Below are 144179 nucleotides of genomic sequence, written 5' to 3'. Positions count from 1 at the left end.
TTGTTGTGTTTGCCCTTGATCTAATAACCAGTTGTCGTCTTGAAGTAACTTTCTCCACGACGTGTTAGCAAGCAGGCGCCTTTTCAATGACAAACAGTCAAGGAGCTGATAAAATACTCCCTCCCACACTTGGTTCTTGCAGTGTATTTGACACAACTAAATTGGTTCAGTGCACTTGCTGGCACCCCACCCCCATCTTTTAATGTCAACCCATTAACAGCTCGAATGAATGGTCCTTGAGGGCCATCCATCAGCTGTCACAGCAGAAGTGAGGCACTGCCAAGACACCCACAGAGTCACCTCCGGAGTATGCCTTTCCAGCTGAATTCGGTCAACTGGAAATGCACCAGATTGTAGGACTTTTCCTGACTGGAGCAGAGTCCTGAGTAGGGAAAGGGGGTACTTTGGAGCTGCAAACTGCCTTATCTCCCACCTCCCACCCCCACCAGTGGGCTTGCTGCCTTTATCTTTCTGCAGCTGTCATTCTTTCCCCAGTTCTTAAAACCGGAAGATCCAGTGACCAGTATCCATGAAAGGTGAGGTCCTAGGGTCTACCTGGAATGTGGATCAGCGTTTCTCAAGCTGACCAGTAAGTTTGTAGATCATGGGGAAATGACCAACCCTGAGCAGCTGAAGTTTCCTTTGGCTGACTCTGACAGCTGCTAAGAAAATTTACCTACATTTTCCTTGGTCACTTGCTTCAGTGTCAGGAAAAAAGAGTAATGGCTTTGATCCTTCTGAAAGAAAGGGTTGAGCTTTTTGAGGTAAGTGGCTACCCACTAGACCAGCAGCTCCCCCATGGCACTCCCCACACCCTTTGGGTTTTAGGAATTTGGATGAGGAAAATCTGCCCCTTTGTTTTCACCAACTTCTGAAGTTTAGCGTTCTTTCCATTATGAGTGAGGTGACACTTCAAAACATAACCAGCAGTACCTGTGACTTTGTCACCACTAATAATCAGACATTTTCAAATCACATTATAGTTGCTGAATTTTAAAAATAGCATGTATATTCTTCAATACTTCAAAAGTACAGTCAATGAGTCAGCTGCCAGACCTTGTATTTAATGTGTGCATTCTTAATGAAGCACTCACACTTGTTATTAAAATATTTTTATAATTGCATCTCAGTGTAATAGATTTCCTGGATAATCCTATTTGCATTGTTTTGTGTATTGAAATGGATGATGCTGAGGAATTGTGTCACAGAAGAGATTCCAAGACTGCACTGGATCAATTTTTTTCAAGTTGCAGGCATGACCCAAGCAGCCATGGATCACAAAATCAACTTAGTGGGTTGTGACTACCATTTTTCTTTCAGCAAAAACAAATCAAGTGCATCTTATGTACTAAAGACACATTAGGCCTGGATTCTTGGGAGACATGTGCGTACTGGTTCACAAAACAAGATCTATTTCCCAGCGTGCTTTGGTCGAAATGTGTGAAAGTCACAGGAAGGCCCGTCAGGACAGGAACCGTGTCTATACTTTGATCACCACTGCTGATCTCCCTAGTACTTAGGATAATGCTTAAACTTAATAGGTGGCCATCAATTATGTGTAAAATGGAGAAATGAGAAACCAAAGATCAGAATCACGTGATACATATCACCATTAAAAATGATCACAAAGCCATGCAAGAAATACTTGTTAGCCAGATGACAGTGGCTCATGCCTATAATTCTAGCTACTCAGGAGGCTGAAATCATGAGATCTGAGGCTCCAGGCCAGCCCAGGCAGGAGTTCAAGAGATCCCCTCCCCCATCTCAACCAATAGCTGGGCACAGTGGGGCACACCTGTCATCCCAAGATCCAGAGGATCACAGGTCCAGGCTAGCTGGGGATGGGGTGGGGGGACACAGGAGTTTGCAAGACCCCCATCTCAATGGGAAAAAGCTGGGGTGTGTGGTGGTGTGTGCTTGTCATCCCAAGTACAGCAGAAAGCTTAAAACAGAGGATTGCGATGAGGCCAACCTGGGCAAAAAGTGAGACTCTGTCTCTTAAAGAACAGCAGAAAAGGCTGGAGGCATGGCTCAAGCAGTAGAGCACCTGCATAGCAAGTGTAAAGTCCTGAGTTCAAACTCTGGTACACAGTATTTGCACTGTGTTTACTCTCCTACACCCCTTCCCCACATCTCCTTCTCCCATTGGTACCAACCCCCAGGCAGGACCTGTTCTCTGTTTGCATTTAAAAAAAATGACATTTTTGTTGTTTAAGATAGCTACACAGGGAGTTTCCTTGTTATATTTCCATGTGTATATATATTAAAACCTGAATTGTTGCATCCCCTCTATTTTTTCCTTTCTACATTAGTCCCCTTCTTTGATGATTTCAACAAGTTTAAAAATTCTATATTCATTCCTTTATGGGAAGTACATCAACCATCATTTCTTTTTATACTTCATATCTTTCATATAGGTTTCTTTTGTTTCTTCTTGCAATATATCCATTGAAATTTCCCCAGTGAGAATGTTTTAGAGGAAATAGATCTGGGATAGAGTGAGACATGTAGGGGGTAAAACATAAGGAAATTTCCTAGCCCTAACTCTCAGGTGCTAACCCCAAACTTCAGGTCCTGGAGCCCGCGTGCTTTCTGAAATTCCATGTTCCAGCTCCACCCGTGTCTCACCCTAGATCCAGCCCTGGATGGTAATCTTGCTTTTTTATTTATCTGAAATTATTTGTTTCATTCTTCCTCTTGAAAGTTAGTTTCACTCTCCATATGAGGTGAAGTTATTTTCTTTTATTTATCTAGAGATATTACCTAGCTCCTCTTTGGGTTCCATTGTTGCTACTGAGAAGTCTGCTGTCAGCATCATACTGTCATCTTTTCTAGGTAATTTGTCTCTTCTTTCAGCTGCATACGGTTACTCTGTCTAGAGATGGACTCTTTTTAGAGAACCAGCTTAGTTTTAAAGACTTACAGAATCTGAAGACTTTTTTCCTCCACCATTTGTGGAAAATGCTCAGTACTTATGTCACTGAATTGCGTCTTGGCCCAGTCCCTCCATTGTCTCTTCTGCAGTTTGGAGACACATGTTCACTTTAACCTCTGCACCTTGTCATTTCTCCTTCATATCATTCATCTTTTTGTCTCTGTGATGGTTTCCAGGTATACCTTAGATCTCTTACCCAGTTCACAATGACCTCTTCTGCTATTGCCATTCCTGTTCTTAAATCCCTCCATTATGGTCTTCATTTCTATTAATGTATTTTCAGTTTCCAAAACTTATACTTGTGTTTGGTCATGGTGGTTGTGGGGGAGAAACAGGGTCTCACCATATAGTTCAGGCTGACCTTGAATTACTTTGTTATCCAGGATGGCCTCAAACTCTTGATCTTCCTGATTTGGCCTTCCAAGTGCTGGAATTACAGGCAGGTGCCACCATGTCTAACTCACATTTGGTCATTTTTGATACTGTCTTGCACCTTGCTCATGTCTACAGTTTCCTTTTAAACACTCACCATATATTGTGCAGTTGGAAATTTTGTTATTTTTGTTATTCAAAGTCATTATAGGTTTTTGTTTAATTTGTTGTTGGCTTGACTCTGGCTCAGACAGCTTGTTATCTTGCAAATTTTATAATTTTTTAAACTCTCTTTCTGGGAGTTCTGAGCAGTTTGTCAAGAGTGTGTTCCTCTGAAGAGGATTCACCTTTGTTCTGGCCAGCCTCCTTGAATGAAAATATTCTCCAGCCTCCTTGGAACAGGAAGGACCTGGGTCCACTTTAATGAAATATTCTCCTTAAGGCTCCTGAATAACACCAATGTCATTTTCATAGTTTCAGGGGTCAGCTTATGGTAATAATATTTTGAGGGAGACTTTAAAAACTATTCCTTCTTGGAGCCAAGTATGAAGTAGACAGATTCCCTTGGTGTTCAGTACCGTTGGGCAGGTTTTCACTTGAGGTCAGGTTTGCACTTGACCTCAGCTGTACTTCCTGATGGTCTTCCTGCAAGCATCTTATGGGAGAAGGGGGCCTCCACAATAGCAGATGAGCCTGGTGCATGGGGTGACAACACTGAGTTTTGCCATCTCCTGGTCTCCTGTCATCACTGGCCTCAGAAGCTCCCTTTCCTTTTCTTATAAAGGATTTTCTGCTGGTAGCACACTTATCTGTGCTGAAGCTGGAGGACCTCAGGCCCAGCACATTGATAGAACCAGCATTTCAATGCATCTTCAAAGTTTAAAAGATCACAGCCAAGTGAGGGAACCCACTCCTCACAAGCACCCACTCTGTCCAACATTGCCTGCCACAAAATTTCCTAGAGCTTTGCCATTGGATTGGGGACATAAAGGAGAATTAGCTCATCAACTGTGCCTGCCTCTTAGGGCACAATTCCTGTCGTCCATAAAAGTGTTGCAAATCCCTGTGATATATGCACAGGTTCTAGACATGAATGTATCTTCCAGAGAGCGAGACTCACCCAGACTCCTCTTCTAGGAGCCTGCTTCCTAGAAAGAGGGGAAAGACAAAATAAGTAGGGAAATTGCACAGGAGACTGTAAGGTGAGGGATACTTCAGATAAAACTAAAGGAGGCACAGATGTGAGACTGCAGAGGGGAACACGTCTCTTTTCTTACTTTATCTAATGTTTTTTATTAGGATGTATTCATTGTACATGGGGAGATTCATATGACAGTTCCGATTAGTCTTATATTGTACATTATTTACATGGCCCCATCGTCTCTCCCTCTCAGCACCCCCTACCCCACTTAAAGCAATTGCACTCTTGCAATTTTTTCGTTCTATTTCATATAGGTATATGAAGTCCATCAACCATATACTGTCACCTTAATCTCCTTCTTTCACCCTTTCCCTTCCCATTAGTACCCACCCACCCACACACACTGCCCATTTAACAGTCCTGGTTTTCATTATTAGTATTTGAGTTGATGTTTAAAGGGGTGTCTCAGTGTATGCCCTCTGTGGGTGAACTTTACTTTGGTCTTTTCAATCCCTTCAAATACTCTCTCTTACCCCTCTACTTCCCACCCCCTGTTTTTCAACAGCTTTCAGTACACATCCTTATGTCCTCTACCTTCACATCGTATGGTATGCGGTATTACTGATGCTCTATCATTCTCTCTTCCTTTCCCTCTTTCCCTGAGTTCCACAGAGTAGTTCCACTGTTACAAACATGTTCTACATCTGAGTTTGTATGTGATCATGCTTGTTTTTGTGTATATGTTTGTCTTTGGATCTACCTTCCATGTATGAGAGAAAACATGAGGCTTTTGTGCTTCTGATCCTGGGTAACTTCACTTAACATGATGTCCTCCAATTGCATGCATTTACCTTAAAACCACATGTCATTATTCCTTGTGGCTAATACTCCATTGTGTATCTATACCACAATTTCATGATCCATCTGTCAATTGTAGGGCATCTGGGTTGTTTCCAGAACTTGGCTGGAGAACATGTTTCAATGGGTATTTAGGGAAGACCTCACAGGAAATATGTCATTTCAGCAAAACCTTAGTGAGGCAATGCTGGTATCTGAGGAAAGAGAACAGAAAGTGAAAAGACCCTGAGGTGGGAGTGGGATTGGAATCCTTGATGCTGGAGCAGGGCAGTGAGAGAGAGAGTGGTAAGAGGGCAGGAAGATGGCAGATGAGAGAAGACCAGATAATGAAATGTCTGGAAGCCACAGGAGAGCTTTTGACCTTTGCATAAGACAGGAGCTGCTGGCGGATTTGGGCAGAAGAATGGCATGGTGTCACTTAGCTATAACAGGATTTCTCTGGCTATTCTGATGGGAATGGACTAAAGTAGGCTGGGGGTAAGGAGAGAGTTTGGGGGTAGTCACAATCCTGACTATTGAGGATGAAGCTCAAAGTGCAGTGGTGTTTATTGGTCTGGCTGTGGACATATTTGGGAAGTAGCATCACTGGTGGGGAGCTGAGAAGGGGGGAGTTGGGTGTAACTGCTCCAGGCTTTAGCCAGTGCAGCCCAGAAACCAGAATGGTATGGGATTCCCACCCACACAAATGAGAAGGCTGTAAGAGGAGCAGAATGGAGGAGGAGCTGAGCTATTGAATTCAAGATGCCTGAAGGATGTAGAAACGGCCCTGCCAATTAGCCAAATGAACAGATATGTCTGAGGTCCAGAGAGCAGTCAGGCATACGTATGAATTTTGAAGTCAGGAGTCATTCGTGTAGTGAGATGGAGTGTAATGAGGAGAACGGGCTAAGATCTCCCAACCATTTGCAGCCATACAAGAATGGAGGGTCTGGGGCCATAATAGGGCCTGGACATTGGTTTCTTTAAAATGATCCAAAGATGGTTCACACTTACTCTCCTGGTAGACAGCGGATGAATGCTATTTGTGGGGCTGATTATGAAAATTCCCACAGTCCACTTCTACCCTTCTGGGGCTACCCTAGCCAAGGCCACTTTGGGCCAGCTCTGCTGCTGCCCTCCTCTGTACCTCCCCTTCCTTTGGGAACTCCCCCTTTCACCACTGGGAAGTGTCCCCTCATTTAGGAACCAGGTCACAGGTCATCTCCTGGATTAGTTGAATTATGGTAGATTCAAGTATCAGGAAAGAAACTCAACCTAGCCTGGAGCAAGGTAAGCAATTGATCATGTGGGTGTTGTGTGGTGATTCCTGCGGTTAGAAGCTGGCATTGGCACAGGGAGCTAAGTGGGTCTCCCCAGAATGTATGAGACTTTCTTGAGACCCAGGGCATCATGGTAGCTCTATCACCCTCTGGGTCCTACGGCACTCTCTGCCATGTGCTGCAGTTCCTGGTCTACTTGTCCACCTCCCCATGTGGACTGCAAGCTTCTCACAACAAAGAAGTGCACCTGACACAAAAGCACATGTGCAACAGGGCCATGGGAACTAGGCGCTAAGGAGAGTTCTGCAGTGAAGCGATAGACTCCAGTCTCAGGAAGAGTCAGGAAAAGGCCAAACACAGATCCTCCCTGGTTTTCACCTCCTCTCCCAAGCCACAGGTGAGAGAAATTCCAACACCAAGAGAAATGACTTTCCACTCATGACAGCAATAAACACCCAGGTTCCTGGAGGAGGTCACAGAACCAACCTTTGCCTCAACAGAAGACCAGGTTCTTGTACTGGAGCCATTCACAGTCAGATAACTGTCACTACAATGCTGCCTGGCCTCTGAGCTTTCAGGTTAAGATGTGCCAGCCACCAAGTGACCCAGCCAGCCTTCATTGTGAGGCCCTGTTCATGGAAGGATTTGTGGCTGACAGTCTTGTGGAGCCCAGGCCATCCTGGAGATTTCTCCTACTCGATCCCCTATACATGTGGGGGCCTTTCTTTGTGGTGTCCAGGGGCACATTGTTTCTTATTAGAGAGGACCAGCTATCCCGCTGGGTGCATGTGTACGTATATATAAGGTCAAGTCTCTATCACACACACCTATGCATGTGCGCACACACACACAGCATACTACCCCACCTATCTCTGATCTTACGGAGGAGCCCTTCATTGTCCCCTGACTGCAAAAGAAAGGTGCTGGGGCTTTGGAAGCTGCATCTGACTTCATCCTGGTCTCCATGGAAACCTTGAAACCAGACAGGATGAGGCCAGGTTGAGTTATTTGTCTCCTAAATAAGGAGTCACAACAGAGCCAAGCCCCTGGAGCTAGAAGTTAATAACACAACCACTTTCCAAACAGACATGCACAACACTCTCTGCCTTTAACTACTGGGTCAGGTGGCCTAGGGGAAGCCCCTTTACTCGAGCCAGATGTGGTGATATGCAAAGATAGACTGCTGGGAGTAAACACGGACTGATGTCTGCAGAGGCAAGAAGACCTACTCGTGGCTTTTGCCACTCTTTAGGAATAATAATAAAAAAAATGGTGGCTGCCATTAATTGAGGTCTTACTGTATACCAGGCATTGGTTGAAGGCTGTCCCTAAAATTACCCCCTATGACCTGTACTACCTGTTAGTATTAATCGTCATCGCATAACATCCTCGGGGCCTGAATCCACTCATTTCTTCCCTCTGCCAGAGTCCTCTGTGGCCGATTGTCCTGGGGTGGTGGCTTTGATCCTCTGGACTCTATACCTATTTGTCCTTCCTCTGGAAACTGCAGCAGTTTCTTCTTCCCCACTCACTGTCTGGGTGGCACCGTTTTAGACCCAACTCCATCCCTGCCCCAGGTGCTGACCAGTGCCTCCTTAGCCATGGTCATACTAGTTCACAGACAGACACTTGGTATAAATCAGTCTTGGAAAAACAGCCCCAGGATATCTTCAGGAAACACCCATGCTATAGGTCTTGTTTTTTAGCAGCCCCATCAAGCTGGCAGGATGCAGGTTTCTTTGGGATTTCTTTTGTTTATGTTTTTTGAGACAGGGTCTTGATATGTTCCCCAGGCTAGTCTTGAACTTCTAGGTTCAAAAGAGCCTCCTGCCTCAAGCTCCCAAGTAGCTGAGACTATAAGCATGTACCACAATGCCTGGCTTAGGATGTAGGTTTCAAACTACGAGGGACTGATGTGGATTAGCCATTGCTCTATGAAAGCAATAGTTAGTGTTTGCAAATAAGAAAAGCATCATTCTTTCTCAGAATTTGTGTAGTTTGACTGAGATTGACTGGGATGGGTGGCCACCTGCTGCAGGTGATGATGGTTGGGCTGTGATTCTGGGGAAGGGGAGCTGGCAGTTGATCCTGGCTGCTACTAGGAGCTCAGGTGAAGCTGCTGATCAGAAAGTCTCTATTTTTCTCTGTGGCCTCTGCACATGGCCATTGCGCTCCCAGAGCAAGTGTTCCAAAAGAGCAAGCTCCTGTGTGCAAGCACCTCTCAAGCCTCTGCTTGCCCTTCAGGAGGGCATTTAAGCAGACCCATACGCAGCATGGCTTTCTGAGCTTGGTTATTTTCACTCACATCGTGACTCTGATGTCCACTGGGTTGTTATGTGAATTGGTAATGCTTTCCTTCTTATTAATATGTAGTGTTAGATGGTATGGGTGCACCATAGCTTGTTAAATTGCATTTATTTTTAACTAAATGTGTAAAACTGTACACATTAATGGGTACCATGTCTGTACCACAGTTTTGTCAATACATCTTTGTTGATGGACATTTGGTTCTTTCCAGTAGGAGCAGTTACAAATGAAACTTCTATGAACATTCATTTATGGCTAAGTCTTTGTATGAATGCATGCTTTTGTTTCTCTTGGGTAAATACCCATGCGTGGAATTCCTGGATTATTTAGTGGGTCTATGTTTAACTATTTCAGAAATACCAAACTGTTTCCCAAAGTCATTGCTCCTTTTTACAACCTCACTAACTGTATGTGAGAATTCTAGTTCCTCCACATCGTCACCAACACTTGATATTACTATTACATTGTTTTAAGTTTTGGTCAGTCCCACAGATGTGTGGTGGCATCTCACTGTGGCTTCATTTCTCTAGTGACTAATCACGTTGATTATATTTTCATGTGTTGATTTGCATTCCATGTATTTCCTTTGGCAAAGCTTACTGAAATTTTTTGGTCATTCTTTAGATGGAGCACTTATTTTCGTATTATTGATTTTTAAGAGTTCTTTATGCACTCTGAATACAAATCCCTTATCAGTATATGGAGTCTCTTAATGATGAAGTGGTTTGCCTGAGCCATTCCAAATTGCACACCCATAAACAGTTATACTCTAGTATTTCCTGAATGATCTGAGGACTCAATTTTCCCACTAGAAAATAGGAACAGTCTTTTAACATGGAGAGGGACAAACACTCTAAAATATTTCCACCCTCCCAAAACAAAAGAGGAAATACATGAGGGTGAGGAGAATACACACACATACACATACAACCTAATACTAACAAAAACTCCAGCAATCTACTCAAAACTCTGCCATCAGAAGTCTATGAAGTGACATCCCTTTTCCCCTCTGCTGTGGGAAGTTGTGGGGTCTATTTGGAGAAACATTTCCAGCCAAGCCCTCCAAAGGACCACTTCCCTCCCTGTCACCCAGGCCCCACAGTGTCTGATGGAGGGAAGCTCCAGCCTGGCCCAGGAACATCTGTCAGGGGGATTTGGCTGAATGAAGTTCACCAATGCCCTGCTGCCCAGCAGCAAGGTCACCTGATGGAGGTGACTTCTTTCTTGCTTCACCTTTTCCACGTCACCTCTAATTCCTCACAACAGAGCTGGGTCTCGTGGTGCCTGCAAAGGCCACACTGTCAGTCTGTTGGTGGGCCTGTTGGGAGGCAGAGCAGGATGGAGCAACAAATCTGGGCATGCTCCCCCAGGCCTTTTCCACACAACTCCCACAAAGTAATAATAATAATGATGATAATAAGAACACAAGGTGCAAATAAACACTAAGGTGATTATGAAAGGGAAAAGGGCACCGATGAGGAGCTCAGGGGAGAAGCTGGCAGAAGAGAAAGAAAACGCAAACCATTCCCTTAGTCAGGAAACCTCAAGAGAGTTCCAAGGCTAAACACAAATGCACTGGGGCATGAAGTGTGTGAGGTAGGCATTACTTACAAACGTCCCTGCCTTTATGGTCACAGACCAAAAATCACCATTGTACCAGTACCGATGAACTTCCTGTAGATGTGTTTCTCCCAAAAAATAATTCTCAGTGGTTAGTAAGTGTCTTCTATGTCAAGTACTTTGTAAACATCGTCATATTTCCATGTCAATAGCCCTAAAATGTTAGTACTATCACCCTGGGAAAAGCTGAAAGCAGAGATTGGGATTTCAGATTTAGTAAGGGGTGAATCCAGATTCAAATTCCACTATATGGATGCATTCCACTGTACCTCATGAGATTTGTGTGACAAAGAGGGGTAGAAGCGTAGAGAATGTGGTCTCTGGGGTCCTGCACATGCACTGGATGTTGGGAGGCCATAGTACATAGGGGGAGAAGGTGGGGTACAAGTGACTGGGAGCTGGTGGAGGGGCTTACACCGAGAAAGGAAAGCAGGAATTTAGGGATACATCAAAGGGGGCTTAGATCTCGGTCCTGCTGTATGCACCTGCTGTGACGGGTGGCGATAATGGAGGCTTGCTGTGGCCAATTCACCCCGCAGGCCAACCTAAAGCATGGGGTGAGCTTGGTCTATGTACATCTGGCCAGTCTGGCCAGTGTGCTGCCACCATGGATTATTCTCTCCCCACACCCATAGGCGTCGGCTCTTTGCTGCAAACAAACACAGTACTCAGACTGTCGCCAAAACGGCCTGGGCCCCCGATCTCCTGGGATCAGCCATTTCCAAAGCAGAAGGAACAAGTCTCCCTGCCATGAAATATCTGCTCAAGGCTCTGAATGTTTCCATGGGTATGGTTAGGAGCGTGTCACTCATACCTAAACTTGAGGTTTAGGGTTCAGATTCAGCTGAGAGGCAGGAGAAACAACAGGTGGCCAGCTCACATGCCTTGCCATTGTGACTGTGCCATCCATCCTCTTTCACTAGATCCTCAAGTATAGTCCTTGCTCCCAGCCCAGAGCCAGAGTCATCTTGACATTGCAAAGTACAGTTTTACACAGAGATGCTTAATTTAAAAAGAAAATCCACTGCGTGCATTCTGATGACAGGATCACTGTTACATGTTCAAGGGTTTCTTCTCACCCTTTCATTTTCCCAATGCAGACTCCGGAGGGTCAGTCAGCCAACAACACAAAAGCTCACAAGTGGACGAACAGGATTTTGAAAACAGAAGCAAAGTAGATGCACCTGTGGGCTTAAGTAATCAGAGTGACCCAAAGCACGGAAAAGTCCTCTGAGCTTCCTCCCCTCACATCCAGCAGGTTCTGAGCCCCGCTACACCCTTCCTCCAACATAACACTTCCTTTAGGACCATTAATGTCAAAGGGGTCACCAGGGGTCAGCAGAGATGAGCAGGAGGCTGTCTTCCCCCAGGGACTGTTTCTGTAGAGCCACTGCTGGGGGCTGTCTATTCCAAAGAGAGTGGCTAACGCGGAAGTTCCATACGGATAACCCCACACATGGGTGCACCTATTAGAAAGAGAGGTTTATCTTCCCATGGGGCTCACAGAGTCTTCTTAATGAGATTCAAAGACTCTGTGCTTCAAGGGAGCACAGTGGCCCCTAGTGTACCAGGCTTTTTATCAAGTTCATTTACAAGAGCTCCGTGCACTAGTGACCAGGTCACTGTGTTCCTGCTCCCAGTCAAGTGCACACTCACTCTAGAATCTGTCTTTACAGAGCTCAATGCTGCTTTGCAGTCCGGCATTCATCTTTTCCTGGAAACACCCCCATTTCCCTTGTAGCATATTATTAGAATGGGCATTGCCTCCTTCTCCAGCTCTGGAAATGGACTTGTTACCTAGGCCTGGTTACCTGGAGGACTATAATCCCTGTGCCAAAGGAATTTGGTCAGAGACGAGCATATAACCTGAGTATGGAGAATCCAGACCAACCAGAAAGCTTGAGTGGAATTACTGCAAGAGGTGTCTCCTCCCCTAGGGTTAAGATGGTGGCGTGAAGGTCTGGCATTGCCAGGACTCACATCTAACATATGTTTTAAAAACATTCCCACTATAAAGCAATTTCCAAGGAAACCAGAGTCAAGGTATGAAGAGAGCTTCCTGATGACATCATCTACTCCCAGATCCAGTTGTGCCTGATAGCCACACACTCCTTGAATTCTCAGTCACATTTTCCAATGAATTCCCTTGTATCCAATGTTCATTTCAGTTGCCTTTCTACCACTTGCAGTTGGAAGAGCCCTCCCCTGTATAATGAGGGAGGCCTGTGCATCTTTTTCAAATGGAACTTCCCTCAACAAGCAAAGTCAAGGACCAAGTCAAATCCCTTCCACCCATGGCACCCCTGTTCTCCAAACCCATCTGTGAGTGCCTCTTCTCTCCCCCTATAATCAACACCACCATTCTCTCACTGGCACCTCATTTCTACCCATCAATGAATTTCCACACAATGGGTAGCCACCTCTCACCCCTGTTCCTTTTCTTTAGATTTTTAAAAATATTACGACTTGGGAAAGCCTTTCTCTTACTTCTTTCCTTGGGCCAGGGGACCCCATTCCCACCCAGCCTTCCTTCTGGGAGAAGAGAATCAGCTACAAGCAACCTGTAGCCTCTTACTGAGATTTTGTTACTGTTTTGGAGGCTGGCACTCTTACAGAGTTTTCTAGGAGAGAAAGAGAAAAAAATATCAGAATACAGCTTCTCCTATCCATAAACATTGAGAGTTACAATTAAGACTAAATACTTTATTTGAATTTCTTTGTGACTTATTTCTCCAAAGTTTAATCTTAAAAAAATCATTGTAAGAGTGGGTCTGATAATCTAATCCCTTAGAGCTCTTGTTTCTTACTGACATTTTGGGGGTGGCTTAAGATGTAACTGAGTTACAATGTTTTAAAAAGATTATAGCAGACCCTGGAATTTCAAATAAAGATGTCCCTTGCTCGCCAGTGCTACTGATGCAATTTTAGATGCCTAGGTCACATGCATCATGCATATTCTTCTGAGCGTAGGAAGGGAAAATCAAAACAAAGGAAAAACGACCAGAGTTATTTGTAGTCAGATGTCACAGACCCATGTTCACAAAATGAACCCCACTACAGACATTGTCTATACTGTATTTGAAATAGTGACCAGCATATAAATCCCATAAAAATCCTGATTTCTGGCTTTTCTGGAGCAGTCAGCAGAACTGGTACCCTGGCTGTACTTGGGTGTGGTGCTCAGTATTCTTGGCAATTTGGTGACTTCCTCCTGCTCTGGCCAGGCACACCTGTTTGCCACCTCTCCTGAATCTCAGTTGAATGAAAGTAGTTGGCATCTCCTCTCACAAAGCCACTGAGTGACCTAAGAAGGCAGTGATCTCAGCCTGGATGATGGCAAGAGAAGACAACAGGGTGGAAAGGTAGCTACCCCAGCCAGGCCCTGGCTTTTCTTCCCTCTCAAGGGTTTCCCCAGCCTCCCCAGCATGGGCAGCCCAGTCAGAGTCAGCCTTGGGATGCTGGGCCCACTACCCCCTCCATCTCCTCCCCTCCCTGCAGGGGCTGGTGGTCTCATCCAGGCTTGGCAAGATGTACCTGGACAGGCTGTCCCCAGCTGGCTCAAATACTGCTTTTCCTAAGGAAGGATTTCTATTGGAATGTCAGGATTGGGAAGTCCCAGTTCAAATCATTCCTTAAAATCTTAAGGGAAAGAAACTGTATGAACTCATGAAACAACCCACAAATCAAAGTTCAAACAACTGCGTTTCTGCAGTTGCTAAGCTGTTCACCCCTTGCCTGGCACACTTGTTGGCTGCCTTTATCCTTAGTCTTAGCTTGAAGAAAAGCAAGATGGCAACTCCCCTCACACAGCACTGCCTGGCCTGGGAAACCAGTAGGGCACACAAGTTGCTGCACAGGGAAGTGTAGACACCACACTGAACTGGCCTCCACTAATGTCCACTCTTCCGGGACTTCAGGCTTCAATGAGGACAACTTCTCCTCAGTGTGGGGGCTGGGAATTGGCAAGTGACGCCCCAGAAAGAACCTCTCATTTCTCTTGCCTACCACTATAAGTTTCTATCACCTAATAAATGTTAAATAGAGAACTCACATCAGGAACAAGAATATATATCAGCTTCTGGCATTTATGTGGAGTGGGATGATTGATAGTCACTTAAATATGGAATCTGATCCTGTTAATTTTTTAGTAGGTTGACACACCTCCACATAAGAGCATAAAATTTCTTTACAGGACACAGCTATCAAAACTATTTTCTTTCTCGAAGAAGGTAACTTTCTGCTCCAGAAAGATCCTAGTTCTTTTGTGTAGGAAACATTACACCATGCATAGGACTGAACAGGCAAGGACTATAAGCGTTAACTAATTATGTCCTCTGCTTGGTTATACCACACACGACAAGCCCACTATACTTCTGGTGCTAAGAAGAAGCATTTGGAAAAATTGGCACACCTTTGAATCCATTACCAATGTATAGAAAAATACCACGCTCACTGCAAGAAGTCTGACCAATTAATAAAATGGAAGCATATGTTTCTCTTCTGAGCTAATGAGGATGACTTCTGTTCTCTTCTCATCAGTCCAAGGAGGAGGGAGAGTCATTCTGTGCCGAAGATTAAGAGTGGAGGAGATTCTTGCTTAAGGACAAGCTTCTGGAATATAACAACAGCACCCTGGTTTGTTTGACTAAAGTCAAAGGATTTTGTCAGCTCAGCAAAGAAATACAGGGTGAAATGGATGGGGAAAACTAGTGGCAGTTAGCCTGCTGATGCCAAGGTCTTTAAGTGTCATGGCCTTGGCCTGAGTCCTATCAAATGACAGGGAAAGGACCAGCTTGGAAGTACCAGAGGCCAAATCTAGGTTCAACACTATGTAAGTATTAGCCAGGTGACTTAGACATGTTGGACTGAGATTCAGCATCTCCACAGGAAGCTATAGCACTAAGTCCCTGTGAGCACATCCTAGAAGGTAAACAACATGGTGTCCCATTGGCTCCTCGGTTGATGCCCTGTCCAATGGCTCCTCCTCTCCCCAGTTTTCCCCCACCAACTCCATCCTTCCTGCTGTGGCAAAGCCTCCTTCCTAAAGAGTGGAACAAACAAGGTGGAGGAAGACCACGCATCCTTGACCCAGTAACATCCTAGCTGCTCAGTCACACATGTGCGTTGGTAGATGTGAATTTGGCCGAGTAGTGTGTGTGAATGGGTAAACCAGTAGTGAATCCCACCAACCTAGCCAGATGTCACAGTGATAGGGTATATTTTCTTTCCTTCAGTGAGAAGACCCCCATCTCCCAATCCCACCATCCCTCAGCCCATTGCAAAGACTTGAGGTTCACCCCCGCCTCCTATCTCCCTCCCTTCAGAAAGCCACGTTTTTGGATGAAGATGTTTTCTCCTCTAGATACTCCTCCATATACCCTCCCAAATGACTTTCACCTGCACAGTAGCTGAGCACAAGCCACATTTGACAAGGGATTGCCTCACCTGCTTCCCTTCACCTGTGAGCCCATAGTTCCTTATTTAACACATTCCCAGCTAGCCCACTGGGGCTGCAACATCAGAGAAATGGAATAATGCCATGTTCAGGGGGACAGAGACATCTGTTCCCTTCTCAGCTGCGTCCCCTGATCCCAGCACAGCCCCTGGGAAACAGCAGATGTTCAAGAAATACTTGTTAAACGAAGGAGTCAATGAAGTGAAGTGTTGAGTACAATCTCCAATTTCACTTCCTGCCCTCCAGTCATGGAGATTTAGTGAAGATTTTTTAGAACTAAGTGCATCAGGGAGATGAGGAGAGAGACTTTAGTGGGTCTTCCCTGTCCAGGTTTGAAATGGTGAATACAGAACTTCTACTTAGGCACTGTTTCCCCCGGTCTGCCTCTCAAAGATGCCTTCTGGGTGCTGCAGATGATTATGGGGAATGGTACCTATGTCCCTTGCTCCACCTCTGATCCAGCTTTGCACCCACTTTCTGCTGGCAACATTTGCCTCTCCCCAAATACTGTGCATTCCTCACTTTCTATACCAGGTCCTTCTCAGGCACCCAGGAGGCTACTGGGCTTCCTACGAGTGCAGCCTGTGCATGCAAGGCTGTTAAACAGCCAGGTTCAACCCTTGCCCAATAGGAAAGGAGACCAAAGCTCCCACACCTTCATGAACAGTAACAGGGCAGCTGTTTTCTTCTCAAATATCTCAGCTTCTCCTCCCCCATGTCACTGTCCCTGCTCCCTCACTCCTGCTTCCTGGGACCACCCCCAAGAAAATTCCCCCATATCCAAGCCCTTGTCTGAGACTTGACTTTCAGGGATCTTCAAGGCATACAGTTAAACAAACTCTCCCAGTGTGGACATTGTTCTGCCCCAATCCCCTCTTGCAAACTTCTTAATCATCAGTCACTGCACTAAGTGCCAGTTTCTCAGCATTTCTAATTCTTGATAAAGGAAAAGGGTGTAGGCGAGTTCCTAGCCAGCCACAGTCCTGATTTCTCTATCCAGAACAGAAAGAACAACCTCTTCTCAGTCTCAATGCTGTCACAAGAGACAGCACTGGGCAAGCTAACGTCTGAGATGTGATTAAAAAGGTACCAGCTATGCCAAATTTTGGTTTGCAATTAAATCCTAAAGCCCATCCTGCAGTTGCTGGATTTTTTTTTAAAAGACAAATTATCCTCCTTTCCTAAGAACCAAGCAATTTTTCTACTCCATTTATTCAGAGGAAGCTGTTTATGTGCATATTTTTAGATGGCAGTAGCCACTCTGAAAAGGTCTCATTACTTCTCAGCAAGAAGTCGTGCTCCCTGTTCCCTTTGCATTGCTTGGAATTGTGGATGTGGTCTCTCTTGAGTGCTCCGTGGACCTGTGGCTCCCACAGTGTGATGCCCAAAGCTCATCCAGCACTGGAGCCTGCACGATCTTCCTCCTGCTCTTCTCTTTGGCATCACCTGTCTTTCCCTCCCTGATTTGTTTCCTTCTCTAATAGAGGGTCCTCTTATCCTCCTCAAATATGATACATCTGTGTTCCTCTCTGCACTTCATGGGTTGTCCCCTCTTATCGGAAAGGCCGGCCAGCTTTTAACCTCCACTTCTGCCCAGTGCCCTCTGGTCCTCTTCCACATTCAAGTGAGTCACCTTTCTTGCCTGACTACCAGCCCTAGACCTCGGGGAGAAATGTCCAGTCTCTGAAATGGACTACCTTGTGCACTTGCAGGCTTCTTTTCTCACTTGTCTTTCCACCATGAGGCTGGGGGCTTTTCCATGTTAGAGTCTAATGCCATCAGTGTGGGACCATAGCAGAGATTCAACCAGGTTTTTATCCACCAAAACTCATTTTATGAGAAGCATGCATTTTAAGGATTAGGCAACATTGCTTACTATACCTTCCCGGAAGAAGGTACGAGAATCTCACTTGGTGTTGAACATTTAACGTCTGTTTCTCTGCAGGATGTCTTCATCTCTCATCTTTAAAGAATTCTGCACATGAAGAAGGTACTTCAGCCTGTTCAGGATCAAGGCTGCCCTGACTTCCTGTTCCCTACCTCAACTGCCACTCCTGAGAGCTGAGCAGTTCCTGAAGAGTCAGAACCCTTGACAATCATAGGCCCATGTTTTCCTGCTAGGCAGGATTAGTGCACCTGAAGGACAGGGACCACTGCTCTTCCTTACTCTTGGGTCCCTTACTTAGGCCTTAGCAAGGCTCCCAATTGGAATCTCTCCTCCTGGCACAAGATGGTGAGCACTTCTGAAATTTCTGTCCTCTGGAGTGGGGAAAAGGTTTAGCTGCGACCACAGAGGCTTTCACTAGCTCAGTGTTTTCTAAAGTTTACTTGACCCCTCTTCCATGACATTCACACTTGATTCAGCTTCTAAGGAAAGGGGTAGCAATGGCCAGTGGTGAAGGATGTGGGCATTTCCACATCTCTGGCTTGGCCACCACGAAGAGCAGCAGTGTCCTGTGTGGCTTCTGCAGAATCCCTGCTGCACAGACAGCTGTGATGCTCTTACCAGACCCAGCCTGACCCTGGCAGAGTCTGAACTGATGCTCATGCTGCAGATGAAGGAAGAGTGGGAGTCGGAAGCACCTGCAGAGAAGCCACTCTGCATGGACAGCTGCATATGCCATTATCCAGAGCCTGGGATCCTAAACAAACATTCCAGGGAGCCAGGCAAACATGGCTTGCCTCCTCCATTCTAAAATGGGTCAGGATAAGTTAAGACCTTGCACGCTTGCGCAGGTGAAGCCTATACTAGTGGAGCAAGGAGTCAGCCATCACTAGCTCCAACCTCACCTCCTCATTTGCATAATGCAACTCAAGAGGACTTCCTGCCTCCCTGGGATTGCTGAAAGGAACAAATATAATAAATCCTGTGTAAACTGCAAAGTGCTATGTCAATGAAAAACATATTCACCCAGTAGTCCTAAGAAAAGAAAAAAATGAAGGGCATAGGCACTGATTTCCAAAAGGCAAGTTTAATAAAACAAGAGTCCCTCCTGGCCATATGCTTGTTCCCTCCCACGGCTGTGCAGAATATTAGTTCTAGCATCTCCTCTGGGGTCACCAAAGGGTCCCTGAGTGGTGATTGCTGCTGTTCCATTTTGTAGACGAGAACCCCGAGTGTAGCAAAATCAAGTGATTTGTTTGGTCAAGTGAATGGCAAGTCAAGTGCTAGTCAATGAGTAACAAGACTCAAATCCACTCCTATTTTTTGCGGAAAGAAACAGAGACCAGCCAAGTGAGAACAAGCTATTTACCCAGAGCTGTTTTAGCAAAGGGGCCAACGATCCTCAGTCTCAGTCTGGTAGAGTGTCAAAGGCAGGCAGAGAAGGGACAAGCTGGAATGTGGATCACAGGGAAGGCTCCAGGTGCCCGGCATGAGAAGGTGTGGACAGGCTATGCAGAAGCAGAGCATCCTCTGTCATTGGCTAGGGCAGAACGTTTGACTGTCTCTGATTGGTCCTAAGTTGGAAACAGGACAAAAGCTATTCACACTCTCAGTTATCATTCAAGTCCTGTTGTGTTGGATGGACTGTTGTGTTGGATGGACTGTTGCAGAGGCTGTTACTTGATGTCTGGGTTTGCAGTAGACAGACTAGTTTCCTGCAAGTCCCATGTGCAGTAGCAGCTGACTTTCTGGACTGGTTCTTATGGATACCGGGCTGGCTTCCGGGCTGGCTGTGGCACATTGCAGAAGAGAGTTACATTTGAATCGATGCTCTGGCCATCGCCTGCATATTTGTGTCTGTCCCTCACCTGACTCAAAGCCTACCCTTTCACAATCAAGATGTGTTTCTGTATTAGTGCTGTAGGAGAACACAGGCCATTTGCCCTTAGTGAAATAACAGAGCAAGCAAACAAGCACCCATGGAAGCTCCTTACCAGGTGTATCTTCTGACGCCCTTTGTTTATTGTTTATGTGCAATGTTTGCACACATCACATCTCTCTGCGATGCCAGTGGTGTGGACTCAGTGGGCTTAACGTTCCCATTCACCCAAATGTGTGACCGCAGGGGCATTCAGAGCTCCCTAGAGGGCAGCTTGCCAAAACACTGCCTTCCTCTAGGAGGTGATGGCCGGGGGTCAGCCTGAGAAATGCTGGAGATCTTAGGAATTGCATGAGGCTGTTTGCGGAGGGCCTCGGAAAAACGGAGTTGCAAATACCTCAACAAACTCTTCTTTTCAGTCAGAGCTCTGAGGAGGACTAAATTAGAATCAGATGCAAACCTGTGCCTGAGTTCTGTGCTTCATACAGGTTACACAGGTTGGTTTTGGGGTCAGAGACATGAACTCGAGCTGGTTCACTTAGTAAAAAGTTCTGATGCATAAGACGTAAAATTCTCAGTAATTGAAGCTGAAATGGGGTAGAGTGGAAGTGTCCAGAGGAAGGCAGCTGGGAACTGAGGTGGCACTCTGGTATCCTCAGGCTCTGCCATCCTCAGTGCTTGGTTCCTATCTTTGAAGTCATCATCAAAGATGACTGCTGGAGCACCAGCCCTCATGTCTCTCTTCCAGAAGAAGAAAGAACAAAAAAAGACACCTTTGGAGTGGGGAGTGACCTCCAGAATTCTCACTTACAAGTTGCTGTCCAGAACTTAGAAATATGGCACCACCCCTCCCCATAAGGAAACTTAAGACGTGTATAGCCTCTTCCTTGTCCAGATTTGTCCATAGGGAACTGTTGTTTGTTTGTTTTCAACTTTTTCCTACCAGTCTTTCAATGCTCAATACAGAGCATTTCTGCCATCAGATGTGTAAGTTGTTTTTTCCCCTTCATAGCAAGTAATTCAGTGACACCAGCTGTGCCTCCAACAACTTAATTCTCCACCTGAAGATACCATCTAAGGGCTCAGCCCGCAACCCTGCCCTCAACTCAGACTCCAATCCCAATTACAGCAAGTCCACCTTATTCGTGGATCTATTACACATGGTTTTGACCAAGTGCGGTCAAAATCAATCAATCAAAAGACATTTTAATAAATTAACATCTGGGTGCACATTTTACAGCTTAGTTGATAGAGAAAAGCTCTCAGTCATTCCCAAATTACCCTCAGTTGTATTTAAATCTTGTGAGCTGCTGTTTCTCTTTCATTTTCTGAAAATACAGTATTTCCCCTGAGAGCAAATGTCCCAAAAGCAAGATAAAAGTGGATGTGCTTAATTGAAATGACTAGGTGAAAATCTGAGATTTGTTGAAAAGCAGCACGTCTTTTGTGGAAGTTGGGCAGCGTTGGGGAAAAATGCATCATGGATCTATAGTACAGCACTGAACTCCATAAGCATGAGTGGCTTTTCCTCAACAGCGGTCCCCATGGAGCCATGCACCCATGGACACCAAGGGTCTAACTGTCATAGATCACCCATAATTTCTGTTCAGGTCGACTACAAATAGGAGATTCCCATGACTGCCTTTTTGGTTTCAATTAATTTGTTAAAGTGGTTCACAGAACTCAGGAAACACTTCCAAATACTGGCTTCTCATATTAATAAAGAAAGTAATAAAGAATCCAGATGAACAGTGAGATGAAGAGCTACGTAGGATGAGGTCTGGAAATAACCTGAGTACAGAGGCTCTGTCCTCAGAGTCTGTCTTCTAGGGATTTTTATGGAGGCTTCATGACAAAGGCCTGATCAACTACAGGAGTCATCCCTTACCTGTAATTTCACTTTCCATGATCTCAGGCACCCATGGTTAACTACAGTCAAAAAGTACTAAGTGGAAAATTCTGGAAATTCACAATTAGTAAGTTTTAAGTATTTTATTACAGTATAGTTTTATAATTGTTCTATGTTTATTATTGGTTACTGTTAATATGTTTGTCCCTAATTTATAAATTAAATTTTATCATAAATATATATATAGAGAGAGAGAGGAAAAACAAATATATATCTTGTAGTGTTATCTATCTCCAAAGACAAGGGGGACAAGTGTATTAACTCAACCTCCAGCTCCTTTGCCTTTCCCAGAAGATGGGCTGTGTTTAAAGTCCTAAACTCTGATTATGGCTTGATCTTTTTGGTAACCAACCCCATTTAGGAGTCACCAAGAGTCATCTCATTAGAACAGAAGACCCAGGAAGTTCCAAGGAATTCGGAGCTCTGTGCCAGGTCCTGAGGACAGAGACCAAGTACACACTTCTTACTACATATCATAGTACCATGCCCCTGAGTGGACCCAGGTCATGGCACTAAATATGAGGGAGCATGAGGTAGAACCTTAGTGAGGGTCCCCAGAAGCTGCCCCTGGGAGAAGGATTCGTGTGAAAGAGATTCACTGGAAAGCAACTTCAAGAAAATCTGGTAAGGGAGTGGAGACCTTGGACCAGGAAGGATGGGATGCTAAGCAAAGTCCGCCAAGGGTGACCTTGGGTCAGTGTCCCTGGTGTTCTGGGGACAGTTTAGGGTAGAAATCCTAGTCAGGAGCAAAGGAAGTGGAATATTCACCACTCACCGGTGCCAGATGCTCCAGGGACCAGCACTCTGCAAGCATGCAGGCCCAGTCAGCCCCAAAGCCCTGGGCACCCTGGAAGTGGAGGGGTCAGGGCGGCTGCTGACAGTAAGAGCTCACCTCTGCACAGTCTTCTGTTTGTCCACTTGCCAATTTTGACCAAATCCATGAAGAATTTTGTGCCTGCTAGGGAGAACAACAGCTCTTTGATATTTCGACCTGTGTGTTTTTGTAAGTTGCAACTAAATGGTAGAATTGAAGCTATAACCTATTTTTCTTCCAATGAACTCTATTTAGGTTAAAACTATAACAAAGTTCATCCTAAAACATTTTGCAACGCAAAATTATTTCTCTCAAGGAGTGCTTAATAATGTGAATGCTAGAAATTACAAGCAATTTTCAAAAGCAGACTCACATTCGTAAAACTTTGTACACCATTTGAACTAACAGCTATGTAAACTACTTCAAGCTCTAAGCTATTTTCTGGCATATGTGTTAAAGTTGAAGCTGTAAGTATCTACATCTATGTCTGTGATCCAGGAAGACTTTATCTTTCATTGTATATTTATTTATTTTTTAGTCCTGAGGCGTATACCCAGGGCTGGGCATGCTAGGCAAGAACTTTACCCCTGAGAATGTCCCAGAGTCCTTTCATGGTGTATTTAATGTCTTCCTCTACCTGGAAGTTAGTAATAATTTAAATTAAAGGTCCTTTTAAATTAAAGAAGGTGAATTTATTGACGTATAGAGATATATGCTTATAGAAATTAAATTTTCCTAAATTATTGGAAAACAAGAATATTAACCTTCAAGTACTTCAAATGCATCAGCAAAGCTAACTTACAAGTGTTCTAGGAATTCATATAATTAAAGTCCACCGTTGGCAAATGAAACTGGTTTAAAAACTTGTATTTAAAAAAAACACCTGTCTTTTCTAGTTAATGCCATCAGTAATCTGAGCTACATTTTATTCTACTAGGTATGCTGTTCCCTAATCTTATTCAGGCTTACTGATCAAATAAACTAACGTTACTTGAGTTAATGTTGAGAGTTACAAAAATGTAAACTGTGTTCAACTAAACCAAATCGCTATTCCGAGAAGCTATATTTCAGTTGTAATTATGTTCTATAGTGGGTTGGCTTGAAGATAGTTTCTGAGATCTTTAAGTAACTTAAACCTTTGGACTGATATTAGATTGCATGTATTAGGGGGTGATCATGGGATATCTAGATTGTTCTTTACAAAATGAATATGGAAGCACTCATTATTAAGCATAGTCTTGAATTTATAGGCATTTACTTTTTATTTTATAGGCTTTGGGCAACATTAACGAACATGTATATTTTGTAGCGGTTCTGTAGGGGAGGTAGGAATACGGCTTTAGCAAGCTGGTAAGTGAATTTTCGAGCACTTTTAATTTGCTAAAATGCTGGTGTGGATAGCCATTCCTCTGCAGTCTGCTGTAGGAAAGAGAAGTTGTTTACTTTGATTAAAATATAACTGAAGCTGTGCCTGGTGGCGCAAGCCTGCAATCCCAGCTACTCAGGAGGCTGAGACAGGAGGATCAAGACTTCACAACCAACTTGGACAACTTATCAAGAGTCTGTCTCCAAATAAAATAAGAAGGGGCTGGGGATATAGCTCCATGGTAGGGTACTTGCCTAGCATGCATGGGACCCTAGGTTCAATCCCTAGAACTCAAAATATTTATATAATTATACATATGAAATATAGAATTGATACTATTTAGAAATACAAGTGTATGTACTTCTGTTTTTTAAGGAAAGCATTAGTTTTGCCTAAAGTGACATTTCTGTTTTTAAAAATATTTGAGATTGATTTACAATCAATTTATGGAGGATTACAAAGACCTTTTGGATTTTTAAATTATAATTATTAATGTTTTCTCCATTGGACACTGAAACTGAGGATTTCATTTCTTTAATGCTTATTAAACATTTGAAGAGAGTGCCAGTGAACACTCTGTGTATTAAAAATGTCTTAGTATTATTGACTCACCCTGGCCGTGCAGACCCCCGAGACCTACCTCAAGCAGCATCAGCTTATTCCAGAACAGGACGGCACTAGTGAAGGACCAGCTGGGACAGTGGCTTTCAATTTCTGAATTCAGGACCTCTTTTGACTTGCCCTACTTGGCTCTGTGTGGTTATTTGCATAGACTCAGTAGGAATCTGGTCTCCTCTTTACTAGGATATAATCAGGAAAAAATGGCTACACAACCAAGGTCTTGCTTGGAATGTCAAATGTGGTAATGATACATACTTGAAAACGATGATCAGATATGGCCATGTTTTTTTGTTTAAGACTTTATTGAGATATAATCTCTATAATTCCCTATTTAAAGTATAAACACAATGTTTTTTCTGAGTCATGCAGCCATTTCCACAATTGATCTGGGAATATGTGCCCCCCAATATTTACCCTATTTAGCCTGCATCTACCCAACCTCCCTATTCCCGCAGCTCCAAACAGCCACTCACCTACTTTGTCTCTGTGGATCTGCCTATCCTGAACATTTCATAGAAATGGTCTTCTGGGTTGACTTCTTTCACTTAGCATGTTTTCAAGGCTAATTCATGTCACAAAAGGTGTCAGCACTTCATTCCTTTTTCGTTGATAAATAATATTCTGCATTTTGTTTATCCATTCACTGTTATGGACATTTGGGCTGTTTCCATGTTTGCTGTCATGGGTAATGCTGTAGACACCAGCGTGCAGCACCAGTGTGCAGGTTTCCCTGATGTTTTCAGGTCCCTTGGGTACATACCTAGGGGTGGATTTACTGGGTTCTATGATTCACCTGTGAAGAAACTGCTTGTCTGTTTTTCAAAGTGGCTGCACTCTTCTCTAAGAAGCCCAATTCTGTTCCTAGATCATTTTGATGCTGAAGGTTCCAAGCTCACAAGAACATGTCAGCATGGTGCTGACCTCATGACCCTTGGGAAGCTGACAGAGCTGTGAAGGATGCAGAAGTGAGTCCTTCAATGAGAGTCACTAACAGAAAACCAACATGCGCCAGATAGGCAGGACATCACCAGCTGTTAACAGGGAGTTGTGATGTACAAGAGCCTGGACTGGTGAGCTTCCTCAAGGCTTTGCGGCATGATTCATCCATTCCCTGCTCAGCTTCCCAGACCAGCTCGTCATTTCAGGGCTCCATCCATCCTCCTTCCATTTCTGAAATGTGCCCATGGCTCCCAGTGCTTCTCACTGCATGGAGGGTCCATGAACTGCTCCTGAGAAAGTCGGCCTTGCAGGTTGAGGCCTGGGTCCCAGCGCCACTCAGGACCTAGTTCCTGCCTTCCAGGTAGGCAGTGGAAAGAACACTGCTGAGAGGCCTGCTCCTGCCATGCACTGAAACACGACTTTGGACCTACAGCTGTGGCTGTTGGGCCCTGGTGGATTGGACTAGGGACTGAGGATGGAAACCCTAGGCATTCCTGCCACCACACCTTCCCATACCCAAATGCAGATAGAGCTAATCAGTTACCGTGTTCTTTCCCACTGAGCCAGGCTTGTGCCTCAGAATCCTTCTTAACACCAAGCTCCATGCAACTACTCCTGATACGTCAGTAGGTCTGCAAGAGGAGCTCTGGCCACCATTTTTGCAGTCATTGGTTTCAGGGGTGACCCTCAGCTCCAAAGGCCCTTTGTTCTCTGCACAGACCAGAAGATACTGAAAGATTCTTTGACCTGTATGTTCCAGTTCTGTGATTTTGTTTCCTGAATTTCCCTAGACTTCCTACACCTTAGTGCAGAACTTGAGGCTGTGTTTACATGGTGGAAGATACACAGGCAGGAGGAAAATCCCTATAGTCTTTGGAGAGGTTGTCTTGGTATCCAGACCTCAGCTGCAGGAACCAGTCTCTATTGCTTCCTGGTCAGTCCTATTGATCTGTGCTGTATGAGTGGCAGCCACCCTCACCACTGGAACTGTGCCCTGGGTATGGGGATGACAACACAAAGTGGTACAGAAACTCAAGCTTCTCCAGGCAGGGTGGTGGCCACTCAGAGTCAATTTTGAACCTGCAAAATTGGGACACTTTTCTAGACCTGCCACTCAAAACACCACTTGAATCCAGTGCTGTTCATACTCCATCAAGGTTACACAATTAACAATGTGATATAGTTTTAAAGTTGTTTGTAATGCCCTTGTGGCACAGGGGCTCTCTGTGAAAGACTGGGCCCCACAACTCATGGGAAATGAGCTGACCACTGACCAATTCTGGTTTCAGCTTCTGCACTGCATAGCTCCTTCAATGACCTTCAGTATTAAACAGAGGCAGTGTCGCTATGGCTGACCTGGGACCTGCCTGGGGAGTAAAGGTGGCAAGTTAATGGCAGATTCTTGGCCAGAAGGAGAAGTGTTTGTTGTCCTTATCTTACAGAAAACATCTGAATCAAAACAGACTATCAATCTTTTAGATGTATTTCTACTCAGTCAAATACAAGACTAGTTATAAAAGGGAGGATTCTTGGAAAGGTAAAAAGGCATTAAATAAATTCAAAGAACAGGTTTTCGATTTCTGAAGTCACATTTATTTAACTTCTAAGGGAATTTCAAAAATAAGGCACCAGATGCCATGAGGATAGTTTGATTCCACAGACGTTCACTGAGCACCTTCTGGAAGCAGGGAGCGGTGGCCCGTGGGAGTGAGTGTTCCCACACTTGGAAGCCCAGATCTCCAAGGTCAAAGCTCCCAAACACTTTGGTTTATTGACACTATTCTGAAGACCTGGGAGGCAAGTGAGGCAGATGGATTGCTGACTCCCAGGGATGGAGCAACATCTCAGCAGGTCTTACCTGCTCAGCCTTCTTTCCAGAGCAATAACACAGAGGTCTGAAGCAAGACAGATCCTTTGAGAGGCTCTGAGGGCAGATGTGTTCAAAGGCATGAGAAGGAATGATTCCTGGAGGAGGCAGCATTTGAGACAGGCCTGGAGAGAGATCAAGAAGGTTTTCAGTTGTGGGGAGACCACAGTGACCCCCTAGGCAGCGTCCAGGAGGGTGATTCTGAATGAAAAGCAGGAAAGGAGGCAAGTAGGAGCAAGGTTCCAGGAGTTAAGTCAAGAGAGGAGGTCTGGGCTGGAGGGCCTGGTAAGGGGCCTCTGTATGTGGAGGGGCAGAAGAGAGAGGCCTCCCCGAGAACAGAGCTGGAGGAATGCAGGAAGTCAGCTCTCTACCAGAAACCACCAAACACCACAACCACTTGACCCTAGTGTTCATCATTCCTAAAAGCCTAGTGTGTAGGAGTGATTGAGAGGCTAGGGAGGCTGCCTGACTGGAGACCACACACCCAAGGCCAGTGCCAGCCATGGGCCCCAAAGCTCCCGCCTACAAACCATGGCACCTGTTAGGAGGCTCAACCCAAGGGCAGGAGAAGGCTGAGGGGTGCATGAACACAGGAGCCTGTGGGTCTCAGAACATTGTGCCTCCAAGTGCCAGGGTCAGGCACAGCAGAGACATGACAAATCCAGTCTCCTGAGGAAACTTCTAAACTACAGGAGTAGCTTATAATTTTAAATGCTTTAGAGCATCACCTATCATATCAAGGTAATATGCCTGTAAGAGGCTTAGTTGAGTTGACCACTGCATAGTCCAGCCATAAATGGCTATTGAAATTGAAATTCACTAAAATAATGCTAGAAATCCTGTTCACAGTGGCACCAGGCACACGGAGGTTAGTAGCTACTGCATTAGCTGGCACAGAATAGAACATTTCCATCACCTCAGAAAGTTCCACTGGACAACTTGGGTTTATAGCAAGAGTTAACTATATCCCAACCCATGGGCCATATCTAGCCACACCAGGTTTTGGTAAATAACTTTCTCTGAACTACAGCCACACCCAGACACTCCTGTAAGTGTGAGTCTCCTTTTGTGCCCTAGTAGTAAAGATGAGCCATTTACACCAGCCACTGGACTGTGACCCTGGTGCAGACTGCCAGCAAGTTGCAGGAGGGTCATTTCAGTAAAGATACTAACTGGCATCCCCAGGAGCCTTAAGTGGGTTTTAAGCACATATCTCCTGGGAGAAGGCAGGGAAGGTACAGCTGTTGCAATCAGAGAACACAGAATGCCTCAAGCAGGCACATCCTCTAGGGTGACCAACCTCAGAGAGAAGTAATGGGGGTAGTGTTGAGTGGCTGCAAGTCTACCCAGGAAAACCACACCGGAGGGTCTTACCATTTGCTTTATTGTTTTTTTTTTTTCAGTCTTTCCAGTCAATGAGGGAGCAACACGAATAAAAAGTGAGACACAACTGTATCCTTGCAATATTAATCCAATATCCCCTCCGAAACCAATGCTCTACAAATAATCCTAAGGTTTTTTTCATCAAATGTAGCAGCCTAATTTGGAAGATCTGGCTTTCCACACATCAAAAATGACTCCCATCCTGGTAGCAACCAGCTGGAAAGTGCACATGTCCACCACAAAGGGGTCCTACCTTGAGCAGGTTGGCCTCCTGCTGGCTCTTTTCAAGTCCTATCTGGCCACAAAGGAGACCCAGGCTAACTTGTCTGGTCCTTAGGAAGGCTGGTACCTCTGACTCTCCCCACTCCCAGATTTCCCAGGGCTACTGGACCAGCAGGAAGTTTGAGGGGTTCTCAGTTTGCAAGAGGCCAATAAACACTCTGAATTATCTTTGTTTCTCTCCCCTTTTATGAAGGCAACCTTTGTTGAAAAAGAAAACTAAGCTGACTCACGGGCCCCACTGATGCTCACTTAGTAATACTTCTTTTGTCAACACAATGCAGAATTTATTTGTAGCAGCTTGGAATGTCCCAGGGCCAGAAAAAAGAGATTCTCTTAGGATGCCCGAGAGCCCCAGAAGTGCTGCAATGTCAGCTGTGCCACTTGCAAATGCATAGGAAATGCTTGATGTCACTCGAATAGGGAGAGACCCGATTTCCCTTCCTGGGTAGCCTGGAGGCCCTGACTGGGTGAGTTTGCCTCTCTCAGACTCCCAGGTTGACTTGCTCAATGATCATACTACCACCAGCCTTTCTTTGCTGCTCTGCCCAAGGAATTTGGATGAATGGGAACAAAGAAAAAGACCCTAAGCCTCCAGCTCTCCTCTTTGGGACCAGCCTAGCAATGCACACACGCTCCCGAGCGTTTCTTGAATTACAGACAAAACAGTGAGCAAGTCCACTACAGAGCTACTACTGGGGTGGGTTTCGCTTCGTCTCAAGTGTCCGGGAGAGTCACGCACGCTGTCGTCTCTTCCGTCCCCGCAGCTTCAGCCGCCTGGCGGGCAGACTGACAGGCTGCTTCCCAAACTTCGCCATGATCTCTCTGATCCTTGCCAGGTTGGTCTTGCTGAGAATGAAGTCACATCGTGTGGCCCCCATGTCATAGCCGACCATGCAGTTCTTGGTAGAGACAGTATAGCCTTCCGCCTTGGCCGTGACCACATATTCTCCAGGGTTCAGTAGGCGCCAGTAATCCCCATCGCTGGCTGTGAAAAGAAACCAGGGGACCTCAAAACAGTTCCTTCTAACACAAATACCACCAGTCCCATTCCAAGACTAACCCAGGCAGAAAGAGCTCTGAGCAGGCGCCGGGAAACCTGAGCTCCTGCAGAGGCACTTGGGAGCTCATGATGGAAGCTGCCTTAATGGTTTTAACGGGAAGGGGTTTGGAGCATAGGCTCCACTCAGTGTTCACACACATGAGCAGAGATGAAGAAGTGATCACACTCTTTCCCTTGTGACAATACAAGCCATTCACTATGAACTTGCAAACAGTATGCCCTCACTACAAAATGCCATCTTAAAAAGCCATCAGTGCACAGTTTCCTGGCTTACCTTGGCATGGCTACAAATACAGAAAATAATTTCTAACAGGGTGGGGTTCTCCACTTCTGAAAAGGGCAAGGCAGGACTACCTGGAAGGAGGCCCTGATGCCAGCACACCACTCCACAGCCTCCACCCTGAGGTCGGGGCCCAGAGAGATTAGGAGCTACAGGAGTGGTCACTCTTGGATGCAGGAAGGCAGAGAGGTCTTGAGACCCATAAGCTGAAGCCACATCTGAGGAAGGGTCCCTGCCTCCTCAGTTATCCACTGGTCACTCACCCACCAGGTAAGTGGGATACATTAGGGTCCGTTCTTAGCTTCTAGTGGATCAGCACAGCATTTAGTGGGCAGTGGATTCTTGGCCTTAACAATCCCCTCTGAGCACCTCTGTGGTTGAGACACCGTATCCACTCTTTTCACGCTGGTGTAACCTCTGGTTTCCTATCCGCACATTTCTCTTCATCCCATTCAACTGAACCAGCAGCATTCCATGCAATGAGCACTACTCGGTAGTCAGTTGAGTATGGATTACACAAAGCACACTGTGTAATCCATGTATGTAATACGCACAGCCTCTGAGGACTCCATAGCTTAATGCAGGGGATAAGACAGGACAGGGGCCATTCACACTCTCGAAGACATGAAGATGCCATCTGGCAGGAAGAAGGAAAGGTGAAGGGAGTAGGACCTGTGAAGGAGGTGACCAGCTCAGGTTAGCCCATGGGGCAATGGGAGCTAGAGATGCCCTGAAAGGGATGCATACGAGGCTCGAGCTGCCTGTCTTCATGTCCAGGACCCACACAATGCACCTCTCACCTGCTGAAAAGCCATGGAGGGCATTTGATTTTGTAGAAAACCTCACATTTTCACTAAAGGAAGATAAAAGGCAAGTGCTGAGGATCACGAGGGTGCCACCTGTGTGTGTGTGAATGTGTGTGAGTGTGCATTTGTACCCAGGCTTCTCATGTGCAGTGATCATTTAGCAGACTACAGCACACTACTGTCTCCACATTTCACTTTTTATAATGTGCTCCCAAGAGCTTACTGCATTGCATGGGTTGTCTCTGATGAAAGACTGTAACATGAACTCACACTTGATGCTTCACAGTGCTATATGTGGGAGACATATTTAAACACACACACACACACATACAGAGTTTTCTTCCATCCCTTAGAAGATTCTAGGACTTGTGTAGAAAGCAAACCTTGCCCAGGGTCTACTTAGTATTTGATGGAATCTAGTTTTTTCTCTTAAAGCTTTAGACTGGGTGGGACATTTGGACTATCCCAAGAGAGAGCCCAGTTAGTTAGTTGCAGAGTGACCTTGTGCAGGATGACACACATCTGTGGGCTTCAAAGACCTTATACAGAAAAGGAAACCACCAACCACAGCTTACATCATGAGTTGCTTGGAGGGTTCCATGACTTATAAGCCCTATCGTTCCATGTGCTATGTTCTTATGAGGGTCTCTGGTGTCTCCTGTCTCCTGGCCTCTAAAATGCTATGGGTTTATGTGTTCTTACTGGGATGGAGGCTCCCTGGGAGGAGTGACCTTGGCCTAGATCTTACCTTTATACAACGGGGAGAAACAGACAAACAGATGGAGAATGGGAGTAGGTGTTCTCTGAATGAGGATTCCTCCATTCAGGTAAGGGCTAAGTTCTCAGAGCAAAACCCCAACTCAGGCCCCGCTGGCCCCTCCCACAGCCTCTGCCCACAGCCCACCACCTCCAGCCACACACAGCTTCTCAGCTTCTTCTTGTTCCTTGATTGTTTGGGGGGGAGGGGAGGACACTGGGGCTTAAACTCAAGGCCTCATGCTTGCTAGGCAAGCACTCTACCACTTGAGCAATGCCCCCAGCCCTTTTGTTTTTTACTTTGTATTTATTTATGTTTGAGATAAAGTCTTATTACTTTCCCTGGATGGTCTTGAACTTTGGATCCTCCTGTTTTCTGCCTACTTAATAGCTGGGATTACAGCCACAAACCACCACATCTGGCTTTCTTGACTCTTGACTGAATCTTTGCAATTACTGTTCCCTGCACTGGAATGCTAAACCCCGCTCTTCTAAGAGCCAGCTTTCCCTCATCCTCTTAGCAAGGGACCTTTCCTTGGCTTTCCCGCCATTTCCGTATTTCTTTCTTTCCTGACACTGACTGTAGTCTTCAATGAACTTTTTATCTTCCCTTGCAATTACTGATAGGTCTCCTCCATGAGAATCTATACTCAGTGGATAGGGGCCAGCCTTGCTTTCTTGGCTGCAGTATTTTTCATCTGGCACATAGTATGTGCCCGATAAGAAAAGTTAAATGGATGCTTGAAATGATCGCAAATGCGTTTAGGGTCACAGGGTCAGAACTAGGTCTGTTACCTCTATAATCTGAAAGCTTCAACTTCTGAAACATGGTTCTGTCTGGATCTCTCCTCTGCCTGGCCAAGCATGCTCTCCCCAGAAGTCCTCTGCTGAGGTTTCCGTGTTATCCCTGATGACTGTTAAGCCTAGATTCAAGCACTTGACATGCAGGTGGACCATGTTGGGTTCTGTCCCACTGAGCACTCAGGTTGGTGGTGGGGGGGTGCATTCTATGGTGCCACTGTGGAAGGTCAACACCATGGGTACTGCTTGGCATCTATGGACAGAGGGGTGACCGAGGCCCAATGAATGTCCATTCGTTAGCAGGTCAGCTTAGTATACACCAGACAGAGGACGGCTGTGTGGAAATCTAAGCCACATGTTTGGCCAATGGTTATGTGCATCTTAGAAGCATCTTATAGCATCCCCTCTGCCCCCATGGGATTCCATTTAACATTTCTGTTTATTCTATGCAAAATCCCTCCTGAAATGGCACTTGTCAGATCCTGTAAGCCTCAGACAGAAATCAAGGCAAATTCAGCACTTTTGTCGAGCATGGAAAGACATTGAAACCAATAAAACAAATAAAATAAAGAGCCATGTGTAAAGTAAGGGATGCATTTGCCAGGAGAGCACACTGGGACATTATTTATGGGGAGGGGAGTGTAAAGGGAGAGATGCATTTCCCATGAGCTCATCCAAGCTGTCACTTTGATTACAGGGGCTTGAAATTCAGAGTCCATCAGGCAAGGCATTCTCATCTGGGTTTATGGGGCCCCAGGGCCTTTTTACCTCCCACTCAGGTTTTTAGAACCCTCATGTTTTCTCACACTGCCTACCAGGCACTAAATAGTCCAAGAAACAGTGCAGGCTCTTTTATAAATTACTCTTTTAGAGGAGTTCCTAAGCAGTATTTAAAATACAAATCCTGTGTAAAAGCAGTCTAACAGCCTTTCTTTCTCTTACAATGATTGCTAGCATCCTGCGTGACCTCTGGCACACCATGGTACTCAGTGTACGTTTGTTGAGTTATTGAATTAGTAAATTAATGAATAAATGGATGGCTATGGAGGATACTGTGTACAAAACTACACCCTATATAGAGTAAAACTTCACAGTCAATGACTGTAAGATCCAGGACAAATGGTAGGGAAGTGAAGAAAGTACTGAGTGAAGAAGTCAGTAAGTAAACAGAAAGAATGTGACATGGCATTGTCCAATAGTCTACTGTTTGTAGCACGTCAGATCCACTCATCCATTTAGATATGTTAGGCAGCATGGCACTGAACACCTGGGCCAGGTTGAATCCCAGTCTCACCTCCTCTGGTGTCCCAGAGTCTTCGTTTCCTGACAGGTCAAGTGAGATAATTTGTTGGGAGACAGGATCTGTTAATACATGTGAACAGTTTATAGAGAAGGGGCCCCTTGTCCCCCATAAGAAGAACCAGCATGGGGACAAAGGAAGAAGCTCTGGATTTGGAGCCTCAGACCCTTGCCTCCACTCACAGCTCTGCCATTCTCCACAACGCTGGAAATATCATGCAATGTCCATTCATTCATTCATTCATTCATTCAACAAATGTTCACTGAGTACCCAACTCATAAGCGTAGTGAATATGCTTGTGATACATCAAAGAACAAAGGTACACTGTATGCTTGAATGGTGTTATCAGAATGGAAATCCCTCATCACTAGTGTATGATAATTCAAAAGTAAAACTAAAAGATGAAAAAAAAATAACAGTGGAGGATTCCTGCCCTTGTAGTGGCAGGTAGTGGGGACAGAAACAACTAAGAAGTACAATAAATATTAGCCTGTTTGGTGACATGTTAGAAGGGAGAAGGGCTACAGACAACGTTGGGGGTAGGTAAGAGACCAAGAGGATGGTTGGGCAGGCAGGCAGTATTAAACAGGGATGGCTGCTTTGAGACAGTGACATCTGAAAAAAGGCCAGAAGGGGACAAGAAAGGAGCCAAGGGACACCCACCACCCAGGGGCAGAATGTCCAGGAAGAAGGAGCTGCCGTGACAACCCCAATGTGTCGCTGTCAGTCCACAAAGAAGAGCAGGGAGCTTGAGGAAGGGAACAACCACTGCTATTGTTCTGGAACTAGGGGACACAGGATTTTTAGGTTTAAACTGAGGTATGCCAGGTGATAACAGTCCTGGGGCACAAAAGGAAACCCTGGACTTGCTGGAGCACCTTCATTTCCCTATGAGCAAGGCAGCTCTTTGTGGGAAAGGACACTGCAGATCACTTTGGGGTGATTTCCCAGCCCAAGTGAGAGCTGGAGGTCTGAACACAAACCCTACCACCTCCTGAACCTTCCAGAGATCAATTAGTCTCCCCAAGCTTCTGCTTTTCCTTAGACAAGGGGAAAGAATGACTAGTCTCCCTCAAAGAGCCAATGTGAAAAAGATCTGAGTGAGAATGTATATGGAAGCACCGAGCTTCTGCTATGGGTGAGTCACCCAAGGGGCTACAGGACAGACCTTTGCTGTCCTGAGGTTGTGTGGCCATTCAACAAATGCACTTAAAAATATGGTACTTTAGGAACTGGAAGACGAGTTGCCTCATGTGACTCTGGATCTTACAATTTCTTTTCTTCCTTAGTAAAGAGAGTTGGAATAAGATTTCAGCACTGCCTTTTAGAGGTCATCTTCTGACCCTCATGTTATCTATGATTCTAGAATTTCCTACCTTCCACTCAAATGGAAATCGTGTGTCAAGTCAAGATTTAGCATCCAAGCCACTTGTCCCTTACGTAGGTGGGAACCAGGTCTCCCTGATACATCTCTTCATGTTCCTCACTTCCTCATTTAGTGACAATGTAGAGAAAATGGGGTTGTTATGATGAATAACTGAGTCAATATGTGTTTAGCCATTAAAAGAGTGTCTGGCACATAGGAGATGCCAAAAACCATGTTGGCTATTGTCACCATCACTATTGTCCTCTTCTTTACATTGCAGACACTTAAGCTTTCCTAAAAACATATTTTAGGAAGTGACTGCCTGTGGCTTAACAGAAAAATTGCAAACTCTCTGGACTAGCACTCAAAACGCAGCCCCACCCCCAACTCCAGCCTCCCCCAGCTGCTGCCTCCTTCGGACTCTGCACTCCAACCCTGCCTCTGAGCTCCTCCGTGAGGTGGAACAGCTTCTCCTGCAGGGATGGCCTGCCTGACTCCCTCTCAGGCCCCCATCATGCCTGGTGTGGAGCTAAGCTGCATGCATAGGTAACAACACTGCAGAGCTGTATCCTCAATTTCTCAGAAACCCCCACTGCAGCTGTCTGCTTCAAGCCACCCCAGGGAAGGGACAGAGAGGAGACAAGATAGGTTAAAAACCTCACTGTCAGGGGTCTCTCGGAAAGTTGGAGGAAGGAGACATGAATTCAGCTCTGAGTAAGATGTTTTTGGCCTCTGACTTGTGATTGTAGCCCAAGTAAACACACTTCAAGAAACTGGCTATTTCTTACCAAGAGACAGTTTCTACACATTCAGTTACCTGTTCGAATGTCATGGTTAACACCTTCCACGGAGATAATAACATTCGGAATTCCTTTTCCATGTAAATCTGTCACCACACCTTTGATTCCTCGGTGGACCTGCTCAGCATACATGAGACACAGCGAGTCACTGACAAGCTCTGGATTCCACCAGCACAAGGAAGTGGCTATTGACAGCCCAGTCCCCACCAGGAGTGCTCACAGCCCCACAGCCCACTCAGAAGGTTTCCTGGCTCTGCATGGATTTGGTGTGTAATAGTCTCCATTCCTTTTAGGACCCATGCACCAGAAAGTTTTCCAATGGAATTAAAATATTCAGGAGTTTAAAAATATTAGGATCTGAGGTTTTCATTAAAAGCACAGCCACTGAAAACTAGAATTTAATTTTTATTAGACACATTTATTTGGGTTCTTATGTATTTAGTGTCTTAAGAGTCAGAGGAAAGAAAAGAATCAGAGGCCTTCCTACAAATGACAACTCCAGGTAGGATCCTTCCCTTGACACGTGACACACGCCAACCTTGAACCTCATGCCTCAGTCTCCCCACCTGCAGAATTCTGTGACAATCCAAGGTGACATACTGTCATTTCCAATGGCACTCCTCATACAGTGGCACTACTGCAGAATGAGCAGGTGGCTACCATCAAGGCCTTCTCTCTTCTTACTTAGGCAAAGGAAAAGGAGCCTTCCCTCATGAGACCCCAGGGTGGGGTCAGGATGTATTTTCGCAGCTTCCCAAAAGGGAAGAACCAGCTCACATCCTTCTGTGCCACAGAAGACCCCTGGGGCTGCACTGCAGCTCCTGGGACCCTCATGGGGCAGGCTCAGACACTGAATCAGGTGCCACCCCTTGCCACCTGTGCAGAGATGCAGCCATAGAACCAGGAAGCTGACAACTAAGCCTGCATGCAACTTCTGATTCACCCACAACTACCCAAGAAAGCAAAGCAACCTCCACATATCCTTGGGAGCATCCTTCCTTGGGGTGGGGGATGGTGGAGGTGAGACTCGGGGGGCCTAGAGTTGTATAACTATACAAATGGCTGGTGCTGAGACCCAGCATTGGGGTTTGCTCACTCCTGATCTGATCCTCTGACTTTCAGTTAGTCTCTGTTCCTTAGTGGGGTCTGGATATTGCTCAGTTAGTTTTAACGTGAACTAGAACTGGTTAATTCATTAATGCTACAAGATGGCATGCCCTTGAGAACACAGGCAGGGAAGGTGTCTGAGGTTCCCAGTGAGGACTCGGGCTATGAGGGCTGTATTGAGTCCCCCAAATTCATGTCTTGAAGTCTTAACACCAGTACCTCAGAACATGACTGTATTTGGAGACAGAGCCTTAAAAGGGGTGACTAAGTGAAATTAGGGTGGGTCCTAATCCGCTATTACCCATGTGCCTGTAAGAAGAATGGGGACACACACAGGAACACATGCCCAGGGGGATGACCATGTTAAGAGGCAGCAAGAGGATGGCCAGCTATAATTGACAGAGAAAGTCCCCAGAGCAAATCAGTCCCTTGACCTTAGGTTTCCAATCTCCAGAAGTGTGAGAGAATAAGGGTGTCCTGTTCAAGTGTCCATTCTGTAGCGTTCTCCTACGGTAAATGCAGACTAAGACAAGGGCCTGCACATGTTGGCTCCGATATCACCAGTCACCACAGAGCAGCCCTTGAAAGCCCCCCGCTCTGCCGCACTTGCCCTAAGCCAGTGGGAGCCATTGGTCAGAGTTCCCACCTGTGGGTCTGACTGAGTATAAACAGACAGCAGTTCCCTGCAGCAAGGGGGTGGCCCAGGACGATGGCTAAAGCCTAAAGCACTGGCTGGTTCCCGTGATTTTGGCAACATCCAAGGCAGGGTCCTTAGCTAGTCCCTCTGGCCACAGCCACCCACCACCATACCTGTTCCATGAACACAATCAAAGATTCCCGGTTATTCTCCCATTCCTCAGGCAGCTCGCTCTCATGTGGGTATTTATCACAGCCCACATAGATGGACAGCTCGAAGCAGTTTGTGTGGAGGTAGCTGAAATCATTTAGACCTGCAAAGTCAACAGGACATTTTTATGTATGTACATATGTATTTATTTTTGGTAGGACTGAGGTTTGGATTCAGGGCTCTGTGCTTGCAAACCAGGTGCTCTACCAGCTTACCGCGCAACTCCAGTCCATTTTGTTCTGGTTATTTTAGAGATGGGGTCTTGGGAACTATTTGCCCAGGTTGGCCATGATCCTCCTGATCTCAGCCTCCCAAGTAGCTAGGATTACAGGCATGAGCCACCAGTGCCCAGCTCCAAAAGGACATTTTGAATGGCATAGGGAAGGCAGCAAGAATGTTCAAGAATGCTCAGAAGATTTCAATTAAACAGGGAGGCATCAGGAATCTATGAGTCCTAGATAATACACTACCGATTTAATACTACTAATACGGGAATGTACTACCAGAGACAAACACTTGCAGGACAGAAAACGTGCTTGGGTTGGGGATCGGTGGGAGAGGATACAGCAGGAGTGGCTGAGGTGAGGACAAATCCTCACAGAGCATCTTTGACAAAAGACAGGCTTTTTAGATATTTGTTTTAGCAAATGTATTTAACACACCATGTTTGGAATGAAGCTAACATTAATCACAACCATGGACTTTTAAGTGTTTAAGTTGATCTCTAGAATTATGCTGATCTCAGCAACAGATCGATAGCAATTTCCTCTTCTAATTCATAAAAACAGCCAACCATGTCACCATTTCCTGAGTGTCTTCCATAAGCCAGGACCTGTCCAAAGCATTGTGCCTCCCACAGGTCACTGTGTCTTCCTGGCCAAGCCCTGCAGAGGTAGGCAACATAGCACAGGTTTACAAATAAGAAAATCGAGACTGTGAATGGTAAGAATCTCATCCAGGAGCATGTGTCTGGAAAGGACCAGGGTCAGGATTTGAGGCCTTGCTCTTATCTCCAAATAGAGCATTTCTGCGTAGGGGCTGTCAGGTAGTCACGCCTACCACATGCACCCTAAAGCAGACAGACCTTCTACACCCTGACATGACAGGGTGCAGAGCAGCCAGGCTAGGACAAGGTTGGTCCCTACATAGGTTTCCTGGAGCTGGTATTACAAATGACCACAATTTGACTTCAGTCATCCTTTCACCATACTTCTAGAGGTCAGAAGTCCATAATCAGGGGTTGTGCTTCCGTCAAAGCCTCGGGGAGCACCCTCCCTGCCCCTTCCACTCCCAGAATTCCTTGGCTTTTGGCAGCATCACCTAGAATCTGCCCCATCTTCACAGTCTTCTCCTCTGTCTGTACTCCTCCCTTCTGGCCTTTATAAGGACACTTCCACTGATCTCAGGGCCCATCGGTAATGTGGAATGACCCTATCTGGAGGCCCTTCTCAACACTTCTGTTTCTGAACAGGATGACTAGCAAGCTGTGCTCTGCCTGAGCATGGAAAGCACTCCCCAGGTCTTCTGCCAAGGACCTTCCGGGGGCCCCGAGGGTCAGTCACAGAAGGCAGAAGCTAGGTGCATGGGGCTCTGTATAGACAGAAGCAAAGCATGTTTTCTAAGGCTTTACCAGTAGAGTCTTCAGACATCCTTTCTCCCTTCCTATTGTCCAGCAAGGCTCAATTGAAATGTGTCTGCTTTAAAATCAGCCTCTGGGATGTCAAAAGCAACTCTGTATCAATCCACTGCCTAATCACTAAGGCCAGAGGCAAGTGGTACCAAACTCTCCACTGGATTCCAGACAACAGCAGCTCACATTTCACCAGTGACGGGCTTTTGACACCACTTGTGTTAAAGCAAGGAAGAGTAAGAGCAGTGGAATCACGGGGGTGGGATGGGCTCAAGTTCATGAAAAACTCTTCCTGTGTGCCTGGTCCAGCTGAAGAAGGCCAGTCCAATGCTGGGTTGATTTATCAGTTTATCACTGTATGGAACTGCAGAGGGCAGAATGGGCTGGCAACCAACAGGTCCACAGGCTAGCACTGGTCTTGGCCCCTGGGAAGGCCATGCTCCTCTTTGCACATGAAACCCTCTTAGGCTTTGTGGGTACTGAAATAAATGTTAGAAATATTCTGGAGCAGGTCTGCCTTTTTGCAAAAAATACATCTTTGAAGCACGGAAGCCCGGGAGGCACTGGAGAATGAGAACCCAGGATGCTAGGGCAGAGCGGGCCACTTGGCTGCTGAGGCCCTGCCCTTCCAGGGAGGAGTTGCTTAGCACACTGACCTGAGGAAGGCTTCAACAGCACAATGCTGCTTCCTGTCTGGGGCACATAGGACAAGGAACTGGGACATGGCCTGGCAGTTCTTAGAAGCTTTCAAATCTGCCTGGGACGTAAGACATCTTTGGTGTTCTGAAGGACTGGAATCCATTTCTTGTCTCCACCTTCAACAGGGAACACGGGGCTGTGTACACCTTATGGCTCTGCAGGCTGAGTGTCCCACCCTACCTACCTTCCTGTGGAGGACAGTGCAGGACTACTGCCGAGAACAGACCTGACATCACTTTGGCGATAAAAAGCTCATACTACCGACGCTGTGCATTTTGAAGTGCACTGAGCCTTGCTCTCAACTGCTTCCCTCCCTGTTCACTGCTGCCTGCAGCACACTGCTAATGAGAGAGAATGAGCAGGACAAAGAGACGGGGGGGAGGGAAGGAAATGGAAAATCACATTTCATCCATCTACAAAGAAATGATCTGCAGACTCCATCATACTGCCTAAACGAAGAATGACAAAAAGGCACAAGTCACCACATGGCTCTGCCACAGAGTCTTTGAAATAATGGAAAGCTTAATTGATAGAGAAAAGTATCAAATGCTGCCTATGAGATTATGCGGCAGCTGACTTTTCGTAATGTTACTATTGACTGGATCCTGGCAAACCCAGCTGTGTCTGCACCCTACCTAGTCACAGCAGCCATCAACAATAAACAGATTTTACTTAAAGACTTTTGTAGGTAGGTTTTTAGGGCTAAAAAACTGAAGGTTAAAAATACTTTTTTCCTGTAGGGCAAAGTCAAAGGGAGATGGACCACCTGGTCTGTCACCAAGAAAAAATGGCCAGCTTTCTATACATGTATTGTTTTACTTATTGTGTATCTACTTATTTGTTTAATTGTTTATTTATTTTTGAGAGTACTGGGAATTGAGCTCAGTACCTTACATTTGCTAGACAAGTGCTTTATCCCTTGAACTATGTCCCCAAGTCCTTTTGCTTTTTTAGTTTGCTTTTCAAATACGGTCTTACACTTTTGCCTGAGTCAGCTTCAGACCACGACCTTCCAATCTCTGCCTCCCAACTAGCTGAGACCACAGGTATGCACCACTACACTCAGCTTGTTTTTGAAATAGGGTCTTACTAACTTTTTGCTCTGACTGTCCTCAAACCAAGATCCTCCTATCTCTGCCTCCTGAGTAGCTGAGGTTATAGATGTGAGCCACGGTACCTGGCTCTCTACATGTTTTTAAATGACCATGGAATCACACATTTCCACTTTTTTTCTTCTTCTCCAAGGGTAGAAACACACTTGAAAAGTATGTTAAGACTGAGTTTCCAGAAAAGTAAAATAATATTAAAGTTAATTATATGATGAAACAGAGAATAAAGACATGCTTATCATAGAGATTTCATGGTGAGCAAGCCCTGAGAGAGGAGAGGAAGAGGGATAGAACTTATCTTGAGTGTTTGTTATAAGCCAGATACCGAGTACACCCACATCTGCCACCTTTGTAATTCTCACAACGTCCTAGAGAGAGACATCACCATAACCATCACCACCTTTATCATTGTCGTCATGGCCATTTTTAACAGCAAAGTATGAGGGTTCAGAGAAGTGAAGTAACTTGCCCAAGGTCACATGGCATTAAGTGACTGACCTGGATGTGAACTCAGGTCTATCTTGCATGGAATAGTTTTCAAATCCATTATTAAGCAGCCCTCACGAAGTCAAGAAAATAAGCAACGCACACTATGCTGGGGTCTGACAATTCACGCAGAGGGACCTTCGGAATTGACTCAGGAGCCCTAGGCTGGGAACAGCCCAAGACAGAAAACAAACTGCAAATCCTGACATGCACACTGTAGGGCCTCCTTCTGCCGTGAAGTGATTCCCAGGCTCTATGAAGCTTCTTCAAGCCTGTGTAGATCTCAGAAGTGACACTTTGAGACCCACATAGTCTGAGTGTGACTCTGGGTGGCTGGGCCTGCTGGCTTCCAGAGTCTTCATCACAGGGAAATCTCAGGACACACTGCAGCTCACTCACTCACATGTGAGCTTGGGGTCCATGGCCAGCACTTTTACAGGCTCACAACACGGGATGTCCTCAAACTCCAAACAGCTCTGGCTTCGATGTCAGTACCAGCACCCTCTGCCCTTTCAATGGGCTTTCTGTCGGGTGCAATACTACCTTCCACTTTCAACCTTCTCTGATCAGAACAGCTCAGTGGCTAAGAGCAAGGCCAGACAAGTCCCAGCTCTACCCCTGTCTCACTTGGACAGATCTCCAGCAATGTCCGCAGCACAGCCTTTTCATTTTGTGAAATGATGAGAAGACCACATCCATTTCCAAGACCTCAGACAGGGTGGAAGGGGAGTCTACAGAGTGCTCACACCTCCTAAGTGCAGACCATGGCGGCCATTGTTAGTGTCTATACTGAGTATAATGAATGGTAAGAGGAGGGTTTGGGAAGAGACAAGTATAGACTCCTCCTGGGCCAACAGGCCATGATCATATGGCCCCATGATGCCAGGCAAGGCAGATCCAAGACTTACTTCCAGCCACTGTATGCCAGGAAGCCCCGTTGACAGTGCCATCCTCCTTCTGGAAGTCTTCCGTGTGGCACACTCGCCTCCGGGCATCCGTCATGAGGCGGTGAGTGGAGGCATAGGAGTAAGCTAGCCAGCGGAACACGTGGTCATCGGGCGTGGGGGTGTGCTCCTGGGTCTTCCACAGGGACCGCACCATGTCATAGGGGTATGCCACTACTAACTCACCCCCCTGCAGGTTCCCGCCCAGCACAAACGGGATCTTTTCCATCCAGGCAATGACTGCTCTGGTCTCCATGGCCACCTGTGAATGTGCACAGAAGGAAATTGTTTCACCTCGCTAGCTTCCAATCAGGGACATATTCTAAGAAACAGAAACTTTATGGAATAATCTAAGCAATATTTAGCATGTCATACTCTGTCCAGGGAAAACTGGGCTATGTGAAAACAATGGATAGAAAAGGGGAAGGCTAGGGAAGTGTCAAGTTTCCATTACAGGAATATTCCATTGGATACCTGAGAGGGAATGTTAGAACGACATCATTCTGCAGAGCCAATGAATGCCTGGGGCAGGACTGTTCATCCAAAGCTCCAAACAGCAGAACAAAGACACAACCAAACACACAGCCTCCCTCTGGAAGGCTCACACTTAAAAAATACCTACCCGAAATCTGCTAAGCCTCTAGCCCAGGGGTCAGCAGACTTTATCTACAAAAAGCCAGTTGGTAAATATTTTGGGCTTTGTGGGCATTCAGTCTCCATCACACCTGTCCAGCTGTACCCCACAGCAAAGGAGCCCCATGGACAAAACAAAATGTGTACCACTAAGATACCACTTATGTCATTGAGGCGCCACCTACACCAGCGAGACACCACTTAGGACAACAAGCCTTGGAGGTTTTGGCCTCTGGGCTGTAGTCTGCTCCCCTGATCTATCTAGTCTAGTTCAGTCACTGCTAATTTCCAGAACACACAGAGGGATGTGTACAGGACATCACAGGCATGCAGGAATAGCACCCAGGTAGCATAACAGACTGCAGAGAACCAAGATGTCACAATGGACTCTTGCAAGATAAGACAAACAACAAAACTGCAGAGAAAAAGAGAAAGTGATAGAGGGGAAAATGAAATGAATGGGCTTTAGTTGAATCCTGATTTACACACTGAGGGGTAAGGTGGGATGAGAAAGAGGTGGAGAGAGGAAAAGGAGAGGAGAGGAGCAAGAGGAGGGATGGGAAGAGGGGGAGGATAAAGGAGGGGAGAGAGAATATTTACTGATCAGCATAAAAAGGGAAATGTGAACTCTAACCAGATATTTCAGAATATGAAGAGATAACTTATTTTGATATTATAATGGTAAGTTCTTATGGCTTTAAAAGAGAGTCCCTATTTTGTAGAGATGCTACTGAAATATACATGAAATGACATCATGCCTTGGACTTGCTTCAGTAAGAGGGAAAGAAGAAAATGTGGGTGGAAGTATATATGAAACATGAATTGTCAAGTGTCAAAGCTGACACAGGTGCAGGTGGGAACCTTACAGCTTTCTTTAATTTTGTATGTTTGACATTTCTCATGAAAAAAAAGTTACGAGAGAAAGAACACTGATGATGTTTAAAGGTTAAATTAAAAGTTTGATATAATCTAATACAAGTGAATCAAATATCAACAATAAGTTACTAAAGATAATTTCAGCAAGATTAAATTGATAATGACAGAGAAATAAACACTGGGAATCACTTAACTGTGCAGTGTGAGCTTCCTTAAGCTTTGTTTTTGTTTTAAACACAGTGGGGGCCCTGGATTGGGCTAACCAGGGAAGTTAATTCATCAGTGTCAGCACAGATGGTGTTGTGAATCCATCAGCATCTCAGCAATGGGTCCTGTGCACCTGTGTGGTTTGACCCCCACCCCCCCTTCCGCTCCCCACCCAGAAGAACCACACCACCCTAAAAGAGGCCACTCTCATCCTCTCTATTTTGTTTAAGCCATATATGAATGACTAAAGATACATTGTTTGGTTTTACTTCCTTTTAATCTAAAAACAAAAGAAGGGGGAGGGTGCACTCATACCAATTGTCCCCTACAATTTTTTCCACTCAATTTGTTTGTAAAATTCATCCCTGATTTTGATCGAAGCTGTTGTTGAGTCTTTTTCACTCTTAATCAATCTATCCTTATGCTAATGCATTAAGCAATTTTCAATCTTTTGCTACAATGAAAAGTATGCTTTGAACTTTCTTGTACTGAGTGAGTACCTCTCCCTCTCTCTCTCCCTCTCTCCCTCTCTCTCTCTCTCTCTCTCTCTCTCTCTCTCTCTCTCTCTCAAGCAATTAGTGAAAGCTGAGGGTAATTTTATAGAAGTAATAAATTCAGGAAAGGTTGTCCTGTTTTGAAACATGGTATTGTTGTAAAGAAATACAATTAAGTTACTATAAAGAATCCAGTATCAATTAAAAGGTAGTTATTATTCAGCTTTCCCCCCTACTTTTGGAGAAAACAAGAAAGAAAAAGCTGGCTTAAATGTCCTATCCTCTACAAATACCAGCAGGTATCCTTTGGCCTTCCACTGCTCTACAGATGAGAGGTGTTTTTACTCACAGTGGCATTTTCAGACAGAAACCACTCAGGGATGGCGATGTAGTGGTTGGGAACTTTCCTCGGGACATTCTGGCGATCCTCTGCTTCCCAGAGCAGCGTGTTTAGATCAGGAAAGTTGTTGTTGATGTCGATCCCGTCGTGGGTCCAACGTCCTAGGGACCAGCCTCCCAGCTCTGAGCCCTGGAGATGATTCAGAATGTGAAGAACCATACACGACAAGAACTGCCAGATTCCTGCTACACGAGATGCACCAATGTCCTTCTCTTCCAGGCACACCTCTATGTCTCTAGACATCCTTTGACCCAAAGATGGCATCCACAGGAGAATACTAAAAAATCTGCTACTGGGATTTGATGGGCCATGGATAATATAGTAAATTACTCCAACGTGGGCACCCAGAGAACCACTTCTGACACACGGCAGTGCTCAAAAGTATTAGATCCCTTCTCCCACCTTTCCCCTCCTCCCTCCTCCACTGCTCGGCTGAAGCTCGGAGGAGTGATGGGCCTATGACTCCATCACTGCAGTACACACACTGCTGATACAGTACTAATGCATTCTCCCACCCCACCCATGAGCCTGCTTACTCGCTAGCATTCCAAATCTCTAACCAATTATTTGTACCAGGAAACACAGACAAGACTCTGTATCATAAAGCTTGCGTTCCACAGGTATCATTGTCTTACAGTTGTCCACTTATTTCCAGATATTGTGATGTATCCTAATGGATTCACAACATGACATAATACTAACCAGACTCAAGGTGTAACTGTATACCCACGACCGATACTGTACTAATTCCCATGTGACTGACCTATGACCTATACTAGTTCCATGTCATAACTAGAACAGGAAATATAACCAATATCTCATAACAAAAGCACAGCTATCTTTAGGCGGCTGATGAGAGGATTAAAAGTGCTAATCAAAGCTGGCACATACCTAAGGCGCTCAGTCATGCAGGTGTTGCCATGCTCTGGCACTGCCATAGTGTGTGGAATAAATCACTTACTCATGTTGCCCTCTCCAGTTTTCGTCTCCCTCTCAGGGTCACTGTAAGTCCCGATTCCTGCTTTGCAACTCTCAGAAACCTTGGGGATCCCCAGTCTTAGCAGAGAGACACTCGGAAGGTTCAAAGGTGGGGTTCCTCTGAATTTGGCCAGCACACCCTCGGGTAGGGACCTTATGCTGGCACTGGTGGGGTTTGGAGCCCTTACCCCTTCGCAGGCCTTCTCATAACCGTCAGGGTTGAGGGAGGGGAGGATGTGGATCCGGGTCTCCTCCACCAGGTGCACGATGCGAGCGTTCCGTGCCAAGTACTCCTGGCACAGGAACTGCAGCAGCAGCAGCAGCAGCTCGCGGCCCAGCACCTCGTTGCCGTGGGCTCCAGCGATGTAGTGGAACTCTGGCTCACCTTGACAGAGACAGAGACACGGGCTCCTGAGGGCAGGTGCACAGACACGTGGATCCCGAATGATGTAAACTTGCCTGCTATCTGTTCTTTCAAATCAACCTCCAAAATTATTTCAGGACAAATGTTTTATTCCTAAGTAGTCAGGTATGTAATAAAAGGTACAGACAACCCTTGTACAAGAGCCCGGGGTAATCACACACATGCCTACTTGGCAAGGAAAGATAAACCACACAGCGCTTAGGCTGGAAGGCTACAAGTTACACACAAGGCCTAGCAATTATTTTTCTTAAAAGAACTTCCCATTAAGGACCCACAGATGAATCTGAGCAGAAAATAGTTCAGCAGAGACACTATGTAGTAAAAGGCTGTCTGAGAATTCTCTTTCAAAGCTCAGATCCTGAAATGAGAGGTGCCGTGGTGTAATACAGATGTCCTCTACAAATTCCTACATTGGAACTAAGACCCATGTGACAGAATCAAGGGATGGGGCTTTTAGGAAGTGATCAGGGATTAGTACCTTTACAAAAAGGCTTGAGGAAACTAGCTACCCCCTTTTGCCTTTCTGCTTTCTACCATGTGAGGACACAGCAAGAAGGAACCACAAGGAACCAAGCCCTCACCAGACACCAAATTAACTAATGCCTTGATATTGGACATCCCAGCCTAGGAGATGAGAACTATAAGAAATAAATTTCAGTCACCTATAAATGACCTGGTCTCACAGGTATTTTGTGATAGTAGCTAAGCAGACGCAGATACGGGAGGCTATCCATGAGCTGACCACACTTCCTTTCCTTGCTGTCCAAGCTGCTGTGGGAGGAGGGTGGTCACATCTGATTTTACCCACTGGTAAGGCTTTAACCTTGGGAAGAAATTCCTGAGACTCAAGGAAGGCTAAAGGTGAATGATTCAGACAAATTTTTGCACCTGACTTTCAGTGGATTTCTAATGAGCTCCCTTATTTACCAAAAAGAAAACCAGAGAAACCCACCTGGCCTACACTGGGCTCAGGGTGGGGAGTGATTGGAAAAGGCTGGAAACAGGCAAGGCTTAAAGACAGGTTTGTCATTTTTTAAAAAGAAGAGAACCCTATAATTTGAGCCTTCCATGACCAGGAAGTCCAGAATGTTCTCCTGGAAGAGGATTCTGTCTTGTCTCTAGCCATTTTCTCCTTTGGCTATTCTGACTGGCCTGATAGGTTGAGAGAACAGAATTAAATATGGTCCCTTTGGAGAAAGGAAAGGTATTTCTAGCATAAATAAACTTTACAAGCCCTTGTCATAGGTGAGAGGCTCACAGAACCAAAGCCTCATTTTCTATGCGAGGTTTGCTGCATGAGCAGCTTGTGGCCAGCTTTGTGAAGTTGGGGTGGGAGTGGGGGGTGGGGGGGTGGAGGGGGCGTTGCGCTCCTCACCGACTTCATGCTGCCCGGGATGGTCGGAGATCTCCACAGCATATAGCTTCAGGCCCTGATGGCTTTTGCCGATGTTGTAGATTCTGGTGATGTTGGGGCACATTTCATTCACAACCTTCATCAACTGAAAGACAAAGGAAACTGAAGGCACCTCCTCACACCCCGGCGGCGACCCCTCTGCCCAGAACGACTCCTTTCCCCAGGATAATGCCCAATTTTCCTGCAGACACCTGCCCTTTGCCCCACCCGACCCTGCAACCTGGCAGTCCTGCTGTGGTCTCCCAAATCCACACTGAAACAGAATCATCAATGCAACACTATAAAGAGGTGGAGCCTTGAGGCAGCGATGATGTCTCCAGGGTGGAGGCCTCACAACTAGGAGTAGTGCCTTTATAAGAGCCCCAAGGGAGCTTGATACCCCTCCGCCAGAAGACGTGGTGAGAAGGCTCCACCTGTGAACTAGAGAACGAGCCCTCGCCTTCACCAAACCTGCCAGCACCATGAGTTTGAACTTGCAGCCTCCAGAACTCAAGCAAGAAATGTCTGCTCTGTATAAACCTCTGAGTTTATGTTTATCTTTGTCACCACAGTCCCAATAACTTCCTCAGCTGTGGTTATCATATCCCTGACTGCAGCTATCACCTTCTTAATTGTGGTATTCATCTCCCTCAGCTCTGGTTATCACCCTACTGACTGGGGTTATCAACCACCTGGATGCTGTTATCGCTTCCATGGATTTTTTTTTTATAATTTCTCTGATGTTATAACTTCTGGCTACAGTTATCACCTCCCTGCTATCACCTTTCTAGGTGTGGTTTTACTGTCTAATTACTGTAATCACCGGCAGTGGGTGTGATTATCACTTCTGAGGTTAGTAATCACCTCCATAATTGTGGTCTCACTTTTATGGTTGTTTATCATCTCTCTTGTTAAGGTTATCACCTCCCTGGTGTGATCACCTCAGAGGATGTTTTCACCTCCCTGGGTGTTGTTATCATCTCCCCAGTCTTTGTCATCACCTCCCTGGGAGGGGTTAACTATCTGGGTGGGGTTATCACTGCTATGGGTGTGATTTTCATCTACCTCATTGGGGTTATCACCTCTCTGGGTGTTATTACCTCCAAGAATGTTGTTATCACCGTCCTTGGTGTGGTTATCACCTCCTATAGTATTCTAATCACCACTCTGGGGGCTGTAATCACCTCCCTGGGTGTTGTTTTTACCTCTGTGGGTGTGAATATCACCACTTGGGGTGTAATTATCACATCCCTGGGTGTTGCTGTCCTCCTCTGATTAGTGTTATCACTCCTGTAAGATTCTCACCTCCATGGTTACATGTATCACTTCCATCATCATGGTTAACACCTTTCTTGTTGATATTATCTCCTCCCTGGTGTGATTCTCATCTCCCTGGGTGTGATTTTCATTTCCCTGGTGTAGTTATCACCTCTCTGGGTGTGATTACTACCTATCTACTGTGGTTATCACCTCCTGGTGTAGTTATCAACTCTGTGTGTGTGGCTATCTCCTCCACACTCCTGTATTTATGGTTATCACCTCCCTGAGTGTGGTTACCTCCTCTTTGGTGTGATTACCACCTCTTTGGTGTGGTTACCACATCTCTGGTGTAGTTATCACCTCTGTGTGTGTGTGTGTGTGTGTGTGTGTGTGTGTGTGTGTGTGTGTATCACCTCTGTGTGTATGGTCTTCACCTCTGTATTTGTGGTTATTACCTCCCTGAGTGTAGTTATCACTTCTCTGGCTACAGTTTACTTCCTTGAATGTGATTATCTATTTCTCTGGTTACCTGTTATCACTTCTGTGGGTGTGGGTTGGTTATCACCTCTGTGGTTACAGTTATCACCTCCCTACTTGATTCTCACCTCCCTGATAGTGGCCATCATCACCTCCTGTCTCCTGTTTTAACAAATATTTTGGATACTAATTGCCCAAATAAATATTGAGAATCAGTAAACAATAAATATCAATATTTCCAGTTTACTGAATATCTGCACTGTTGGGCTGAGGAGGCAGACAATATTCTGCCCTCATGGAACTGGCAGTGCAGCAGACAGGAGCCATGGAACAACCCACTTCATGAGTGCTGAGTAAGGACAGCACATAGTGACCATGGTGAAGACATCATGGCACTGACCAGTGGTAGAGGTGACAGTCCCCCTTCTGAGAGACACTGAGTGATTTGCCCTGAGTCACCCAGCTGGTCCAGTGGAATCAGGTCTTTGGATTCTTGGAGCTCTTTCCATGCCCTATCTGTACAGGAAGATGCAGTGAAGCAATGAGAACCAGCATGTCTCTGCTGCCCATTTCACCTGCTGCACACTGTGACTGTCCTGAGAGAAAGCCACAGCACACCTGCCATGAGGCTCTGTGTACCAGTCCCTGCTGGTACAGTCATTCTCTGCCACCAGCATGGATCTCAGAAGATCATGATTGGCAGGGGTTCACTGTCTTGTGTTCAGACCAACGACTAGTTCTGTAGACACAAGAGCCAGGTGTTTTGGCAAACACCTGGCTGTTCTTTATGATCACCCTCCTCCCCCTTTCAATTAGCTGCAGGTGCAAGGAGTACCAGTACTAGAGAGCATGACCTTGACACTGGAAGAAGACGAGTAGCATCTTCCCTCAGGACACATACTTAGTCATGGATATGAGAAGTATCTTGGGCCATGAGCCATCCAAACCCCTTCTTCATACTCTATCCTCCATTGTAATATTTTGACTCCACCCCATTCTCTCTCCAATGGTGCAGTGCTGGTTGTTAAATAAAGTACATGCCGCTGTGCCATGTATCAGAAGCATCTTTCCCTTGTAAAAACATGGGCATTTGAAGAATCAGCTTTCAGAATGTCCTTTGCAATGCCAGGAATTATTTTCCAGTGGCCACGAGCACCAAGCACTGTGAAATATGGGTGGGTGATGAACCTCCCTGCTCTTCCCAGCAAAGCAATCATGAACAACCCAGAAATGAATTCCTCATTTGAATGCAGCTCCTTCATTTAAGAGAATGCAACTGCTTATTTCTCAAGAGTCCTGGGAAGTAGTGAAGAGGTCTAGTAGAGATGAACCGATTTGGGTAGTAATACACATGTGCATGGAAGCAATGCTAGAAATCTCTCTGTATAGCTATCCTTATCTCAAACTAGCAAAAACGCTATGTCTTTCTTATCATTGCTTATGTCTTCTCTTCAACAAAATTGGAGAAGAGGGCAGAACAGGTTTGGAAGAAATGGCCCAAACAACGTATGCACATATGAATAAATGAATAAAGAAAAAAATGGAAAAAAAAGAGTCAAGCGTTCTTTTTTGGAATTAAGTCTTTATGGTAATCATGTGGATCTTGTTAGTTAGAGAGAGTAAGGAGTACAGTGTCGTCATGGCCTGGGGCATGCATTCTCGGGAAGGGTAAATAAACTGGTTGCCCAGGTCTGAAACATCTTAGATATCACAATACTTTGTGCCCTCTAAATCCCATCCCTACTGAAAATAATCTTATTCCTAGAATCTGATATAATAGAGGGGAGAGAGATTAAGGAGAAAATGTTTGAAAAGTTGCCTTCAGGGGCACAATATGAAAAACAGGTTGAGATGTATGAGGGAGGGCTGGGGTTTACAAGACTTCTTCCTTCAACTCTGAGGTGGGAATACAGTTGGCCTTCCTAGTGTCTACTAAAGTCTAGGCTTCCCTGTTTCCCTTCTCTACTGAAGGAGATAGAATAAATAAACTCTTTTCTAATAATCCAATTTCTGGCAATATTTCAGAAGGAAATTATTCACAAAGAATGGCAAAATGATATGCATGGTGACACTTGATGTGGTATGTCCCCTACGTTGACATATTCATTAAAATTTGGGAGATATCCAAATGCTTCCAGGCAGGAAGAAAGCTGAGAAACTCTGACGCATCCACTCGTCAGATCTTGCTGCTACATAACGATTGTAATTATGAAGACAGCAGGGAAAATGCTAGTGATCCAGTGAAAACTGAGAGAGGCTGAGCAAAGATGTAACTATCTTCTGATCAAAATCATATGGAGTCTGCGAACACAGAAATGCAAACATTGGATAGAAATGTGTTGCTATAGTTTGAATGGATATATCCCTCAAAATTCCTATGTCAGAACCAAAGACCCAATTTGAGAGCAGTATATAGGGGTAAGGCCTTCAGGAAGTGATTAAGTCACAAAGACTCTCCCTTATGAATGGAATTAGTGTCCTTATAAAAGGGTTCAAGGGAATGAGCTAGGTCATTTTGCCCTTCCACCTTTTACCACAAGAGAACACAATAAGGCGCCATCTTGGAAGAAGAGAGCAGCCCTCACCAGACACTGAATCCACTGGCACCTTGACCTTGGTATGCAGACTCCAGAACTCTGAGAAAATAAAACTTTTTCTCTGAATAGTTTTTTAAAAACTATTGTTGTACTGGAGGTACACTGTGACATTTACCAAAGTTCTTAGAATATATCATAGTTGAATTCACCCCCTCCATCATTCTCCTTTACCTCCCCTGCCCCCCATTCCTGGGAACAGTTTCAACAGGTCTCATTTTTTTATTTTCATACCTGAGTACATAACATTTCCACCAAATTCACCCTTCTACACCCTTCCCTTACACCCTCCCTCTTTCTACTGGTGCCAATTCTTTTTGTTTATAAAATGCCTTTTTGATACCAAAAGTACAGAGTCTAAGACCTGAGGGAAAAAATGGAAACTGCTAATTCTTTAGTGCAGAAGATTCTTGGAGAATTTTTCTTCAGACTTTCAGTGCTGCATTTGATGTTGATACAACACTGTGTGTCCAGTGAATGAAAATGTTTTTTAAAAACAAAAGAAAAAAAAGGCAGCAGACAAAAAGTTCTTTTCCACCATCTTTCCTCATTTCCTTGGGAAACAGACACCAACCTTGATCCAATGGAAAAGGAATTTCAGAAGGAGGGAATCACAGTGAGAGGCATCCAGTGGATTAGGGCTTTGGTGTGTCCAGACTTACAGGTCTGCTCCCCTGCCCTGGCTTCCTGCCACCATCACCCATCCCTAGGGTCAGACTGAGCATACAGTAGGTGGGGAGCTCAGCTGCTGCGCCCACAGCCCAATGTCTATCCTCAGCTTCCCTGGAAATAAGTACCTTCCAACCAGCTGTCCCCCTACCCCAGTCTCACCCTTCACTTCTGTCTACCTGCATCACGTTCTCTATGTATCAGACAACCAACCAGAATTTGCTGAGCATCCAGACCAGCCACACCCTTACTGAGAAACCAGTCCTTCCTCACTGAGAAAGATACCCCATCTCTCCACAGGACCATGCCAAACCCCTCTTTCACTCCAACAGGTGACCTAGGACTAGCCAGCCACCTCAGAAATGCTTCTCCCCTCACCCTTCCCAGGCCCAGGAGGCCCCTCTCCTAGGAATTCCAGCAGCACCTGTCAACCTTCATTCTACACTAGAAGAACACAGCTCTGCTCACATACAGAACCCCATGGGTCCTCAGACTCAGCACCAGCCTCTTTTCCCAGAAGACTGTTAAGCGTTTCAGACACACACCCAGATGTGCCCACCTCCACCCCCTTGTTCTTGCTGTCCTCTCTGTGCACTCTTCCTTCCCTTTCTGCCTGCCAAAGCCTGGCCACACATCCTGCACTACAGACAGCTGGAGCCACAGACAACCTCACCAATTGATCCTTCCTCCCATCTGTCATAACTGTAATGACCTCAAACATAAGTATTCATCATTGCATATTATGAATGTATGATAAAATGACAGGGTGTCTGCCCTCATCATCACAAATGAAGGATACAGACAATGTATATGCAAACAAATAAGCAACTAAGCATTTATAAATTGTGATGCATGCTAGGAAGGCCTCCAGGGTTCTCTTGGCACCATTCTCACTCTGTGTTACAGTATCAGTGTCTGGATAACCTTCACCTTCCTCTTTCTCTACTCATTCTCACATCCTGCTCCTCCCCTCTGCCTGGAATGAAGCCTACAAGTCAGCACCACCGGGAGGATATTTACTGCATGGGAGTCAGACACACTCTCATAGCTGTCCCATTGCAAGGCAATAAGATTTTCCACTTTCTCTTCTCACTTCCTGCTGCTATTTTTCATTTTTTTGTTTTTTGCAAATGTCTCTTTCAATAGTGTGATCAATCAACCATTTTTTTTTCCTGAGGTAGAAAGATTTCTATAGTAACCTCCCAGACTCCACATGAGGAAATAGCTTAAAAGGCTGTCTTCACTCCCATCCCTGGATCCCTCACCAGAATCCAGGCATCCAAATGGCAAATCACTTCCATCCTGAACGATCATCAGCACTGAGATGCTGATTGGTGGGTCCTCCTCAGAGGGGTCATCTAGTGTCCCCTGGACTGGCTGCATTAGTGATCCCAAGTCCTCTTGGCTCTGACATCCCCCGAGTGACAGTGATCAGAGTCACCTCTTGTATGAGGCATGCTCTACCACCTTTCCATGTGGGACAACTGTTTAAAGGTCTCAGCACCCAGACCTCTTTGACAGCTCAATTTAAGTGCACTTAGACATATTACTCCTGACACTAATTATGTCAGTTGAGTTGATTATTTATCTCAGGACACACAGTGTCCTGAGACAGCTAGAGAGCAAGGCTGCATCAACCCATCAGCACTCCCTAAGATGGAATGGTGGGCAGAGCCATATAAATACCCCGAGAAAGCAGAGCAGCAGGCATGAGTCACCGCCCTCAAGTCCAAGCACACTATCTGTTTCTGAAGAGCAAGACAGCAAGAGGAGTTCTTTAGCACATCCCACCTCCACGTCTGTGCTGACAGGAAGCTGCATGTGAGTATCGCAAGTTAAATGACTTTGACACAGGCCAGGCATGCTCATTCTGTGTGACTGTGGCTCCTACTTCAGAAACTTCTCCTGGGTTTGTCCTGGACAGCTGGCTCCTTCTCTTAGCACTTATGGGGCCTCCCTTTGAGTCATATTAACTGGCCTTTGGTAAATCCTTGTTTTATAATGTGTTCATGATGACATTTCTGCTTGTGCCATCTCTTCAGAGTCTTGGATGTCTAAAGATTTTGCGTTGCCTGTACCTCCTCATGTTTTCTAGCACACACTGGGAGCAGACATGGAACAGGGTTTCGGAGGCAATGGGGCTGCCCTTTCAACTCATTCTAACAGGCAGTGGGCCCTTCTCCCTCTGTAGCTAGCATACCACCAGCTAACTCTCATAACTCTCTGGGGTTAAGTATGGAAAAAGATCATCTGTTGTCTTCGCCTTCTAGTGTACTCAGAACCACAAAGGCATCTACCTGAAGTGGTGAAGCCTGGCTACACGGAAGCACAAGAAGAGCATCTAGTCTAGCCCTTGTCTAAGAATTCTGCTTTGCTCGGTCTGAGATGGGCTTCAGAATAGATGTTTGTACAAATTTCCCCACGTGATTCTAACAGGAGACAAGATTGAGACTGAGGATCTGTAATACAAGGCAGTGCTATACAGTGTCTTGGTGACTCATTTTCCCCATCTACAAGAAAGGCTAAGTGCAGCCCCTACCCTCCTGGGCTCTTAGGAGGCCTGAGCACAGTGATGGCGGTTAATCACTGAGGACAGCATCCAGGCCTACAGGAAGGCTCTGTGCTACCGTCATTGGTGTTGTGTTGGATCCTTCCTCTCCTTTGACTCCACACAAGACTAATACTCTTCAGTCAGTGATCTCAATCAAACATATAAATGGCTTTAGAAACTAGAGTACTAGATGAGGAAAGTCTGGATTTGAATCCAGTTTTTGCAAGGGAGCCTTCCTCTGGGCACCTGAGTCCCAGTCTTGAACCATGAGCACGCACTGTATCTTCAGCCGGCCAAAATGACCGTCGGGCTTCTGTCTCTTCTATACCATCCTATGTATGCATACGAATATCAAGTATTTCTGGACATATCCCGTTCTGTTACTCATTGGCAAGCTCCTGTCCCAAGTCCCCCTGCTCTTGTCTTACCTGGCGCATTTCCTTATAGTTGTGGTGTTTAAAATCCAGGTCATCAGTGGTGGTCATCTCGTTTCGTCGGTGATAATAGTTATTAGGATCTGGGAACAGAAAAATAATTCGAATTCACTTATATCATTCTGTTACTTGCGGTATATGTAGAGACAGAAGGCATTCTCAACACACAGCCCAACACAGGTGAGAGAACCAAGCCACCGGCAACCACATGGGAGTCAGAAATGCCCGATGTTTAAGAGAACGGAGCCAGAGAGCCTGGTTCAAATCTCTGCTCTCCTACTTGTGCTGTGTGACTTTGGGCAAGTCACCTGAGCAGACTTTGCCTTCATTTTTCACCTGCAAACATGGGAGGAAATGGTACCTACTCCACTGGTTTATGGTGACCAAAAGAAGGGATAACCTGTGCACCTGGCAAACTGCCAGTGCTAAACAAGCAACTGTGAGAATATCAAAACTGCAAGCATATGGCTGGGACTTTAGGAAATTAGGACGCCAACCCAGGATGCAGTCCCTTTCATCCTTCCTAACAGAAGCCCTACAGTTGGGAAATCCCTCTTCCCGCCTCTAGGGAAGTCTCAGGTTCCCATCTGTAGGGCCATGTCTCTCCAACTTCCCTGGGATAAAAGGGAGCCCTCTGGAACAGAGGAGGAGACAGTGACAATCTACCCCCAGCATGAAGAATTCTTAAGCATCGCCCACTTGCTGCAGTGGCCATCTGTCCACAAGAGGAACTGTCCTCAGAATGATCTCAGTGACATGGGTGACCAGGATCAGGAGATAGAACCAATGATGTCAAGAGCTCCTGATCAATCAGCCCTGCAGCCAGCCTTCTTTGGAACTTCCTCAGACATGGGATAAAGAATCACCAAAGTGGTGACGCCAATGAGCTCCAGCCATGGGAACAGAAACACTTGTCATGGTTTGAGTATGAAATGTACCCCCAGGCTCATATGCTGAATGCTTGGTCACCAAGCATTCAGGTGGTGGAACTTTAGAAGATAGGGCCTGGCTGGAGCAAGGAGGCTGCTGGACTTTGATGGTTACACCTGGTCCTGGGCCCTTTCCTCTCCTTCTGCTTCCTTTCTGCCATGAGATAAGTAGCCTCTATATACTCCTGCCACCATGATGTTCTGCCTCTCAACCAGCCCAGAATCAAAATGGAGCTAAGGATTATGGACCAAAACCTCTAAACACATGAGCCAAAATAATTCTTCCCTTTAGGTTGTTTTGACATAGCAGTGAAATTCTGACTCATATAGCACCTTAACACGTATAATCAAAGTGTAGTAAACAGAGGTGACCCCTGAGGACTGGTCTGCACTCACTGGATTCCCTTCTACACAAATTAACATTTCCCCTTTAACTCTTATAAGCCTGTGCTGTTTGTATCATTTAAGAGCAAAGTACATACAAAAGAAGGGAGAGGATAAGGAGGAAGAACGAGAAGGAGACTGGCACGAAGGGACCCTCAGTCTGTGTTTAGATCCTTCACATCTGATGAGCAGAGACAAAGAGGCCACAGACCCCAGCCAGCCTGCTAATTGCTTCCAGTGTGGGATGCAGCCAGAAATCTGGCAAGCCCAGTGTCCACCCCCTCGCCCCACCAATGTGAAGAACACACAGTGCTTTAAGAGACTGACCTACCACCGAGGAACTGTGGGAGCAGTGTGAGAGCCACAGCAGCCTCTGCTTGATCCAAGTGCCCCACAAGCCTGTTCTGGAGGCAGAGGCAGTGGGTGGGCAACAGGAGGACCAGTACCCACTTCCTAGGGTGAGGGGACTACTGTGGCCCAATCTGTACCACCACTCACTGCTTGTCAGAACTACTCCACCCAACTGAATCGGAGCACACTTCTGACCAGAATCCCAGCTCAGTCCATGAGCTTGAAGTTGGAGACACTGTGTGAGAGCACTGTGCACACTCCCCAGCCTGGAAGAGGCAGGGTACCTGCTCTACCTGCCTGGCATCAGCAGAGCCTGCCAGGTGCCCCTGAGAACTGAGGCCGCTTGCAACAAGTGAGGAACCATGTGTGGAGCAAATGCTGAACATACTGTTTTTCATCTCACAGAAGGTCTTCCAGTAATACTATTAGAAACAAGTCACTATCATGGAGCACAGTAATTAGGAATGGGGACAAAATGGCATTCTGTCCAGGCAAGAAAGCAAAAGCCATCCAGGCTGAGCCAAACTTCCCAATTACTTCTCAGGAACCTTTCATTGGGAAGTGGGCTGACCAGGCCTCTGGCAAGCTGCCTTTCCTTTGATTTCCAAACAGCAGGTTTCAAAGCAAAGGTATAGTGAATTTTTCACATTCACTTACACTGAACTTACCCACTGTTTTCTGATAGCTATTCAATACCCATCCCCCAGCCTCAGGGGCAACTTCCAAGGGACTTGAAAGCCCCTTTTGTTTTCAAATATGAGTTATGACTTCAAGGTTGTGAAAAAGGATTGAATAAAACTCAGAACCTTAAATATAAAAAGAGCTCTGTATTAGGCACCATTCTTCTTCCTTGAGACAATCAGCTGGCTGAAGGGTTGAGATAACAAGTTCCAGAACTGTTTCAAAACCACCAGTATTTTTCACAACTGTCAGTCTCCCATATCTTGAACAAATACTTCTTCACTCGTCCATTTACTCTAGTTGGACTGGGTTTTATTGGGGATCTAGTTGGAGTTCATCTCTTAGGTAAAAAAGTGAAGTGAACCCACAGCATAGTCAATTAGCTATGGAAGCAGCTAATGAGGCTTAGATTCTTTTGTAAACAAATCCTTTTCTTCTATGGGGAGCCTATTCCAGGTAATTCAGATGGAACTGCCTTGCCAGAAACGCCCATGTATGAGCATGTAACTTAGGTCTGGTCAGTTGACACACCTGCTCTGGCCATAGTCACTGGCTCAGAGACCATCACAGGATCCACACCAGGCATCAGATGACTCCACTCCCACAGCTGAAGGACAATGTCCTTCTGCTGGGTCACTCAGATGGTAGGGTGAGTTTGGGTGCTAGTGACCAACCTGCCGGTCTGCAAGAGCATCAGAGGTGGAGCCCTGACCGCAACAAGGCAGCGCTGAGATGTTATCCCTACCCCTGCCTGAATCCAAAGCCAGACCCCCGCCTTGCGATTTTCATTTATGCCAGCCAAGCTTTTTAAAGCTAACTTGAGTAGGACTTCTGACATTTGAAGCATAAGTCCTTGACTGATTCAACCTTCATATCACAGATGGAGCTTTGACAAGTCAACCTCCTGCCTCCTCCTATGCAGTTAGTTTTAAACATCCCATACACCGAAAACCAGCTGATTCTTCAGGGACACCTTAGCTATGGGAAGAGATAAACTCCAGACATGGCACCTGAAATGGTTTTTCCAACCTACTCCCCTTATTAAACTATCCAAACATTCTGTTCTGTTCAAACTAGTGGGTCTGACATGGGCTCTGATATGTGATTTAAATAGATACCAACCAACCTGTGATGGTTTCCCTGGACTACCCTGGTTTTAAGCTGAAAACCTCCTCAGTTCTGGGTAGACTGGGATGGCTGGTCATCCTGTAGCATGGAGGAGGACCAGAAGAAAACAAACGAGGCCTGAGTTCTGATAAAGTAGCAGGGAGGTAGGGATGGTATTGCAGAGAGATAAAACCTGAGGAATCTGAATGTGGAGAGGGTCACATAGCACTGGGAGGGGGAGAGTCATGTAGCACTAGGGTAAAGTAGCCAATAAAATTGTATATAACCAGATATGGATCAGACCTTGCTTTCTGCTTCTGTAACCTGCTTGCAAAGGTATATAAGGTGAGACCCCTTTGTTCTCTGGGCTCAGCCTTTGGACACAAGTCCACTGAGTCTGTGCCAGCAGAATAAAATGTTGCTTTCTGCTAAACTGCCTCAGTGTCCTGTAACTCAGCTTGAGATTCCCACAACAATCCTATCAAACCAAGTGACTATAGGAAATAGACATCCTGGCATATGGTAATTCAATCATGCAGCTTACAGTCACCATCGCTTCTTATAGTACTCACAGCTTTGACTCAAAATGGATGCATGCATGCAGATGTTTTCTGGCTAAAAAATTAATTGTTCATTTGAATGATTAGCAATCGTTCATTGCCACCTTGATGACCACAGTAGATGAGAGAGAAAAAAACTTAGGGTCTCATCTTTGGCTAGACTGGACATATATTTGGCCATTATCTGGTGACTGAAGAGGTGGCTTTAATCTTGAAGTGCAAGGCCTTTGCTAGCTTCATTCCATCATCCATTGAACACATTGCTTCATGCCCAGAGCTGCACAAGATGCTGGTGATAGAAGGGTAAGAGATGCAAGCCCCAACTACAAGGACTCCCTCAAGACTCATGGAGCAAACACATCCACAGACATTCCTACTCAAGTGAAGAGAAGGAAGGCCGTGCTCATCCTTGTCTTCCAGTTCAGGAAGGATACATGAAAGAAAGAAAGAGATGAGAGACCTATGAGAAAGAGAGATGAGGGGCGGGGAAGATATGGATGAAGAGGACAGGGCGGGGACACACACACTGGGATTCAGACAACTTCCCTTGAAGTTAAGGCATCTGCTTTGTGCCTTCCAGTGGCTCAAGCAAGAATCCACCCAGACTTGATAGTAAACAATTCCAAGGTCCCATGACATAGCTGCTCAGGACTGGGAGAAAGTGACAAAAAGGGGACAGGCCAGAACAGATGTTGAAAAGCTCTGATAGAACTAGGACCTGCCACCTTCCTCCAGCCAGTGTCAGCTGGGCACTGCTGAGTCCTGAATCACGACCAGCCTTAAAAGAACAGCAACAGGGGTTGGGGATTTAGCTCAGTGGAAGAGCGCTTGCCTGGCAAGTGTAAGGCCCTGAGTTCGGTCCCCAGCACCAAAAAAAAAAAAAAAGGAAAAAATAGAAAAAAAAAAGCAAAACAAAAGAACAGCAACAGCCCCAGATCAAAGCAGGTCATTAAAAATTCAAGGGCAATGTCAAGATTCCTACACTGTTTTGCTTTGCCGTTTGCTGCCTTTTGGTGGTAACCTCAGTTGGAATGAGTATGTGCTCAGGTGAGAAGGAAACAGCTTTCTTCACTGCACAGGCTCTCACCTGCCATCCAGAACTGCTGGGCCCATGGTTCCTTTGATAAGCTGTATCCAGAAGGCAAATTCAGAGAGGCAGCAGGTGTGGTAGGAGAGCAGGGAGATGGAGGAGATGGGGAGTGATTACCAATGGGTTCAAGGTGTTTTTAGGGGTGGCAAGGAAGTTCTAAAACCAGGGAGAGCAGGTGTTTCAGAACACTGTGAGTCACTGAACTGTACCTTTCTTTTCTAAAGGTTGTTTTCCCTTTATTGTGTATTGTATATATTAATGAGTGTTCAGTGTATTTCCACTTTCTTTTAATTTTTTTGAGATGGGGGTCTCACTATGTTGGGAAAAGTAAAGTTGCCTGAGCATATACCCTGTGCTGGCCCTCTTATGAGTATGATCCAATCCAGTCTTCACAATGTGTATCAGGAATGTAAGAACTGCTGAAAATTAAGAATGAAGTGAGAGCATTCCAATGGAGCAACAGAGTCCTTCTGGAGGAACTCATGGCATTTCAAGACAAGGCACCACCTACCTGAGTTGTGAGAGAGAAGGGAGTTTGTGGTCTCTATAAAAAGGGGGGCTGGTAGAGTGACTCAAGTGGTAGAGGGCCTGTCTAGCAAGTGTGAGGCTCTGAATTCAAACCCCAATCCCACCAAAAAAAAAAAAAAAGCACCCCTCCCAACCTCCCACTCACCATCCCCAACCCAGAAGCCCAAGAGACAGGAAGTCAAAGACAAAGACAGGAAATGGAAACAGAAGAAAGGTCAATATGGGTGGGAAGACCACAGTCTTAGGAACATGGTATGGCCCAATTGGAGGAGGAATGTGAGAATAATGGAGCTCCTTTATAGGATGACAAGGAGCCTCAGGAAGACAAATGTTGATGGCTTGGTCTGTGGGGTTTCATGCTGTATGTGGATAAAGCCCCTCCATCATCCCCAGAGCTCTGTGGTAGTTGCTCTATGCCAACCAGCACCAGTGAGACCGCTGCTTAGAATCTAGAATAACTGGCAGGGATAGTCTAAGGTGACTGCTAGCAGAACTGAGAGATAGAATGAGATACTGGATATAGAAGGCAACAAGACAGTCCCCCAGGATGCCCTGGAAATTCTAGGGATTGGAGGGGTCTGGGGGTGGGTGTTGGTAGGGAGTATGACAAGGGTTTGAGTTGTTTTACCTGGTTGTTTTAAGAAAGAGTGACCCCCCTCCAGATGTGGAAGCCCTTAGTCATAATTCTATCAGGAAGTCCTGAACTCCATTGTACAGGGGAGGGAAACAGAGCAGAGGGTTGCTCGAGATCACAGTTGCCAAGGAGTAGAAGTACAATTTGAACCCAGATCTGATCTAAGCCAAAGCTTATGCCTTTTCTTTCCACCCAGCTTCCCCTGAATGGGACAGGAATCCATCTCTTCTTTAAGGCCTTGGCAACCAGTAGGAATGCAGGGAATGCAGCTGGACACACAAGTCCAGTGAGCTCTTCAGTGCTCATCCAAAAGAGGCCAGGAGCATCCCCTTAGCAAGAGGCCTGAAATGAGGGGAGATATTAGACACCTTTGGGCCATACTCTAATTGCTGACTTTTCAGAAGCCCAGGCCAGGGGTCCAAATTAATGATCAACTTCTTGGCACAAGAGGGCATTCAGACTTTGTAAAGAAAAGAGAAGGTAACAAATCAAACAGATTTATTTAAAAGTCTTTGCACCTATGATGCCTCAACAGAGCAACACCTCATCCTTTCCCCAATTTATACACATTGATAGAAGGGGTGTTGACTGAAACACTGTTATAGCTCAGCCAGACAGGGGTAGCTTTAACCATTAAAGCAAAATTTTAGTAACTCCTGAACTTATAAACATGGGCTAGGAGGGTGTCCATATTGGAAGGAAAGAGATGCAGAATTCCAACTAGTCCTGGTGGTCCAGAGGAATGACTCTTGGGCACTGCCTTTGGCAGCTCCTCTGTGCTTGAAGGACAAGACGGTCTTTCCACAAACCTCTGTATAACTCATTACTAGTTTCTCAGTGAGTCAAATCCATGAACCCTGGACACCTCAGTGATGCGTAGTGGAATAGGTGCTCAGAATTGCTGGCCAAGAAGATGAGGTGGGAGGAGTCAGAGTCAAAGTCACACATCTATAACAGAAGTTGCTGCATAGTAGCAGGGTCTCCAGCATCCATCCCCCAACACCAATTGTTTCCTAAGACTCGGGACACAACATCACTGTCCTGTAGGAAGTTGTGTACAAAGCTCACTGGCCTGTCTGAGATTCAGGCAGTATGCACTGCAGCCAACAAGGCTGTGACCTTGAAAAGTCAGCTGATGTCTCTCTTACCCTAAATTGTTTATCTTCAGAGACTTTCTCTAGATTCTGTTAAGTGTAGCTCTTTAGTTGAAAATGAACATATCCATTCAGCTTGGGAAAGAGGATTTTTTCTTGACTTTAAAAACTAATAATAATAAACTACACATACTGTTCACCATCTGAACAACCTTTTGTTTGTAGGCTTCAGTAGCATCAGCCACATTTACATGTGTTGCCACCACCACCATTCATATCTACAAAACTGAAACTCTACACCCATTAAACTAAAACTCCTCATTTTCTTTTACTTTTGAGGTTTTAAAAAACCTATTAAATAACCATAATATATGGCAATGCACTTTCCATCTCAAAGATTTCTGCAAACATTAACGATGTCTTAAAAAGCACCCACACCCTCCAAGTGGAGAGGCCATGGGAAGATGATGGAAGGGACAGAACAAAGAGATGCAGAAACAAGGTAAATAAATTTTTCATAAAGAAGAGTTCTGGGAAGAGCCAGCTCCACACGGCTGCATTTAGACCTAAGGACACCTTGGGTGTGGGGAGCTCAGTCAGTTGGGCCGCCTCTGCCTTTACACAAGGTTCATTTGGGGCTCAGTGCCACCTAGTCACTGGACCTGACCACCACCAGGCGGCATGTGTGAATGGCCAGCACATTCTGGACAGATCATTAAATAACTTCTAGAAGAAAAATGGCCCTAAATATTTGGGGAGAAGGAGATGGAAAACAAAGCTACAGTGAGTCCATACTTGAAAGCAGTCCAGATTTCACAATGCAACAGTTATTGTGAGTGTTTCAGTAGTGCCCAGGATCTATCTTAAAACACACACCAAGAATAACTTCACAGGGAAATATTTATTTCATGAGACTTGCACGGGCTGCCTCTGCCCTTCAACAACAACAGATGAATTCTTGACTGCAGAGAGAAACCATGACCCCACTCTTAAAAGCAAGCCGGCTGGCTGTGCTGAGCAAGACTCCAGTGTAAAGAGGGCCAAAGCCTGACTCCCTTCCTGAAGACACCCCTGAAATCTGTGGCTGCAGACACACTGGGCCTCCAGAGCCTGCAGGCCCAGAGTGGCAGTGGGCTGGATCTGGGACTGCAGCTCCAATTTGAACCTTGACAAAAGGAAACTCAAATCCCAGTCAACCAGGGTTTCCAGGCTCTCTGTATGAGCCTTAAAAACTGCCACAGCCTTTGTCCAGCATTCCCACTTCTCACCACCCAATTTCAGTTGTAGACATGCACATATTAAACATCCATAAGGCAGATGGTCTCCAGTAGTCTTAATGACATGAAAAAATTTTTGCAATCTAGTAAGTGCAAACAAATATCCAATAAAAAAAATCTGTCTAGCACAAGTGTAATTAGGTAGCGAGAGACCTGTCTTTCTTACCACTGCATGTGTTCTAAAAATCCATTGTTGGAGATGCAAGCTCATGGATAAGACAGATTAGGAGAAAAACAGTAAAATGACATTAATTATGCTTTGAAAACTCAGCAAATGTGAGCTCATGGCAGGGCTGGAGTAACTACAGGAAAGCATCAGAGCTGATGGTACCCTGCCCCTGGCAGTGCCAGGAAGTTCGGGGGATCCACATGTGGCCCCAGCAAGTCTGGCAGAGATGCGTCATGTCTCTGCTTCTCCTGTTCCTCAAGGCCTGACTGGAAATGGACAGGAAGGAGCCTCTCCTGAATGCTTTGATGTTGGGCAGCAGATGGTCTTGGAGCAGTTGCTTTCCACAGATGTCTGGTTATGATGTTGAGGCTCCTCCCCCCAGGCCCCTAACATCATAAGCCAGTGACTGCTGAAAGGCCAGCCCAGGCCAGCCTGTCAGAGTAGACACTAGCAGGGACCCAGATGCACATGTGAATTCTTGACAGTTTTCCTGCCACCTTGAGGTTACACCCAGATAACATCATGTGAAAATAGGGCTTGGGGAACACACCCCAAACAAGCAAACATTTACCCAAACATGGCACCTGAGGGAAGCTCTCTAAACAGAGACTCTGTAAATGACCAAGTTTAAGATGAAGTTCTGCCACCTCCTGCCCATCTCCACTACCCAGTATTGTGGAACCTGCCAAGGACACGGACAAATGCATGTGTCCCTCAAAAGTCCTTTTTGCAGTGGGATTGAACCTAGGGCCTCACATGTGCTTGCAAATACTCTATCACTGAGGCACACCCTCAGGCCCCTCAAAACTTTTATAAAATGTTTTTGCTTGGTTCTGGGTGGTAGTGGATGGATTTTCAACCTTGGAACATACATCATCTTTTTTTTTTCTTTTATTCATATGTGCATACAATGTTTGGGTCATTTCTCCCCCTGATACATCATCTTAAAATCATGAAAGGCAAAACCACGCTAGGCAAAACATCTCGAACGGCTATGCATCTAGTGGTATTATGAGAAACTTGCATTTGTTTTCCTTTGGGCTCAGCTATGTTCTTAAAATAGTCTGGAATAGAAATGTACCTAATTTATAACATTATAAAATGTTTGCTTGGCTTATTTTGACTCGACTTGGCTAGGCACCTGTCTCCCATCAGCATCTAGTTCTGCAGGAAGTACAGGAGGTAGACTCACCTGGCAACGGGCATCCTAGGATCTCCATTCTCATACAGATGCTCCCATTATCAAACCAGGACTGCGGGTTTATGCGGATGTAGCGGGCCACCATGGGGACAGGCAGCTCATTGAGCACAGGGATCTCCTTCTCACTGTTTCCTTCAAATATCTATTTGTGCTCAAGGGGAAAAAGAATCTTTTAGAGCTTAATTATCAAGGGGTAAGAGAGTAAGTAATTCACTCATTCAGCAGGGCCTTATTGAGGAATCCCTAATGTGGAAAAAATCAGGCCCAGACCCTGCTCCAGGAAGCCCCCCACTAGTCAGGGGTGGGGGGAGCACTTATCCATTGTAGGAAGGTCCATCAGCCTCAGGGCAGAGGGACACAAAAGAGCTCTTCAGAACAGAAGAACCAGGCAAAGCTTAGGGAAGAGGTGCTGGTTGAGCTGGCACTGAAGGAAAACTATTTAGCTCTGTAGGGATAGGAGGGGTTCTACAGAAAAGGATCAGCAGTGGTTGGAGAAGCCCAGCAATTAAATTCATACACAGAAGAGCAACTGTCCCTTTGTACTGGCACACAGGAGTGTTGGTGTGAGGTAAGAATGAGAAAGAAGGTAGGAAAAGGAGCTGCTGTTACAGTAGGCAAGGTAATGGATACCACACTCAGAATATGCACTTGAGAATCTGAGAATGAGTAACAGGATCTGACTTCCTATGCTGAGCTAATTGTGCTGTTAAAGATCCAAGGTCATTAGAAGAAGTAGGGAAAATCATGATTGAACAGCTGCTAGAGGCCCCAGCTCCCTGTGTGTTGACTTGGGAACTGGGTCAGAGGCTGCAATCCCAGAAACCCTTTGACTGAAGTAAAGGCTGAATTCTATATCAGCTCCAGACGTGGGTGCTGGGCCTCAGGGCATGGTAAGGGGGTCACTGTCCATCAGACTCTCGTGGTTGGTTTGAGTTGTCACAGAATTGGCAAACCTCCCAGGGACAGGACATACATTGTCTCTCTCTGCAGAGCCCCACACAGCCAGGTGAAAAAGGCATGGTTAGAGGGAAGACAAGACTCACCATGTCTCCAGATCCATTCTTAACAGTGACCCATGTATGGCTGTCATTGCTCACCATGACTTTATAGGATGTCACCCAGTCACTCCTACAAGGAAACAGAACAGCATTGGGACTGTATACTTTAAAATGCTTACCTCTCCCATACAGACGTGTAGAAGTAAGGAGAGCAGGTTTACTTTCTCCAGCACTGAGTCAAATCCTGGTTCCATGACATTTACTGGCTGTGTGACCTTAGTCAGGTCACTGGCCCGTTTATACCACTGTTTGTTCAACCATAAAATGGGAATCATGAAAGTACCAGTCTTAAGGAGTTAATTGGAGCATTGAATGGTTTAATACCCTTTAAATATTTAGGATAATTCCTAACCTCTAGTAAGCACTCAATGTTGGCAACACACAAAGATACAAAAAGACTTACATACTTGTTTGTATTGAACAATTTTGTCACATACAGTAGAAGCTTAATGGAATCCTGCATGAAAAAAATAGTATTCGTAAGGGTTACAAATTGGTCAGAAATTTCATTTGGGAGACTGACAGGAATGCAACAAATCACATCCCACTATCCACAAACATAGCATCTTGAGTCTCTTCAAGACCTTGGGTTTCTCCTTGGCTATCACAGTCATGTAGACAGTCCCAATGCCAGCCAGGATTCAATGATGGTAGACCCAAATCAGATTCCTGGCACCATGTCCTACCTCAGAGAAATTATTTGGGGTACAATATCCATATTTTGGCTTCCCAGAGTAGAAGCCAATCTTATAGGCTTGGCAAAAACACAACAAAATAAAAAGACTTTCACGTAGAAACACATTTTTCTCTCTGGTTCAGTTTTTTATATTAGTAAATGGTAAGCAATATAAAAAAGTCTTCCTGTGTACCACTCTCCACTCCAAAGTTCCCAATACTGACACTAAGCACCAACTAATGTTTAAGAAAATCCTGCCCACTGAAGTATTTGGAATCCTTTCCTTATTGTGAAATCTGCTTGGTCTCAGGACCCAGGCCTACCTAGAGAAGGGTCTGAGCTTCCAGTCTGAGTCAGACTGTCTGGTGAGTTTATGTTTGAATAATGACTGCAGCTCTGTCTCAGAACTCTTTTCTGAGCTACAGGACTGTAGATCATATTGTTAGTGATAAAGTCAGTGGTGGTCCATTTTCAAGGCAAGGCATTTAACCCTAAATGGTTGCTTGTGGATGTTGGGGGAGGGCCAACTGATAAGGGAACTTAAACTGGGAGCAGTAAAACATGATAGAATGAGGAAATGGATAAAAACTGTCTATGTGCCACAAAGCACATATCACAGGGAGGCCTTCCTGCCACAAAGGAGGTGGATACCACTTAATGCCCACTTCTAAACTTTGACCAATTCAAAGAGAGGCATATTTTTAAATAACCCAATAGGAAATGTAGGTGACTTTTGGGAAAGAATAAACACCCCATAGTTCTCACCCAGTGAGGAATTGGGGTAGGGACTTGTACACTAGAGAATATAATGTTTGTTGTAACAGCTTTGGGTATAGCTGCTCACCAGGCACCTGATCTTGCAAGACCACCATTAAAGTCTTGCTTTCACTGAACCCCATGTGTCTGAGACCATTCTTTGAGGTTGGACAGGTGAGTGTATTTCTCACAATATCCTTCTGCCCATTTGACCCCTCCATGTTCTATCTCAGGGACACCTCAAATTTAACCCTCCTCCAGTCAAGTGATTCATTTCTTCCATCAGGCAGAAACACTGTGGTCTAATGGAGTTCCTGCCTCGAAAAGATGTGGCCATCTACCCAGGGAGGCCAAAGTCCTCCAGCCATCTTGGGTATTCCCCTATATTCAGTCCATCACTAAGTTCTGTCAATTTTACCACCCAAATCTTTCTAAATGTATCCAACTCTTCCTACTGCCACTGTCACAAGTCCATCCCATTCTTACAAGTCAAGACTATTGCAAGTGCCTCCAAATGATCCTGAAATTTGCTCCTTCAGTTAGATGCATACTTTGCTAGTGAAATATTATCATGTCATCTCTTAATTAATTAATTCTCATAGTTTGTGGATTCCTTTGGAGGGTTTTATGGATGTGGTTATGTCATCTAAGAACAATGACAGTTCTGTTTCTATATTTCCAGTGATTAGGTCTTTTATTTCTTTTTCTTGCCTTATTATGCTGGCTAAGCTTTCCAGGTGAATGCTGAATGGAGTAGTAATAACAAACACCCCATCTCATTTCTGTGATTAAAGGAAAGGCTTTGATATTTTGCCATCTAGTAAGAGCACACACATATACACACATTTTAAAAACTACTTGTATGGCATTTACTAAATATACAATAATAATGTGAGCAGAAAAATGAATTCTGACCATTTTTGCTGAAATTCAACTTTGTTATTCTCTTATTATAGAAGTATGATAAGCTATCAAGCCTTCTGAAAGAAGGTTATATGTCAATTTATAAACTAAGAGATGTACCAATATACTGGTTAAGACCTCAGACTTAGAGGTTGTTGGATCTGGAGACCTAAGGCAGATGAGTGAGTGAGCATCCCATCCCCCCCTCCCCCAGGGCAATATCATTCCTGCACCCTGAGGAGTTGGAGGCCTGCATTTTGCACCCTGAGAGGGGTTGTAACTCTGCATTTCTGCATTCTAAAGAAAAGATACAGGGTCTGATAGATCTGCCACGGGGCTGATGAGCAAAATGCTCCCAAGATTGTTTCCCTTCCCCAGTAAGGTGCAAACCAAACCAGTTCACCTAAGAAAGCCCACAAATCCATGGCCAATGAGAAAAACCTACCAGAGTTAAAAAGTTCACAAAAGCCCCAGCCTTCACCTGAGCAGGGAGCTACCCGGGCTGGGCTCCGCTGCCTGTTCTAGCTGTAGCCTTTCTTTCTCTCTAATAAATCCTACTCTGTGTACTGGCTCTAGCTCATCAATCAGCTGCCTCACGAGCCAGTTCCCTAGCCTGTGAAGGCAAGGACCCTCGGCACCAGCCTGCAACACTTCAAACCGGCACATAACAAGGTCAAAAAGTCTAAGCCTAAAATCTACTTCCTCCACTTACTAGCTCCACGCTGTATGAGTCATATGACTCCTGATCTCCAGCTATAAGGTAACATCTTGACTTTCCTGTTCAGTGAATGAAGATCGACTAAAGTCATGCATGGAGTGTCTGAGCTTAGTGCCAGGTGCATAGGATCTGCTCAAAAAATATGAACTGCTAATAAGAATAAGACTATCATAATTAATTCTCAGTCAAATGCTATATAAATATGTAGGATTATTAGTTGAACTTCAGCACAATTCAGACATTGTGCTCCCTCCAGACATCTCCAGGCAGTGGATGTTCACGCTTAAGCCTTTGGGCCCTAGTAATGCCAACAAATCTATCACAGCCATAAAGACATTAAGGATTAACTAAATCACAATTCACAGTAATAAGGTGGACAGTCCAGGAGGAGAAAAGAGGCAACTGTCAGTCAATATGATGCTGAGATAGGACTGATTGTGTCTTGAAGCTCTATTCACATGAAAAGGTTCATTGCCAGGTAGAATGTTTAAGTCTTGCTCTGAACTCGGCAGCTACTGTCTTAAAATTTTTCTGGTCTCTGAGGATGCTAAAGAAAGTTATACATGACCTCTGCACCTCCTGAGGTTTTTAAGGTTACTAAGGAAGACAGGGAAGCACACTGGAAATTTCAAGGGTGTGATTAAGTGCTGTGAGGAAGCAACTGTAGCAAGTGGTGGGGGACACAGGGAGGTGGCCTGGATCGGAAGAGTGAAGAAGACAGGGCAGGTGAATGAGTGAACACAGTTCTTTTCTAACATAAAAGCTGCATATTTTATTCTTTTGTGTCAGGCACATCCATTGTTGTTAGAGTCAGAAGATTGGAGCTGTACTGACCCTGCTTCCTGGTCTCCTAATCTTCAGAAAAGGCTTGAAAATCACAGCACTCTTGTGGCATTTTTCCTCTTTCCTCGGAGAGATTATTCCATATCACAAAACCACCTTGACATTCAATTCTCTGCCACTGAAGGTTTGGACTCAAAGTGATACCACCCAAGTAAAGAAGTGCTTCTGTCAGAGGTGCTCTGAGCCACAGAAAGAGGTGGAAGCTGGACTGATACTCTTGACCCCAGCCAGCTCCTTCACTAAAAATGCAAAAACAACACAAAAATACCCTTGAATGGTATCCTCACACTTTCCTCCTACCCAGCCTTCTGAAATGGGAGATTTGTGTAGGACCAAAAGCCTCCATTCAACCTTGCTGGCGTAGGCGTTTAGCCAATGGGAAGGCTGCTCACCTATTTCTCTCCCTTCAGATCAGGAAAACACAAGAGATGTAACTAACACTATGTTAGTTACTTTTCCATTGCCATGACCAAAAATAACGTAAAAGAGGGAAGATTGGTTTTGGCTCATGGGTTCAGACAGTCAGTCCATGGTTGGTTAACCCATGCACTTGGGCAGAACATCATGGTAAGAGGAACTGTGCTGGAGGAGCTTCTCACACCATGGTGGACAGGACAAAGAGAGAGAGACTTGTTTCAATCAGGTCTTGCGAGGATACAGACATTCAGGGGTTAACACTCTGGCTTACACCAGCGGGTGGAGGGGAAGGAGGCTACAGTCTGCAACAGAAATCTTAAAATTTGGGTAGCTAAAAATGACCTTAGTATAGCAGGGAGGAAGATCAGAAGAAAACAAACTAGGCCTGAGTTCTAATAAAGTAGCGGGGTGGGGAGGGGGGAATAAAACTTAAAGAATTCAAAGGTGAAGAAGGTCACATAGCACTAGGGGTAGAAGGTCACGTAGCAGGAGAGTGATGTAGCCTATAGAATTGCTGTAACCATGTATGGGTTCAACCGTGTTTTTAAATTTTATTGCCTCTCTACCCTGCTTGCAAGGGTACATAAGGTGAGACCCCTTTGTTCTTGGGTCTCAGCCTTTGGACACGAGTCTGCTAGGTCTGTGCTGGAACAATAAAGCATTGCTTCCTGCTAAATTGCCTCAGAGTCCCATATCTCAGCTTGAGATTCCTGCAACATTTCCTGGAGGCTCATTGTGTGGGATTGCAGAGATACAGTGAGTTATCACCTCCCTTGTCACCGGGGTGAGTCTCCCTGGACTGCTGGGAGATCCCACCAGGCACCAACAGACAGCTTGATCTGGAGGGGATTCATCCTTCCAGCAAGCTAGGGTGAGGGCCTCAGATGCACAATGGAACCCAGTGAGATGCAAGAACCAGCTAGGGGAGGTGAACACCACTCCTCAGACTGGTAAAAACCCGGGTTCAAATTCAGGCCTGCCTCAGGAGGCAGAAGGGGAGACTGATTACCTCCCAGAGACCACTAGTAACAACCTTTTGGGGTGAAGCCGTGTGTCTCAGGTTTGGGGAGAAAGGAAGAAGTACTGTACTATGCAAAAGTGTGTAAGACACCTCCGAGAGTTAATGAGGTTTTGAACTTTTCCCAGGAAATAGTCACAACTAAGGTTTAGGGAGGGATAACAAAAAATTCAGTTCCAAAGGGGGTGACTCCCGAGAGAACAGATGCATCATCCACCATTCCACCGGATAGCCCTCTAGGTAGAATTTAAATGTTTTTTTCTTTTTTTGAGAGTGCACTCTAAGTGTGTGTGTGTGTGTGTGTGTGTGTGTGTGTGAGAGAGAGAGAGAGAGAGAGAGAGAGAGAGAGAGAGTGAGAGAATTTGTTTAAAGCACTGGGCAAAATTTAATTTGCTCCTGGAATTCGAGCTCATCTTATGCGCACTTAAGTTGACATTTTTTCTGGCATGCTTAATATATAAAACTGTGTGTGTGTATGTGTAAGCATCTTCGAAATGGTTCTTTAACTGCCGCTATAAGGTTAATATGATACTCAAGGTAACAACAACAACAAAAAACCCAGGGTATTTGTTTTAAAGATCTCTGTTATAAACTGCTTAGGCTTTTTACATTTAAATATGTAAACATCTTGAGGATGGTTATGATTATAAAGTAAATGTAAAAAATTACTATTCTGTTCTACTGCTACATTTAAAAAACAGGTTTTCAAACTTGTTTCAATCAGGTCTCACTAGGATACAGACATTCAGGGGTTAACACTCTGGCTTACACCAGGGGGTGGAGGGGAAGGAGACTACAGTCTGCAACAGAAATCTTAAAATTTGGGTAGCTAAAAATGACCTTAGCCTGTTTCATTCTGTCATAAATAAAATCTGGGATTTATTTCTCTTATAATACATGGGTCTATTAACAAATGGGTTTTCTATAAACTGTTTTTATACAAAAATAATTTTAAGGTTGCTTTCTTTCTGGTTTTTTTTCCCAAACAAATATAAGGTTCTAAGTTAAAAGGTTTTATGAGTTAATTTCAACAAGTAACATGTATGTACTTGTTGATCTTGCTGTGTGTCATGAGCCATGTGTTAATGTCAACAATCTGGGATGTGATCCCTTATCAACATCTGAGCCATAACTCTTGGCCACTATGTTTCCTAACTCCACACTTAGTCCCCATAAATACTTACCTGTGTTCTTTGGTAGTTTTTGTCAGGGTTTTGACAACTAAGGTAACTGAGTCATGTTCCTTTAAAAGTTGCGTTATGTAAAATTTTCTAGATGACCTCCTGGTTAAACTACTATTGTCTTGGTGACTCTAATACAGTTAGTATCCTATATGTGTCTGTGACTGGGCTATTTGGGGTCACTGACACTGCTCTTCTCCCCCAAGTGATGAAAAAAATCTAAGGTTTTACTTCAAGAGCAACAACTAAACTAATATATATATATATAACCTCTATAGAGCTATGATGCTATTGCTGGTTCCTTATACTAAATGTATTTATGTTTTTCAAGTATATCAAGACTTATAAAATACAAAACTTATATAAACATGGTAACAAAAAGTTAGCAGTACTGTTATACTGTTCTGTTAGTTGCTAAATTGTCCATCAAAATTTTAATCATGGTTCTTTTAAGTTTTTGTCATTACGTTCTGATACTTCTGGGGCATTTACAATCAAGTCCATAAAAACTGACTCTAATAAGTGCTTATGTGTCAACAGGTTAGCTTTTTAGACACCTGTTTTTGTTAGATTTTGTTTTATATTGTCCTTGTCTAAAATCACATTCCCTAAGGGCCACTCCTTCTAAGCTCTTTGTTTCTTCAATTTGGCCAAAAGGTCTAATTGGCACTGACTCCCATCTGATCTGCTCATTATTCCCCCCCCACCACCACATGGGACCAAAACCAACCAAACGAACAAAATTCAGGAAGGAACCAATCCTCACCATGAAGAAAATGACCAATCAAAAAAAGATCTTCAGTCTATGACCTTATCACCCTAAACTGTCCAATCTCGACTGGTCTCAGAAGCTAAGCACGGTCAGGCCTAGTTAGTACTTGGACAGATCTTCAGAAGAGACTGCTCAGAGACAAACAGTTTGGAGACAAGGGGGGAATGCCATGAAAGTTCAAATGGAGTCACTCAGAAATAACCAAGGCCAAGAGGACTGAGGAAGTGGCTCTTACACACATGTGGCCATCTGGCATTAAAGCCCTTTCAGGTACAAACTCATATTTTCAGAGAGGGTCTTCTACTCAGAGACAAAATGACTGTTTTTACAGGCTCTAAACATGTCCTTTGATACTTAAAGATGGTGGTTTTAGCTTTTTAAATGAGTTTTTTTAGACATATATACTGACAGTATATTGTTGCCAAGGTAATTCTATTCAGTTTAAAGAAAAAAAAAAAGATACTGTCTGGGTAAAAGAATAAAATGTCCAGGCATTAAAACCCCATAAGAGGAGCCTTTTTGTTGTTGTCTTGTCTATCCTCACTATAGTCAAAGTAGCAGTGATTGCTCCTTGGATCCACCACAGTCGAGTCAAGCCAGCTTCTCTAAAGTGGGAGTGCATCCCTGATCCGGCTTCACCATGCAGGATCACCCTCTAGAACTTGACTGCCCTCCATAGGCAGGACTCTGCTTCCCAGGAAACAACCAGGGAGCAAGAACAGCAGGACGACAGCCCTGCTCTAGTCACCCGCAGAAGCTGACTAGTCTATGCATGGCTGAACTTGAGAAGTCAACTCTCCAACAGGACAAACGGACTGTTTTCCACACCAGTTATTTCACTGTAATGCACTGTCACCCCTTGTCTGTATCTGTTGCTGTAGTTCTCACCCTAGTCTTCGCCATAGGTTTGGCAAAAACTGCCCCTACTGATTGGATTTATTAGCGCTCATCTATCTCTTTTGGAAAGGATGCATAATTACTGTTTATTGTTACTGATGTGGTATCCCTTCGTGGTCCCAGAGCCCTCATCCTGTGACCTATGTATGCATACTACTCAGGCAGAAAGTGTTGTCACGAGGACTTTGCTTTTCCATACTTACTATTCCTGTGCAGGCTCTGTCATCGGGTCATGCACTCACAGCCATAACACTATCTAGTGTGCTCCCATGGTAATCAGCATATCTGCTTCAACCCCACTCATTGCCCTCGGGAGCAATGGTTAGAGATCCGGACCATCCACAACCCTGGGAACCTTGTCAGCCTCACCCAGATGTTTAACCCTGATAAACCACTATCTATGTTCTTTAATATATGTGTGGCCCTAGACCAAGGTGGATATGGAGGTACAGGCTATGGCTGTGGGGCCTAACTTTGGAGAGAGCCTATACATCCAATGAAAAGCACATGTGCTAGAGAGACAACTCTTGGCCATGTAGTGTTGTAGGTTCTTATTATTGCCCTTACTGGAGTTGTATGTCATGGGCTATATGGGCTCCCCTGGTGGTACAGTCTATCAAGACTATTATGGAGACCAGTATAGAAAGGAAAATGGCCACCCATGTAATGATGCTATGGAAATACAAACCTCTAGATCAAGATGATGCTCTTTGACCCTAGGTGGGTCCGAGCATCAAAGTGGGGAATAATGTAGCAGGGAGGAGGACCAGAAGAGAAACAGACAGGCTGAGTTCTGATAAAGTAGCAGGGGGGGAAGGGATGGCATAGCAGAGAGATAAAACCTAAAGAATTCAAAGGTGAAGAAGGTCACATAGCACTAGGGATAGAAGGTCACGTAGCACTAGGGTGAAGTAGCCTATAGAATTGCATGTAACCATATATAGGTTCAACCATGTTTTTTAATTTTATTGCCTCTGTAACCTGCTTGCAAGGGTACATAAGGTGAGACCCCTTTGTTCTCGGGGCTCAGCCTTTGGACACGAGTCTGCTGGGTCTGTGCTGGCACAATAAAACGTTGCTTCCTGCTAAACTGCCTCAGTGTCCCCTATCTCAGCTTGAGATTCCCGCAACACAGGGACATGCCCCCAGTGACATTAGTTCCTAAAGTAACCCACCATGGGACTCCATCCTCCTCAGCAAATGTCACCCATGCTGAAATTCCTCTTTCTCCCCACCCAGTACCAACCTCCTGCCAGTTGTAAATTCCTTTTCAATTGTGAATTCCTTTGTAGTAGTAAGTTCCCTGAAAGACAAAGGAGACTCTTGGCCAGTTTAGACTGGAAAATGACACATGCCCAGTAAAGGGAAAACCTGCCTTTAATTTGACCTCTCAGGTAAAGCCCTTGATTTAAGACTATGAATATTAGTTGCATCTCATACACAGAATAATCACAAGACCTTGTCAACCAAACCTGTCAATCACAACAGCCCCTCCTGCAAAAGCTGCCCAGATTTTTCCCTCTATTTGCCCTTAAATTTCATAAATTTCACTTTGAACAAAGATCTGTGCTTTTGTGCCACCTGGCCAGGACCCACTACTCTTTCTTTTTTGGTGACTATTTTTTCTTTCAATAAAGCTTTGCTACTGCTTTGCAACTTGTGATCTCTGTCTAGTTCTCTGTTTGGGAGATGCAAGGGCCTGAGATATTCTGGACCAGGGTCTCCTTAGACCACCCATCTGGTAACACCACCACCTCCCAAAATAGCACCACCAGCTAGGGACCAAGCATTCAACACAAGAGCCTGTGGGGGAACATTTCATATTCAAACCATAATAGTCACAAAGGAGATGTTGGAACATACTCAGACATTTTACTACATGATGTTAATTTGGCTTAAATAAAAACAAAGAATGCTCTCCCATTCAACAAAATGGCCCACTAAATATTTGTAGAAGCTTCTCCTTATAGTTCAACCAGATCCTGGTTAGAGTGGATTTGCAAACAAGGGAAATCTCCAAGGTGAGTGTGTGTGTTGGGGGGGGGGTGGCACTATGAGCTGAAAAACAGAATAGTGAATATGAGAAATACACTCACCTATCCAAACTCAAAGAATGGACTCAGAGACATGTAGAGTAGAGTGGAAGCAAGATTTTAAAGGCAATCTTGCAAGATCAGGTGCCTGGTGAGCAGAGACAACTGAATCAGTTACAATAAGCATTATGTTGTCTAGCAGGCAAGTGGTATCCACGCCCCCTTCCTCATTGGCTGAGGACTATGGTGTGTACATTCTTTTCCCTGCCATTGCCTACATTTAAATATTTAAAATATGCCTTTCTTGGGATTGGTCAAATTTTAGAGGCAAGCTTTAGGTGGTATTGTCTCCTTTGTGACGGGAAGATGCAAGCTTTCTGAAACATACAGTTTTTACCCATTCCCTCACTCTATTGTGATCTCTCCCCCAACAGTTTAAGTTCCCTTATGAGTTGGTCCTCCCCCAACATCTGCAAGCTGATATGAAAGCAAGCAAATAGAGTTAAATGCCTTGCCTTGAAAATGGACCACCACCGTCTTTATTTCTAACAATAAGAAATGTGCAAACAAAACAATGCCAGGGTTGCTCAAAGGGAAAATGCATACAATGATGGGAATAAACATTAAGCCTGAGGACCATCAGAAGCCACTTAAGTTAAATTTGAAACTTTTTCTAAGACTCTGAAGGAGAGAAAATGGTATGTTTTATGAAGAGGTCATATTCATCTCTTAAAAGCATACTTTAAGAAAACATTTAAAATGTTTGCCTAGGACTTCCTCAATAGATCCCTAACAGCTCAGCAACTAAGAGAAAGTATGGACAAATGGGACTTCATAAAACTAAAAAGCTTCTGCACAACAAAAGAAATGGTCTCCAAACTGAAGAGACCACCCACAGAGTGGGAGAAAATATTTGCCAGCTATAAATCAAAGGTCTGATAACTAGAATATACAGGGAACTCAAAAAACTAAACTCTCCCAAAATCAATGAACCAATAAAGAAATGGGCAACTGAACTAAACAGAACTTTCTCAAAAGAAGAAATACAAATGGGCAAAAAACACATGAAAAAGTGCTCACCATCTCTAGTCATAAAGGAAATGCAAATCAAAACCACACTAAGATTCCACCTCACCCCTGTTAGAATAGCCATCATCAAAAACACCACCACCAACAGATGTTGGCAAGGATGTGGGGAGAAAGGAACCCTTGTACACTACTGGTGGGAATGCAAGCTAGTGCAACCATTCTGGAAAACAATATGGAGGCTTCTTAAAAATCTAAACATACACCTGCCATATGATCCAGCAATCCCACTCCTAGGGATATACCCAAAGGAATGCATCACAGGCTACTCCAAAGGCACCTGCACACCCATGTTTACTGCAGTGCTATTCACAATAGCCAAGTTATGGAAATAACCAAAATGCCTCACTACTGACGAATGGATAAAGAAAATGTGGTATTTATACACAATGGAATTTTACTCAGCCATGAAAAAGAATGAAATCTTGTCATTCACAAGTAAATGGATGGAACTGGAGAACATCATTCTGAGCGAGGTTAGCCAGGCTCAGAAGACCAAAAATTGTATGTTCTCCCTCATATGAGGACTTTAGATCTAGGGAAAATGCAGCATTGTTGGACTTGGGTCACATGACAAGGGGAGAGCACACACGGATAGTAGGGGAATAGCTAAGAAACCCAAAACATGAAAGTATTTGATATCCCCACTACAGAGGAACTAATACAGAAACCTTAAAGTGACAGAGGTCAATATGAGAAGGGGATCAGGAACTAGTCAAAGGACAGTTAGAAATGAACCAACTTAGGATGTAACACATTTGTACATGGAAGCAATGCTAGGAATCTCTCTGAACAACTATCCTTATCTCAACTAGCAAAAACGCTTTGTCTTCCTTATTATTGCTTATGTTTTCTCTTCAACAAAATTAGAGATAAGGGCAGAACAGATTCTGCCTGGAAGGGGGGGGAGGGAGAGGGCAGGAGATGGGGAGAGAAATGACCCAAACAATGTATGCACATGTGAATAAACAAGTAAAAAATAAATAAATAAAACCAAAAAAAAGGTTGCCTTTATGATTTCTTATATACACAATTTTCTCTCCTTGAAAGAGCAACTAACATTTTATAGTAATAATTCAAATGGTATTTCAGTCTACAAAATGCTTCTATACCAGATCTTGCTGTATCTAAGGGGAACAAGCCAAGGTCATCATTAGCGGCATGGCTGCTGACTGATGGGAGGAGGACAGGGTCAGATCACGCCTAAATGCTCTGGGGTGTGTCGTGTGCCGTGCTGTGTCCCATACTTTGGTCTTCATCGTACTTCTCTTTTCTCTAGGCTTTAGGTGTAGGATTTCAGTATGCCCATATCTAATTAGAAAGTTTTAGGAGAAGTTACCTGTTAGCTGTTCTCAGTCAAAATGGTAATGTCTTAAACCTATAATCAGTACTTCTCAAATCACTTGCAAATAATCTCCCTTTCTACAGTCACAAACAGAGACTGATGTATTGTCACAAAAACAGCCATCAGAATTCATGGAACTGAACACTGAAAGCCTAAAACAATCAAGAAATCTAAATCTTTTTTATTAGCATATATTAGTTGTACAGAGGGATTGCATTGTGACATTTATGTAAGAGGTCTTTAAACGGCTTTTTGCTAAAAAGCAATGATTCCTCACTTGGGCCCACAAGTTAACTAAAAGCAGGAGAAAAGCTTGGCAGCTCTCCATTTTTTATTTGTCTTTGCTCTAAGCCATTCTCTTTGCAGTCACTTTGCAATCACCTTGGATTTTAGGAAGGACAGAACTGACAAAGGACCAAAACTACCCCCAACAGTACAGCCTCCTCAGGCTGCACCACCTACCAGGTGACAATGAATCTGGATAACAACTCTGGAACCTGTTGGAGATAAAGTCAGCTGTGGTTCATTTCCCATGCAAAATAGTTAACTCTGAATGGAAAAATTATTGATAATTTGCTTACATAGTCCCTTGCTGATAAAACATAGCTCATACACCTGGAAAGTCACAAACAAGGTGTTTGCGAGGGGCCATGATAAAATAAGGAAATGGATAAAAACTATGCATGTACCAGAAAGCAGGTATCACAGGGAGGCGTTCCCTCCACAAAGAGACAAAGGGAGGTGCAGACTTAAGCCCACTTCTAAAATTTGACCAATCCCAAGAGAGGCATATTTTAAAATAACCCAATAGGAAATTTAGGTGACATACGGGAAAGAATGCACACCACTTAGTACTCAGTCAATGAGGAACCAGTGGAAGGACTCAAGAATATAATGCTTAATGTAACTACATTGACTGTGTCTGCTCACCAAATGCCTGCTCTTGCAAGACCGCCATTAAAGTCTCGCTTTCGTTGTACTTCACATATCTGAGTTCATTCTTTGACTTTGGACAGGTGAGTGTATTTCTCACAGAACCTCTCCCAGAACAAGGACTGAGATAATGACAAACCACACCACACCTGTGACTGGGACTGTTCAACTATGCATACCTCACTCCCCCAATCCCCAGTTCTTTGTCTATTTAAACCTCTTGTCTGTACCCAGAAGATGGCTGAAGATGGGCTGAGTGCTTCCTTTGTCTCTTTTGGTGTAATAAACCTACTTTCTCATGTCTCTTTACTGGGTGTATGGGATAAGTGGACCTAGCATGTGGAATTGAGGCAAGTTAGGTTAAGAATATTCTGGGACTGCTCCCTTTCTTGATTCAAGAGCTCCTCCCCCTAGCCCACAGGTCAGAGGAGCCAAGGTGATGGCTATTCTCTCCCCACCTCTAAGTTCAAGGTGATTTAAAAATGATCTACCAAAAGACCCGGCCTCCTGTTTCTTCTTGATGGAGCAATAATGTCACCACTTTGTGAATCAGCACCCATTTTATCCTCAGGCTTCACTTCTTGAGAAATGGAGCTTCCCCTAGGCAACCTCAACCCCAATGGCTGAATTCTGCAGGGTTTGGATTCTTGGCTTTCTAGGTAGTAACAAAGCCCCATTATGAGGCAATTCAAGATCTAATTATAAATACTTGGAGTAAACTGAACAACATCAAAAGGCCCCTCAAAACTTAGAGGTTAACTGTCATTAGCCCTAGTAATCTTAAATTTAGAAAAGCCTTTAAAACTAAAAGATAAGAACATTATATTCAAAGAAGAAAAAGTCGTACAACCTATGATGAATTCTCCAAAATTAAGAAGTGATGTCACACCCAAGGAAGCTACAAAACTTTTAAAATCCCACCTTAATTTGGTTCAATTATTTAGTCTTTTCATTAGGATGACTAACTAATTTGGACACCTGTCTCTCGGGGAAATGTCTTTTATTTCTGTGACAGATTGCTAATTTGAGCCTGTATGTTGCATGTCACATGTCTTTGTCTTCCATTTGAGACACCCTCTGGAGAGACCATGTGGTCACAGAGAATGCTGCCACCATGATGGAGCCACCATGTGTCCAGCACCATCTTGTCACTCCCTAGGGATGGGTGATTCCAGCTTGCCGTCCTCTAGAAAAATTATAGCTAATTTGTGATTAAAATTCTCTAAATTAACATAGTTTTATACATGTTATTTTTACTACATTAATCTGCTACAGATCAGACAAAAATAAAGCATTTGTGTTAAAGGTCTGTTATAAACTACTTGGGAATCTGACTAATCTACTAAAGTTAATGACAAAAATTGATTTAAGAGTGCACTCTGAATTAATGTGATTATTTTGTCTGTCATTGTGTGCTTTCTGTGTATATCTTAGTCTGTCTCCTTCCTATGTGCTTGTGGCTACTTGGTTTTGAGCTCATTATGCATGCTTTTTATTCTTCGCATTCCTAGGTTGTAACAGCTGTGTCTCTCTGTGTGTGTAGATGTCTTTAGGATGGTTCCCAAGCTACTTTTATAAAGTTAATGTTTACAACTGTCTCAGAAGTTATCTAAAGTTCTGATCCCAACCAGGCCTAACCAGTCTCTGCTTTAGGACTAAAGAAAATGTATGGACAATAATCTCAATCTGTTTCATTCTATTATGAGTGTAATTTACATTTAACTTTTTTATAATTGGGTTAATTGAACCATGTATTCTTGTAGATTGCTAGTATTAAAAAGATAGTTTAATTTAATTTTCTTCCTAAGTCTTTTAAGGTATAAAATTGCCAAGAGTTTTATTTAAAATGGTGTTATCTAAATTCAGGTCTTTACAAAGGTTGATTCAAGATACAAATTAAGGTCTTAAAGCTTAAAGGTTGGATATGCGTGATTGGGGTGGCTGCAGTTTAAAGTTTGCCTAAAAGTTTTCAAAGGTCAAAATGTAAGGTACTAATACGTATTTAAAAATGGGTTTCTATTTTATCAAAATAACTGTCAGGGACTTTTGGTGCTATAGGCTGAATTGAGGCTTTCAAGATACAAGGGGGACGCTTTGCAGATCTTCAAAGTTCTTGTTTTTCTCTCTCCTAAGTGGCAACTTTCCTCCTTTCCTCTTCCTCTGTCTCACTCTCTACCAGCCAGCCTAGGGAATTCCATTCAGGAGCTCTCATGAAGGGGTGGAGGGGTGAACAGATTTTCCCCCTTCCCTTCCCTCTCTCTCCTTCCACCAGCCAGCGTCAGGGAAGCCAGCATACTCACTTGGCTGTATCCTTAAGTTCTGGGAGATGCTTTGATCCTGCTAGTCAAAAATAAGATGACTAGTTCTCTATATAGCCCATTTAGAGTTATTTACTATTCTTTACATCCTGCCTCAATTAGTCCCTTACCAGACACAAAAACCCTAAGGTATTTTTTCTGATGACACTGAGAAAGTAAAAATTCTTTTAAATGGTTCTAATACTGCTAGTGCTTTGTACATGTATTTAAATGTCATAAATCATTTACAAAATTAAAAGTGTATACATATAAACAGCTGTAGTTCTTTTATATAAGGTACATGCTATCTAATAAGGCCTTTGACATTTCTACTCTTTATAACAAACGCTGAAAGTTCTGCCATTTAGGCCTGACATAGTCTGTCAGATAAGCATTAGTTTACCTGATATCTGTTCATTGGCTAAACATTGGTTTTTCTGGCATTGGCTAGATAAACATTGTTATATATATGTACAATTGAGCACTAAAACAAGGGTTATTTAAAATTACTAACATTGCCCTCTCCTAACCATAAAAAATTTAGGATTTTTAATTGACAGTACTGACAAACATTGTTACTTTACCTAACCAAAATCCAAGGTTTAAAATGTGATTAATCATGGTTACTTTAAGTTTTATCATTCCAGTTCTGATCCTTCAGAAATATTTATAGGCAAGCCCATGAAAAATGACTTTGACAAGTGCTTATCTATCAACCAGATCAGACATTCTTAAGTATTGGGGTTGTTTTGTATTTACCTTGTAAAAACTTTATAACTGTTACCTGCTGACGCTTAACAGCAATTTAAAGGTGTCAGTACAGCCCCTCTGGAACAATTAGATTTAATTAAGCCCAGCCTAAGAGTCATTTTAAAATTCTCTTTGTTGCTTAATTTGGCCAAAAAGGTCACACTGGCACTGACTTCTGCTCTGTTTGATGTATTACTTCCCTTCCTGCATGGCACAAAATCTGACTTTCTGGGAGAAGTCACTCCCACTCCACGGGACAAAACTACGAAACTGACAAAATCTTCAGAGACAACTGTTCAGAAAGACAGTTTAAGAGGGCACGACCCCCAAGCAGTCAGCACTGCTTCTCAGAGGAACAAGTGGCACTCACCCACACAAGACAGTTCAAAAGGACTGCACAAGTGAGGGGACTGCTCCAGATCCGATGGAGTCAATTATGCCAGACCTCTAAAAGTAACCAAAGCCAAGAGATTTTAAAAGGGGGCTCTTAAGCATGGGCGCTCATGTTTAAGACTTCTAGGCCTCTGGCAAAAAGCAGATTCATGTCTTTGACCAAGGACTTCTTTTTAAGCAAAGGCAATATAACTTTCAATGATATCTAACTTTTTCTTGGGGACAACGTGAGTTTTCTTTCTGTACAGAACTGATTCATTGATGGTTACTCTCTAATTGGACTGACACCTACCCCTTGGTATTCATGGCCCCTAATGTAGATATTACCCCAAACAATTAGCCCTTAACTGCCCACTATAGTAACAGTCCAAAATAGAGGGCCATCTGAGAGCTAAAAATAGCTACAGAAATAAATACCTGTAGGCAAAGTAACCATAAGACTCTCTGTTGCTTTTCAAAATAAAAAGTTAGATTCTTTATCCTTCCTGCCACAGCTGGCAGGGCTCCTTCTGATGCTCCTATCATTGCTAATGTTTGGGTCATGCCTTCTAAAAGAAATGTATCTCTTCCAGAATGAAAACCTTTAGGACCCAAACCATGACACAACAGGGCCATCAACTTCCAGAGGTGGACGAGATGCCCATGAGCAATCTTGATCAGACTGGACCAAGATTTAGACAATGAACATACTGATCAAGTCCCCAGGGACACTGATAGGAAAGGGGCAATATTCCTGGAAGGGAGGGTCTACAGCACCTTGTCATCTCGAAGCAGATTTTGAAGATGGACCACCCACCTTCAGCAACCCCAAAAAAGAATTTTTGGAATATTGTCTGTCAGGGGAAATTTGAGGCAGGTTAGATTAGGGATAGTCTGGGATTACTGCTCCCCATCTTGACCCAAGATCTCCTCCCCTTCGCCCACAGGTCAGAGGGAGCCAGGTGATGACGTATTCTCTACCTCCAAGTTCAAGGTGATATAAAAACCTACCAAAGGACCCCAGCCCCATTTTTCTTCTCTTTCCTCACCGGGCAGAAACAGTGACTCCTCTTCCCTTAATAAGGCTTTTCTACTTCACCCCATCCACGTGTTCTGCTTGGACTCTTTCACCCAGAACGCAAGGACCAAGATCTTCTGGAAACAATGTTTGCCAATAACAGATTCCCAGTAGTTTGGGCCTTGAGTCCAAAACGCCTGTTTCATTTATATATTCTTATAAAGTATATCAATGTACCCCCTATTATTCCCCCCACCCCTGCTTCTTAAAACAATTTCAATAGGTTTCATTGCTCTATTTTCATTCACATATACAAATACATGGACCATATTTACCCTCTCTGTTTACCCTCTCCCCTCTCACTGGTACTTTCCCCCAACAGGACCTGTTGTCTAGAGCTTCAGGAATTTTTCTAATATCTACATAATAATTTATCTTCAGTCACTAGAGATAAGAACCTCAAATATTTGTAGATGACCCAAACATGGTAGTGGCCCAAAGGCAGAATGTGCTTTAATTACATCCACACAGAAGCACTGCTTGGGTGCTCAGCTCTGTTGTTTTTGACAGCTACCACTCTACTCAGGCCCTTCCACACAATCACCTTTGGAGTAGGTGTTTTATGTAGCATGGCCCTGCACCTTGACCAGGGATGAACCACCTGACAGCAGGCACGTGACAGAAACTAGGCCAATCACAACTGACTGGTCCCCACCAGACACCTTCCCCAAACAGGGCCAGCACCTTCTTCCTTGGATTTTGGATTTGAGAACAGAGGTATCTGCTGTTGTAGGGGACCCCTTGGGTGTTAATAGCAGTGCCATTGTCCATTACATGGCTGGAGATGCACAAGCCACTCTACAAAGAGAAGAGTGAGCAAAAAGCTCCAAAGAGAAACCCCCAGAGAGAACACATCAGACAAGCCCAAGCCCCACCTGTCTTCTGCCCTTTGGTCTCCTCATTTGCACAGGGCATTTCAGGATAAGCTTTCTAATCCCCAGTCAAGGAAGTCCTGCTCATAAGCTGTAACCAAAGACCTAGCAATCCTCACATGTGGAATGTGCTGTCTGAGTGAGGTGAATATTGTGAACCCCAAGTGGGAAGGCTGGAAATGGTGGCTTCCCAGAAGCAAAGCAGCTAAACCATTCATTACCAGCTGCATTTTGTGACTCTGGACAACATAGCAAAGATCAGGATACTGGAGCAGGTTGGCTACATCTTGTACCTTCAGTGAGGTCTTTATCAGTGAGGCCATCTCTGGCATAGTCTGATGCACTTGGAAGCAGGTAAGGACCAGCAAGGCAAGGGCATGGTGCTGTTAGGCTGCCCTCTGGGTCCCACCATGCAATCAGTGCTGAGTGAGGGACAGATAATCAAATGCCCAGCAGATGGTAGAACCAAATTCCCCACTATCCCCTTGAGGAAAGCTTGTGGGTTAGGAAACAGAGATAGCTGCCATTGTGGGGATTTCTTAGAAGAGATAAAAGAATTAGAGATGCCAGGGCCCCACATCCCCCCAACACTTTTCACTGTGCTCCATGACAAAACTGAGTGCAGTCTAAGTACAGACTGGCATTAGCACTGCACTCCAGCCACCACCACTTGCAAAGATTAGATAGGTCACATATACATATACCTCCACTCTGATGCTCGGGGACACAGTGGATGAAAAATTGTCCTTGCCCTTGTAATTTCTTATTTCTATTATTTTCTTTCCATGAAAGAGTAACTACTGCTACAAATTTCTAATACTAATTCAAGTGGCATTTCAGTTTACAAAATGCTCCCACACACATGACCTCATTTTATCTAAGAACAAGCCAAGTTCATCATGAAAGATCATACACAGTATACAGATTTAGTAAATCATTCTCTTTCAGGCCTCCTGATAAAACTAATAGGACAGAAGAGGAATACATAAGCTATGAACTGAAATACGTATGTGTGGATCACGATGATGTACATAATAGGATACAGGCCTTCCAAGACTCAGAAGTCTCAGAGAAGGTCATGACCCCACACTGCAAAGCTTCTATTATGCAGCTAGCACAAACATGGACACATATGTGCACACATGTCTTGTAAGCCCAGGGTTACCATGTGAAATGGGAGCAATGCTTGCTAGACTCTTGTTTTCACCTCTGAAGCCCTCTGAGACCTGTATGAATTTCCTGCTGGTAACAAATTATTATGAACACAGCAGCTTAAAATAACACAGATTTGTTGGCTTAGAGTTCTGCAGGACAGAATTCTCCCATAGCTCTCACTGGGCTAATGTCAAAGGAGGCAGCAGGACTGTTTCTTTCCTGAAAGCTCTATGGGAGAATCTGTGGCTTGCTTCCCTAGCTTCAAGAGTACACTTGCATTCCTTGGCTGGTGGCCGCCTTTCTCCTCATTAAGGCCAGCAATGCTAAGCTTCTCTGATCACTCTTCGATAGTCATGACTCCCTCTGCCGTCAGCTAGAGAAGGTTCTCCCATTTACTCCATGTGATTAGATAGGCCGCACCTGGGCAATCCAGATGTTCTCTTCATTCAGGGTCTTTAACTTAATTGCACCCGCAAAGTCCCTGTAGCCGTGTAAGGTGACACATTCACAGACTCTGGAGACTAGGATGGGTGTCTGGTGGGAAGACACTGGCTACCACAAGAACCTTACTCCAACTCTGGTTCATTCTTGGACTCTCCAGAACCCTCTCTCTCCTGAACCAGGCCAAGGTGTCTAGGCCTTTCTTGCCATCACAATCAAAGCAGGAGAAAACAATGGTTCACTAATACCAGTCAATAAGTGGGATGCTCAGGTCTTAGCCAGAAAACCAGAGCCAAAAAAAAAAAAATCTAGGTCGCTCCACACACCCCACCACCACACTCTCTCCTGAGGTGAACCTCAGAGTTCAAATAAACATCAAGAAAATTCCTTCCCACCTGACAAATCAGTGCTTGACTTCACCATCCACTTACCATCATTAAAATTTCCTGGTATTTCTCAAAATACTTGGCTCCTTCTATGCAATGTCAGAAGCTGTATTCCAGGAAGAGGCACATACTATCTTTTACCCAGCGTCTGCCCAACTGGCAAGAACTGGCAGGTCATAGTGTCAGCGGCCACTAGAGACTTCTGCAAACTCTTCCAGTTCCAGCCCATGTGTCAATATGCTCTTCTGAGATTCCAACAACCACAGTAGTGTCTTCCCACCACTGTGGATGTGGAACGTCGATTTCCCCCGCATGTCTGCAAGACCCCTGCAGGTGCTACATGCTGTACTGGACTGAAAAGAGACACTATGTCTGCATGCACAGCAATGGTGCTCAGCTGAGGGTGGCTCTGTCCCTCGGGTGACCTAAGGCAATGTCTGGAGACATTGCTGGTTATCACCGCTATGGGGGAGCAGGAAGAGTGCTACAACCTGGGTAGAAGCCAGAGACACTGCTAAGCATCCTAAAACTCATAAGAAAGACGCCATAGCAAAAAATTATCAACCCCCAAATGTTAGTGTGGTGCTGAAGTTGAGAAACACAGTCAAATAACAAGATGGTAATTCTCCACTGGACTTTCTCAAAACTATTTTAAGGAAAGGTAAATGTCACTGGCAATTTATCTGCAAAGAAACTAAGGCATGGAATTGTCAGGGGCTATGACATTTTGAACATCAGAATGGAGATTAGATAACACAGGTTATCTAATCTAGCTTCCTCCTAGGCACACAAGATGGTCAAGTGAGCCAAACCCACACCATGACAGTTGTCTGACCTCACGTCCCCTGGAGTGCCAAGAGGGAACAGATACATCAGCTGGGGACAATGTGTGGGGCTGATGGCCTCCTGCAAAGATAAGGGGCCTCTGAGGGTGGCAGAACTGGGCTCAAAGATGCTCTCTGCCACATACTAGCCATACCACCTCTGGCTGTGGCTCTCTGTAACAAGAAGTCGATAGGCACTCTCTTCAGGGGTGTCCTAAGTACAGAGGTAACAGCACTTGCCATGACATAGCTTGGTACATGTTAGTAATTTCCACCATGACTATTTGATAATGAAACATGACACCAGGCAGCAGGGACTTGGGCATTCAATTGATTGCCACTTGGCAGTACCAAGGAGAAGAGCCAGGCCAATGGAATCTTGCTTTTTCCTATTTGAAAGTCTCCTTTTGTCTGAAATCAAAATGGTCAGGGATGACTTGGAAATTTCCACAGAGATGGTTGGGGATTTTAAGGGAGAAAACTGGAGGTGTAGCTCAGAGGTAGAACACTTGCCTAGCACGTGGGAAGCCTTAGGTTCAATCCTCAGACACACACACACACAGGGAAAACTTTCCAAGCCTAACCTGGACCTTGACCATTCAGAATGGACTTCATAACATGGAGAATCAATGGCCAGGTTCCGTGTAGTCCTTACAAATCATGGGCTCTATCTGGATATATAGATAGTGTATGTGTGTGTGTGTGTTCATCAGAGGACAGGGCCCACACACGATGACTTTTCCACAACATTGATTTTAGCATCACCAAGTTTCAGGAGCCACATGGGACACACGGTAACTAGCTGAGTACTGCAGGCCACCGAGAAGGACAGCCCAGAGCACAATGCCCTTCTCTCTACCTTCTTCCTCTCCACTCAGTTGGCCACACGCTCTCCTTGGAAGTGTTTATTGCACAGTCATTTATCACCTCTGTGCAAGAAAAGCAAACACAAGACAGCAAACCAACAAGCCTTCATATCTGGCATCAGTTTTCCCCAAGGTTTGCAGCTGCTCCTCCTTCCCCCTGGCCTTCAATCGTTATGTCACTCTGTCCCCATATCCACAGCACAACATAGAAGCCTCCATCCTTTGGAGTCAGCCTCCACCTTTTGTTAAAAGTGGGGTGCTGTTTGAACTCGAATGTAGGGCAGGACATACCATTAGCTGTGCTTCCATTTTCTCTAGGGCTGTTGTCAAGTTCTGTAGTTTGTACACACCAATGGTTTTGGTTCCACATTGTCTGGGTTTGTGAGTCTGCCCACGTGAGCTCCCTCTCCTTCAGTGCCCACTTTGGTAGAATCTGAGTTTATTGCAGTGATACACCAGTGGTGTTCCTTTCACTCCTCAGAGGCATCTAACATGAACATCGTTGGGTAATCACTTCCCCTGCCCAGCTTCATGGAGTGCAAATAAGAACATGTACTGGGTGCTGACTGTGGGCAAAGTAGGATTCTAGCTGCTTTCCTCATTTCATTCCACTTAACAAACACCGTGGAAAGTCCCGCTATCACTTCTACTTTGCAGATAAGGAAGCTGGAGCACATGAAATGAAGTAAGTTGCTCCATGTCACACGGAAGGTGACAAAGTTCTTCCCTGCAAAGGCCTCCTGTCCCTCCAGGAGCAGAGAAGACATCACCTGGCAAAATGATGGTGATGATTACAGCAACAATGATGACAATGGAGACACTGTCACTGTAAGATGACACCATTGAGCATAGAAAGTTCAAGAGAACCTTCCAATTCATTCAAGTGGAATGAGGCTACAAGCCAGGCCCTGGCTGTTACTAATGGAGTATGAATAACTAAAGAAGGAGAGTTAAAGAGATTAAATCTAACAAATTAAGTGGTGGAGGTATATAGGAACATTTAATAGTGCAAAAATAAGCACTAAGAAAGGTAATCAACTGCCTAAAACTGGGAGAAGGACTAAAGAGAGGGCAAGTGTATGACGAGGAATTTTATAAATTTAGTCATTGTTCATAACAGGAGTTTAAAAGTATCTGAAGAAATATTGTGTTAGGAGCATTGAGTAAAGTTATAGTTATAATTTTACAACTAGAAAATTAGAGGGAGACACCAGAATTAAATTACAAGGTTCTTAATTATCAGAGGAGGTTACACACAAGAGACACATAAAGTGATTCAGCAATGCTGAAACAGAGTGTGGGTACACAGAAGTCAGCAAAGGCAAACAGAGAGAAAGCCAAGGTAGTGATCACAAAACCTGATGGTTGAGTTCAGAGAAAAAAAATCATTAAACCAGACACAAAATGGCTCTATATGATTCCAAATGACGTTAATGAAAAAAAATATACAGGAAGCACAGGGAGTGATAAAGACAGTCTCTGTAGGCCATGATGGATTGCAAGAATGAAGGAGACAAGGGATACCGGGGACTCATGTCCGTAATCCTAGCTACGCAGGAGGTAGAGATCAGAAGGATCGAGGTTTGAAGCCAGGCCAGGCGAACAGTTCACAAGACCCTATCTTGAAAAAACCCTTCACAAAACAAGGGCTGGTGGAGTGGCTCAAGGTGTAGACCCTAAGATCAAGCCCCAGTACTGCAAAAAAAGAAATAATGAAGTAGACAAAATACCATAATTAACAAGGCAAGCCTAATTAATATGCATGAAGTTCTGAAGTCTGAATGCAAGAACAATCTTCCTTTTTCACCATTAATGCAGCATAGGAACAAAAACTTTCCATTTTAGTTCTCAAGAGAAACTTCCAAAACCCAAGAAATTGCAACCAAGGCAACATTTTCCGATACAATGAGAAATGTATAAAATGAAAAATCTTAAAAACCTCCTGCCCCAGAGAATGTAAACCAATCTTTGACTAAAAAGGAGAATCAAGATTGAAATTACAGAATATTTAGAGATCAGTGATAATTAAGACACCTCAGAACCAGCGGGGTTGAGTTAGAGCAGTACTCAGCAGAAATCTCACAATCCTGCAAACTTCCTGAAGTACGTAAGAGACAGTAAAGCAAGCGAGTTCAGTACTCAGCCCAGGAAGTTGACAGAACAGTAAAAGGAATTAAAGTAATGAAAGCAAAAGGAATCAATCTTTAAAAGAAATTAATGAAATCAAGAACAGAAAATGCAAAATAATGAAATCAAGGATGATTTAACAACTTAAGGGAATGTAAATGTGGTGGTACATGCCTGTAATCCCAGATTTTAAGAGGCAGAGATTCAGAGGATCATGGTTCAAGGCCAATCCTGGCAAAAAAGTTTGATCCCATTTCAGCATCAAGCTAGGCACAGTGTGCACTCCTCTGCAAACTATGTGAGCGGCATAGGTAGGAGGATCACAGCTAGAGATCAGCCCCAGGCAAAAAAGTAGGAGACCCTATCCACAAAATAACTAAAGCAATCAAGACTGGTGGTATGATTCGGGTGGTAGAGCCCCTGCCTAGCAAGTGCAAGGACCCGAGTTCAAATCCCAGTACTGCTTTAAAAAAGGGGAAGAGGGGAACATGAGGTAACAAACCATTAAGTCACTAATGAAGAAAAAGGTAGGAGTAAGTAAAAATAAGAAGGTAATAATCACTGACGAGAAGTAAACAATCTTTAAGAGACAATTTGGTTGACTTGAAAATACAGATTTTCTAGAACAATAGAATTTGTCAAAACTGACTACAGAAGAGACTAAAAATCTAAACAGACTGAGTGCCACAGCAGAAAGAGAGAAAGCCATCAAAGAGCACTACCAGGCCCATGGGAACCCATGACAGAGCACAGAAATGAAGGGACCTTCCCTCCTCTAAAAGATTGCACACCAAAACCCAACAAAGACTGCCCACAAGAAAAAAGCCTGGATCCTAACGTCACACGTGAAAATTGATGCAAGCATCCCAGACGAAATAGTATTATCTACAATTGCTCAAAAAGACAAACTGCTTTAGATGTGAACCTAACCAAAACACAGACAGGGCTTGTGTGCTAAACATGATAAAACTCTGATGAAAGAAACCCAAGAAGATTTAAATAAGTGGAAAACATTCTGTGGTCCCAGACTGGAAGATTCAGCATAGCAAATATGTGAAATCTCTCAGAATTTACACACAGATTTAACGCAATTCTTATCAACGCTCCAGTAGGATTTTTTTTTGTAGATGTAAACAAGATTATTCTAAAATTAATATGGAAAAATCAAAGAATGAGGAATAGCTAAAAACAATTCTGAGAAAAGAGAGTGGGAACAATTGGTCTACCCAGTTTAAGACATTATGTAGCTACAGAAATTAAGACTGGGTGGTCACTGGCTCAGATCACCACCATCAAAACAAAACGGAATACGTGTGTGATATTGTGAGCAGGATGGACACATTGATCTGTGGCACAGAATACAGAACCCAGAAATAAAGCCACACAGGTAAAGCCAACTGATCATTAATGAAGGTGTTCAAGCAACTCCATGTGGAAGAAAGGCTTTTCAACAAGTGGCCTTGCTACACATGGCACAAACCTTCAGAGACTGGTTATTTTCATCAAAATCTTTGTGCAAAGTCGTAAGAAAGGAAATAATTAGAAAACATACAAGTAGTTTAAATCCCAAAGAACTAATTGGGGCAGGGGACATGAGGTAAGACCTGAAGCACCCACTGGAGGTCCACACTGGAGCTCCACAGCCTCGGCCTTCTCTCCCCACCTCCCCAGAGATAGGTGAGCAACCACCGGCATCATCAGCCAACATCACTGGCCTTGGCCAACGGGCCGTGTGGTCAAGTACAGTGAGTGTCCCAATCCAGAAATCCATACTCTGAAACTTTCTGAGCACCATCATGACAGCAGAAGTGGAAAATTCCACACCTGGGATCCTGTGCTGGGAGACAGTCAAAACACAAGCACACTGAAAATAGCATTTAAAATCGGCCTAAGTGTGCAAGGTGGAAGCATAAATGAATCCATTCTATGCTTACAGTTGGGTCTCATCCCCTAGATAGTTCATAATGTATATGCAAATATTCCAAAATAAAAAAAATCCAAACTCCAAAACACTCTGCCCACAAGCGTTTTGAATCAGTGACAGTCAACCTATTTATTACAGGACTATGAATAACCCCCAGCCCCTAGGGGTGACCAGCACTAGGTGTCACCCACCTCTAACACAAATAGGAAAAACTGTGCTAAATCCCTCTTCAGTTAGAAAAAGGAAGGAAGCATCCCAAAGTTCTCCTCGTTTTTAGGCCAGTTCTCTGTTGGAATCACGAGGAAGCTGGCAGCTTCCCTTCCACCCATCACCTCCCTGACAGAGCTGCATTCCAGCAGCCTGGCGGCTCAAGTCCTGCCCAAGGCTCAGTTATAACTTTAGGCAAGAGGTCTAGACCTGCCTTCAGTAGCTTCTGGAAAAATATGGATATAAAAAGAGAAAGTCGTATTTTATGTGTGCAATAAGCTGAGCACATACAGCAGCAGGAACATGGGTGCACACTCATGCTCCCTCTCCCTCTCCATCCCTCCCTCCCTCTCTCTACTGGTACCATAATCACCCAGCTAAACAGTTCTGCCACATTCTCAGCACAGCAAAATGCTGGACACTGTGTGAAACATCAGCCCATAGATTTACTGGATTTTCACTCTGGCTGGTTACCATGGCTTTGGGAGATGGCAGGAGGGGAATGCTATAAACTGAGAAATATTATCTATTTCCCCTCCAGTGAAAATGTCCACCAGGGAAACAGGAGGGGAACCACCACTTTTGAAGCCAATACCACATAAACTGCAGTAAAGGAGGAGCAGAAAGACCCACTACAGAAAACTAAAAGTAAAAAGGCATTTAAAGCCCCCCAAATCCAGAGTAGTCACTTGAGGGATCAGGAGAAAGGAACCAAAGAAATGGTTCCTGTGAACCTGCTCCAGGCCTGGCAGGCTCTGCCTGCAGCTGAGAGTGCCACCGTGGCACGGCCTGCACAGAGACAGGGCTGGGGCTGTGCTAGCCACTGAGGACTCTGAGGGCCATGGGTGCTTTGCAGGTGTGGACAATGTCAATTTTCTATTGCTGCTGCAAACTTACTGGTTGAAATAACAGTTTTATTCTCTCACTGTTCTGGAGGTCAGAAGTCCTAAAATCCAGGTGTGGGCAGAGCTGTGCTCCTTCTAGGGGCTCGTGGGCAAGAGGGTGGGGAGGAATCCCTGTCCTCATCCCTTAGGGCTTCCTGTGGCCCCTTCCTCCAGGCACAGAGCAAATCACTAGACAGCAGATGAATGGGCTAGTCAGCTTTCTGTCACCGTAACAAAATACCTAAGAAAATCAAGTTCAAGGAGGAAGGACTTCTTCTGGCTCATGGTTTCAGAGGTTTCAGTCCGAGGTCTCTTGGCTCTGGGGTTTCTGGGCCTGTGGTGAAGCAGAGAATCATGGCAGAGAGGAGCTGATTTCATGGAGGCCAGGAAGCAGAAAGACAGAGAGAGAAAAGCTAAGGACAAGATGGAGTCAGTCCCCAAGGCACACCTTTAAGAACTCATTCCCTTCAAGAACCTCCCAAGTTCCCATCACCTCCCAATGGCCCATCAAACTATGAACCCATCAGTGAATTAATCCATTGATGAGGTCAGAGCCCTCATGATCCAGTAGCCTCCCTAAAGCCCCACCTCTAAACACTGCTGCACTGGAGACAAGCTTTCTACCCATGAGCCTTTGGGGGAATGGTTCAGATCCAAACCATAACTGCAAAAGACCAGAGCTGCCTCCTGACAGGTGTGTGGCACATCTCCTCGTGGGGGGTTTAGTCCCCCATGCTAGGCCGACTCTGGGCTGGCAGGGGCCGTCTGGTCTCTGGAGAAGGAAGTGGCAAGAGTAACTGATTGCAGAGACCAACTCAGGGTAGGACACTGGAGATAGTGGCAAAGAAGCCTGCTGCTCCTTTGACCTCAAATAACTACCTCTGCATAGCTGAAACTTAACACAAGATGAAGAAATGACTGCATGCCTGCCCTTGCCCTTGAACTTGAAGATGTTTTCATTAAAATCCTTCTACTTCATGCCAGACTCCACTGTTCAGAAACCGACAGTTCTCCATGAGGTTAGAAAGGAATGTGGAAACTTCTCTCTTCCCAGTCCCCGACAGGTGCCAAACATTTCATTTCCCCGTTAAGAAGAGACACAGCACGACACGTTCTGAAAACTCACAAACCTTCCCCCCAAGGAGACTGCTGAATGACTGATCAAGTGCCACCTCCCACTGGGCTCTGTTTCCAGGGGCCACTGGGCTCCCTTCCCAAGCTCCTGGCCCAGCACCCCTTCCCTGCTCACACTGACAGGCTGCTGCAGTATGGAGCCCAGAGTCACCAAGGGGAGTGAAATGGCTGCAGAGGCCAGGATGAATCTTGAGGGGGCCAAAAACCAGATTCAGCTAAAGCAACCAAGAGGATCCTTAGCAGGGGAAGCATTTTTTAATTTTTTTGGGGGGTGGGGGTGGCTGCCACTTTTCTTCCCCTGCCCTAGACCAACATCACATAGCTGCTCCTTGTTTGCCTCTGCCTCTTCCCTCTCTCACTTTCCCCTCTACTTTGCCTACCCTCCCCCTTCAGCTGCCTCCTCATCTCCTCTCCTGAGTCCTGGTCCAACTTACCCTGAGATCCCACTGGCAGGGTAGGTGCAGAACGGTCAGCCCTAGAGCCTTGACATAACCTGATGCCTGCTCCTTTCTGGCCTTCTGCTCACTCCCTAAGCACTGTCCCCTGACCTCAGGCATCACCCCCATTGCCCTGTGGAGTCTTCATCTGTGGCCAAGTGTCTATCACTTCTAAGCCTCATCTTCTCCAGGGGCTCCTTGAACTTGACTTCTGACTAACTCCTGTGCCACCAGCCCTGGACCTCAGCTCCCCAACCCTTCCCTCCAAAGATGGCCTGTCCTTCCCTCGACCTCCTCCAGCACAACTGCCATCAACTCCACTGCCCCCTGAAACTGCCAAGAGTGCCCAATGGGACATGACAATTCCATGTGCTCCTGACACTCTCTGAGCCCGCTCTGCCTGGATAAAGAAACTCCCTGTGCTTTTTCTCAGCACAGATCCAAACCCCCACCTCCTCCTTCCCCAAGACCATAAAGCCCTCCAGGTAAAAGGCCTTGACCTCTCAGCTCATGCTCCTTCACCTGGACTATCTCAGGGGACCAGGAGACACTCCTCCTTCCCAGGGGAGCCCTCGACTGGTGTCAGCCTCCCTGATCCCCTGTGCCCTTCATGTGCCTGCCTTCACCAACTCCACCCATTTCATTTCTTTCCTCCCCACTGGACCCTCCCTCCAGGCTACACATGGCATCTGACCAGGAAGAAAAGGGGACACTGGCCTGTCCTGATCTCTTCTTTCTGACTTGGGTACATTGCTCTTCTCTAGGAAGCCCACACTCTGAGTATCGGCTAAGATTCTGCTCCAAAGGCCTCGACTGCAAGCTTCCTGGGGCTCCACTGAGCCCTGCCCTGCTTAGATGCTTGGGCATAAAGCCTGGCTCCTAACAGGGGCTTAAGTCTTCTTCCTAATTAGCCCAATTACTTTTACAAACTCAGCCAACTAGTCAACCTGCCTCAGCCCATCCTCACAAGCCCATCATTCAGATCACTGCCTTGCCTACAGGACAGGTGGTTTTATCTCTCAAACAGCTCAAACTTAAAGCATTTGGTTTTTTTAAAAATCACCTGCATTTCTTCCAAGTCCTTAGAAGTATTGACTCATCCCAGGCAGAATAATTAACTTTTCAGTCATCACATTGGTTATAATTACAACACTCATGTATCTAATACACTTTCTGTCATTAGAGGAAAAAAAGATTGGCTTTTCTTAGTATACTAACATTTCACTAAATTGCAATGTAGTAGGGAATGATCATTTCTACTGATAAAAGACGTAAATTACTCAATGTCATTAAGTCATTTTGCTACTTTCACAAAGCATGAATAATCCAAAAAAGTCATCAGAACCAGAACTATAGACTTTGTCATCAACTTGGATGTGAACTGGTGGCAGGACATGGTGGTGACACCTCAGGACCTCATGGCATCGTCCTTCCCACAGGTCTGAGGGCAGTTCCTGCCCATCTCACATCCCTGGGACCTTTTCTGACTCTTATAGCTCCATTAACAAACTGGATTCTCCCCCAATAAGACTGGATTCTCCCAGACACAAAGCTCCCTGCCCACAGGCCCACAACTTGCTTATATGGTATCCCTAATGCACAAAATGACCCTCACATGACTGAATAGATAAACACTACAGAGGATGTCAGGAACAAATGATCTCATGGGTGTTCATTTTAAAATTCCAACTGTCGCTGCATGTGGCTATTAGCTGTTTGAGAGGTGGTAACCCTAGCTATGTGGGAGGCAGAGGTAAGAGGATCTCAGTGCCAGCCCGGTCCCAGGCTAAAGCTCAAAACCCTACCTGAAAAAAACGAACTAAAGCAAAAAGGACTGGGGGTGTGGCTCAAGTGGTAAAGGCCCTGGGTTCAAACCCCAGTACTGCAAACAAAACAAAACAAAGCAGAAAACTATGTAAGTCCTATAAATGACAAGTATTAACAGTGTTCTTAAATACATTATTATAACTCCAACTATTTGTAAAGAGCTTCTGTTTACCAATAACCATAGAAGAGCCATTGTAGACACTTATCAAACTTCACGGGATCACCAACCTCTTTCCTCTCCATGTCAAAAATGGTAACAACCAAAATGCAGCAGACTTTGAGGATGCAGTCAGTTCTGCACACTTAATTAGAAAAAAACAGACTCCGACTCCAGCTCTGCACTGCTTGTTTGATTTGAATCCCACATCTGCCTGTGACGTGCAGAATTCGGGAAGTAGGAATCGGCATTTGTGGAAAGGCACAGGGTGTAAACTGCGTAAGACATCTGGAACCGTCTAGTGGGTTTTATACAGAGACACTGGATGAATCTGTCTTCTGAAGTGCCCGGTAACCAGGCAGGAAGCACTCCCCACCCTGGGATCCACACAGAGTGGTCTCACCTGTCTATATTTGAGAGAAGGATCTGCAGCTAAAGTTAAATAAACCAAAAGAGGTACAGAGGGAAAAACTCACAGGTACTGCGCACTTACCGTATGCCAGGAAATTTTCAAACTTCATAATATAATCACATCTAACCCTAGCCACATCTTTATGAGATAGAGAACAGGCATCCCATTGTAGAGGTCAAAAAACTGGGATTCAGAGAAGGGAAATCTCATAAGCAGCATAGCCAAGAGCCATGACACAAAGCCAGCCATCCATCTCTAGAAGTCTCCATCACTTCTCAACCTCTCTTTACATGTCCCCTCTTCTCCCTTATATTTTAAGCCTGCTCTCAGTCACTGATCAATTAACTCATTACCATGTAGTGTGAATGAACCTTTGTCAATTTACTTCCTAACAATATTCATTCATTAGAGTCATTTATCAGGCATCCAATAAATGTCTGGTACTGGACACCTTCCCGGGGACACACAGATCATCAAGTCACTGTCTCTATCATCAGGTGTCTCAGTTACTACTGGGGAGAAACACAGCAACCTTTAAATGGGGACACTAAAATGGTACCACTCTTTCTGTATCGGGAACAGTGTAGGAACAGGAATTGGGGTGGTGAGAGAAAGGGAGACAGCTACTGTCTACTTTATTTCTGGTATTTATGGTATCTTTGTTGACATATTTTCCCATCACACTGGAACAGATCCTGTTGACTCCAGCATGACTCATGTCTGGAGAGAAGAGGGCTCAGATACCAAAATATATCATCATTCCACTTCCTGTTCTGTCCTCAGTGGAGGCAGTACTGCTCCATGAGGTAAGACACTGAAACTCATCAGATTTCTTCTTTTCATTATCCCTGAAGAGTAATTTGACTTAAAATACACTTAGACATTAAAAAAAAAATCTGACTCTTAAAGGAAATTCTATCCCTTGCTTTCCCTCTTCGACGCTCCAGTCCTCGCTAAACCAAGGAAATATATTCACCTACTGTGATTTCTTGCATACACCAAATTCTCTAGAATGTCTAGTACAAATGGAATGAGAGCATTATATCTACCTCACTCTTATTTTCTAATCCAATAATAACCCGACTACTGGATTTCTAATGACAGTGGCCAGACAGGTTAATACCCAATACCCAAGCACGACAGTCTCAATTCCTACTCTCATTTCTTATTGATAATCTCAAATTAGTCTTTCTTTCCAAGTTTTCCTTTTCCTTGAGCAACCCAACTGCCATTACCACCCCCATTCTTGCCTTTCAGAATCTAAACAGTAAAAACAATTGTCAAGGTAATTTGCCACCAAAGAGAACACAGTGCATACCACTGAGCAAAAAGCAGCCTAAGTGAACACATGCATTCCTGCCACTAAATAACAAAGCAAATAAAATGTAACCTACAAGATAGAACAAATACATAACACAATGTTGTCAAAAATGCACAAATTATCCCAACTCTGGAAATTTATTTGAAGGAAATAATTCAAATGAAGGAAAAAGTCTGAAAAGTTTTCTTGAGATATGATACATGGTAGCAGAAATTGGGACAGTGATTGAGGCGTGGCTGAGAAATTACAGGCCATTAAAAATGATCATTATGAAGCCTGAGTCACTGCATGAAAAATGTTACTGATACATTAAGTTAAAAATAATGTAATTGGATATGGAATTTGATTGCAAGACGTAAAAAAAAAACCTGTTTGCATAAAGACAGTGGAATCATGGGTAATGCTTATATGCTACTAGATGTTTCAACATTGTCTTTATAATAAAAAGAAATGCAGAGGAAAACAGGTGGCGAGTCACTGCCTGATAACTGTCACTGTGTAAGAACGTCCCCTGTGCTGGGACAACAGCAGGTGGTTAATGTGAGCACAGATGCCAGGCTCAGCTCTCTTAGCCCAGTTTACTTACTAAGGTTGACCTTTCCAGAAATTAAAACTAATCTCATCAGCAAGCTATCGTCTGGTTTACATGATTGCCAACAGGTATTTAGTAAACCTTGAAGGATGCCAAGAAACAGAATTGAAGAATGGAGAAGCGTGTGTGAGGGGATGAACTCTTAGCTGAGGAGGTCCACGCTGTTTCCTAAAGTTGAAGTGGGGGATGTTTGTGTCCTTGGCTTCTCAGTGGGGGCAGATGAAGAACTTCTCATTTAAATTCAGAAAGCACCAAGGTCCACCTGAGACTGGGGAGGCCAGCCCTGCCCCCATCTCTCCATGCCATAACCCACAGGGCTGGAGCAACACTAACTTTTTAACCATGTGTAAGTATGAAGCTCTGTGGCAGTATGCACGTTCACAATGAATTGCAACCATCACCACCGTCCACCTCCAGAATTTTCCGTCATCCCAAACTTTAGCTCTGTACTAATAAACATTGGCTTTCTATCCCCTCCCCAACCCTCCAGCTCTTGGCCATCACATTCTACTTTCTGTATCTATGAGTCTTACTGCATAAGTCTTCATGTAAGTGAAATCATGTATTTGTCCCTTTTGTGAGAAGTCTATTGCATTTAGCACATTGTCCCCATGTGTAACATGGGTCAGAATATCTTTCCTCTTTGGGCTGACTAATGGTCCACGATGGGCATACACCAAGAGATGGAGGGTTTTCAGGGGCTGCAGCCATCTCTCTTGGGATCCCCATCAGGTCATACATATTACTGATCCAGGGCCCTGACCCCAAGCTCAAGTCTGAGAAATGACCTTCCATCTCATTCCCAGGCCTCACACTGGGTCGACCATTCTTGTACTACTTCTCTAGTGGTCCTTCATTTGGGAACCTAGACTTCCAGTCAGTCTTACCAGAATCTGGATGGCTCCTGCTCTCTACCTCAGGACTGTGTGCTCAGTGCTTGTTCAGTGCTCCTATGTCAGGCTGAGTTTAGTCTATCTTGCCACCAGCCAAGATGGCAGCCAACTCCTGTAGGGCTTTGTTTTGACTACACCATTGCCTACTCCATCCCACCTTCCAGATGGCCCCTGCTCTCTGTTCCTGCACAGGGGAGGAGCACTGCCAGCCCATCCACATTCCAGTTTTCTTTCCTCGCCAGATAACTCTCTGTAACTTCATCGTGTCTATCCAAACCCTCAAATGTTATCCTGAAGACACAAGCATAAGTCCAGACCTACTTACAGCCAGAGTGAGTTCCTTCCTTGAGTGATGACCCCTGTGAACCTGGTCAGGCGCCGGGCATCCACTTCAATCCACTGATGGAGGTCGTTCCTGCCAGCACACCACGCCCCATCATAAAAGTCATTTTCATTAATGCCTGCCTGGAAAGAAAAGAGGAGTGATCTTCAGAAAGACCCTGAACTGAAGACAATTAAGACAAATCTTTTCCTGAGACTGAGAGGAAGGAATAGGAGACAGGAGAAGAAAATGAGGAAGGATATAAAGAAGACCACCATTGTGGACTGAACTCCTTTCCCTAAGTCACAAAGAGAAGTTGCTTAGTTTTAATTAGTTGGAAGTACTGCTGTATTCCAAAAGGACATGTCCTTTTTTTGCCCAATGTGAAAAATGAAATTTAATGAGTTCTCCTATTACTCATTCATCCAACACACAAAATGATCTCCTACGTACAAGCCCACATATGCCAGGTGCAGGGGAATCAAAGGTGAGCCGTTCTCACCCAGAACCTTACCATCCAGGCAGCAAGGAACACATGAAAACAGATGAATTTGAGCACAATGGGGGAGGTGCTATGCCAGGAACTGAGCAAAGCACTGTGGGAGCATTTAATGATCAATAGCACAACTCACAGGGACCACAGAGAAGCCCCAAACCAGAGTGGTATTTAAGCTGCACATGGAAACATTAACCTAGTAAATACTTGTCCATTGATGTTTAACTCATTTGATGTGCTCACTGTCTGTTACTATTACTGCCTGAAGTTCTTTGGATCTGATTTCTGCTCTGAAATTATCCCTACATTATCACCATTTGAAGAGAGAATTCCTTGACCTAAAAAAGAATAAAAAAAAAATGAAAAAAAGGGCATTTGTGTCAAATGAAGCATCCCAGTTACTCAGACCCTTTCTGCACAAATCCTATTTTTCACAAGGACATAACCAGATGAGAAAAAGTCTGCATGACATAACAGGCCAGTCCATCCTCACTATCTCTGAGCACTTTTCAGCTCAAATTTCAGGTGCAGCCTGGCTTTTAATGGGCAGTAGAAATGTGAAATTCAGAATCTACTATAGTAGATGAACACCTGACCAAGGGTTCCATCAGCAGAACTCTCCCCATTACCTTGCATCAGGACCAAAACACAGTCTGTGCACCCCACTCCCCTCCTGAAGCCATCCTCAGTGAACTTAGAAGCAAATGCTAGAAAATGGAAACACCACAGTCTAAGAAAAGCTCTGTGATCTCAAATGAAGGTGAATTTAAAAAGCTATTGGTCAACAGTCCCCAGAAACCACATCAGGGTACAAGCGGCCTCAGTGATGTCTGTGATGAGGACCTGGACGTATTGTAGGTTCTGCCTTCTAGAATCATCAGAAAAGGGTTGCATTTGGCAAGTGTGTGGTACCCATGCCTCAGTGTGTTTTGTTACAGGCTAGTCCTTAAGAAGCAATGGTGACTCTGTGCAGCAGAACACCTCAGTTCCCAGCCCTGCCAGACAGCAGCAGAGGGCTGTAATTATACCACCACTTCCTTTCTGCATTTGAAGCCAATTAGTCTCTTAATAACAGAGCCTTGAGACACATTAGCAACCTACGGTATCACAACTCATCTCTTTTCAAGAAACCTAACGACACTTACTTTTTGTTGTGGTTCCCCTTTCCTTGTAAACAGCCTGGGAGCCTGGTGTTTAGAATACTCCCATTCATTCCATAAAATGAACCTTCGCTGTGCCTCTGCTATACAGCAAGTACTAAAGGTGAAAAACATGCAGCCTTCTCCTCTGGAGCTCAAAATAGGCAGACAGACCCAAGTCCACACATAGCGTCACAGTAAAATCAGCTGCTGTGCAGTGTGCTGGTGGAGTGTGGGATCTGAAATCATACCAACTGGCTGCAAGTCCCAGCTGGGTCATTTACATGCAGTGTAAACTTAAACGATTTGCCTAAATGCTATATGCCTCTGTTTCTCCATCTGTCAATGATTATTTCGCCCTCAGAATGTTGACTGTGCTTACAACAGGGCCTGGCACCAAGTGTGGGTTCAAAAAAAAAAAAATGAGTGCTCCATAAGTGTTAGCAATCAGAATATTTAAAGCAGTGGGGATTTGGTCAGCACTGGCAAAATGTGGAAATCTAGGTAAGTGGTTTATGAATTATTTCATTTTGCAAAATATCAGGGAATTCTGTTACTATTCCAGTTCATTGTAATCACATTTTCTACAACTTCAAACATCCAGAACAGGCCAGGTGCCAGTGGCTCACGCCTGTAATCTTAACTACTTGGGAGGCAAAGATCAGGAGGATCATGGTTCAAAGCCCGCCAGGCAAATAGTTCATGAGACCCTATCTTGAAAATACCCAACACAAAACAGTGGAGTGGGTCAAGTGGTAGAGCACCTGCTTAGCAAGCACGAGGCCCTGAGTTCAAATCCCAATACCCAAACCAAAACAAAATTCCAGAACAGAATTATACAAAATCTGAAGGAAAAGGAGGCCGCCTGTTATCTAAGGTTCTTGACAGAGCCCCTGCTGCCTCTCCAGGAGATATTCAGCAATGTCTGGAGTCTTTTTGGGCTGGGGAGAGAAGTGCAACTGACATCCAGTGGGTAAGGCCAGGGATGATGCCTAACGTCCTATAATGCACGGCCAGCGCCACAACCAAGGATTCAAGACACTGGTAATGCCAAGGGTTGTGTGGATCCCTGGTTGAAGGTGAAGCCCACAACCACAGAGCTGCTCCGTGGGCTGAGTGACTTGCCCTACAGAACTCCAGGAGCTCAAAGGAGCCATCCTCATGCTTCTCTGCCAACGTTCACAAATGGGAGTTGGATTCCATTTAAGGTTGCTGGCTTTGCCCACCTGGAGGTTTTGCTTCTGCAGCCAATCTCCGTTCTTTTTGAGCCCACCAGACTGTCAGTTAAATGTTATACGGTGTCAAGAGAGTGGAGAGCCCTGGCTGAAGGTGACTCACTGGGAAATGACAGCCACCTCTGCAAAATCAATCATGAATTTAAAGAGCAAGCACTTAGGAGAACTCAGAGAGGAGATAGCAACCCCAGAGATGTCATCAAGTCACATACACCCTGGTGCATAAATGCCTCCATGAAACCAGGAAATGAGTTTGTTCATTCCTTTTTGCATAATAATTCAGACACTTGATAAAGAAATTTCAGTTAAAAGTTATTGAAATAGAAGGTTTGATTCCTTAAAAGATAAAGTTAGTCTTAAAGACATCACTGACAGGGTATGATTCTTTCTACAACAGAATCAATTAATTGATAACTGATGGAAATTTCTCGAGGCAATCAAGACATATGCATCATTTCTTTACTTTTAAAATCAATGTATAGACACAGGTTTATGTATGATAAATGTGGAATTAAGTCCATTCTTCAAAGAGAAAATCTGATACTTCCTGCTTAAGATCTATCAGAGTGTTTCTCTGTTTCAAGGTGATGGAGTGAATGTGTTGCTTTTCCTGTTCTTTCAAAAATTTCTCCCAAACAATGAAAACAAGATACAAAAATATAACCTCAATTTCTGGTAGAACTAGAAGAGATTTATATCTCTAAATAATGGTACATAAAGAACAGATGTCAAATGGAGGAACCCTGGAAAGTGCAAACCTCCAAGCAGCTACATGGAACCTCAGAAAAGCTTGAACCTGTGCTGAGGCAGCCTAGAAGTAGGGAAAGTTTGACTCATATGCAGATTGCCCAGGGACAGCCCAGACCACCCTTACCTGGCTGGAAAGTGCCCAGGCCTCTCCCCACTCACTAATTATTTAATGGAAATCACCCAGTTCTGCCCTTCTCATGGGTTAGTGTAGGTTTTCAAAGCATCTGAAAAAAAAAAAAGCATACTCTCCAGGCTGGCGAATCTACCTGCACCCACCATGCTCCCTTTTTATTTGCTTTCCCTAACATTTAAGAAATCCCATTTACATCCACATGCTCTGCTTGGATTCTTCCACACCAGAACACAGGAACCCAGGTCTTCTGGAAACACCGTTTGCCATTAACATTTTAAGATGTCTTTAAAGATGAGGGGATGTGGGGCAGGACAAACAGGGAATTGCTTCTCAATGTGTGTAAGAAAACAAATAGAGTCCCATATTCAGCTCCCCACTCCACAGAGAACATGAAGCTTTTCTGTAAAAATAAAACAAAGCACAGACTATGAATTTAGGAACCCAGGCACAGAGGAGGGCAGGCATGCTGTGTTAGATTTCAGTGGAGAGTGAGATAGGCCAGCTCCCTTCTTCCACCCAGCTAGGGAATAGGATGCAACCAGGCTTGCAACAGAAAAAAAGCAAATGCAGAATGTAATGGAGAACAGAAAAGAATTTCATAGAAACACAAATCAGTATCTCTAGAATGAAGATCTTGCTTACATGAAACAACAACAGGATACCCTAGAAAAGGAAAAAGCAATGAAGAAGGACGAGCTCTTGGAAATTAATGCAAAAGCTGAATTATTTAGAAAAAAATCAATAGAAAGGCTACACAGAACACTGAAAAAAATCTCACAAAAGTAATCAGAACACAAGGATAGACAATAGGAGAAAAATAAGAAAAGCAGAGGAAAAAAACAGAAAAAATTGGGGAGGAAAAAGAAAAACCATAATTTCCCAGATCTAAAAGGCTTGAATCTTTGAAACACTGTGAATGCAGCACAGAAAATAAACTAAGAAATGTCATTGTGAAACTTCAAAACATCAGAAACAGAGAAGATCCTGAAAGTGACCAAAGAGGAAGCAAAGTAATAAAACAAAAATGTAAAAACAAAGAGAGAGGAATTAGGATGTTATCAGGATTCTCAAGCACACCCTCAGTGAAGCCAGAACAAAAGAGAGAAAGCAGACCTTCAAAATCCGAATTCTCCAAGGAATTTTCATCCTGGAATCTTATGCTCAGCACCTACTATGTGCTAGGCATTCTGAGAAGAGCCTAGCTTTGTGGTTTGAATAGAAAACAGTGGACCTCATAATCTCTGTGCTGTCATGAAGCCATCCCTCTGCACTGCATATCTTTCATCATCCTGAGCTGATCTATGCAGAAACATCTGGAAACAAATTAAAGAGTCATAACAGTGAATGTAACCATTTAGCAATTCTAAGATCACTGACTTACAGCTGCTACTCGGCAGATGTAGCCCACGGCTATTTAGACAGAAACAGAATAAAGTGATAGTCATTTAAAAAATACTTGGGGGGAAAAATTAAAAGCAATGGTTGAAACTTTATTGTTTACCAACACATTACCACCTTTGAGGGGTGGTTACCTAAAAAATATTAGATGTGACATTTTATTAGTACAGTTCAGTAACTAACCTGACATAAAACGCCTATACTGTGGGCCTGAATGTCTACCCTCCATAAACCTCCACGATAAACTTGAACCAAAAGCCTTTGATAAACACATAAAGCTGTACAGATCCAAATCAGTTGATCCTTCTGCAAATGAGCAAAGCACCTTGTCCCAATTCAGACCTAAGTCATCAGTAAAGTCAGTTAAAAAAAGAAATCCTCACTGGGTTTGAAGCCATTTTTACAAGTCAAAACCAATTTCTTAATAATTTCCTTGCATTGGCCAAGGAAACCAGGAAACATCCAGAGTTTGAAATTAAAAACAATGAAGAATAAAATCTATTCGGTGCACTAGAAAGCATTTATTGTTTAAACAAAGAAAAAATGGAAGAAATATACACTCATTGAAAAAAGAAACTAAAGAATGTCTTCACATCAGCAATTAATTCAACTAGAATTGGAGAAACACTATGACCATCAAAATATATATTTATGGAGTCAGCTTAATTCTCAAAATAAATAGTCATTGATTCACTTATCAACAGCTCACCATTGACTGCACTTCAGGGAGGTAGCATAGCACAAACAGCTCCTGGGTTTCACACAGTCTAAGTTCGAGTCCTGGGTTTGAGGCTCATTATTTGATCAGTCTCCAATTTTATCAGTCTGTCTGTAAAATAGGACCTGGAATAGATTCTGCGTGATAGGACTCTCGCCCTGGTTACACCAGACGCGTGTGAAGTATTCTGTAGAGAGTCTGGCACAGAAGGAGCACTTGATAAATGGAAGCCATTGGGGGTACAAGCACGACTCACTTCATTTCAGCAGCACAGGTGTCTGCTGCGACCTGTGACTGGATTCGCTTTGTGATAGAGTTCTGTGCCTTCTATTAATAGGTGAATCTGGTCCATTTAGCCTGTTGACAGATGTTCTTTGTCTGAATGAGTCATCGAGCTCTCTTAGGTCTTCTATTTTTATTGCTTCTTTTGGCTTTTGTTTTATCTTTAACTCTGGGCCTGTTTGCTTTGCTTTATGTGCATGTCTCCTCTGAGCATTTCAAAGTCTGCATCTTGTCGTGGCTGATTTAAATACCCATACCTTTGGCATAACATACTTAATTCTATTTTCTTTTTTTTAGAAAATACCTGTAAATTCCCTACTACAGGCAGTGACAAAATCATTATTTCTCCTCCCTGCTACTTCTTCTCTTGCTTTCCATCACCTAATTTCATTTATTACACTATTTAATGTTCACTTCTACATATTTTTATCACCTAATTTCACTTATTACACTATTTAATGTTCACTTCTACATATTTTTATATTTTCAATTGATACATAATTGTGTATATTTATGGAGGCACAGAGTGATGATTCAATACATACATACAATGTGTGAGAATTATACCAGGGTGACTGTCCTATCAAAAATCCTCTCTGCTGGCTTTTTGAGATCAATCACTGTGAACCATAGCTGTCTTAGCATGGCATAGAACACTAGAAGTCATTCCTCTAATACACCCGCACCCCTGTTCCCATTAACCATCCCTCCTCATTTGTTCCTTTTCCAGGCTCTGATAACCACTAGTCTACTTTCCACTTCTTTGAGATCTTTTTAGCTTCCACATAAGGACATGAGGTATTGTCTTTCTGTCCCTAATTCTGCTTAATATAATGTCCTCATGTTCCATCCACATTGCAGCAAAGGACAGACTTCCACGCTACGGCTGAATAATACTCCATTGTGCATGTACACTCCATCTCTTAATCCGTTCATCTGTCAGTACTCACTTAGGTGGACTGCATATCTTGGCTGTTGTGAATAGGACTGCTGCAAACGTGGAGTGAAGATTTCTCTTAGACATGCTGCTTTCAGTTCCCTTGACTATACATCCAGTAGTGGAACTGCTGGATCCTATGGCAGTTGTAGTTCGAATTTGTGGAGGAAAACCATACTGTTTTCCGTAAGAACTGCACTAATATGCATTCTTACTTGCAGTGTAGAAGCGTCTGCCCTTCTCTGCATCCTTGCCAGCATTTGTTAAGTTTTGCCTTTGTGATCATAGTGCTCTAACTGGGCGAGATGCTCTTTGTTGTTTTAACTCCCATTTCCCTGATGGCTTGTGATGTTGAGTGTTTTTTCAATACCTAGTCTTTTGAGAAACGTCTACGTAGGTCATTCACCCAGTTTTTAATTGGGTTGTTGATTTTGTTTGTTTGTTTTTGTTTGTTTTTTTTTCTTTTTTTTATTATTCATTTACTCACATGTGTGTACATTGTTTGGGTCATTTCTCCCCTCTGTCTCCCTCCCCCACCCTGTTTTGGTTTGTTTTTTTGCTGCTGAGTTCCTTTTACATTTTAGAAATTAATGCCTTATTTTTAACTTTTTTATTAGTGTGTATTGATTGTTTGAAATAATGGGTTTCATTGTGACATTTCCATAGTGCGTATGACATACTCTGGTCATAGTCGCCTGCCCCCATTACCTTCTCCTCCTCCCACCCCACCCCCATCCCCTTCCTCTTCCCAAATAGCACCCCCTTCTATTTTGAAGTCTTTTTTTAAATCTAGATGCTACATATGCAAGAAAAAATGTCATATTTGTCTTTCTGAGTCTGTCTTACTTCACTTAACATGATGATCTCCAGTTCCATTCATTTTCTTACAAATGACATAATTTTGTTCTTCTTTATAGCTAAATAATATGCCATTATGAACATACACATTTCTTTATGAAGGTGTGATGAAATGCTAGTTCTTTGTTCTTCCCCTCCCCCTCCTCCTCCTCCCCCTCTCCTCTTACCCTTCCCCTCCCCCTCCTCCTCTCCCTCCCCCCTCCCCCTCCTCTTCCTCTTCCTGAGGATGGAGCCCAGGGCCTTGTGCATGCTAGGTGAGTACTCTACCCTGAGCCATACTCCCAACATTAACCTCTTATTGAACCAGTAGTTTGCAAATGTTTTTCCCATCTGTAGGTTGTCTCTTCACTCTGTTGATTGGTTCCTTTGCTGAATAGAAGCTTTTCAGTTTGATATAAACCCATACGTCGAGTTTTGCTTTTGTTGCCAACGTCCTATGGAGGACAGTTCATCTTCAAACCATAACATGCTGCCATTCCAGGACCTTTGCTCTAACCATCTGTCTGTCTGATCCCTCTCCTCACAGCTACTGTACTGCTGCTGATCTTCTTCAAGATGACCTTGACCTTAGTACAGCCAATGCGGATCACCTTTAAGCACAGCTGCCCCTCCCCGGGGCTGGCCCTCTGGCCTCCAGCTGTCAGGTGTCAGTTGAGTTCATCTGCCTTCTCTCCAGAGTACTTTGCACATTCTAATGCACTATAAAAGCTAAAGCTAAGCTTTATTATTAATTTCCTGCTCTGATTTGCCTTCTCACTGGGACGTAAGCTTCAGGATTACAGGGTCTCTGTTGGTCACTGAAATGCCCCAAGCACCTAGAAGAGGGCTCAGCACATATTAGGTCCTCAGTATGGATCTATTTTTGCTCATCTGTGCTTCCCTGGACTTACTATTATGCCTGGCACATGACACACTCCCAACAGTGTGGGTGCAATAACAAAGTGAATAAAGGAACAAGGCCACTCTGCCCCTCCTCCTTTCCCTCTTCCTTTGCTTTCTCCTCTCCTTATTGTCCTCATCCTGGCTTTCTCTGCTTACATGGCATTGTGTCCTTGAAGTGCAAACACAGAATGACCTGCATACAGGTCCCTTCAGGGACAAGGAAATACCCTCAGCTAGGATGCCATTCTACCTTCGACCAACATGAAGACAATGGCCCTATATTCTTCTTATGGAGTACATTCCCCATATCGAGGTCACACATGTGACTTGGGGAAGCAACGGCTGCTATATGACCTTCCACTGGTGATGCTAAACCAGGAAAGGCAAAGAGGATCAAATGTGCAGGTGCCTGCCCTCACCGAGTAACCCCACTCTATTAGATAGTAAAACTCCAGGCTCTGACAGCCTCAGTGCAGTCAGTCCTTACCTGGACTGCCTCCTTCCTGTGTCTCAAGGTATACTTTACTACCTGCTATCTTCTTACTCTTTGTGGTTCTTTGTGCCACTTGAGGCAGCATTTAATTTTAGATGTTGCACCCAAAGCACCAAGGGACACCTAGAACACCCATCCACAAGTAAAAAAAAAACCAACTGGAAGCTGAATACCCAGAGAATCAGGAAACACTGGAGGAACAGGAAGGTTTTAGGGTCAAAGATGCCATACAGGGTCCACTGAGAAACAGGTATGGAATGCGTCAGGGAAAGCCTGAGAGAATGGAACTCCAGTTTCTCCTCACCAGGAGAAGCCTGGTCTCCTTTTGTGCAAGGTGGGGCCCCAGCTGCACAAAGGGTTCAGGGTGACACATGTGAGGGATGGGCCTAGGCATGTGAACTTTGACCCCAGGATAAAACTCAATTCAATGTTCTCCACTAATTTCCTGTCTTCCTGGGAGGCAAAATAAGAAGCTACAGGCATAGGCCATCTTCAAGGCTTATACTCATTTCAGATAAAAAAGAGGTCCAGACCACAGGAAAGGACCAAAATATCAGCCCAGTATCTAGGTTCCCATGCATTCTCTTTAAAGGCAGAACTGCAGAAAGGAATTGGGGCTGGAGAGATGGCACCCACAGGAGCTCTGTTAAGCACAGCTGCCTTCTTGTCAAAGTAGTAAAAGATACGAGTTCCTCTGGGGACCAAACCGAGTCATCTCTAACTCATGTAACAAGACGTGGGCCATGGAGTGTCAAATACTGTGACCAAGCCATCCCAAAACCATCGGAAGTATGACTGCAGCACGCTGCATTTTTCTTGTAACTTCAAGATATCATCCTTCTCTTCCAAGCTCTGACCTGAGGCCAGTTTTCTTACATTCTCAATTACGGGCAGGAACTCTGGTGATGACCTGAGTCCCAACCACAAGCTCTCTGCATTTTACTTCTGCTCATGTTTGGCCTACCTTACCATATTTTAAAGTGTTAGGCATGAGGCAGACAGCTTTGAAATGGTCAGTGCTCTTACGAACTGTTCAGGGCTTTCCAGCTAAGGAGCCTGACGTTATCTCAGAGGTGGGACAGTCACTTAGGTGAGGGGTGCCATCTCTGAACCCCTACTTTAGTTTATGGCCATAGAAAAGCTCTTAGGGTCTTCAAAGAATGCTTCAGAGAGGGGATAGTGACAAGCTGCCATTAGATGGTCCATCTGAACACAGGGTTACCTCCTAAGACTAACTACAAGCCAAGGATCCAAGCATGAGTTATAGGTAACTGTCAACACATCCTTGTTGACAGTTGTTGAGACTTGAAGTATTGATCTCCAATCCATCTCTCACTCCCTGGAGCAGAAGAGACCAGTGACACTTCCTACGTGAGCTGATGGCTTCACAGGGTGTAGAAGGAAAGGGTCCTGGGTATACAGAATAATCAAGGGAGAGAACACAACTTCACTGTCCTGCTCCCTGGAGCTCTTCCACAAGTCCTTGGAAAATCCATTTTATTCCAATGTACTGATGAAATGTAAACACTGGTTTCTTCGCTAAGCTTATATTATTAAATTAGCACAAATAAAGTTCTACTTAGAAAAAAAGAAGTCTTCAGCTGAGCTGTAAGGATGCTTTCAAAGTCCTCTGATTAAAACAAGGAAAAGATGGTAGGCACATTCTAGTAAAAATTTAGGGCTCACAAAAACTTGCACTACAACGACCATATTTAACTGCGTGTGATGGTACATGCCTATAATCCAGCACTTAGCAGGCTGAGGCAGAAGGATCCCAAGTTCAAGGCCAGCTTGGACTACAAAGTGAAACTCTCTCTTAAAAAAACAAGAACAAAAATAAACAAAACAAAAAACAAGTTCACAGGGGAATAATTGGGCACTCAAAAACTTACGCAGCTCTGTAATCAGAATATTAAAAGAAATTCATTCTAAAAAATATTAGCATAGTAAAAAATACTAATGCAACTGTAATGACAGAATTTGACCTTAAAGAACAAAGGCAAAGTGGAACTGCTAAGTTGTGGAGGCCAGGACAACATGCGCACGGAATTGAACAACAAAACAGCTATCACCAGAGTAACAGGAAGCACGGCGCATAGCACAGAGCACAGTGTTCAGGACTGTATCCCCTGCAGCCTCCCCATTCACCCGTCCTAGTGACCTCCCTGACTAACCGCTGGTCCCACAAACCATGAATGTATCCACAGCTCCACATCTGCAGATTCAACCAACCACAGAACAAAATAATTCAAAAAGAACATTTGTGTCTGCACTGAACATGTACAGGCTGTCCTTGTCATTATTTCCTACACAATGCAATTCATGGCACTTACATTGTATTAGGTATTGCAAGTAATCTAGAGACGATGTAAAGTATGCAGGAAGACATAAGTCATATGCAAATACCGCATGGTTTATACAAGGGACTTAAACATCCATGGCTTTTGGTATCTTTAGGAGGTCCTAGAACCAATCCCCATGGATTGTAGTCATCAAAAGATGGCCACACTGGCAAAAGTCATACATGAACCAATGCTACATCTGTGTCCTAATGACGTCATCCCTGCATCTTCCAACCACACTTAAGCAAGTGCATTCAGGGAAGACCCCGGAAAGCAAACAGGATGTGTGTTATGTGCAAGAGGCTCATTGTCTGCCGAGAGGACAGAGGAGTAAATCAACGTGAGATGACTGTCAGAAAAAAGAGAGGTACGCAGCTGATGCATCACTCCAGGTGTGGTACCTCGAGCTCCCCCAGCTGCTGGCATGGAAGGCAATCTCATGGCATCATTAGGAATAACAACGTGAGGTTTCCAGCTGCCTGGATTCACAATTGGCCTCTCCTGGGAGATCTTAACCCAGTCACTCTGTGCTCTGTGTGTCTGTATCATTGAAGACAGAGGTAACAACAATGGTGCTTATCTCTTATGTTGAGTAATAAATGAAATAGTGCATGTAATACACTGAGCATGGTACAGGCAGCTCTCAGAGCCATTGTCTGCTCTGCCTCTGCCGGCCATCAGAACATTCTAAAGGTGGGGAGTCCACAGAACTTTCTTTCTGTGCCTGGCCAGAGCAGGTACCTCCCAATGGTCAGATAGCAAATGGATTCTAATAGGTATGAATGAGGCCTCTGAGAATCTCCAGGTGCTTGCCACATGGTGAAGGCAGCGGAACTGTGACCTGAACTTCCCTGGTGACAGCACCAAGCCTCTGAGAAGGTGACTGCTTGCCTAAGGCCCTCAGCTAGTTGGAGAGTTGACAGCCTATGAACCCTCTGTGTTCTGACAAGGGCCATGGCCACTGTGTGCCTGCAGAGCCCTCAGCCAGAGTCAGGCTGGGCTAGATCACTCAGTCTCTCCATGCACTAGAATATGGATTTAAATACACCTTCTAATTCTGACCCCTCGGTGTTTCTCACACTTCATATCCCATTAGCTTGACACGCCTACAAAATACTCCTATGTGAGACAAGATGTGGTTATTTTTAAACTGTGTTTCAAACCATTATGTGTGGGGAGATGTATTTTTAGAGCACTGACTTTAATTGTGTACCTGGAGCAGTCAAATCACAATGCTGGTGGCACTCGGTCTGGAAGATACAAGCCACAAGGGGTCCCTGACGTCGTGTGTCAAAGTCCCCTGACACACTGCAGGCTACACTCCACTCTCTCTGGGTATCCCTAGGTAAGAGGGTAGGAGCCCTGAGGCTGAGGGATGGCTGGCCCAGCCTGGCTATGAAAGTAGCAACGCCACACTCTAAGACCAGGTATGGAGACTACCCCGTGAGAGGCTTTGAGGTAAATAATGCAGAGAAAAATCCCATAAAACCAATAGCACCAATATGGCTCCCAACCACCCCCTTTTCTCTACCAAGTGAAAGCAAGAGAGTGGGTTCTGCCCCTGCAATCATGGGGGGAGGTGCTCGGTTGTTCCCTAGGCTGTGCTTTCCATGAGTGAAGAACATGGATGGCATGAAAGATGACCAGAGAATCAGGACTGGATGACCAGTCCACCAAGAAACCCGGGAAGGCAGGCCAGTGATCACACATCGTCCGTCCAACTTCAGCCAGGCCTCTGACGACATCCTCTGTGCACGTGATGTGTTGCAGGTGCTATGTGGGCACTGGAGGATGGGTGAGGACTCCAGACACCAGCAGCACGTGGGCTGATGCTCTAGGAGCAGGGGCCCAGATAAAACCCAAGGAAATGAGTAGAAGAACCTAAGCCAACGGCCACTCCAGCAGGGAACTAAGAAGGGATCCATCGCCCAGGGCTGAGCTGGGATTTTGTTCAAACAGCAACTGGAAGCTACCAGAGGCCTTCAGCTGAGGAGTGAGATGACCCGCAAATGTTTTAAAATTACAAATCAACTAATTTCACCCTTCAATTGACCCTGTGTGTGCTCGGCCCTTGTTTTTCCAATAAGGCAGCTGGGGCTCACAAAAATAATTTTTCCAAAGTTCTCAAAATCTAGAAACATCCAGGCCAAGACTTAAGCCCAGCCTCTGACTATGACATCTGTGAATTAGGGTTTAAGTTTAGGGCTAAGAAGCCTTCCAGTTTTTGTCGGAAGGCATGGATAAACATAGTCACTTCTTCTTTAAAGGATAAGCTCATTTATAGAGAAAGCGTTCAAGGCACCAGATGACAGACCATATGCATAAAGCTGCTTGACATGTCCATTTGAACCTAGCCCTGTGTCTCAGGGGTCTGGAGCCTATTCCAGGGTTCCTGGGGCACTTGGGGATTAACAGTGGTGACCCTCTGGCCAAACTCAGACACTTCATGTGTTCACCCTTTTGTAAAACACAGAGGGTTTAGGATTTTTTTTTAAGTTTCCAGTTATACACATCCAAATGTTTCTGAACAGCTGGTTTTTTTTTTTTTAAAGAGATTTACAAACATTCTTTGGTTTACCATTAGCACTGCAAATGTTCTATCTGACATCCTCTGAACTAGCAATGGTACAGGCTGTGTGGTTTGAAGTCCATCTGATGGGAGTGGGGGTTTGGGCAACGAGGCAAAGCAGAAGCTCAGTTCAGGTACCCCTGAGCCCATATGCTCCCTTGAAATAGACCTCAGCCACTCTTGCCCAGCAAAAGTGGCCACACCTGCACATGTACAGTGACCACTGGGGAGTAAGGAGTCTATGTGCCACTCTGAAGCAGTAGCCTGAGTACAGTTCTGATGGCCTCCTTGGTGCCAGCATGGAAGGACCAACTCCTTTCCCAGGTAAAGGCAGTAAATGTGGGGAGAGGGTTTGAAACGTACACAGGGTTATAGAGAGGCTGGGGAAACAAAATTAAAAGTGGGCACTATTAGAGAATCACAGGATGGGGCACATCTAATGGTAGAAGGTTGAGAAGGGCTGGGCCAGAAGGAGCTAGGGTAGAAGGAAAAGCGTCAGAGTCAGGTTGGCAGAATAACAGCTCTACCCCAACCCCAATCCGATGAGATGTCCACATCCCCAGAACCTGTTCACACATCAAGCAAAGAGGAACAAAGGCTGCAGGTGGAAGTAAGGCTGTGTGAGGAAAGGGGGTGATCTTGGGCTATCCAGATGGGCACGATGTAATCAAGGTGAGGGAAGGAATCAGAACAGAGCAGCAGGGAGACAGCAGTATAAGAAGGCTCAGCTCAGAATATTACTGCTGACTTTGAAGGACAGTCAGGATCCAGGAGCAGGACGGCCTCTAGACACCAGAAGAGAAGGAAACAGATTTTTCCCTGAGTCTCCAGAAGGAACTGGCCCAGCTGAGGACTCAATCCAGCCAGTAAGACTGCTGTCCTCCAGAACTGTAAAAGAATAAATGTGTATTGTCCGAGAGGCCAACTTTATGCTAAGTTGTTTCAACAGTGATAGGAAGTTCCTGCCACAGGTCAGGAGGGGTTTGCCTTGCATGGCATGGTGGGGGAAAGGGGTGCCTAGCAGGGGAACCTGATGAGAAAAAGCATGGAGTCAAGGATTGAATGGTGCACAGAGTGTGTGGGAGGAGCTTACTGGAGAGGGAGACAGCAGTAAGGGCCAAGGTCACGGTAGCCCTGGAGGCTCAGGGAAGGAGGCCATACATGATGTGTCCAGTCCTGGGCACCACTAAAGATTTAACCTGGAGGAAGACAATGGACCTATCCTGGCCAGGTAGGCATGGTGGAGTGAGAAGAAATGAGCAGGGAGGCAAGGGAAGGCCAAGGCTATTCCCCTCCTGTATTACATCTCTGAATCACTTCTCCTCCTATCACACTCACAGGTTCTCCTCGCTCTGCCTCTGCCCTTTGTAGACAGAGGGCATGAGAAGGAGAGGGTGCTCAAGAGGCACATGAGGACGCATGTGGGTCCATGAACTGGTGGCTGCACTTTACTAATATCTGTCTTTGGAGAAGACAGGTCTTCTTCCACACACTGGTGATGACTCAGCAGTGCCCCCTCACTGTGGGAACTGGAATTGTACACTTTAAATGCCATGCATGGTGCCCAAGGTGAGCTTGGCAACCCTCTAGGTGTCTGTGACCTTTGTGATCAGCAGTGCAACCACAACGCATCCAAAGCACTGGTACCTGGATGTTGAGTCTCCCACGATGTGCTCCCAGGCCATAGCGCTTCGTTGTGGAGGCATGGAGCTGGAAGTCTGTGATTTTTAAGGTTTCTAGGCCAAGAGGTGGGCAACCTAGGAAAGACAAGGCTTGTTAGAAACAAAGACCGATACAGAAATAAATAAGCTTCTGGTTTTCTAAATGTACTTTACCTTTTTCTCCCGAACTCTCAGCTACCAGCATGGCCCCCACCCCTAGCCTGCCCCGTCTTTCCAGGTAGGTATGGTCAAAGCAACTGTCAACATTTTCCAATTTTCTCCCTCATTGGCATTTGCTTTCTGTGTATGATAGCTCTTGTATTCTGTCTCTGTTATTATCCTTGCTACCATCTCAGGCTGTTTCCAATTAAGGACCCTTCCACAGTGAGATTCGGCCAGGAAGCATCACTTGGTAGGAATTACAGGACAATCCCATGATGGCACTCTGCAAATTAATCAGAATTTGTTGATTTTGCTTCAGCAACTCTGACCTTCATGCTGTGCATGCTGATGAGCAGAGTTATACAAACAGAAAAAAATCTATTTTCTTCTCTTCTTGCCATAATTTTGAGGATAGCTACCAAGCACAGTTTGCCCCTAGAATAAAACAACAGTACTTAGGCAGGCCCTTGGTGTCCACCCAAGTCCAGCCCACCATCCTTACACATAAGAGTATTAATACCAGACAGGGATGGACCCTAGACCTCCTAGGCCTGGTCTGCTATTCTAACCCAATGACCTGACATTGGACTGGCATGTCTCAAAGTGAAGCCTTCTCTTTGCTATCTGACTTGGAGAAGGCAAGTGAAAACTCCCAAGTAGAAGTGAATAAAGCCTGCTTCTACCACAAATATTAGACAACCCCAAACGTAACACAGGCAAATGCAAACAGCTGGGTGGGTCATAACAGCCAGGTGATAAGGCTACACTCCTTCTGCAACGAAAGGGCTGGAAGCCTAGGCCCAGAGTTATGAGGATGTGCTTGTGGCAAGCGCAGAGTTTCACACAGCTGGAAAGTGCCACATCTGACAAGTGTCCACTCTTGCACACTCTTTATAAGGGTGTCATAGCAGAAGCCAGAAAATCTGCTCCCTCCGTACACAGCACGACTAGAGGAGTCTTTGGTGGGAGCCCAGATAAACAGATACACTCAGCCAGCCTGGAGAAGTCGTCTCCATGAAGCCAGCAGTCTGACACTGGGGATTTTTTTCCTTATTAGAAGAAGCTATCTTTAGATATCTAGTTTTGTTTGGAAGACTTTTCCATTGCCCATGCCATTTAAAAGCATCTAGAGATGGGTCCCCACTGAGAGAACACAATGTCCTTGAAAGGCAAAGACAGAGCTACTGACCCACGTGGGTTGGTGAGTGTTCTTTGGTTATAGGAAACCAACAATGGCCAGCTGGAGTCACCAGGAGATAGGCTGAGACTCACAGAGGGCAGGTCAGGGCCACAGAGATTTCATCATTCAGGTGGCAGAAGCCTCCATACTGTGTGCTACCAGGGGAATGGACTGACTTCAAGGGCATTTCTTCCTGTCCAGAATCTCCCTCCAGATCCTAGACACCTCATTTAGCTGCCTGCCTATCCACTGGGACTCAGGGTGCTGTCATCAAAGCAAGGGGAACAGAAGCTGGACACAAGTTCACAACCAACATGGAACCTGGGACAGGCATATGGAGTTACCTGCCCAGCACGGAGGGTGAACATGGGTCAAGTGCAGGCCTTGTCCAGCTGGGCCATTACAGGTTCTCCCAGCTCCTCCTCTTGCTGCCATACTTGAGGACAGTCCTTGCCTCCTTCCCACTTTCTCTATCCATCTTTCTTGGATTTTTGCATCCTGTGCTCTGGCATGTATCTATTCACTGTGGCCCTGGTCACTCAGTGGCCCTTCCAGACTCCCTGCCTCTCCCTGGTCTCTTTGATACTGGACTACAGAGTCCTTTCAGCTTCTCCCTCACCTCCACACCACCCAGCCTGCATTCTCAAAACAAAGTGTTTCTTTCCCCTTCTTCCTTCTCAGACCACCACTTTGTCCTCTTTGGACATTTTTCCCCATACTCCCATCTGAGGGGGTGTTTTCCCTCCCTGTATCACAGGACTGTCACCTTCCTCCCTCCTGTTCCCTTTAACGATCTATGCTGGGCATCCACTGCCTCATCTACTAGCCATCACGGGCACCATCTACAAATGCACAGGAATTTGCAGCTCAGGCCTTCATGTGCTATTCTGGAGACCAACCTGCGGGCACCAAGCAGATATCAGCAGCCCTGGTGGCCCCAGCAGTTGTGGCTGTGAGGCTGCAGCTGAAGTAGTGATCCCACCGGTCTCTACTGTCTGTGACTGCAGAATCCCACCAAGGCTGAAGCTCCTTCCTCATCCTCGGCCTTCTGTCCCCACACACTCAATGACAGAAGCCCTTAGCAAGGGTCACAGAGATACAGTGCCATGTCATCTTCCCTCAGAAGTTTCTATTTCATCAATCCCCTGCTCTTTACTCCTTCCTTTGGTAGCCTCCACCCTTCCCTTCCATCACATCACTGCTTTACACTGTCGTCTGTCCCTAGACCCATCTTAACATTTTTACTGGAAGTCTGACACAAGAATGTCCACATTTAGAAAAAGGATAGGAAAGTAAGAGCCAGGAAAATTATCTTTTTATTTAAATTCTAAGTTACTTCAAACTACAGAGTACTGAAATGTTCTCCATATTAAATGGCCGGCTCTGATGAGTTTTAATAGTTTTCAACTTGATTCGTTTTCCTCCCTTTCTTCCTACTCTGAGAACACCACCCTGAAGATTTTTGGTCCAATGGATGTTCAAACTGAGCAGTGAGAAGCAACTCTCCTGCCCTTCATCTGCAAAGTTCTGTGCATCGGGAGAGAAAACAGTGGGGGACAATCTAAGAATTGCTGCAGAGTGCTCAGCTGCTCAGGAGAGTGGGGAGAGCCGATCTTAAACACACAGAGGGGTCTGGAGGCCTCAGAGCAGCACAAGCAAGGGGGCACCCTGTGCCACCATAGTACTTCAGATAACCTGAAGTCCCCAGTCCTGCAGAAGAACTCTATCGTTCTATTCCCAGAGCTGCCAAAAGCTAGAGAGGAATGCAAAAAAAAAAGGAGCTCTCTCTCAGGTCAACACCTTAGGCTGCTCCTGGTCCCTGAAGTGACATCTTTAGGACTTCAGACCACACTCTTGACTTTTGACTGCAGCCACAAAAGAGGCAGCTGCTAACAGTACAACCCCAAGGCAGTTCTCTGCAGCAAAAGCAGCCAAGCAAAATCCACAGTGTGAATAAAGAGGATTCCAGAAACCTCCACATCTGTAAACCAGAAACCTAGAAGAGTGGACAGAGACAAAGGGAACATTCCCAGATATAGTCCCTGGCCTGTCTCTGACTGCCAGGAGATGACCAAAGAGCAAGCATCAGACTAGTATGAAGTGTCCCAATGGCAATGAAAAGAAATTAGAATATAGAATTAATTGCTAGCTAAATTACAGTCAACAGTCAAGGGAATTAAGGACATCTTCAGATACGTGAATACTGAGAAAACCAACCCCTTCCCACCATAAACATAGACCCTTCCTGAGAACTCTGCAATAGTGTGCCAGAGACAAGTAGACACACAGACACATGTCTTGCTGGGGACAGCATGAACACCATGGGGACAGCAAAAGAACACCAAGCGCAACGGAAAGCCAGCAGAGGAAGATAGAATTCCTTTGGTTGTAAATTTTCTCTTTTAAAAATTTTATTGGCATATAATATTTGTATAGGGGACACTGTGACATTTATATATGTGCCTACGATATATCTAATATATATTACAGCACATCAGTGCCAAACAGCCACCACCAGCTTCTTAGGACAGCCTCCTGCTCCTCCATAAAAACAAGCAAACAGGGCTTTGTACCATCAAATCAAGTTTCTCTTGCTTCTGGGAAGAGAAAGGCTCTAGCCCTGAGAAGTATGCGGGTAGGAGAACATGAGGAAAGGTGTGAAAAAACCTTCAGGAAAATATTAATTAGAGATGCATCACAATCTGGAGGAAAAGAGAGTGACAGTAATCAAGGATGAACCTTCTTTCTCTTCAGGCACCTGGCTCTCTCTCTCTCAGAACACCCTGTGCTAAGCAGCGTCCCATCTCCCAGCTCTGGATACAATTCTTCAAGAGGTGAAGATGGGTCCCCCGGCTTTGACCTTCCCTGTCCTCCAACGCACACCTCATCAGATCTGTCCCTCACTAGCATTCTCTGTACAGCAGCCACTTTACACAGGGAGATCACCACCCTGGTATATACCCATCAGTCCTCAGGGTCCTACCAATACCACCGTAAATTACCACAGCTCTCAAACAAATTTCAAGTGTCTGTTGCCTTTACTATCACAGAGGTCTTTGTGACCCAGAAGGTGCATGAAAACAGTCAGAATACAGCATATAAATTCTGAATCAGGAGCACCAATCCCAACAATCTACTCCAAATCCCAAATCTGTCCAGTATGTAATAGGCTGGAGGGGAAGCTGCTATGAGAGGCAAGTCATAGAAAATATTTTAAAGGCTAGTGATTTGGGGGTTAATGTGCACATCCTCTGGAAATGTCTTCTTACTCACTCCTCACCATGACAATGAAACAGAACATTATCACCCCATCTTACACACAGACAAACTAAGACTTGGGGGAAGCTCACCTGAGTTAAAAGATAGCTACTAAGTGTCCAAGACCAAATTTGAAAAATCAAGTGTGATGTAAGATTACAAGAATAATCTTTATGCCACCTCCATCTGACTTAAAAACACCAAAGTATAATTCAAATGCAAGTTGCTTGGTGGGATTTACAGTCACACTAGGAAAGAGGGCTGGAGCTGGGACAGGCATCACTGGTTGGCAAAGGGAAGCTCAGAGTCCAGGCCTGGTGGCCTCAGGCCTAGTGGCCTTCTGTGGTGCCCGCTGGAAACAGAGCAGAAAATGCTCAAGGACATGGACGGCACTATGGAAACAAGCTCCTAGCCCTCTTCAATTTCTAATTTCAGGTCACCTATAAATCAAAAAGCTTTGACCTATAGAATTCCTTCCTTCACCTTTCTGAACTTGACTTTCCCTTTGCCCAATGAGGAGTGTGGAGGGAGCTTCTTGGTGCACTGGGGTTGTGTCTGCGGTGGCTCTCTGCCTACCTGGGCCACCATGGGCTAGACTGCCTAGTGAGACTGGGCCTCTCTCAAGGCCTTGGGAAATCTATGAGCTCATCGTGGCTTTATTTGATCGCCCTTGGAAAGCTCTTCAATACCCACCACATCAAAGAAGACCTTGGCGTCTCCCACTCTCCCTGCTGGGCCAACAAAGTTCAACCAGGCTGAGCATCAGAATCTCAGGAGGAGCCAAGAAAAATGGTTGCCCAGATCCCCTCCCCAGAGATCTTCCAAAGCCAGCCATGGAGTCTTCTGAGACAATGTCCCCCAGAACCTGTCTGGTGTCTCACCTATGAGGTGATGCAAGCTCAGAGGTTTTCTTTCCCATGCCCCAGCAATTCCCACAGCAGGACCTGGCAGGGATCTAGAAAGTGAGTCCAAGCCCACTGACACCTCTTTTGACTATCTCGGCCCAGAGGTGCTTTCACCTGCCTCTGACCACTTATCTCCTTGTACGTGTGAATGTCCAGCTCCATAGCTGCTTCATCTGCACAGCCTTCTCACCCCACCCTGGGTTCCACCTCCTAAAAATGTTGACATTGCCAGTGTCACAGCTTAGCTTGTCTCCCTGCAGAGCCTGTGAGCCTCAACAGGAGCGATGGTGAGTTCCCCTCACTGAATTTCCCAAGGCCCAACCAACACTTCCCAAACAAGAGAATGGATTTGTATTATGAGCCAATAGAACTGAAAAGCACTATGTTTGCATCATTGTGGAAAATTAATATTTTCTTTATGCATTGCTAATAAAACTCCAAAAGTAATTATGGCTTCAAAATAGCACTTCTCAAACCTCCATCACTTGCTTGTCATCTTCATGAATATTTTCACATCCATGTATCACCTACATTATTCTTTACTCCATGTATTTATTTAGATCAAACCACTTTAATGTAAGCATATGGATATGAAAGAAAATCTTATCATTAGAAGGTAGCATAAGAAAATGTCTTCGAGATCTCTGGGTGAAGAAACAAAAACAATTTCTTAACATGAAGAAAAAAAGGACAAACCACAAAAGAGAAGGCTAATGATTGGTTTCTTTTAAATTTAAGAACATCTGTTATTCAAATAAGACACCATTACTAGAATGAAAAGGTAAGACAGGGAGTGGGAGAACTCCCTGTGCAAGACCTTGCTGACAAAGGACACATATCATAATATTTTTGAGACAAGCAAACAAACAAAAAGAACCTCCTATAATTCAAAAAGGAAAACCAGAGAAAAATAAATTAAGTAGGTCTTAACAAAAGATTTCCTAATGGCAAAGAAGCATTAGTCACAAGGAAAATGCAAATTAAGACCACAATGAAATAACAGTACACACCCACCAGTGGGAATAAAACTTAAAAGACTGACAATAACAAATACTGGCTTCCAAGGAAGAGAAGCGACTGGAATGCTCACTCACTGCTGCTGGGAGAGTGGATTAGTAGAATCAATTTAGCCAAATCCCTAGCAGTACTTACTAAATACTCACACCTATGATCCAGCAATTCTTCTGGAGGTATACACCCAACAAGAATGCATTTTTTGATGTTGTTGTTTTGGTTTGGTTTTTGGTGGTACTGGGGTTTGAACTCAGGGCCTCACACTTGCTAGGCAGGCACTCTTATCACTTGAACCACTCTGCCAGCCCTAAAACTGCATTTGACAACAGCGAAAGACTTACACAAGAATGATCCTAACTGCACTGTGTATAATAACCAAAGACTTAAAACAACCTTCAATTTAAGAATGCCCTCTGTATAAGAATGAACAAATAACTGTGGCATCATTCTACATGGAATACTATAAATCAGTGAAAATAAATAAGCCATACAATACACAACAGTGAACATCACAAACCCAATCCCAAGCAAGAGAAGTCAGACAAAAGAGTATACAGGTATGATTCCATGAAAACTACCAAGTTCAAAACCAGGAAAAAGCCATCTCTGATGAGGTGGTCTTTAAGGAGAAGCAAGAGAAGTGACTGGCTGGGGCACAGTGGAAACTTCAGAATTTCCAGTAATGGCTTAGTTCTATTTCTTGTTCTAAAGCAAAGTTACATTGGTGCATTCACACGACGTGTGAACAGCGTCCATGACAATCCAAATCGGTGGGAGGTGTATATGCAATCCAACCAGTGGTATATCCCTAGGATTCTTATGCTCTTCTGTATACATGCAGACTTCAATAATTTTTAGAAGGGTTTGCTTTTCCTGACTACTCTATCAAAATAATACCAAACTCAGTCTATTTATCCAATTCAAAAGTAAAAGAGTTATGAGGAATATGGAACTCCTATCTCAAAAGTTTTATGTTGTATGATCCCATACATCTAATTGCACTAAAGCAACAAGACTATAGAGACAAGAACACATTAGTGGTTGCCATGAGTTAGGGACTGGGAAGGAGGCGTGTGGCAATGAAGAAGTAGCACAAGGGAGTTTTGGTGGGACAGTGGTATTTCCATGGAACTACACACGTAACACACTACATAGGACTGCGCACAGAGACACACACACACACATGCACACATACAGATGGTGAAATGTGAACATGCTTAATGGCTTGTGCCAATGTCAACCTGATTTTCTTCATTACACCTCTGTTATCAAAATGTCAACATTGGAGTGAACAGAGTGAAGGGCGAATCGGACCCTTCTCCCTGTACATTTGTTTGCAACTTCCTGTGGATCAATAATTGTTTAAAAATAATATGCTTTCTTTAAAGAGAATTTAAGGCAGGGGGGAGAAATGACCCAAGCCTTGTATACACATATGAATAATAAAACAATAAAAAATAAATAAATAAATGAAGAGAATTTAAAAGGAAAACTTTCTCACACAGTGTTTAGGATTGTATAATGTAACTCATAAAACCATTAGTTGTTCAGAAGTGTCACAGACTTTGGGGAATTCTAGTTAAAAATTTTACAACCTCTCGCACACGTATCCTAAAGCGCCATGAAGATGCAAAAAGAAGGGCAGACTCTCAACACTGGAGTCAGATGAAGGCAACTGAGGGAAAACCTAGAGATTCCCAGAAGAGGCACAAAGCAAATGAACAAATCTTCCGTCCCTCTCCTACTGGGTGCCTTCTGTTTGAAATCAAGGGTCTGTAGCAACCGTACGCCTAGACCCCATCTCTAAAGCCCACATGTGACTTTCTGGAGGGGCCAGGTGCACCTCTCCACCTAGTCAACTTTCTGCAACTATTCTCAAAAACAACTGGCAGAAAGTAAGGAGAAGGTAAATTGTCACAACGGCAGACAAGAAAAACATGGTAACAGCATGTGTGGGTAATTAGAGGGCTCTCAAGTACTGCACCAGGTCGGAATGTCTAAGAACTATTAGTAGGGAAGGAAGCTGACCCCTCAGAAGAGCAGAATTCCTGCTACAAACTGGGATCTGTACTGTACTGGGAAAGGAGTAGGGGTTGCACGTGGACCTGGTCAACATTTGAAGATCTGATGAGAAAAGGCTTACACTGCTCCTCAAATAGAGAAAATCAACTTGCCCCATCCAAAGATAAGAAAATAACACTAATGTGCAGTGCAGAGGAACAATAATGCCTCAAAAAGATCATAAAAGGGTTTTACCACCCAAAGGATTCAGAGAAACAGTGTAACATTACAGGCGATCTTGTATGATAGTCCGGAAAATATTTTTCCTAGAAATTATTCATTCTAGCATAGTTTAACAGACATGGCTTCTACTTGCCAAAAAGGGCCAATGCTGAAGTTAAAATACATATATGAGAGTTTTTAATATTATAAAAATAAGCCCGCCAATCAAGAAACCTGAAAAATGCAAAGTTAGAAACAAAACCCAAAAGGGAAAATCCATTCTTGAAATGGGATCTTTGCCAAGGCAGCAAAATAAATAAATAAGTAAAAAGTAGAAAAAGTGAAAAGGAAAAAATTTTGTTTATTTTAGAATAAACCATAATTTTGTACCCACGTCCAAATAACATATAATTAGTTAGTTTATAATACTACTACTTTCATAGACAAATGTTTCAAAAGCCAGGAAAGAAATCTACTTAGAACAGCTTCTACTGTAAGTGGTTTAAATGCCAATTGTTTTAAAATAAAGTTTTAGGGTATTATATGGCAAATTTGGTTTTCTGCCAAATCCATCCCAGAGTCAGCAATGCAGAATGAGGAGAGTTGCAGCACAGAAAGTTGGAGAAGATGAAGCAGATGGGTCAGAATGTCACAAGGGCCAAACTCCTCAAGAGCCGCAGAAGCATGTGTGTCAGCCTCTGTCACGTGGATGGAAGGAGATGCAGTCCCTGGATTTCTCCCCTGCAAGTGGACCAGTGTGTTCCTGAGATTCACCCTGGGGTCAACTGGGTGAAACAATTGTCCAGAGCCTTCTCATGCCACCACAAGTGCTACTGAGCACATCAGAGCTCTGTCCCCTAAGCCCTTGTCTGGGACGTATTCCTAGGTTGGCTAGTGCACGGTGGTCTTGGTTTCAGATCGAGGCTTCTGAAGCCCATAGATGCAGGCTGGCCATGCTGCTCACATGATGTTCAAAAGCACACTCAGCTCACATGTCTACTGGAGGGGGCAGCCAGACCAGGACCCCTAACCAAGCCCAGTGATGACTTCAATGAAACCACTAAAGAACAAAACAAACCTCTCCACATAGTTCAAGAACGCCAGAAAAGCCTTTTGAGGCACATGTTTCACTTTAGAGACTAGGGAATAACCTCCTGGGTGTGTCTGATACAGAGCTAGAAGTGGAGAATAGCCAGGAGTCAGGGAGCCCTTGGTCTTCCAGGCCATTTCTTTAGCTTCCTAACCAAGAACTTCTCAAAAGAGGAGTGGCTTTGTCCTACTCCAGGCCCCTTACCTCCCCCTCACTCCCAAAGAAGACTGAAATACAGATGTGACCATTTATCACATCAACTAGGTCAGCCCCTCCTCTAGAGGGCTACAAATAGCTCCATGACCCTCACCAACCACCTACGCCACATGTCTGGGGCAAAAACCCAAACTGAGTCTCAGAGAACTGTCTGACCCGGTCACAAAGGGAATGGACATGGATGGAAAACCAAACTGTTTGTGATGTAACAAACCCTCAAGCTTAAATCCCTCTCTCCCTCTTCCTCCCTCCCTCTTTCCCTCTCTCTCCCTCCCTCCCTCCCTCCCTCCCTCCTCTTTCTGTCTCTCTCTCTCTCTCTCTCTCTCTCTGTCTCACACACACACAAAGTTGGCCAATCCCAAGCAAGATACCTGATTGAGGCCTGGAATCTCAGCCCATGCAGGCCTGAGGGAGCCATACCAGCAAGCTCCCACTCCCCAGCCTGTAATAGGAAGCTCCTCCTTCATTTCCACAGGATATCATGCTTCTTTCGGCAGATCTCTCTCTAAGAACCAGAGCCAAAGACCATTTCTTCCAGCGGGCCAGCCCTCCTGTTCTAAGTCACATGGGTCCCACTTGAACATACACGGACACCTGTTCCACACCAGAAAGCACATGTTCTGTGAACAGGCTTGCCATTCTTATCAAATGCTGTAAGCCTTAGTGATGTACACAGAGATGAACCTGTAAGGGCCCTGCTCTTCAGCATTCATGGCCTCTCAGAACCAAAGAGCTGTGCACAGGAACCCTTATGATGTGAGAGACAGGGGACCAGGGCCAAGAGAAAGAGGCAGGGTAGGCTTCCTAGAGGCAGCATTTGTAGCCCGTGGGAAGGCCAAATCCAGCCCACCACCTGCATCATTATGGCGCATGAGGTAAGAATGGATTTTCCACATTTTTAAAGGTTTCATTTAAGTTGTTATATAAGTACTTATATAGTCACCTTGATTTTGCATAAAATATTTATGATCTGATCCTTTAAAAAGGCCTTCCAATCCTTGTTGTAAGACAAATAAAGCCCCAGGATAGCCATTGAGGTCAGCTAACAAATGCTTACTGAGAGCTAAATGTGTGCTGTGCTCTGCAGACATTAATCTTCACAGGACACTTCAAAAGGGAATATTATCTCCACTTTACAGAAAAGGAAACTGAGTCATAGTCAAGTTAGTAACTTGTCCAGAACCTCACAGCCAATGAGTGTCTACCCTAATCCCAAACCTGTCCCCTCAACCACCAGCTCAGCTTCTGGCCAAGTCCCTAGGAGAAGACTTGGGCACACAGACTTAAAGCACAGGCATGTGTGAGAAATACACTCCTGTCTGGCTGCAAAAAAGGGAAGCAGAAGCTAGAAATGGGTGCAGTCATGGTGAAAACTGCCAAACAGGGAACTGCTTTACAACCAAGGCATGGTAAAGGTGTGGGTACATGGTAATTTTGCTGTAACACTCTTTATGGTAGCAAAAGATTGGAAATGACCTCGACATCCATCATCAGGAGGTTGGATGATGAAATGTGCAACTTACAGAACAATATGCAACCTTTGAAAAGAAACAAGGGTATTTTATTCCTATCGTACCAGTCAGCTATTGCTGTGTAACAAAAATCACCAGCTCTCAATGGCACACAGTAAGCATTTCTTTCTCAGGTGAGCTGGTTGGTTCCAGAGTACCTCTTGGACTCACATCTGTTCCACTCACTGCTCAGCAACTTGGGTTTACTTGGAAACAATTAAAGCCTCTTAAACCTTTGGCTCAACACTGGCACATGGTCACTTCTTATTCTATTAGCCTAAGCATGGCACATGGGCAGCCCAGAGTCAAGGGACTTTCGCCTTTTGAGAAAGGAACTAAAAAGTTACATGGCAGAAAGTACAGCTAGAAAGAGATAAAGAAGTAGACCATAATTTAAGCAACCTCTTACACTACTATAGAACAGTATCCAGCATGCATCTGAGACACCCAACATAGCTGACACTGTTGCTTAGTCACATGACATACTGTGAAGTTCCCCAAGGGTGACTTCCACAGCTGAGGCAAGTCCTTTAATGTAATCCTCCCATATAACTCAGTGGGGTTGACATCTGTACTGCCTAACACATTGGACACAACACAGAGGACATCTGTGTGATCTATCGCAGCTCCATCAAGGCCTCCTAGTGTAGCCTAAGGAGATGCTGAGAAGAGCGGACTCCAGGCCCTAACCCTGCCCACCCACAGGTTCCCACCCAACTCCAGGCTTCTTCCTAACTGCTATGCCACCTGTTCAGTGCACACCCTCCACGCCCACTGCTGTTTCTCTCCCTTCCACAGGTGCACATCAGGGACCTCCCAGCTGCCCCTCCCCTCCCAGGCTCTCCTCAGTCCCCTCCTTTAAAAAAATAGAAGAATCTTCACAGGCTAAAGTCACACATAGGAGGTTCAGTGAATCAGAGCTATGACGGCTGCCTTTGAGGTAATGGTCCCATCCTGACAGAGAAATGAGTCTATGTCAGGAAAATAATCCTGAATGGACCAGTGGGGAATGGGGTACTGATGGCCGAAAAGGGGGCAGCTTCAGACTTCTGTGTGTCTGTGTGTGTGTGTCCTTCAAAGTTCTTTCTGAAAATGCCACTCCAAGTTTTTAGTAACTTCCAGTTCTGAGAATGAAAAACTCAGATAATTCAACCCAATCCTTCCTCTCTGAAGCTACTAAAAAATCTGGACAAAATATGTTTTAAAATATGTTTGAAAGCACTTAAGAATTCACAAGACAGTGAAGAGCTACCAGGCCTAATCTGATGACAGCAAGAAGCCAGAGAGCTTCTGAGGCCAGCACTCAAGACGCCTCAGCCCTGTGGCTTCAATGACCCCAAGAAAGAGCTAAAGCTTTACCAGCCCACAAGGTGAAGAGACCTCCCACACCCAGTGAGTGGAGACCCCAAAAGACCACAGAATCAGGTGTATCCCAAAACGCAGCCCAGCATCACACTTTACACTCAACAGACCTTGTCAGCAGTCTGAGTCCTCTCGATGAGCAGGGGTAAGGGTACATGTCTGCTTACTTTAGGATGTAATATCCCTTCCATTTGGTAGGTGCCTGCAGAAGCTCATTATTGTCGCCTTCTGCTTTTATTTTAGGATGCATGTTAGTCATAGCTATGATCTCTTTGATGGTGAGCTCTTGGTTAGAGACAGCCCCAAATCATTACATCGTGCCTAAGGGAACATGCAAATCCCTTTGCGACAATCAAGTTGGTGACACAGTTTATGTGCTCACATGGCAGCTGAAAAAACATGTCCTGTCTCTGGAAATGCAAATTCGTGAAATGCTCTGCTTATTTTAACCAGCCATGTTGCTAAGCAAAATGTCTAGAATCAAAGAATCCTGAGTTCAAATCTCCTGTTTTGCCACTTACAAGCTGCATAACCCCAGGCAAATGATCCATATTACTGAGTCTCATTTTCCTCATCTATAAAATGGATGGAAATAAAATAATAATAATACCCACAATTCAGAGGGGCCCTGGGGGATGTCAAATATTGGGCCAAGTACCTGGCAACAACTTAGGTGCTTAATAAATGGCTATTGCTAATATTAGGCCATCCTGGATTTTGTAATTTAGAGTAATAAAGAGACAATAATAGTGACATCAGAGTTAACAGGAATAATAGCTACAGCTCCTGCAACAAGCTTGTCATTGAGTCTAGAACAGTCTAGACTCAAAGATTGAACATTCTAAGGGCGGTAGTTAGAGGACCGTGACTGAAAGATGTCAGGCCCAGCACTGCAGTATTTTGGAAATAGAAAACTTGATCTTTGACTCCAGAGGTCCTGAATCAGTTTGGGAGAAAGAAACACACACTCAAGGCTGTGGGCAGCCAGCAGGATCCACAAGAAAAGAAATGATGTTTTCTTCAGGGAGCGAGAGCCAGAGGATAGAGACTACAACAAAGGCTCAAGAAATTCAGAAATGACTAGAGCAGATCAATCAGGAAAAATCTGACTGGGGCACCCATGCCCTGAGAGAATGTGAGCTGCCAAGAACGTCCACACCCCCACATGGCCCAGGCAGCCCCTGCACACGGACACCTGTGGTTGGGCAGCCACGCCAGGGGCCTGTGGTTGCCACAGACAGGTGACAGAACTGGGGCACCAGGGCTCTCCAAGAGCCTCACTTACTCTCTCTGACATCTTCACGGGCCACTGGAATGCTGGGATAATCGCTGGCAGTCTTCTCAGGACTCTTGCTCCTCCTGCCTTTTCTCTTGCTACTTTTAGCTAAAAAAGAGAAAGAAAAATATGCCTTCACTTCTGCACGTCAGAGCCACCTCAGGATGTGAGAACACACGGTTCTCTCCCGCACAGAGCTGTCCCCGGCCCTGCTCCTCCGCCCCCAAAGATGGTGTCTTGGACTCTGAAGTGTCTCCAGCTAAAGCACAGGGAGCTTGAAAAATAATCACTTGTGATTTAAAAAAAAAAGTGTTTACCTAAAAGTTGTTACTATAACAAGACTGCAAAATGCTTTTGATCCTCCCTGAGCCCAAAGACATTACACATAACTGATGGACTAGAAGTAGAAGCCTGGACTGTAGGTTCCAGAGCTGCCATTTTCCCTCATGCTGGGCTTCTCCCACCTAATCTCTCCAAGGCCCTGGCTTGGGGACCTGGGAGTGATGATGCCACCACCAACTGGGGAGACTCCTTTTCATGGCCTGGGAAGCCTGCCAGGCGCCTGCTGACTCTTGCAGCTTCTCCTCAACACTACAGCTCCCTCTCTGCTCTACCATCACAGGCCTTGCAGCCTTCAGTTCTGCTTCCTTCCCACCAGAACTTTGTATATGCTGTTCCTCCTCTTGGCGCATCCTTCCCTTCACTCTGGAGCTAATTAGCTCCTGTCCCCCTTGCAAATCTCCGTTATGGCTCTCTCCTTAAGCTGGATTTCCTGACCTCCTCTTCACAACTGAATCCTCCTTTAGTGGGCTCTGATAGCACCTGTCCAGGGTCAAGTTGCTTCTAAGCAGAGAAGCAACTCTGCAGGGGGTTGGTTGCATATGATGTACTGGGGAGAAATGGAGGGAGAGAAGCAGGACCAGATCAGGGAAGGAACTAAGCAAGACTGTGGTCTCAGCTTGAGTATGGGCTCAGCTCAGCGCCCGGGAGCTCAGGAATTGCACACAGAACGCTCGTGCCTGAGATAGTTAGTCTCTGGCTACAGACTGATCAACTGGGTAGTGGGAGATACCACCTTCCAACAGCACTTCTCCAAAAAAGGAAAGAACTGTAAGCCAACTGCAGCCCAGATTCCTGGCAACTGGGGGATGGATCACCTGCTGGGAAAGAAGACCTGAGTGCATCACAGCCTTCACTGCAGCTCTGCACACCTGTCCAATGTACATCATGGTGCAGCATAACCAGTGTAAAGTGTCTGCTTTAGAAGTTGGGGATTGCATCCCAGCTCTGCTCACTGCTCTATCACTGTACATAACATGATGCAAGGAGAGGATGAGAGGATGGGTGGATGCATGGATGGATGGATGAACCAAGTCAGCAAATAACCAAATGGATAAAAACCAGAAAAGGGCACATTTGTGGAGAGAGAGACTTAAAGATTAAGAGGCTATTACTTTAAAGAGACATTAAAATTCAAGTGGAGAACTGGGAATCGGTGGCTCATGACTGTAATTCTAGTTACTTCAGAGGCTAAAATTGGGATTGTGGTTCGAGGCCAATAAAAAAGTAAATAAATGGAAAAAAACATGGGCGTGGTGATACACCCCCATCACTTCAGCTACAGTGGGAAATGTAAGATAAGGATCGAGTCCACGCTGGCCTAGACAAAAAGCAAGACTCTCTCTCCAGAATAACCAGAGCAAAAAGGGCTGGGGACATGGCTCAAGCTGAACAGCACCTGCCTAGCAAGTGTAAAGCCCTGAGTTCAAACTCCAGTACCACCAAAATAAAAAATAAAAAGAAGTTGAAATATCAAAAACAGCTGGTGCTTGTGCCCATGAATGAAACCACTTCTGATCATTTAACAGTCACTCCCTCCCCTGCAAAAAAGAGCACTTATTAAGAAAGCCCTAAATCTTCAAAAAACTCAAGGAGTATTTTGGGAAATTCCCTTTTAGTTACATTCTTTGGCAATGCATGCTGGGAACATCTCTCATTTTTCATGTAAGTTGAAAAATATTACAAAATTAAAGTGTCCACATTAAGGTCTAGAAGTCAATAAACTGGAACTTTCATAAAGCCCAGAAGAGGACTGATGTGGAGACCTGGTCACTTCAACACCTGCTCAGTGCCACCTCAGCACTGGTCCTAATTCTGTGGGTGGAATGTCCTGGCTGGTCACCATCAAAGATGGCCACTTGTGGAAAAGCCTGACTAAGAATCTGCAAAGACCTGGGTTGTTCAGCAATATTGGTAGCCTAAGTGTTGATGCTGGGTCTCATTTGGCAGAAAAATAAGACATGTTACAAAAAAACCAAAACTTTTATAAAATATGTGTGGAAAAAGCCAATGTTCTGGGAAGAATGTTCCATTTCAGCCCATCCTGGAAGTCTGTGCTCACTGCAAGCCTTCTCCCAGCAGGGGCAACCTCCCTGGACCCCCTTCCTGGGACAAATGCAGCAAGTGAGCAGCAAGGAGGTGTCTCAGTTAATGCCCCAACCCGGCAAGGAGTCAAACCAGCCTGCTCAGCTCTGAAAAGTCAATAAAGGCCCATGTGTTCAATGCTCCAGGTGGATCAGCACACATGGAACAGAGAGTCCCCAAAGGGAGTGGCATATAGCCCCACATTCACAGGCATGAGCCCAGTCATCTTTGGTGGGGCAGAGGGAGGCAGTGGTTAGGAGCACCCACCCAAGGGCCTGGCTCCAGCCTGGGGTCCCTGAACCACCAGAGTATCCTGGGTGATCAGCTTCACCTCCCTCCCTCACTCCCTCTTCAGAAGAAGACAACAAAGCCTGTCACACAGGAAGCTGGAGTGATGACACAAAATGACATACGAGGTACTCCAGAATGGCCTGACCTTCAGTCACCCCTGATCAAAAAATGGCTTTTCTCTATCAATCCTATCATCAACCCCACGTCACAAAGTACTATTCCAGTAGCTAACAGCTACTATGCAGAGTGCTTCACCATTTACAAGGCATTCTTGCATAGACTGCAACTTCGACCTTGACAAAGACCCATGTAGGAAAGGAACAGCATTTTACAGATGGGGACAGTAAGGTCCAGAGTAAGGAAGGCAATGCCCAAAATCACTGACAGAGCCAGGAGGTGACAGAGCTGGAGGCTGACTCCAAATCTGAGCCCTCCCCAGCTGGTACAGAGGCCTCTTCCATAGCCCCTTCCTCTATTATAACAAGAAAGGCAACATATGGTCGGTACAGATGAAAGAAGACAGAGAAGTGGAAATAGTGTTCAGAGAAGGAACCAGAACCAAATCAACATCCCTATCTGGGCAGCATGACAAAACAGAATTCCTTAAAAGTAGCACACTGAACTGCCAGTGGCCACATGTTCTATTCTGGTCTATGGTGACAAATATAATTCCTCCGGGTTAATAGAAAACTATTTTCCCCTCTCTATACAAGGAGCTTACAGTAGCAACCCCTCACACCACCCCCACCAACTGAAAACTGACTTGCTTTGCTGCAGCTTTCATTTCCCCCGGAAATTCCAGTCACCAGAGCTCTGCACTCCCTCTGAAGGAGGAACCTGGACCAGCACTCTCATGGCCCTTGCCTATTTCTTGGGAAAGAACCCACTTAGGAGGAAAAAGCCACCAAATGGAGTTCTTGGGGCTCCCCAGAAATGCAACCTAATGGCCTCTCCCCAGAAATGTAGCTTCAAGGGCTCAGCACAGACAATAATTACCACTTTCTAATTTAGCACAAACAGGCAGACCTGCAAAGAACCTCAATGGTGAGAGCCAGGAGGACATCACAGATGGACATGAAAAGTCAAAACAATAGTAGTTTGAAATTCCTGCTCCATGCAGATGTGAGCAGAAAAGGGGCCAGGACATGGGGAAAAACAACTTGTGCCCTTAACCGGTTCTGAGGATGGGCAGCTCCCAGAGCACATAAGAAACAAGAACCCCAGGGGGACCAGCTAAATGATACACTGACTTCCAGTCACTGGTGACCACCGTGGTCTGATGCAAAGGGGAGGCTAAAGAATGGACAGGGGGCACTAGTATAACTAGTGGACAGACCAAAATCAATCCATCCACAATCCCCACCCACCCCTCTCTATTTGTCCCTCTCTGCTGAATCTTCCCTGGGAAACTGGCCACGTCAGCCCCTCCCACTCTGTACCAGCCTTTCACACAGAAAACTTGGTTTTCATCAGATAGGGGCATGGAGTACAGGGGTCAGCTGGTGCCACAGTGCCATTCTCTCTGCATCAGCAGCCGCCCACCTGACTCAACCAGATGGTCCTTGGCCTTTAAGGAGATACCTAGGTAACAGCAACAGATGGGCAGAGCAGGCAAGTACAGGAACTTGCAGGGCTGTGCAGGCTGCCCCTGGTGCCTGCCTGTCTGGGTTCCATTCTGCCTAGCACACAGCCTGAGACAAGAAGGCCTGGATCGCAGACCTGCACCTGGGAGCTGATTTCATGCAGCACTAGTGAAAGGCTAGAAGGGGGGAAAGGAAATGCCAATAACCCACGTGTGTTGCCTGGCAGGACCAACAGGACACAACCTGGCCGGGGACTCAAGAAACAGATGAGAGGTGCCATCGATCTTGCCTCCAGAGCCTGTGAGGTGGATGCTGACCCATTCAGCCCCACACCCCCTCAGGAAGTGTGAGGTATTACTGTCTGAACACCACAGGGAGGAATCAAGGCTTGGAGACGTCATACAAACCATAAATGGTAGAGCCAGACTTGGACCCTAGACATCTCCAAATCCTGAACAAATTTACCTTGAAGCAGGTATTCCACTCAAGTCTGTGCCATCAGAGCCTCAGATGAACATCTGCAGGTGTTCTGCATATGCCAACCATCCCATGACCCCTGATGAGTAGCCAGATGGCTGCCAGCCAAATGGAGACACACCCAGTCAAAGAAACTCTAATTCATGGGGTTCATGACCTCAGAGTGGCAGCTGCAGGGCAGGGATCTGAGGGGATCACAGAGGGCAAAGCCTGTCATTGCTGGCCATGATGAATCTGAGTACTCAGCTCCTCAGTCCCTCAGGGACATCCAGAAGAGGCACCACCTCAAAATCCAGGCTCCAGGGGCCTGGCTGCCTTTGTCCCCACCCTGAAGTCACTGGCCAGTTTGAGATCTGGTAGTCACAGACACTAGGGTACCTGGGGAAACACAGTGGCTATTTTTATGAAGCTGGCATGCAAGCCAGCTTCCCCAACCTTGGAAGGTCCCCACCCTTTATTATCCAGGCAGAAGCCTTGGTTTCTGGAACCATGGGCACAGGCAGGAGGGAAAGTGCCAGCACTGAGTTGACTTTGGAAAGCATTCTGGAAAGGGCGGTGGTGCCTTAGAAAGCTGATGCGTTTTTATAATGCATCCTTTCCCTTGGCGCCTTGTGGGGAATTGACCTGGAGGACACACTCGGATTTAACTCTTAAGCAAGCATGTAATCTTTTGCTAAGCTTTATTCTTTATTGAGGTGTGCTACTAGCATGATGTTAGGTTTTTAAAATACATATTGAAATATTTGCAAACACATTCTCCTAATCCTCACACTCCAGCTTTGCCCAAGAGAAGACATTTTCATCCAAAGGCCAAACTGCACGGCACCCAGAAAGAGATGAAGCTAAGTGTAAAAGGGAAGTCCTTTCCACCAGCTGGCTGCAGTTGCACAGAAAGGGCTTTGTTTACAGCCAGATATGCTCAAATTCAACTTTGATTATCCCTCTCCATGTCTGGGGCACAACACAGCACAAAATGCAAACAGGACAATTCTGGGCACAGACATACAAACAAATTTGGCTTACTGCCCACTCTGCAAAGTCCACAAACTCAGGACTGTGGTCTTCATGTGGAGGGTTTGCATATTCCAACACTGGTGTGTTCTCGCCAGAGCTTAAAGAAAACTGCCTACAAAGAAACAAGCAGGAACCCAAATGAAAAGCTTCCTATCTGAACCAGCTTCTAAGCCCAGGAGCAATGGAGAGAGGAGGAAAAAAGTCTTCGCATCACTTTTTCAGAGCCTTGTTTATTATTTTGTTTGTTTCTTGCTGCCAAGTGGGAGGGGAAGTGTAGATGAATTATGTAAGTATGATTTACCACCCTGATCCATTTTATTCTCTAAAAAGAGTATGGCCACAACCCAAAGTTGCAAATTTGGAGGTGTCATGCAAAGTAAGCTCTTCCCAAATCTACTAACAGGACCCCCATGGGACCGCTTTCCTCATAATGAAAACTGGGGACCTGAGACTCACTCCCAGAACCCCAAACGATTCCAGCTGCAGAGATCTGGAAACTGTGGAATTCAACTAGAAACAGCTGGATAAATAGAATTAGAAGCAGGTTGTCAAGTCTGCTTGAGGAAAAACATTTTAGCAATCAGCACTGTCCCTCCCTCGAGGTGGGCAGAGCCCATCTGTCCAAGGGTGTAGCAGAGGCTGGGCAGCCAGCTTCAGAATCTTGCTGTGGACAGGAATTTGCACTCAGTGACCAATTAGGCTCTTCAAGGTCTAAAATTCTGGGATGACTTTATCTTCACAAGGGGGCCTTCAAAACTCCTTACACCAAAGTCCCTGGAACTTCAGATCCCACAGTTCCATATCCGATGGGCACACACACACACACACAGGGCATGGAAAAACTAGTGAAATGTGAATAACACTGAAATCTAGTTAGTAGTACTTACAACTGTCAATTTCCTGGTTTGAAGACATGTTTCTGGTTGTGACAACTCAGGGGAAGATGTCACTGGCATCCAGCGGTTCAAGGCCAGGGATGCTACTCAACATTCTACAACACACGGACCACCAGCCCCTCCATACACACCCACAATTGGTCCAAGATGCTAAGAAACCTGAGAAACCCTGCACTACAGTTATCTAAGATTTATCCTCAGAGGAAGTTTGGCAGGGAGGTGTACATGAGAACTCACCATACTATTTTTGCAATTTACCATTCAATTTACTAATTATTCTAAACTAAAAACTTAAGTAATGGTTTTATAGACTCCATTCCATTCAGTATATTGCAGTATAGGTGGAGTATCCCTTATTCAAAATGCTTGGGACCAGAAGTGTTCCAGATTTTGAAGGTTTTCAATTTTTGGAATATTTGCTTATTCATGAGGTACCTTAGGGATGGGATTCAAATCTAAATATGCAATTAATTTATGTTTCACATATACCTTCTACATATAGCCTGAAAATAATTTTACAGAATATTTTTTAATAACTTTCCACATGTATAATTTTATACTTGAAACATGAGGAAATTCCCACTGGTAGTGTCTGATGCTCAAAGCTTTCAGGTTTTGGATTTTCAGATTCGGCAAGCTCACCCTGTACTCTCAATTGGGATTCAGTTCTCTGAGCCACCTCCAGGGATGTCAGCATATGACATCTATGGGGTTATTTCCATAGTGACCAAGGATCAAAGCCAAAACCCCACACCAAGACCAAACCCCCAATGACCTTGGCTTCAAACTCCTTGCTCCAACCTATCAGGATCCAGGCAAACTCCCTCCTACAGCCCACTGCACACAACTGTCCAGCTCATCTTCCATTGAGTCCAACAGTTGTGCTGCCAAGGGCTACCTGGAAAATGCCTCATCGTCTGAAAAGACGAGGTGCGTGTCAGGTGTTTACTTCAGCTGTATGTGCTGTTACACTCTTTTTCCCCTCTTAGTCTCATCCCTCTATGCCAAGCCAGGGCTGGGTACCTGGCATACAATATCCACCCAGTAAAGAAAATTCCAGAAGTTTCCATTTAACTCCCCAGGCTTGAGCCCTGTGCTCCTTCCTCTGACAGTACCTTCCTAAGATAAAATGTCAAGCTGCTGACAAAACAGCCCACCATAGAGATGAATGCTTCTATTACATCCCACTTGAAGTGGGAAGTATTCATTTTCTCCTAGTGCAATTTAGTTCTCCAAAACCACCGACTCCTCTCACCAAAGTCATTCTTAAACCAGTCTCCCCCACTACTTGTGGTCCAGGGTGGAATGTTCTACTGACCAAACATACACACACACACATACACACCCCAAGCATTAGTTAAAGGTATGAGATAAATGACACACTTGGCTTATCCTACTTGGGGAAACTAAAAAGCCACACATAACTCATTAAAAAGAAGGCTAAAATACAGCAAGCTTCGAAGCAGCTCCCCAGCAGGCCTCTGAGCCAGTCAGGATGTTTTCCTCTTGGGGATGGGATCCAGGTGGGTGCCAGAAGCTCACTTCCTGCAGGGGCAGAGGCTGACTACTCAGCAAGAATAAACAGCCTCCTGCCCTACCACAAATCTCTGGCTGCAAGACGGCTTTCCAAAAGCAAATGACCTTTTCCTTACGAATCATTGCTGTATCCTGACTACTTCTTCAGCGACCCCATTCCAAAGTTGGCGAGGTGATGATATTCAACAGACGAGGGACAGCCACCTCCCCAACTGTAACTTCTGAGTCCACAGATACATTAGCCAGGACGGACTGTGTCTTTCCAAACTGTTGTCTATTAGGAAAGAATAGATGTCTGGGAATGATGTCTGGTCACCAGTGACAGTCCCCAAATGATAAAGGTGCTCACTAGTCAGGCCTCAAGCATCTCCTCTCCTGGGAAGTACTGTCCTTGACACACCGCACTTCTGTGAAACCCTCAGCACCTGTGATTATGCTCTCAAAGTCCCCCAACTTCTGTGAGGTCCATGAGGGCAGAGGCCAGGCTACACTGTGCTCCCTGTCTTAGGGCCTCCCCCAGCACCTGTGCTGGGCAGGTTCCCGGGAACCATCTACGGAGCAAATGAAAGGCTCCACAGAGCACAGCAGAAAGTTTGGGGCAAACTGGAAGCTGCTGTTGAAAGGCATTTGCAGAAGTGGACACAGTGCAGTGGCAGATGCTGCTTTTCCTATCTTCAGGTGAAGAAACTGAGGCTCAGAAAGTGGAGGCAGGAGTCCCAAAAGTGGCGAGTCCTAGACCTTGCTGGTAAGCAACCTGTGGCTTCTTCCACTGCTCCCCTGTCGCTACCCCGCCAGGGACTACCAGAACCCAGCATATGTTTCCCCACCACCATCCTACTGCACTGAACTCATAGCAAATTTTTTTTAAATGCATATGGATTTCATTCAAACTACCAAAGCAAAGAGGCCTTGAGTTAACAAGCACACAAGAAGGGCTTCCAAATGTCCCAAGTCAGCAAGTGACATGGAGCAAGTTACTTTCTCATCTGTTAAAAAACAAGGTCCCCACTCTTCACAGCCACAGAAAGAACTATATGAGACAGGTGTGCACAAGACTCATACTAGGGTCACAGTGAACATTCTACACGTGCAACTGTCTCCATTCCTATCCCTGTGATCAAAGCACTGTGGCTCTTCTAATTCCCATAACTCCCTGAGAAATACCACGAAGTCTGGATGGTGCTGTTGAGGATCACACAACTCACAGAAACGCTGCCTGTGAAACACAGCAGGGCAAACTCCACCACTCCCCTGCCACCCTCACTGCTGATTTTCAGGAGCGGTTTAGCCAAACCAAGACCATTTCTGAGCCCAGAGCTCTACGACCTGGCACATGGCTCCTCTCAGGGAAGCACACTGCAAGGCCAGTGACTTTGGCCATGATCTTCTCACTTCCCTTTGTTGAAACACTAGGACAGCAGCCCCTGCGATTGAGCAAAGACCATTTGGAACAATTAAGAAAAATTCCCACTTCACAAGGTGTGTGATAAATCAAGTGGAAGTCATTTCCCCAAGGCAGGGCTGGCAGAAACTGAGGATGGACTTGAGAAGGCTGTGAAGAATGGGTAGGAAAATGGAGCACCCCAGGATGCGAGCCACCACAGAACTTTCCAGGTCTCCTGCAGCCTACCCTCTCCAAGGAGGCAGAATCACGGCTACAGCAAACACCCTTGTGCTCCTAAGGCACCAAGTCTCCAGCTCAGGCTGTACCATCCTGTGCATAAAGAGGATTCAAGGGACCCACTGATAGTGGGTCCAGAGAGCTGAGAGGTGACACTGGCTGGGTAAAGACTGTTCCCAGAAGGCCACCTGCCAAATAGGAAATTCACACTCAAGAAAGCTGCCTCTGAAGGTCCTTCGCCCAGGGAATGCCAAGTGTGAAGCAGGAGGGGACCAACTCCCCAGGCAGCTTCCTACACTCACTCGCTGGCCTCTACCTGAAGGGACAGAGCAGGAATGGGGGATTGCAGCTAGGTTCCAGGGAGGGCAGGTCTGTTGGGAAGTGCGCGCAGAGCGGGAAGTTGGCAGGATGCGCTCATCACCGAGACAGACCACGAAGCCAGCTGTCCCCTGGAGACGCGTGATCACGGGCGCCCCCTCGGGCCGCCCAGCGCAGAAAGTTACCTGGTGGAGGCGTCTCCGTAGCCAACTTCTCCCTCTTGGGAGCTTTCTTGGGCTTGGTTTTCTTGGGTGGCCTGGGCTCTGGTGGGCTTGGTTCCCTCTCCTCCCGGAGCCCCTCGGGCAGCGATGGCGAGAAGGGCACGGGCTCTGGCTCTCGACGCTCATGGTTGGGCTCTCGGCTCCACAGCTCCTGCACATAAAAGTTGGGGTCTTCGAGGGCTGTCCCCTGGGCGGCGACCCCAGCCAAGGCCACAGCTAGGAGTGCCAGGGCCAGCGCCGGCCAGGCGGCCCCCTGGCGGGCCATGCCTGCTCCTCCCCGCGCCCTGGGCAGGGTCACGGTCACAGTCACCGCGAGCGCCGGGCGGGCTGCGGACGCCGACCGCGGCACCGGGCAGGGGCGCGGACACTGCAGCTGGGCACGGGGCGCGGAGGCGGCGACCGCGGCGTGTGTGACCCGCGGCCGGGCGGGGCGGGGCTGGGCTGGGCTGGGCGGGCGCGGGGCGGTGGGGGCGCAGAGGCAGGGGCCGGCCCCGCCCTCCTTCCCCTCCCTCCCCTCCCTCCCCTCCCTCCTTCCCTCCGGGCCTGCAGACCCGAGGCCCTCCTCCAGGCAGGTGTTGGAGCCCTTCACCCTGGGACTGTCCCTCTCCTCCCCTTGCCTAGAGTTGGCCAGTGCGCTACTCTGCAGAGCGCCCCTGTCCCCAGACACATAGGAAGTTCCGGCCTTAGAAGGAAACTTTGAGGCCGTCTTTTCCACTGCTTCCTTTTGCAGGTGGACAAACTTGGACCCGCGAGGAGAAAAGACTGACCCAAGATGGTAAGGCAAATAGAGTCAGAACACTGATCTCCCGCCCCAAACCAGATAGAGGCATTTCTTGGCCAGGATCTTGGTTCACCTACTGTGAATGAGGGATCCCTGATGTCCCAGGGTCTCCTGGGGAAAGGTCTAGTGGCCTGAATGACCCTGTTCCCTTCTCTCTGAGACAGTGATTCTCAGAATTACTGAAAATCACTGAAGGGCCACCATCCTGCCAGTCATTTGGCTCTGGCAGAGGTCAGGCTTGCCCCAAGGGACATGTGAGTCCCTTCCCTTTGAGCAAGTGCCTCCACCTTGGACAACTTTGTGTTGGTTTTTTTCTGATGTGGAGAAGAAGCCAGGAGCCCATGGCTTCTACTTTCCAGGCTGAGATGTTGGAGAACCACGGGCTGTCTGAGATTCTACTGCTCTAGTGACAAATTATGGCAAACTTAGTGGCTTAAAGCACCACTGGCATCTTACCTCATAACTGCAGATCTGACTCAGGCTGTAGTCAAGGTGTTGAGGGTTGGTTGGAGGGGGACGCTACTCAGGGAGCTCTCTGGAGGAGAATCTGCTTCCACACCCACTCAGGACCAGACCACCATCCTGTTTGCTTAGGGGCTGTCACCTGAGGCCAGACTTTGCTGCTGCTCGCTACTGCCTCCCCTTTCCTGCTTTCCATGGCTCCTGGGGGCTTGGCTCTCTCCTTGAATATGACCCTGTGTAGTAAAGCCAGTACTGGCACATCAAGCCCACACC

At 45.0% G+C, this 144179-nt stretch overlaps 1 protein-coding gene across 5 annotated transcripts; it reads right to left on the bottom strand.

Moving 5' to 3' along the window:
- Positions 1-28590: 28590 nt before the first annotated feature.
- On the bottom strand, positions 28591-143059 carry Cpxm2 (carboxypeptidase X, M14 family member 2). 5 transcript variants are annotated; one of them, XM_074078129.1, is made up of 15 exons: positions 142628-143059; positions 132292-132390; positions 118072-118181; positions 102196-102335; positions 67322-67406; positions 66270-66420; positions 56268-56356; positions 48271-48394; positions 46660-46856; positions 45443-45622; positions 42848-43145; positions 37979-38118; positions 36079-36178; positions 33890-33957; positions 29698-29877 (listed from the first exon to the last, which is right to left on the bottom strand). In XM_074078129.1, the coding sequence occupies exons 1-15, from the start codon at positions 142926-142928 to the stop codon at positions 29848-29850; spliced, it is 2112 nt and encodes a 703-aa protein (XP_073934230.1). In that variant the 5' UTR covers positions 142929-143059; the 3' UTR covers positions 29698-29847. The 5 variants fall into 5 exon arrangements, with proteins under 5 accessions (XP_020027394.2, XP_073934229.1, XP_073934231.1 ...); XM_020171805.2 differs by lacking the exon at positions 33890-33957 and having other exon boundaries at positions 28591-29877; XM_074078128.1 differs by lacking the exons at positions 33890-33957; positions 132292-132390 and having other exon boundaries at positions 28591-29877.
- Between the last annotated feature and the right edge of the window lie 1120 nt (positions 143060-144179).

The sequence above is a fragment of the Castor canadensis genome, chromosome 7 (genome assembly GCF_047511655.1).
Source record: "Castor canadensis chromosome 7, mCasCan1.hap1v2, whole genome shotgun sequence".
NCBI lineage: Eukaryota > Metazoa > Chordata > Mammalia > Rodentia > Castoridae > Castor > Castor canadensis.
This window is presented reverse-complemented; position numbering and strand designations above follow the sequence as displayed.

Coding starts and splice junctions, on each gene's coding strand:
- Cpxm2 (XM_020171805.2), bottom strand. CDS start 142,928: ATGGCCCGCCAGGGGGCCGCCTGGCCGGCGCTGGCCCTGGCACTCCTA. Junction 43,146..45,442: donor TTCTGTCTGAAAATGCCACT/GTGAGTAAAAAC, acceptor GCACATTCACAG/GTGGCCATGGAGACCAGAGC. Junction 38,119..42,847: donor CTGGCATACAGTGGCTGGAA/GTAAGTCTTGGA, acceptor TTGACTTTGCAG/GTCTAAATGATTTCAGCTAC.